The sequence below is a fragment of the Ochotona princeps genome, chromosome 19 (genome assembly GCF_030435755.1).
Source record: "Ochotona princeps isolate mOchPri1 chromosome 19, mOchPri1.hap1, whole genome shotgun sequence".
Classification (NCBI taxonomy): domain Eukaryota; kingdom Metazoa; phylum Chordata; class Mammalia; order Lagomorpha; family Ochotonidae; genus Ochotona; species Ochotona princeps.
The window spans coordinates 45230060-45362599 of NC_080850.1; the positions used below are offsets into that span (position 1 = coordinate 45230060).

Here is a 132540-nt window from a genome sequence, read left to right on the forward strand (position 1 = left end):
CAGTTCTGGGTTGTGCACAAACAGTGTTTCTTGCTCCCCAAGCTTCAGGCTGCTGAGATTCTGGCCCCCACAGGCAGGCTAGCAAACCTGGAAGTCTGCAGTCTATTTGCACGAAGGACCAAAGGAAAGAAAAGATAATGATCCTAATAGCAAAGTGAACCATTCTCCTGGAATCCACTCTAAGCACGAAAACAAGAAAAGGGTCTTGATTTAAAAAACCAGACCTTGTCCAGCTGTGCGTGCCTGCACATGCTCAGAGGGAGAAAAGGGCACCAACCCATTCTGCACAGCTGACCTCCACAAGTCCAAGGGGAAGATCAGGGCAGAGGCAGGACTGGTGCCAGGGAAGCTACCAACAGAGACCAAATGCAATGTCCGCACAGAGGGTGACCATGGGGGCTGGGGCAGGGGAGGTTGGAAATACATGATGAACCGACAGGTGGTTGCTAAAAGTAGCCAGCATATGGAGCAGCCCCTGGAGCCCCCACTGGGGCTAGGCAGGGAAGCAGGCAGATTTGTAATAAGCAGAGGGATCAAAGCTACAAAGATGCGCTGTTCCCAGCTCTGTGACCTCTTTTGCAACTCCAGGCTCACAGGGCTTCAGAACATGGGCTGACATCAGTATCATCTCCAGCCTCTCCGAAGTCACCTTGGAGCAGGTGCTCCTGGGAGAAGAAGCGTGCGTCTTGATGCTTGGAGTATATGCCCTGATCTTCACCATGTAAAGTGGGATTGTTGTACTACGAGATGCTATAATTTCTGAGTCTTTTAGGCATTGTGGGGTGGTACTGGATCATCTACCTCCTCAGCTGCCTTCCCTCACAAGTGAGGCATGTTTGAGAAATCAGGGGTCACAGCTGGGGCGCAGTCTGTGTCCATGAGATAGAGAATGGAAGAGTGCTGACTGCTTGGTGCTATCAGCCTTGTTTAAACCTCTGTGACATGCAGTTTATTAGTGAATTAGAAGATAAATCTTTCTGATAGTGTTTCCTAGGCCTCCCCCTCAGGGCTCTTAGAAGGGTTGAAAAAGATCATTGGAAAGCTTTTTTTCTCCTGGGAGAGATCATGAAAGATTAGGGCTATCTACTCTCTGGGAGAGATGGAAACTGTTCATCTTAGATGCCTGCTTCCTATTAGAATTATGAGAATCTGCTAACTTACAAAAATGTGCCACTACAGCTCCTAATTTTCATGTGATTAGATAAAATGCAGAGGGGAAGAAAATAAGAAAATAAGGGCCACACCCCACACATGTATCCTAGTTTGTGCACAATTTCAGCTCACATAAGAATTCTTTGGAGTCCCAGCATGGTAGCCTAGTACCTAAAATCCTTGTATGCACCAGGATCACCCGTGAGTACCAGTTTGTATCTCAGCTGCTCCACTTCCCTTCCAGCTCTCTGCTTGTGACATGGGAACACAGTAGAGGATGGCTCAAAGCCTTGGGACCCTGTACCCACTTGGGAGGTTTGGAAGAAGCTCCTTGCTTTGGATCAGCTCAACTCCGGTCATTGCAGCAACTTGCACAGGTGAACCAGCGGATGAAAGATTGTTCTCTCTGTCCCTCCTTCCCTCTGTAAGTCTGACTTTCCAATAAAATATAATATTAAAAAAATTTTTTGAGGGACACTACCTTCTAACATCTAATATTGAGCTTTCTTTCTGAGAACACAAACCAGTTCTAAATTGTTTGTGCCATTCTTATACGCATGTGGCTTCTCCTTAAGCTGTTTTGCACCTCAGTACACCACAAATGAATGAAATGTGGCCACATAGAGAAAGACTGACCAGGAGGAAACGTTTTTTTCCTCCAGCAGAGTAAGAAAGAAGTTAAACTACAGGTTGTGGGTAGTGAAGGCAGAAGAAAAGGATCAACCTTTTAAAAAATGTTTATTTTTATTGCAAAGCCAGATATACAGAGAGGAGGAGAGACAGAGAGGAAGATCTTCCATCCGTTGATTCACTCCCCAAGTGGCCGCAATGGTTAGAGCTGAGCCAATCTGAAGCCAGGAGTCTGGATCAAACTTTTCAACCTCATTTCCTTCAAACCTTTAAACAGAAGCCGACCTTAACAATGTGAGTTTCCATACCGCCTGAAGGGAAATAGCATTAAAGTAGTTTGAATATTTTTACAAGAACTTTTCTTAATCCCCTGCGTAAATGAGCAGTCAGGCCTGGGAATCCTAACTGAGCCATTTTCTCCTGCTCAGAACCTCCATTTGGCTTTCGCTTGTTCCCTTTTATGGATGAATAACATTTTCAATCAAGCTGTTTTTCTTGTTACTCTGGGAACCAAGCTCATTGTGAATAAACATAATCTTCCATTTCAGGCTCCCTGGCCCTACTTTCTCTTTCTCCTCTCGTCTAGAGCACAAGGGTGCACAGTCCAGGACCTGGGTCCCAGCGAGGGATGTTACTGTGGAAGGGGGCAATAAGCTTCGGTAGTCCCTCACTCGTCAGCCTCAGACAGTCGTCATGCAGGTGAGAATTCAGTGAGAAGGATACCTCATCTGCATAGACCTTCCTGCCCACTGCCCCTCTCCTGTGCTGTGCTTGCTGGGTGGTGTACGCAGACTGCTGCCCTGGCACTCTAGTCTCCTTCCTTGTTTATATGTCTGCCTCTTGTCACCAGACAGAAAGCCTTTGGAGAAACACACCTTGACCTGATTTCTTTTAGGGATCTCCAACTCAGGCTTGCCAGTGTTGGTTCCTCAATGGCTTTGGAGCAATGTCTAGCAAGGATTAACTTGCTAATTGGCTAGTTGATTGATGAAAGGAATGCTACAGATGAAAGCACCTTGCAAGTCTCTAAACGCTGGATAAATTGTCGGCATTCTTACATGAAATTCCACAAATTAGCTTTGAACTGAAGGCAGTTAGACAACTGTTCAAGGTCAAAAGGGAGTAGACCTGATTTCATAGCAGCCTTATTTTTTTTGTTTTGTTTTTATGCTTAATCCAGACATCTGCCAAGAATTTACACACCCTAAAATAATACACTATAAAAGTAGTACATACCATCAAAATATTGAAAAATATTGTGCCTGTTAAATTCATGTGACCTTGTGGAAAAACAAAGCTAAAATAAGGATGCTACTTGAAGTTCTTCTTTGGGCACGAAATAGCATCCTGGTGAGGCCATTAACACTGATGCAAAATGCTCGCAACCTGCCCTCCACTGCCTATTTTGGTTTCACCCTCATGTCTACATGAGAGTACTTAAAGCTGGGTTTGTAGGTATTTTTCTCCATTGTTCCAGTTATTGCCATAATAGCAGACATCAGCTGCACGTTGGCTAAAGACAACAGGAAAAATAAGGACCAAACCCGGGCATGGGCTACAGGAGATTTTTCCAGAACATGAACCAGAACCCAGGCAAAATACAAATGCCCCTGGGGTTTAGGTCTAGACACATATAGATAACAGTAGCCAGAGAAAATCAGAGGGACTCCAAGGAAGAAGTGGTTTCTAGGACCAAGGCTTGGGTGAATATGCAATTCACCTAAAGGGGGAAGGCAGCACCAAAGGCACGGTGGGGAAGGGAGGTTCTGGGAGGCATTAGGCTGCCAGGGAAATCCACATGGGACTGTCAGCTCCCATCGCTGTCTTTGGTCTTCATTTCTAGAACTTTCCATCCCAACTGTTCTGGCATATGAGCTCAACTCTGGTAGTTTGAAATTGGTTGCATTTAATGTAAAACAACAGTGATATTGGAACTATAAATCTCCCTTCTAATAGCAACAGCATATATTGTTTTGAGAGAATGGATCAAATACCACATTTATATAATAGCCCTGAGAAATTATTCGAAATGTGAACTACTTTCAGATGCACTGTAATTATATTTTTAACTTTTATTGGAATTGAAAACAGACACTTTCGGTCTTTTCCAAAAATGATTGGCACCTATGGTGGTGAAGGGCAGCAAAATGTGCCACCCAAAATAAACCACTTGGGGATAAGGACTATTTTTGAAGTAAAAGGCAATGGAGAAAAAGCAGCTCCAAGAGGAGCTCTCTACTCTCCCCTTATTGCCTGGACAGATTACATATGTACAAAAGTGGTGGCCCTACTCCTTCACCGGCAAGAGTGAAGTCTGACGGCCAGTGCTGAATTTCCACCCTGCCTTCCTAGGGGAGCACCAAGAGGAAGCCACTCCACAGAACTCACAACGCCTTTCTGCCATGCCTTCCTGCCTATCTGTCTTCCCTCAGTGTGTTTCTCCTAGAATCTCAGTCTTGCCAAGTTCTCTCAAAATGCGCTAGGACATGCATTTGACTCAGCAGTGAAGTCACCCCTGGGGTTGCCCACATGCCAGTGTTGGAGAGTGCGGTACCAGCCTCAGCTCCTCTGTTCTCCACCCCAGCTTCCTCCTCATGTACACCCAGGAGGCAGCAGGTGTTGCCCCAAGTACCAGGGTCCCGGTGAACCCCGACTCTGCTTCCCCCTGCCGCCAGCCCCCATGGGCATGTGTTTGTGTGCAAAAAATAAAATGAATAGTATAAATAAAATTGTAGAGAGATAGGTAACTAAACAAAAATGCAATGTTCTTTGTTGTAGATGGCGCACAGACCAGAGCAGACTTGGCCCTTCGCTACATTTTTTTCCCACATTTGCTTCAGGTAAACACCTCAATAAGCTTCAGTTTATTCCTCTCATCTGTTACTATTTCTGCCAAACCAGTTGAGAACTTAAAAGGACAGAGGGAAAATGATTTTTTTTCTCCCTCCTATTTTGGAAAACTCAACTAATTTGTATAGCAGAACATCTTGCTGACTTCCATATCGTTTTCTCCTCGCCAAATTCTGATATCTAGAGTTAGAACTAGCATCCCTGGAACAGGTTTTAAGAGCTGGGAAATGGAGATGGAAAACTGTGTATTTCTTAACTCCATCAAATTTTAGAACAGTCTCTCAATCTGTGATAAAAATAATTGGTTTATTTGATGTCTCCCAAAGTGGCATTCTGCAGAATGTTCATACATGTCTTATGAAAAATGTTGACCAAAGTTAACATGCAAATATTTATGTTGTTTTCTATGCAAGGCTTCTTAATGTCTTGAATATGTTCTAAGATGTTATGACTCTCCCCAAAAAAGGACACATTTCTCCATACTTATTTAACAAGGAAACACTTTTTAATCACAGTTACTAATTCCCAGGATGTTCTCAGGACGTACCATTCTGAGAAGTGTTTACCTCACTCCTTACTGCAGTGAATATAGTTTCCCATGTCAGCTTTGCGAGGGTACATGACCTCCATAGAAACATTTGCTTTCTTCCAGCAAGGAGCATTCCTAGCCAAAGTACATAATGGCCAGCCCCAAAAACAATAATTTGAATTTTGTGGCCAGCACCACTCAGGATAATCCTTTCAAGATGCTGAAACAGAGCCCTGAGTCATTCATTTCCAAGAACTCCAACCACACTACCCATGTTTTTTCACTGTTGATCACTTACCATCAGGATATCTACTATGAAAGAATTTACTCAAAACTCACTGTCCAGATATAAAATTCCTCCCATGAGCCTGCGTTTGCACAAGTAAGGCATCTTACACCATCTTCATGGTGGTGAAGATGTCGTCCACAGAGGTCTGGGGCTTAAGTGTTGCACTTCTTAAGAAATGTAGCATTGCTCCCTGTCGCCATCCCCAAATCCCCAATAGGAAAAGTCTGCTACAGCACTAGACAGGTGGGATGCTACGTGAATGAAGCAGGTAAGTCTACAAGGCGTGGAAAAGCTCATCATTAAAAGAAGGTGGTCATCATACAAGTTTAAAAAGAACAAGCAGGAAGGAGGAGAGAGGGTGAGAGCGTGAGCAGAAGGGAGAAGTGGGTAGGAAGTTTCTTGATGTATTAGGAAGTGCAGGAAACTGGCACACCTTGTGTAAATACAAAACTTTAAAATGGATGTAAGTAGAGTAAGAAAACAGATGTAAATAGAGAGGCACATGACGAATTAACTTGTAAAAATGTAAGCTTGGCCACATACTTGTTGCTTCTCAGCTGCCAAGTCTATAATTTTTTTCTAAATATGCAACAATTTTTTTGAAACAGTGGTTAATTCCTGAAAGCTCCAGTTTGTCTTATACAGATGGAGGGACCATTTAGGAGAAGAATTTTTATTGTTTTTGTTATTGTATGCATGGAATGAAAATGGTTGACAATTTCCCCACTTAAAAAAAAAGTTAGACTACCACTATTCAAAATTTGGATGTGCAAAAATAATAGCTTCAATCTGGATAAAGATGGGTTTCTAGAAATGCATTTGGACAATACATGGAAGAGGTGCTTTGATACCTGCATATAAAAGGTAATTCCTTGCTGTGGTTGGTGCCCTAGGGTTCGTGTGCTGGAAGCTTGGTATCCAGAGTGATGATGTTGACAGATGGTGGAGTCTTCAATGGATGGGACTTAGTGGAAGGCCACTGGATCCCCGGGGTTGCCATCCCTAGAAGGGATCAGTGTAGCTCTCACAGGACCCCTCGGGGGTCTCTCATGCCAGCTGCTGTAAAGAGGCCACCATTTCCCTTCTCGTCCTCTGCTGTGTTCTGATAACCAGGTGGGCCTCACCACAGCCCCTAACAATGGGACTGCCTTCTCTGGGACTGTCAGCCTCACTTCCTAAAGCATTTGGCTTCAAGGGTTTTGTTAGGACAGCTGAAAACAAACTAACGCAGGTGTTCTCCAAATACACATCTGAGAAGTCTGGTGCCATGATTCCAGTGACCCTGCCATCACTCAAAATTATTCTGAACCCATTTTTACAAGTCATCTTGAACTTCTGTCATATCCTCTTAAATCTCCTCAGTGGTGGAAAGTTTTACTTTGTGGGTGGAACCTGTTTATCTGAGACACCGACAGGCAGCAGAGCTCCTGTCCACTGCTTCACTCTCCCAGTGCTCACAGTGGCTCAGATGGGCCCAGGAAGACAGTCCAGGTATCTCGGGTGGGTGTCAGGAACCCAGTGACTTGAGCTATCGTAAGTCAGCATTAGCAAGAAGCCCGGTCAGGAGCTAGAGTCACAGGTTGAACCTGGGAACTCCCCCTGTAGGTTGTGAGTGTGCTGTCTCCTAGGCTAAACGCCCCCTCCCTGATGGGGTGGATTTGACTTGGAAAACAGACAAGGACTTGCAGAATTGTATCTGTAAGTAAAGCAACCGGTACTTGGAAGAAGAGCCACTTTGATGGATGAAGCTATCGTTTTAAGCAGACACCAGATTTCTTCTGTGACTCATGAGATGGCTTGAAATCAGTGGGATAAGAGAAATTCTGGAGGGTCTTAATGAATGGCAACCTCATTAGAAAAGGCAAACATTTCCAAATGAAAATGAAGAATAAAAACCTTTTGCTTTGAGCATGTGGAGAGGGTTGTTCAAATTTTATTCTGTTTTGTTCAAAAGTAATTTGTCAAGGCAAATTCATAAAGAACTGGCTGCCGATTTATCTTTGTCCAGCTGAGTTATTTTCTGTTCCAGCAGGATTTGGAAGGAGAGATGAGAACTCACTTTGCCTGCACTGACTCCCGGTGCTGACACAGTGGGAGGGAAAAACTCACAAAGATGAAAGAAACATGAACTGGGGGACAGCAGGTAGCCGGAAGGTGTTATCAAGACATCATTGGAGCTGGAGTTCCATCAGACTCTTAAGATTAAGTGAGGCTCAGCATTCCCAGTACCTCCCATAGCAGACAAACCACTGAGGGTTTTTAATTGTAACATTTATTATATTTGAATTCCAAATAACCTTAAAGCTAGAGTTCTTTGGGGTCTTAAGAAACACAGCATTTATGACATTTGGCTTGAGGTGTCTATGCTGCCTGGGGATTCTGGACCTTACTTCCCAAGAGCAGGGATCAAACTGCATTTCTTTTACTCTTTCCTCCCTTCAACAGAGGCAGAAATCCTCCAAACTACGTCTCTTCTCCATTCCTGACATTGCTTCAGAAAGTGAAAACGAAGTAGACAGAAACTGTGGGTTGCCCATTCAGCACCCCTTTCGCTCCCAGTAACAGGCCTCAATTTTGTCAATTTCCTCAGTTAGGAAGATACTTTTTTAAATTAATGGAAAAATTCACTTATATAAATTTATTTTGGTGGAAAATATTTTTTTGAAATCCAGTGTGATTTTTTTCATGATATACATCTTCCTTGAACTATTGAAAACCCTGCAAAGGACTAGATTTTGAAGACTTTTACACCAAAATAAGTGTAACTTATCTCTTTGTCTTTATTAAAATTTTTTCATTAGTATGTCATGTGCATTTTTAGAGGGTACAGTGCAGTTTTTACACACATATGCCCAGTACAAACCAATCAAGTTAGGCCAGTTGCTATTCATCTCTCTCTCTCTCTCTCTCTCTGACTTCCAGTCCTTTATGCCCTGTATATAAAGTTATGGTACATTGAGAAAGTCATGGTGCATTGAAATCGCCAGAACACTAGAACTTGATATTTCTGTCTGTGCTTTGACACATTTTAACCCATCTTCCTCAGTCTCTTCACTTGTATTTTATTTCCATTTTCCGTGAACTTTTCAAAGTGTCCTCATAAATTCAACCAAAACAAATAAAAAACTCTCAGTTCTACTTATAGATGTTGTAGACACACCCCAGAAATGAAGGCAGGAAAGTTCCTGAAAAGAGAACCCCAGTTGCTGGTATAGTGTGGCAATCTGCTGGCCATCGGGTATAGCGCTGGGGTGCTGGAAGTGGCCCAGCCACTCTGCAGCCTCAGGTAAACCAGCGAGGAAGGGCAGAGGCCAGTGGCCAGTAGGGAGCTCCAAGAAGCAGATGCTGAGTCAGAGTTAAGAGAGCATAAGGGGCCCGCCGGCGTGGCCTAGTGGCTAAAGTCCTCGCCTTGAATGCCCCGGGATCCCATATGGGCGCTGGTTCTAATCTCGGCAGCTCCACTTCCCATCCAGCTCCCTGCTTGTGGCCTGGGAAAGCAGTCGAGGACGGCCCAAAGCTTTGGGACCCTGCACCCATGTGGGAGACCTGGAAGAGGTTCCTGGTCCCTGCATCGGATCAGCATGCACTGGCCCGTTGCGGCTCACTTAGGGAGTGAAACATCGGACGGAAGATCTTCCTCTCTGTCTCTCCTCCTCTCTGTATATCCGGCTTTCCAATAATAATAAAAAAAAATCTAAAAAAAAAAAAGAGAGCATAAGGATGGGCAAAGATTAAAAAGGAGGTGAGAGCAGAAATGGGTGAGTAGGATCGGGGGGGCCAGGAAAGCCTGCCAACTGAGACACAGTGTGAGGCAGAATTTCAGCAAACTCAGAGCAAAGAGTGTCCAGTAGAGGAGTCCTGCCTTGAGAATAAATGCCCATGCCACAGGGTCCCCTGCCAAGCTTTGCTTGGCCCGGGAGAGTCCTGGGACACGTGGCCGAGGATCACAGGGCGAGGTGAATCCTGGTGTCCTCCAGCTGGCAGAGTCTCCCTTGAAGCTGGGGCTGAGCAACACACCTCAATGGCTGTGGCCACCACAGAGTGGACATCTGAGTCCTGATCGCCTTGAGCTGGAAGTGCTGCCAGCAATCAAGCCCCCAGCTCTGGCTTTCACACCTCTAGGGATGGGCAGGCAGTACACAGGTGTAGGTGGCATGGGACTTCTGCCTCGTGTGTTGCTGTGCCTGACTCTGACCCCGGCTGCTCTGCTTCGAATCCAGCTTCCTTCCCTGGAGCAAGCTGGCGAGGTGGCAGTGATGGCTGAGTAACTGGGTCCTTGCCCCTTTCGTAGGAGGCCTAGATGGAGTTGCAGGACCTGGCTCTGGCCTGCATGTTCTGGGCATCTGGGGAGTGAACTAACAGAGGGAAAGATTCTCTCTCTCTCTCTGTGTGTGTGCATATCAAATAAAAGAAAATGAAAATAGATAAAATGTAAAATATTACTTCCATATTATTTTATCCTTCTGTATTGGGCCACCTATGCCTCTATGAATTATTAACCCAGATTGTTTTCTAATAGGCTAGTCCCTAGTCCATTGTAAATCATGTATTAGTGAGCATGCGTCTGTCACTCTAGACTGTAAGAGCCGTGTTCGGTGAAATAAGGCATGGGAGTGATGCCGTCGTCAGGCCGACTCGGGTGCCAATCTCCCAGGAGGACTTGGTCATAACAGCAACTTGAGTAATAAAAAAAAAGGCAGGTCTGCTTAGAGGGGCTGATGTAGGGGTGTTAGTGCAATGATTTTTAAATACCTACTCACATTAAAAACATCATGGAGTTTCATCCTGGGCTCTTAACTACATTGTCGGTGATTCCTGTCTCCCAGAATGTCTCGGAAAACCTGTCAGTCTTTCCAGACTTCACCTTCTTCCCTCGTCAAATAGGCAGCTGGGATGACCCAGCCCTGCCAGGTGTGCTCTCTGCCAGGTACACACTGCGCAGGTATAGACAAGCAGAGCCAAGTGGCAGTTACCCAGACATGAGCAACAGGAAGCCAGCAGCACCTGTCGGGTGAGGAAGGGGACAGGAGGCCTTGCTGGGCTTGGGGCAGTGGATTCTCCAACCTTGCTGGATTTGGGAGGCCCTGTGGGTGAAGCTGTGGCCGCCACAGCAAGGCACTACCCTTCATGGTGCAGCTATCGAAGCGCCTCTGCCACCAATAGTCCAAAGACATAGCCAGAAATTCTTTATCCACATTGAAGCAATCATTTTTGCATATTATATTTAACGGTAATAGCCTATGTCTAACTTTTTTTAATGGGGAAAATTGTCCATGGGAGGAAAATTTTGAGACACACCATCTTGCTTCCAATTAACATTTAGATGGGGGGAGGTTAAAGCTTGGGAGCTTCCCCTAGACTCTGCCCATAGCGTCTGAGTGACAGGGCCCTCTCCCAGGTGCTCAAGGAAGCCCGCCTTAGTGTCAAGCCCTGGGAGAAGACAAGAGGCAGGGGAGAGAGGTAGCCGCCCTCTGGGGAGCTCCAGGAGCACGCAGCAAGGTTGAAAAGGGCAAGTAGGCTTCCCAGGAGGCAAACCGCCTGGAAAGCTCCTTCTGCAGGAAAACGGAAAGTGACCTTTTCCCAAGCTGAGACTCTGGGACCACTTCCCTTCTCCCAACCTCATTCCATTCCCTGCAGGACACAATCATTAACAACTGCGCAGAGAAGGAGCTCTTAGAAGTAGCCCTTGATGCCTTTTCCAATTGTCCAACAGGAATCTGGAGTTTTTGTTAATCCCGCTCCTGCCCTCCCCTACACAACTTTGCGCATAGAGTACTGCTGACAGCCTTGTCACAGTTAAGCGTGTGGGCTCGTATGTAAGTACCCAATTACACAGACAGCTGTCCCTTTGGAGGAAGAGCTGTGATTGCCCATCTCAAAGGAAGTGGACTCTCATGGCCTGGAGGAGTCAGGGCAAAGCCGCTGTGCACCCAGACTGCTGTGGCGTGGCCTGGAGGGAGGAGAGGGAGGCGGCCACCAGGAGCGCCCACGCACCCCTCTCCACATCCGAGAGAGAGAGCCAAAGCAGCACGCAGCGTTTCGGAGAGGCAGCCAGGCCTAACTTTCCCCAGCTGGGCTTAAATGGCTCTCTGCCCCAGGTGTTCTCTATCGTGGGCTCATCTGGGCCCTCAGATGAGCTCTGTAAAAACCTCGGAGCAGCACGCAGTTTTCGGCATTTTTCCAGACGCCGTGAGTGTGAGAAGACGGGTTGAAATTCACCCCAGGCAGTTTCCAGTTCCACGCCGCAGCCAAATGGTTCAGGCCAGTGGCCAGAGACAAGACTTGGAGGCCTGTCTGCCATGAGCGGACTGGGCACGAGCTTTGTTAGGGTTCCCTACAAGCACCGGCACTCAGGAGCTTGCTGGAGAGTTCCAAGGGTTCACATCCTGTTCCCTTACCGCCGTGCGCCAAATGCCAGCTCTGCCTTTCTGCGAGACTCCTCACCCTGCTTCACTGCCTGGTGTGTTTGGGAACCAGGACCACCCTCCGTCTTGATGGCGACTACGTTCTGTAAGTGAAATTCTCTGGGCTTATTTTGTTGTACTGCTGTGGGGATTTGCGCCTTGTATATGACACACCGGGGGCTTGCCCCAAACTAGGCTTTTCTGGGGACACAAGATCAGGCTAGAGTCACAAGAACATTGGCTAGGACAAAGGATTCCTGTAGGAAGGATCTGGTGGTCAGAGGTAGCACAGCAAGGCGTGAGGCTGCGTGCCCAGGAAGGACCTCCTGTGGTAGATGAATTCTAAAATCTTACCCCAGCTACCTGTCATTTCTCAAAGCTACAGGCTCTCAGACCCGTCTTTCTGCACTTATTTTTATGCGTCCTTTTGTCCTAGATCTGCCCATGAGATCTACACAGTACATGTGTTAAATTGCAGAGTGGTATCAATCTGGTGGAACTCTGGAAGCAGCATGATTGATAGGACGAGGGCACAAGTGAGACCAAATGTAGTGAGATCCAGCAGGTACCCACATCTCTTTCCATATGGCTCTCCAGATGGCTACACCTGGAGCTGCGAGCGAGGGGGCTGCAGTAGCATGAGCCAATGATGACTCCCAGTGGGGAGCGAGCTTTGGGGGGCAGTGCCTGTGCCCTTGTGAGCTGAGTTCAAGATCCTCCAGAAGAGGATACACCTGCAGCAGGAAGCTCAGGTGCCAGCGCCTCGAGCGATGCAGACCAAGGAGCAGCAGCCCAGCAGTGATGGGCCCCTTAAATGTTTCACATTCAAAACACAAAAGTGTTAAGATGGGGGAAGAGGAACTGGTGTTTAAGTGCCTACTCTGCACCAGGTGGGCTAGATACATTAATTCTGACAGTCAAGAGTGCCTATGAAATTACCGCATTATCTCTAGCGAGGACAAGTACCTGGTCTCAGAGATAAAACCTGCAGAATAAGACTATGTGGGATGGTTACCGAAAACAGCTCCGTGTTTGCATTTTCTCTTGTGTGGTTGGAAGAGGCTGCAGACACCATACTATGCTGTTGGTGAAGCTTGTCTTGTTTATCCATACAGTTTGTTCGTTGGATTTTCAGTTGTGTATGTTTTAAGAATTTATTTTTATTGCAAAGTCACATATACAGAGAGGAGGAGAGACAGAGAGGAAGATCGTCCATCCTATGATGCATGCCCCAAGTGACCGCAACAGCCAGAGCTGAGCCAATCTGAAGCCAGGACCCTCTTCCAGGTCTCTCATGCAGGATGCGGGGTCCCAAGGCTTTGGGCTGTCCTCAGCCGCCTTCCCAGGTCACACGCAGGGAGCTGGACGGGAAGCGTTGCTGCCCTTACGGGATCCCAGCACACATGAGGCGAGGACTTTAGCTGCCAGGCCACCGCGCAGTGCCCTCAGTTGTGTATGCTTTAAATGCCCAGGCTTGACCAACACTTGTCTCGTTCCTCAGAAGTGGCTGTTTAGTCTTACAGGTTCTCGTAAAATATTGTAGATGTTTCATAAACTTTGTCTTGCTGGACTTTGTCAGTTTTCACTATGTTGGTTTTGCTTGTTGATCTGGTTTTGTATGTGTTGTGCATATTAGTTCCTTGTTAGCTATGGAAGTTTTATAAACATTCTACTGACCTTCTAGTGGTTGTAATAACATTGCATAGATGTGATTAAGATCAACTTAGGTTTCGTCAAGATTGACACTGAGTTTGTAAGAAATTCTTCCCTACCATAAAATGACATTGTATCCTTGGACAGTGTATCCTGACGAACTGCAGAGCTGTAACTTTCGCACTTGGGTCTTTAATTTTTCTGAAATCTGTAATGTTCTTGCAAGATTATTCTCATTTTTCTCCATATAGCAAGTCTGTTTTCCCAACAAAATCTACTGTGCAACCTTTCCCTTCTCTCTTGACTTACGATGCCAATTTCCTAGTCTATTAATTTCCCACGAATATGTCTATCTCTTGTTGAGCTCTCTTTTTCATTGATCTACTCTTGTAGGTTTGTCCTGGCACCAAGATCACTGGTTGATTTCCTGAGGTTTACTATGGGTCTTAGTGTCTGCCAGGGCAAGTTACCCTGTTGATTCTTGCAAGACTGATATCCCATGGAAAAAAAATTCTCAATTTGCAATACAATGCTTGGCTTACATTTAACAGTTCCGTACTGAAAATTTGATAAGGATTGGTTTCCTGCATCTACCACAATAAGAATGTCATTTGTAGGATTTCATTATTCTATGTGAATTTTAAGTAAAGGCCATCAAATTCACACTGTAATTTTAGTGGGTTTAAAATCAAAATCTTGGTGAATTTAGGAGGAATCACTATTTTTATCAAGTCTTCTCACCCAAGAATGTAGAATATCTACATGTATTCAGGTGAGGTACCTTGCCAGTTTTTCACATATTAGACATTTCTCCACGGATGCGACATAGGTTCTAGGACAAGTTAATTCTTCTATTCAGTCTATCTTGTAGATTTCACTTTATGGACTTATTGTATGAGTACAATAAGAAACTCATGCAGTTTTCCTAGCACATTAATATCATTCCACCCAGCAACAGTGTTTGCCCATTTGTTAACCAGCTGCCCATTTAACCCTCCACCTGTTTCCAGTGCCTGTTGTATGTCGCCAGCACACATAGGTACTGCATAGGTGACTGACAGAGTCTATGATGCAGAGCCCACCTTCTCCCAGGATCTTACACTTACCTTCATGGTTTAACACTTAGGGAACAGCCTCTCCCCTTACTCTGGGAGCCCAATTTCAACACAACCCAAGGAAAGACCCGCTGCTTGGTTGAGTCACTGTTATGCTTCACCAAGCTGTTTCTCTCCTCTCTTGTTCTTCGCTCGTATTTCTCACTTGTATGGTCCAGTCATTTATTTGAAATCATTTTGTGTTTGTGTAGATGCTTGTTGCTGTGAAGCTCCCTCTAAGAACCCACAGACTTTAGACTGTTTTATCTATATGTGCATATTAGAAGTCATTTTATTTTTAAATTTCCCTATTTCTTTGTTGATTGGGTATTCATGATCATATTTAACTTCCATGTATTTGAACAATTTTAAGGTGGTATTTGCTGATTTCTAGTTCTATTCCATTGTGGCCAGTGATAACACGACATTGTTTTGTTTTCTTTGACGTGTAGAGATTGGTTTTGTGGCCTAACATGGGGTCTGTCCTGGAGGATAATCCATACATGGACCAGAAGGATAGGAATGCTGCAGCTGCTGGAGGAGTTGCTCTACAAATGCCTGTTGGGTCTACACTAGAATTGAATTTCTATGTTTCTTCATTGGTTTTATTTTTGTTTGTTTTTAATCAGAATGATCTTTGCACTAATGACTCTGGAGTAGTGTTTTTAAGGTTTATTAATTTTTATTGGAAAGGCAGATATACAGAGAGGAGGAGAAACAGAGAGGAAGATCTGCCGTCCAATGGTTCGCTCCCCAAGCAGCCGCAACGGCTGAAACTGAGCCAATCCGATCCGAAGCCTGAATCCAGGAGCTTCTTCCGCATGAGGCTGCAGGATCCTAAGGCTTTGGGCCGTCCTCGACTGCTTTCCCAGGCCACAAGCAGGGAGCTGGATGGGAAACAGGTCACCAGGACAAGAACTAGTGCCCATAAGGGATCCCAGCACGTGCAAGGCAAGGACTTTAGCTGCTAGGCTACCGAGCCAGACCCGAAACTGGAGTATTAAAGCTTCCAACTCTTACTGTACTGGAGTCCATTGCTGCATTTAGATGTAACATTTCCTTTCTGTATTTGAGGAGTCCAGAGATGGGTGTGTCTTCGTTTACAGTTCCTGTCTGATTTCATCGTTTTTTCAATTTTGTTTTTACTCCCCCCCCCACCTTTTTTTTTCTTTTATTTTTTGGTTTTGGATTTAAATCCTCTTTTCTGACTATAATTATTCCGCTTCCTCTGGGATTCTATTTGTATATACTGTCCTTATTCCTTCACTTTGAATCTGTGTGTGTTTATGAATGGTATGAGTACCTTGTGGACACTTACCAGTGAGTTTTGAGTTTTTAAACCATTATAACTGGGGAACTTGATCCATTTACAAAGTTATTAATAGAAACTTACTCAAGGTTATTAATAGAAACTTAAGGTTATTAATAGAAATTTACTCATCACTTTTTGATTTTTTTTTAATAGCCTTGTTCCTTTGGGTGGTTTGTGTATCACTGAAGTTTCATTTTATTCCCCTTCCCTCTAATGTATCTAATGTGACTGGTTGGTTTTATTCTTCTGTGTGCTCTGTGGTCGAGTTTATCATTGACGTTCTAGATCTCCTTAGAAGAAATGCCTCACAGTCCGAGATGACCTTGTAGGTCTGATGAATGCCCTAGGTTCTCCATTGCTTTGGAAAGTCTTTCTCCTTCATTTATGTAGGAAATCTTTACTGGTTTTGCAAGGGAGGAAATGTCAAAGTGCATGCAAGACAGAACTGAACAATGCATCTATTTTGGTGCAGAAAATACTCAGTTTGTGTGATTAGTTGATACCATGCGTTTTGATGCGTTGTTGGAAATACCCTCATAAAGCCATGCTCAGCCGTTCTTGTTCTCTTTCAGGTTCGGGAGGCAGCAGCCTCTCTGGCCTCTCGTGTTTCTGCTGTGTCATTTCCCTGCTTTTCTGGGAAACCCATCATGGAGATGTTCGCTCTCAGTCTGATTTCTCACGAGTTTCCAAGGCTTTCTTCACTCTGTATTTCTCGTCTTCTGACTGTAGTCTTTTTTAAAGCCTGTATTCAAGCTCCTAAATATTTCTCATTCTTTCAATCTATTGTTGAGGCTCTCTCAATTGTGTGTTTTGTTGATTTCATTGGCTTAGATAAGCTCTGAGGTTTTCTGTTGGGTTCTTTCTAATGGTGTCGGTCTGTGCTAAATCGGTCCTTCAGATGTTTTGTAAATCTTACAGAATTACTTTATTTCCTTGTATGTCACTGAATATTTTTAAAATCTGAGGTTTTTTTTTTTTCAGTTTGTCAGTCTTCTGTTGTGACTGTTGCTAGATGATCACTGTATTCCCTTGGAGATAGCCTATTACTTGGCTTTTCCACGCTCCTTTTGTCCCTAATCCTGTCACATGCAGAAGATGTTTTTGCCAATGTTAGAGGGTGGTGGTTTTTGAAATAGAAGATGTGGTTCTGTTTGTGCCTTATGGTGTTGGCTGAGTAAACCCACTGGCTTTGGTTCTATGTGGATTCATCGGATGGCCTCTGTGTGCCTCCTTCTGTTGTAGTCCACATTAAGCATGCCCGTGAGTGACCCTGGCACCCATAGGACCAGCAGGAGCCTCCTGGATGACCCATTCCCCCCTGTGTCGAGTCCTGGCTTCAGCGTAGATCTCCTCTAGGCAGCTGTGGAGTAGGTGTTTGCTTTGTTCCTAGCTGTTTGAGGCCATCCTCCTTGGCCACGGTCCACGGCATCTCTGCCATGTGCTACTTTACTCCAGCATTCTGTATCCAACACCCCGTGCAGTCAGCTTCATTGCTTCATGTGTGTGATAATTTTCTAGGAGGGCAGCACCTCAGGTGCCTTTAGCCACCCGTTTCTGATATCACATTACTGTCTCGTGTATGTTGGCTCTCTATATAATTTCCTTCTCTCTTGACTATTTCCTTTTTTGCTTTTGAAATTTTTTCCCTCCTTTCCAAGTTCTTAAATTGAATGCTTAAGCTCTTTTTAAAAAGTTAGCTTGATTCCTGTCAAATATTTTAAAATCACAAAATTCTATCTGAATATGACCTATCTCTTGTATTTCATGTGTAGTATTTCATTTTTCACTCAAATGGTATTTACAGCTAAATTAATTTATGTGTATGTGTGTATGTATATATGTGTGTATGTGTATATATACATATATACACATGTGTATACATATACATACATATATATACATATATACATATATATACATATATACACATACACACATACATATATACATGTATATAGTTTTGGTCATTATTCTGAAATTTCTCATTTTGATTGTGTGACCAAGGTCTGTATGCTATTGATCTGCTGACCTGATCGAGGATCTGTGGCCCTATATATGATCTGTTCACATAAATGTGGGTGAGATCTCCAAAGGAATGAACACCAGTCTTTGGGATGTGGACCTCAACAAGCGCCTGTGTGTTTGAGAGTATAATTGCCTTTTTTCCAAGTCATCACTATTCCTATTTGATTTTTGTCTTTCTGATATACCTGTTTCTGTGAGGTCTACGGAAGTGTCCAGCTACAGGGCTTGATCTATTGTTTCTCCTTGCAGACTCATCAAAGGTCTGCTTTGCAAAGCTTGTTCTTGGGTGCATTTATTTACGATAGTTAAAACTTCCTGTTGTATTTTTTCTTATTGCCAGAACATTTTGTCTCTTACATTTTGTCAAATACAGACATTGTGACTCTTTGACCAAAAACAAAAAGGAAAGAATACGCAAACTTTAAAAAATTTTTTTAAATTTATTTTTACTAGAAAATCAGAGCTACAGAGAAGGAAAGGGACACTGAGAGATCTTCCGTCCACTGGTTCATTCCACAAACGGCCATAGTGGCCATGGCTGGGTCTAACGAAACCTGGGAGCTGGAAGTTTCTTTGACTTCCCACATGGGTGCAGGTGCCCAAAGCCTCTGTCCATCCTCTGCTGCTTTCTCAGTCCATTAGCAGGGAGCTGGATGGGGAGTAGAGCAACTGCGACTAGAACCAGTGCATACATGGGACGCTGGAATAGCAGGCTGAGAAACCACTGTGCTGGCCCTCAAACTTTGTAACTGCTTTTCTCCAAACTTTTAACTTTTAAAGCAAAAAAGTTTGGGGGGTTAGAGTTTGCCCATTTTAAAATTTGTGGCTAACAACTTTTAGTCAAAGGTTTAATGCTTTACTGAGTAAAGATTTCAACAGCTACAAGTGAAGACCTTAGTTCAACACTGTTATAGGCAAGGCCTATAAACAGTGATGAAGAGTAAAATGCCAGGGCCAGGACAGTGGCTCAACAAGCCAATCCTCCACATGCAAGCATTAGCAAGCACTTTGTGTTCCAGCTGCACCATTTCCAACCCAGCTCCCTGCTGTGGCCTGGGAAAACAGCAAAGGATCACCCAATGTCTTGAGACCCTGAATCCACATGGAAGGTCTGGGAGAAATGTTTGGCTCCTGGCTTCAGATTGGCTCAGCTCTGGCCATTGCGGCCAGATCTTTCTCCTTCTCTCTGTACATGCGCCTTTCCAATAAAAATTAAAAATTTTTTAAAAGATAAAACTATTAATTTCACTCATAATAAATATTAAGATAGTTACAGAACATTAAAACTACTGTGGAAATTGTTCTTAATAATTTGGTTGAAATTGAAACAAAGTTTGACAAAATACTCTGTATACAGAAAGCTGATACACATGGGCATAGTTTTCTTACCTTTAAATTTCAGCCCCTATCTATAATGGAGACCAAGCAATATTTGTCTGTGTCTTGCTAATTTCACTCCACATGAAGTCCTCTAAAATATAGCCATTATGATGTGAATGGTAGAATTTCACTCTTTTCAGTAGCTGAATGTGATATTTTGTGTGTATATGTTCACACTTGTCAGTTATCTGTTTATGAATACCTGGGTTGATTGCACATTTTGCTATTGTAAACAATGCTATCCTAAATATGGTGGTGCTGATACCTCAGTGGGTTCGTGTCTCTTGAATATACACCCAGTAGTGAGATTGCTGGATCAAACTGTGAGTCCTTTTCTAGTTTAAGGAAACTCCATACTGTTTTTCATAGCAGCTGCACTAACTTACATTCCCACCAATAGTGTGTAAATATTCCCCTTTCTCTATGTCCTTGCCAGCATTTGTTATTCTATCTTTTGAATAATAGCCTTTCTTACATCACTGGGATACATCTCATTGTGATTTTTTAAAAAATTATTGTTGGAAATGCAGTGTTGCAGAGGGAGAGACAAAGAGAAGTCTTTGATCCACGATTGGCTTCCCAAATGGCTGCCACAGCCAGGGCTGGGGCCAGACTGAAGCCAGAAGCTAGGCTCTTCATCCTGGTCTCCCATGTGGGTGATAGGACCCCAGGACTTGGGCCATATGCTACTTCTTTTCCCAGGTCATTAGCACGGAGCTGGGTCTGAAGTAGATCTATTGGACATGAACTGGTACCCATGTGGGATGCCAGCATGGGAGGCAGATGTTTTACTTGCCATGCCACAACACCAGCCCCTGAATTGTGGTTTAATTTTACATTTCCCTGATGGCTAGTCATGTTGAGCTTTTTAATTTTTTTCATGCATTTGTTGACTTTCTGTATTTCTCCTTTGGAGAACTACCTATTGAAGTTGTTTACCTGTGTCTTGGCTGATTGGCTGTTTTTGCATTGGTGGTATGTTCTGGATGTTAATCCTTTGGATGTGTAGCTTGTACATATTTTCCTGTGTTCTTGGAGGGTTCTTCACTCTGTTGGCTGCTTTGTGCAGAAGCTTCTGAATTTGATACGACTATATTTATCAAGTTTTGCTGTTGTAAGTTTTAGAATGGTTAGGAAGGAGGATGAAAGATGGGGCATTGAAGAGGCAGTCAAAATATCCACGTTTGTAGATGGAATAATTTTTTTAATGCCAAAAGATAAACATTGAACCAAGAAGCTGTTAGGAATGATAAAGCAATTCAATAAAGTTGCAGGTTACAAATGAAACATGCAAAAAAAATGGCTTTTTGCCTGCTAACAATAAACTTGCTGAAAGAGAAACCATGGAAGAAATTGCATTCACAATAACCACAAAAAGACCCACAAATATTCAGGAGTAAATGAAATTGATAAATAATCAATGACACAAAAAAATGGGGAAATGATCCTTACAAATGAATTGGAAGAATTAATAGCTTCCAATATACAGGTTCAATCCAAATGGCAAAGGCTTCCTTTACAGAATTGGGCGGGACGGGGGTGGTAAACTACTAAAAGTCATGGAATCACAGAAGACCTAGAATGGACATAGATTCTAAGCTAAATAAATCAGCTCGAGGCATCTCAATACCTGATTTTAAAGAATACTGCAAAGTGTAGTGTTTCAAATAGCGTAATAGTGACAACAAGGGCAGTGGGCATGATGGAGCACCTGGAGACTAAACCATGTACTTATGGTCATGGCATTTTAACACAAGTGTACAGATCATACATTGGGGGAAAAGATGATCTCTTCAGTAAACACCGCTGACAAAACTGGATGCATACGTGTAGAGGAATGAAGTCAGAGCCCTAAATCTCACCATCTACAAAAGATCAACCCAGGCTGTATCAAAGATGTAAATGAGATTATGAAGTTGGTAGAAGAAAATGTACATGAAACATTTGAAGGCTTTGGTTGATGATAACCTTTTCAGTTTTTTTAAATTTCCAGTCTTTCAGGTTGTTACATTAAATTACTGGCAATTATTCCAGTTACTTATATTGTAGAGCTTATTTCTTTTATCCAATCTAGTTATGTATCATCCCTTTATTTCTCCTCTTTGCTCCTTTTCTTTGGTCCTATCTTTTCTGCCAATGTAAACTTAAAGAGCCAACGAAGGGTGTTTGTCACTCATGTGATTAAACAGGCTTGTCTTCATTACCTGTAACTATGCCTTCTTCACAGTATGAGAACTCCTCACCCTCCATTTTCAAGACCTAATATTTATGGTGTTGACATTAGCTAAAATTTTAATCCAGGTTTCTTGTCTTTTTTCACACCTTTTGTAAGACCACGTCAGTTTTACCATGATATTTTACTGCTGCTTCATGTCTTACAACACCTTTGGCGTGTGTTCTTTCTTGACTGCCTCTCACAAATAGCTTCACCCTATGTCCCCAGGATGGCAAATCATCTGAAGTCTATGGTCAAGACTTTTAAAGCATATGTACTTTATTTTATTTGAAGGGCAGTTACAGAGAGGAGAGACAGAGATTGTCTATCCATTTGTGTATTCCCCAGATGCTCACAACATTAGAGTTGAGCTGATTCACAACCAGAACCCAGAAGCCAGTAACTTCTGTGTCTCCCATGTGTGTGTAGGACTGCATACACAGGAGTCTTCTCCACTGCTTTCCCAGACCATTAGCAGAGCTGGGTTGGAAGTGAAACAGCTGAAACAACTGGTGCCCGTATGAGATGCCAGTGCCACAGGTAGCAGCTGACCATACAAGCCATGGTGCCAGCCACAAGATTTTTTTTAAAAAAATAGGATGTATGTGTGTGTGTGTGTGCGTGTGCACATGTGTGAACAAGGCAGAGTTACAGAGAAACAGTGGAAGAGATGAGAAGTATTTGATCCACTGGTGTACACCTCACATGGCCGCAACATTCAGGGATGGGCCAGGCCAAAAGCAGGAGCTTCATCCAGGTATCCCCCCATTGGGTGCAAGCACCTACACACTTGGGCCATCCTCCACTGCTTCCTCAGGTGCAGCACCAGGGAGCTGGATCAGATGGGGAACAGGACATGAACTGGATCCCAGGTGGGGTGCCACAGTTTGAGGTGACGGCTCTTTACCCACTATGCCATACCGCCCACCCTCTTTGGACTTTTATACAGCATTTTGGATGAAGTCACAGTGAGCTTGAGAAAGGGGTGGTGATGCAGTCCAGAGAGGAGAGCTCCAGCCTCCACAGAGACCTCACTGGGCAAGTTTTAGACGAGAAGTTTCCATAAACCCATGGTAAGGAGCAGCGTGGAAGGCAGTCCTGCACTGTCAGAGCTGTCTGTAGGGAGGGTGGAGACTGAAACAACACATGACCAAGGGCGCAGATGAGCCTCTGCATTTTTTCATTAGCTGTGCTCTGCACATCCTTGGCTTGCAAAGTCCTGGTTCCAGACTCGCTTGATGCAGGTTTCTGCAGTACATCCCTGTTGTCCATTCAGGAGCTTGATGTTTTTGATGCTTCTGCACTTCACTTACAAAATGCAGCTATTCTCCTTGAAATGCTGCTTTGAGGAATTTATGCTCTAATACATAGAAATCCTTAACTTATGGTTGAGATATTAGGTGCCCTGCTCCTTGTTTTAGCTTTCTCCATCTCCTCCCTCACAACTTTCTAACCTTATTCTTCCTTTCCAGTGGAACTGTAACAGTTCTGAGTAGCTTCCTAAGGGAAAAGGTTCCTTCCCCTCAGTAGATAACTATGTGTGTAAGTGTAGATTTCTTTTACTTATTGGTATATCCATGTACTTGGATTATATACAAACACGTCTCCAAAAAAGCCCATGAAAAATTCATACTATGCGAAAACTGCACCACAATCGACTTGTTCCTTTTTCTACTGGATTGCTGAACTTCCCTCATCTATATGGAAAGACGTATATGGACTTCAGCTTAATGAGATTGCAGCCCAGCTCTAAGTTCATTTAAGATCCAGCCGGACGTTCTCTCTGCACTTCTGGTTATGGCTTGTTGCTTGCCGTTTATTTCCCTTAGATTTCTCTGAATGGATAACAATCCATTGCCCTGCAGTTTCATTGTTAAAGATAAGATTAGCATAAAAGACTCCTCCCCAGGACAAGGAGGATGCATTACCCCAATTTTTCTAGACCTCTAGTAAGGGAGCACTCGTTTACCAAGATGGAGAAGATGAGATGACGTAGAAATCTCTTTCACGATTCATTTCGAAGATTGCAGTGTCAGGGAGCTTGTCATCCAGTGGAGTCGAAGAACCCTGTGTGAACTGGTGTCTGAAATCCAAGGCAGCCCTCTCCAGATACACTGGAGTATTCACCATTTCAGGAACAGCCATGAGAGGGAAGCAATTCAGCCAAGAATACTCAATGAGGAGTAATTAGCTCCGTGCATAATATACAGGGAAGGGGTAATTTTAGAAAATTAAGAGCCCATGTCCAAAAGGGAAAGCATCTCTTTCCTTCTAGAGTGATAATTCAGCATTTTACATGATTTGTCCTTGATCTGCAAAGAGGATGTTATTTTCAGGAGCCTTGAGTATGACTTGAGGTCAGGTTTGCTCATTTGTGTGTGTGTGTAAATTCTGACTGTAGGTCCTATTCATTCTGATGTCAATAACTTGGCCTTCACCGCTGGCCTTCACCGCTATAAATGGGTGAAAAGCAAGGGGTGCTCTTCCCTACTGAACGTAGTAGCTCCTTAGGAAATACTGGTGACCTTGATGGAGGAAAACCTTCCTGAAGATCCCTAGTCCAGCGGGAATTCCTTACATCACTAAGTGTGAGGAATCGGCCTTAATGTACAGGACAGTTATCCATCTGTAAAGGTTTGCCTGCAGAGGCATCCTGTTGAGCACCTGTGCCGTTTGATCTCTGCCCTAGACTGATGCAAGACTACGGATCTCATGACTCCTTTGCACTGTGGGTGTTGTGTCTGATCTGATAGTTAAACATGTTATTTATGCAAGTAAAAATGGCCTATACTGAAATTTGGCCACTTAGTTAATCATGACGAATTTTCATATGCCTTCTTTAGGTAAAATATCATATGGTACCATTAAATAATTTTTCTTAGGCTAAGATTTTTTTCATACTGTCAGCCTGAAAGCCATTAGTCGGGTCTCTGGTTTGGCATTTCCTGGAATCACCCTTTCCCCTTCTTTAAAGTCCATTCTTAAGTTTAGAAGTATTTTATATTGAAGAGAAAAGATATCTCCCAGATTGCTTATAAAAATAGTAGTCATTTCGGCTTTCTTGTGGGCTTTCTGGTCAACTGTGGCCATAGAAAGTCAGCCTCCATTAATTCCCTGCTTGAGGATTTCAAAGCCAAGCTCTGACCTCACCAACATGAGTGAAAACCTCTTGGCTGTGTAGGTATAGCTGGGTCACAAAGGCCAGTGGAAATTAGCCTTGGACTAGCATCGACTCACCTGATCCTGGTGAGGCTGCTTGCCCAGGGGGTCAGGAATTAGCGGAGGAATTTGGATTTCCAACATTGCCTAGACACTGCTGACACTGCTGACTCAGTGGAGTATCATGACATACATTCCCATATATTAACCTACAAATCTAGGAGGATAGTACCTTCCTGACACATAGCAACTTGGAAAAGTAAAACGGCCTCCTGAACAGGTACACCCTGCACAAAATCTAAATCATGGGTTCCTTAGACACACTTGGTCTTCTGAGTTCTGGATCCTGCTTCCTTTATTGGAGTTGTAGGATTTTTCCCTATTGCTGCTCTACTTCTAGACCACTGCTGCCCTGTCTCAGTGTGACAGCATCACTGGTTATCTTATGGCATGGGTAAGAGCCCAACAAATAAAATTACCCATTTTCTAGGAGCAGATGGGAACTGCTCACCAGGCTGTGACTGTGCTGAAGTACAAACCCTTCAGTAACTTCCACATGTATTCTGGAAGTCTCTGCACTTTTAAAAATATCTCCACCCTCAAAGGAAGGAGACAGTTTGATATTGGCTTCCGCCATTGTGAATACTTTCATAGATTGTGAACATATCAGAGAATGGAGACCATGTACTCAAGGAACTAATGACCACAATAGACTATATAGGGGCCAAGAGGGAATAATGTGGCTACAACATAAGCCCCTTTATAGTCACCTTAATTTATTCCTCCTCATCTCAAGTCACTTGCAAGTTCATTCAAAATACAGCTGCCATTATTTTAGAGTCTCAGGCACAAGGCATTGTTACTTTGGTCCTGGTGTAGAATTAGGTTCTGATGACCATGTGTCTAATATTGTAGGTGGGGTAGCTTAGGGAGCAATTGGGATTATCCTCTCCCAACTCACACAGCTATTTGAGACAAGGTCAAAGTGTGTTAGCAAGGACAACCAGCTTATGGCAAAGAGCAGGCATTTAAAACCTGAGCACTCTGCGTTAGGACTCAGAGCTTGCCTTGTTTCCCTTGTGTAGTCTCCATCTCTACACAGCAGAGTCAGAGCAAGAAACCCCATCATGGAGTATCTAAATGAGGTATCCGTCCCAACCCTGGGTTGAGGGAGAACTGTGCTGTTCTTGGGCATGCTGGTGTCCAAATCTACCTTTGCCTTCTTCCAAGCTCTTGGACTTCTTCCATTGTCAGCGTTTGGGAAAAGGAGAACCTCATGTTGCAAAGCAGTGAAATGGATCTCCCCAGGCCAAATGTGATGGTGGCCAGTGATGGAGTGACCTACTGCTTTCTACCTCATTGGCAGAGATGATTAAGGAATCTGGCCACAGTCTGGGGCTACTGACTGTTGCCCCCCCCAGATGACCAGAAATGGCTCTGTATTTGCAGATGGGACCAGCTTCTGCTCACAGCTCAGGCTCCCCCTGGGGTACTCTTACCTTGGGCTAGAGGGCTTCAGAATGAGAAAAGCTTTTCAGTCGCCACCAGTGAGCCAAGAGCAGCCTCTCCTACCTTCCAGGAAGAAGCAGGAATGCCATCTTCATCCTCTCTGTTCTCTTTATTAGCCTTGTTAGTAAGCAAGGCTCTGATAACACCACCATCACTGTGATTAGCCCTCGGGGTTACTGAATGCTGCTTCCTACCCACCATTCTGTGACTGATGGTGGATGGAAACGACTTTTCCCCTTCCCCGTGTTTTTGGCCCTCAGCAAGTCAGAACTGGGAGGATTTGAAGACGGCATTTAAGAAAGTTTTTGTGGAAAGAGGTGCAATGGCGGATGGGGAGCATGAGCGGAAGTGCCGAGTCCCATGCACGTGGCCTCTGGAGTCACGCCTCTGCCTTCCAGCACTTTGCTGCAGCTTCGGTGTGAGTGCAGTGTGCTCTCTTGCCCAGCAGCACCGGTTGCCAAGAAGGCCCTGGGCCCGTCCACAAACACAGGGCTGTTTCTAGACATTCCAACAATGCAGCACTAGCCCTGGCATGAGCCAGGCTTCCTTGATCATCATCGCCAGCACAGGGGAGCTGTAGGCCTGTCTGCCAATGGCCCCGCTGGGTGCCCAGTGATTTCCATAAATGAGGGCTTCTGAGAAAATGGATGGGAAAACACAGCTTAGGTCTGAGGCTATGGCAGACTTGACCTGAATTCTTCACCTGAATCTTGCTAGATGTGTCCCGGCAGGCAGGATACTGGGGAGGGCACACAGCCTTCAGTTAGGAGTATCATGAGCTGTGGATGGAACTGAATCCAGAGAAGGGGACTGTGGGTGAGCCAGCAAGGGCTGCTGCTGTGGGTGCTGATATGTGAGTGGTTCACCCATCTGGTAGCTTGCCTTATGGCCCATAAGTGAAGGAGCGGACTAAATTTTTACTATGAAAATGTTCAAATATGCACAAAAAAATTGAGAGCATGGTGTCATCAACTATCCTTTGTCATAGTTTAGAATGCGTTTCTACAACATAAGAATGATTTCTTTTATAACTAGAATAGCATTACTACAGCTAATAAAATTTTCTGGTATCAACTAACATCCAGTTTATCCTCTCTGAAATTGGAAAGAAGTGTTCTCTTGAATGGACAGCATAAAAATTAAAAATTGATTATAGTAATGCTGATTATACATACTGAACAACTATCAAAGAGAAACAAAATCCATGAACACAATTGGCTTAGCTGGGTAAAATAACACTAATTAGAACAATGTATTCAATGGCCTGACATTTATCCGTAATGACTACAGATCACAGTAACAATTATACATGTCATTAAATGTGCATTAGATTATAGTTAGAATCAAAATGTGTACAAGTAATATAGAAATCTACTTGCAACTTTAAAATTGTTCACTTCCAAAGAAATTGAATTGACCTACGCAGTCTGTGTTCATCCTCGGGGAAGTGTAGCTGACACCTAGAGAATAAAAAATATGCGGACTCCATCAAACCCCTGACAACCTTCTCTCATTACCTTGGCAATGATGTATTATGCTCTTACCTAGGTGAGGAAAATGCTGATACAAAACCTGAGTGCAATTACAGGGGATTTGATTGTTCTGGGCTCTCTGAGGAAGGGCTTTGCTCACAAACACCAGAGCCTGAAGGAGCAGATTTGTGTACTAGAGCTGTGGACTCACCTCCCTTCCCACTCCTGCTCCATAAGCCTGCCTCAATTTGTAGTCTCTTGGAGGTTGGATTTCAGAAAGCTGACATGCTATTCCATGTGACCTTGAACAAGGTGCTTTCTGTGACTCAGTTTATCACTTGGGAACCACTACTGGCTAAATGTGCAGGCTTTCTGCAAAGTTGCAAGGAGTAAGCATGCAATAAAATGGTGCCAGTTCCTTCCGAACTCTAGAAACAAGTGCAATTCCGGACTGTTAGGAAAAGGATGAAGCAGCAGGCAGTGGTGGGCTCCACACCCCATGCTACCATGACTCTGGCCATTGGTGGTACCCTTACGGCAGCCCTAGACATCACATGTCAACCGACCCAGGCGCTGGTTCCTTCATTCCTTGGACGTAGAATCTACTGAACTCAAAGAGTCCTGCCTTCTTCATCCATTTGAGCAGTCATCTAGGCCAGCTTCAAATTCTACAGAGGAAATCAGTGTCCAAAATGTTGGCCTTGATTCCCTTAGGGTGTTTCAAGTGTCATAGGCCAACTTTTACTGACACGAGCCTCAGCCTTCTACACGAGGGGAGGAAGAAAAAAGGAAGTTGCTGAGCTGTGCTTGGAAGAGGACTCTGAACTGAAAGCTAGGGTGAGCTTCTGAAGAGTCCAGGACTGTCAGCCCACTTCCATCCAAAACCATGGCAGCTCTAAGGGGAGCAGAGACCTACTCGCAAAAAGCAGCTGCATTCTCAGGTGGCTCTCAGTTTGAAGTTTGTTGAAGTTTGGGAAACCGAAGTTGCTGGATGAAGTTTTATGTATTATGGCTGCTGTTTAGTTACTCCTGAGGGAGGTGGACAGAGGTCGTGAAGTTCAGCCTTAGTTTTCACATTTCATTCTCTGGAGAATAACAGCCAAGCTTTATAAACAGGGCAACTGCTGTCTTTAGACCCTAATAGCCTTGTCACCTACTCCTGTGTTTTCAAAAGAGAAACACAGCCAGCAGGGCCTATGAAAGCGTACAGGGTTTTGTCCGAGTCAGTTTGCCATGCAGGAGTCCACGCACCCATGCTCTGCCACCTCCAAGGTGGTTTCTATCACTTCATAGAGAATTTCTTGGTATTTATCGGTATAGCACTATGGAAATGTCCAGTTCACATGAAGATGCAGATCAGTATCTCTACATCAGAACATGTGGTTCAGGGTATGATCATGGTAATCTTTTTATTAAAATCAATGATCTCATTACTTAAAAGGCAGAACATCAAAGAAGGGAGGAGAGAATGCAGGAGGGGGAGAGGATGATCTTCCATCTACTGGTCCATTTTCCAGATGGTTGCAATACCCAGGGCTGAGCCAGGCCAAAGCCCCGAGCCATCCTGGTAGCCCACGTGGGTGGAAGCCGCATCTTCTGATTAGCATAACTAGGGTCAGAAATAGAATAGCCAAGAGCCTAACTAGTGATGCAGGTATGGGATATGATCTCACACGTGACGGGTTAGTGCAGGACACCACTGCACTGGTCCCTCGCCTGGTAATTTTCACTGAGACTGCTGTTGTGTAGGCACAGAGTGGTCCTGAGTGATTTTAGCAGCAGCTGACACCAGACAAAAGCCCTCTTCTAGGACACGCACAGGGAGAGGGGCCAGCACAGGGGAGGGACGACCTGACCATCCAGAGGGGTGCGCCAAAGCAGTGCTGCGCCTCTGAGACCCCCAGAGGACTTAGAGAACACCTCCCCAAACTCCCTGACTGATTAGGTGTTATGGAATGGAAAACCTCACCTTCCTGCCAGTTCCCAGGGCAAGCTGTCTATGTTGAAGCAAGTCAGGACCCTCTGTAAACTTGAAAGGGTAGATGTTTGCTTGTTTCAAAGGCAGAGAGATACCTCTGATCCAACTCGCTCCCCAGATATCTACACAAACAGTGCTGCGGCGGGCAAAGTCAAGCCAGAAATTGGGAACTCAGTGTCTCCCACATAAATGATTGGAATTCAACTATTTGAGCCGTCACCTGTTGCCACCCAGAGTAAGTGCTAGCAGGAAGCCGGAACCGGACGCTTGAATGCAGGCCTTTTTATCCGGCACATTAATGTCCGAAACAGAGCCTGGATGCCGTGCCCAGTGCCTGCCCTTTGGGTAATTATCTTGTGTAAAATGGCTGTGGGCACTGTAATTTTAGAGCTGTGTGAAAATCACAGCTTGGATTGTGACATTTAGCATCAACAGTGGGTTTTTATACCTGCCAGTTGGCAGCACACAGTAGTACGTGCTGTTCCAGAATCTGTTGGTGGGGACTGCCGAGTAGAGATCAGACCAGAGTCCTCGCAATCCCAACGGAGCCTGGGATTTTCTGATGCCTTTCCCCTCCAGAAGTGCTTGCTTTAATCTTCTTTCAAGCTTCCTGCTCATTTTTTTTTTCTTTTTTCGTGTTGCTCGCATTGTAAACTTTTAAAATAAATGTCTTTGGGCACTGACTCTGATATTTATAAAACCTTGCAAATTTTTAATGGAATCATTATAAATTCTGCTTGTTTTAACTCAAGTAAAAGTATAGACAGATGAATATTTTAAGTGTCGAGCCTGTCAAGACAAGATACCACATGAGTACTTCACAAAAATTATGGGAAAATTAAGATATGTTGGGGTATAAAAGTGAAATGCACACATGGATTTTCTTATAATTTGCACTTCCCATGAGCCTGTTGAAGTGCTCTTGTAGACACTGAGTGAGCTGGATTTAATCGCTGGTGCCATTGCATCCTAACTCAATGACTTTGGCACAGCTTCCTCTTTGGGAGCAAACATGAAAATGCTACATCACTCAAGGAATGAAACACAAGAACGAATGTGGAGCCCCAGAGTAGTAAGACAAGGCAGCATTTTCTACCCGTTAGGCACCATGATTGCTTTTATTCAAATCCCTAATTTGCATCTTATTAACAACCTATTCTTAGCAGGTTATTCTATCTCCCCAGCCCTCTGTCCTCATGTTGATAGTGGGGGTGACTCTGTGGTGTTCCTCATCACACACAAATGGTTGGGTGTGATGATTAACTGGGGTAAGGCTTGTAAAGCTTTGCCATGGGACTTTGGTGGTGGCCAGCACACTTCTCCAGTTGCCATCTTCCCAGTTCACTTTGTGGCCTCTACTCTTTCCTCTCTGGCTAGAAATCCTACTTTGTATGGAAGGAAGAAAACTACTCCCTAGAGCCAGAATTCAGTAAAGAAAGGTAATTTCTTAATTTTTTCTTTTATTTTTAGGAGCTAGAATGATAGCTCAAAGGCTGATCCTCCGCCTGCAAGTGCCAGCATCCCACATGGGCACTGGTTCATATTCCAGCTTTCCATGCCCCATCCAGCTCACTGCCTATGGCTTGGAGAGCAGCAGAAGATGGCCAAATTCCTTGGGATTCTGCATCTATAGGGAAGACCCAGAAGAAATTCCTGGCTTCTGACTTCAGATAAGCTCAGCTTCAGCCATTGCAGCCATTTGGGGAGTGTACCATTAGATGGAAGATCTTTCTCTCTGTCATTCCTTCCCCTATAAATCTACCTTCCCAATAAAAATAAAGCTTTAAAGAAATAAAATTTAAAAGTTAAAACAATCTTACTGGAAAGGCAGAATTACAGAGAGAAGGAGAGATGAGAGAGTGAGAGCAAGCAAGCTTCATCTGCTAGTTCCCTCCCTAAATGGCCGCAGTGGCCAGAACAGAGCCGATCTGAAGCCAGGGGCCAAGAGCTTCCTCAGAGTCCCCCACACGGGTGTATGGGCTCAAGGCCTTGATAATAGCCTCGACTGCTGTTCCAGGCCACAAGCAGGGAGCTGGATGGGAAGCGAGCAGCCAGGACTTGAACCAGCATCCGTCTTGGATGCTGGCACTAAAGGAAGAGGATTAGCATAATATGCTACCTCACCAGCCCCCAAGAATATAATTTCTTAAGCATAGAAACTGAAACCTCCAATAGCTGTGGAAACCCTTCAATGGGCTGGCCAAGAAACAGCGGAACTGTGCTGTGGGAAAGTAGGAAGAGTTTGAAGCTGCTGAAACAGAAGTGAAGATGAGAGAGGAGTCAGTTTGTTGGGAATTTCTCAGCACATGGGTGCCAAGCCACATCTGAAGACACGTGACTGGTGTGTTCAGAAAGCTTCCTGTAGGGTCAAACTCTCTGGTAATCTAGAATTTCTGCATGAGTCTAGCACATGTAATTCCTTGGATACGTGTGGTTTAGGGAAGTGTACCAAGGAAGGATGATGTTATTCCACAGTTACTCATTGCAATGGTGAAACAAGAAAGCAGTTAGATGCAGTAAAGTGAGAGACAAATTCAATGAAATCAGAAAGACACTAGGAAGACTGCTAGATATCCTGTAACCCAGGCACAGTTGGATGTGTTAGCAGAACACTGGATTTATCACTGTGAGCAAGATGGGGACTGAGACTCTTGATTTAGATGTTAATGATATGACCAATAGATCTGGTGACCTTGGGTTCTCAGCACTCTTCTCTATCAACACTGCTCACAGCCTGATCATACTGCTTTCTCCCTTTTCCTTGGGCATACATGTGCAGTATAATTCTTAGTTGGAAAAGTGAAGTAGTTGATGTCAAACCCAAATTAAAATTTTCATGTTCAAAGACACTTCAAATTGTGAACCTCCGGACTTTGTGGTGATGCTGTAGCCCAACATGTTACATTCGCAGGTGGGAAGCAATCCTCAAGAGTGACTTCCCTGGCTCCCAGTGGAAGGCACAGCAAGGTAATGGCCTTGGTTCTCACCCAAAGGGAGAGTTTTTACTGGGCTACTTTGTTTCAAGGGAGAACAGAAATAAACATACTCCTGAACACATAAGGAGCTCATGAAACTGAAATGTTACCAGTTGCCAGCTCACGTTCAAGCTGAAGATCCCTGTTTGTAATGAATGAACACACTCTTTGCTCTGTACCAGTCAACTATGATAATATAATTATAGCGATCACCTTTTTGGGGGCCATAATGTTCACCATAGAATAAAATATAATTTTTTTTCATTTTTGTCGTATAAAACTGAAGTCAAGCATGGTAACAGGTTCCGTGTGACTGTCAGACTGTTTAGTTGCATTGGCTTTCCTGAGTCTTGAAGAGTTTCTAGTGGATTGTGTTGATATGGACTTACAAAATGTGTAGGAGAGACAACGTAGTGCAGCGGATTCAACTACCATTTGGGGCTATTGCATCCTGTATTGGAGTGCCAGTCAGAGTCTTGGATAATTGCACATTGAACTCAATTTCCTGCCAGTGTGCTGGGAAGTAGCTGATAATAGCTCAAGTTCATGGGTTCTTGCGCTCTCGTAGAAGTCCCAGATTGAGCAGCTGGCTTCATCCTGACAGTACTGGTGCATTTAGGGAGTGAACCAATGGTGAGATGATATTTCCAACACTCCATCTCTTCATTACTCTGCCTCTAATATAAACAATAAGAGTCTGATATGGTAGCCTAGTGGCTAAAGTCCTTACCTTGCACATACTGGGATTCCAGATGGGCACTGGTTCGAATCCCAGCGACCCCGTTCCCATCCAGCCCCCTGCTTGTGGCCCAGGAAGGCAGTCAGGATGGCCCAAAGCCTTGGGAGCCTGTACCCATGTGGGAGAACCAGAGGAGGCTCCTGGTTCCTGGCTTTGGGTCGGCTCAACTCTGGCCATTGCAGCCACTGGGGGAGTGAATGAGTGAATGGAAGATCTTCCTCTCTCTCTCTTCTCTGTGTATCTACCTTTCCAATAAAAATAAATAAATCTTTAAAATAGACAATAAATTCTTTGAAAATGTAGTACTTTTTATAAAAGATGAAACTTGAAATAATTTCCTTCTGTTGTAGTTCAATGAGTGATTAATTCTCATCTATTACATGAAAATCAAGCATTTAACTTTATAAATTTTGAGCTTATAATTTTTAAAAAGTACATGAATGTGAAAGTCATAGCTCTATAGCAATTCAGTGTTTATAACTAATAATTTTCCTTTAGGGATACACAAAAAAGATGAATTATTGCATAGAAATTAGAGTTAACAGACCATGTCTTGGGCCTCCTGGAATTATTCTTTCATTATAGCTGTAGTTATATGCCTAATTAAATTCAAGAGAGAACTTATCTTTGTCAATTATGAAGTTTTATTTGTAGAACTACGCAGTAATGTAGGTTTGCCCACGCATGGTGAGGGAGGAGAGAGAGTCCCCAGGTATGGTATAAAGGCACTTACAGAATGGATCCTTAATATGTTTTTTAAAACTGCCATGCAAGGATAAACAGTACATTTCTGACTGCAGAAGGACAGTTGAAATGGTCACCCGTTAAGGCGCTTCTCTAATCAAGTTGTTGGGCAGTACTCAGCCTTGCCTGAGTTCACCTTTAGTAGGAGAATTCCCTCTAGGTCCACTGTGGGGGGCTGTGTCTAATCTTACAGAAAGAGCACTCCACAAAGGCCCATTCTTGGTAACTAACAAGTCAATTCAACAGTGAACCATACCATCTTTAATAGGTAGAGATGGAGAACCCAGTAAGGTAGCCAAGCAGGTAAAGTCCTCATCTTGCACATGCTGGAATCCCGTATGGGTGCCGGTTGTGTCCCAGCTGTTCAGCTTCCCATTCAGCACCCTGCTGTGGCCTGGGAAAGCAGTTGAGGATGCCCCAAAGCCTTGGGACCCTGCACCCGTGTGGGAGACCCAGAAGAGGGTCTTGACTCCAGGCTTCAGATCGGCTCAGCTCTGGCCATTGCAGCCACTTGGGGAGTGAATCATGAGAGGAAGATCTTTCTCTGTCTCTATTCCTATGTATCAAGGTCTATGTATCAAGGTATAATGATCAGATCGAGGTCATTGGCATATCTGTCATTTTAGATATTTATCATATTTTTGTGTTGAGAATAGTTGAAAAGTCCTTGATTTAGCTCTTTGGAAATTAGTTGTAAAAGTTATCCCGTTGGCCTTAAAACATTTAGTCACTCCTGCCAACAGGCTTGCTTTGACCATCCTGTCCGCATCTCTGTCCCCACCACCCCACACTGCTTTCACAAGCTCTCGTAACTGCTATTCCATTCTCTAGTCATGCAGTAACGTGTTCATGGGAAAATGGCATTTAAAGGCAAGTTTACTCCTGTGCCAAAAATGTTGACATTCATACAAGGGGACTTAATAAAAAGCAAAAAAAAAAGTGTATTATAAAAAATTTTCCTCATAGTTTCAGGGCTTTGGCACCACAATAAATTTCTTTGAATTCCACCTTTGCATCAGTTTTGCAGGTAGATTTGTAAGAGACCAGCTCTGGAGCTTACACAGAAGTTGAGGTACTTGTGTTCGTGTTTATATGCGTAACTTGTTTCACTTAACCTAATACCCTCTAGTGCCATCTGTATTGTGGCAAATAACAATCTCATTCTTTGTTGTGATTGAATAATATTCTCCTGTGTGTATATGCCATAATTTCCTTGGCCATCTATCCATTAAGAGACACATAATTCCATATTTTGGTTATTGTGAGCAGTGTTGCAATAGACCAGTGGGTGCAGCTGTTTCTTTGACATACCATTTTCATTTACTTGAGATGAATATTCAGTAGTTGGATTACTGGATCAGAAAGCAGTTCTATTTTTAGGTTTTTTAGAAACTTCCACACTCATCTCCATAATTACTTTTGTAATTGTGTTCCTGCCAACAGTGAATCAGAGTTCTCCTTAATTCATATCCTCACCAGCAAGTGTTATTTCTCATCCGTTTGGGTATAGACCTTCTAACTGCAATGAGATATGGTTTTAATTTGCATTTCTCCAATGATTAGCAATATTGAATTCTGAATGCACTTTTTGTCTCTATGTAAATCTTTTAAGTAACGTCTAGCCAGGTCATTTGGAATTTTAAATTGGATTATTTTTCCAATATGAGTTGTTTAAGTCCCTTTGATTCTTTAGATTAATCCCTTGACAGATGACTACTCGATGAATATTTTCTTCCATTCTGAAGTCTATCTCTTCATTCTGTTGATTTTTTTCTGTTGTACAGAAGCTTCTTGGTTTTATTTAATCTCATTTGTCAATTTTTTCTTTTGTTACCTGTGTTTTTGTCCCACATATGAAATATCATTAGCCAGATCATTGTCCTGAAGTGTTTTCACTAGGTTTCCTTCAAAAAACTTATAGTTGGATAGTTTACATTGAAGTCTTTCATTCACTTTGTGCTCAATTTTATAGAAAGTTGGATATGTGAGTCTAATTTACTTCTTAAGCATATGTACATTCAGTTTCTCAGCTTCACTTGTTAAAGAGACTTTTCCATTCTGCAATGTCTGTTCCTGATAAAGTTGACTAAAATGACATGGCTGCCAATATGTGGATTTATTCCTAAGTTCCACATCTTGCTTCCTTTTGCCACATTTCTACTTCAAGCTAACGTCATTCTATTTTGGTTACTATACCTGTGAGTTATGTTTTGAAGTCATGCGTTGGGTCACCTCCAACTTTGCTCTTACTCAGAATTGTTTTGGATACTTCCCAGTCCTTGAGCTTCGTGATTGATCTGTCCTAGCTCTTTAAAGAAGGTCATTGGTGGTTGGATGGCATTTACACTGATCTTGTCTGCAGTTGTAGGTCATATGGAGATTTTTCAAATAGTTACTCTGCAAATCCATGAACATGGGATGTCTTCCCACTGATTGTAAGTGACCTTAATTCATTTCATCACTCTTTGTTTTCCTTATAAAGCTCTGTCACTTGCTTCATTTAATTTGTTGTTATATATTTTATTTTGTGACTGCTGTGAATTGTATTGATTTCTCTCAACAAGTTTGCTATTCATGTATATAAAATAGCTACTCATTTCTGTAAGCTTTTACTTTGTATCCTGCAGCCTTATAGAAATCAACACTGTTGGTGAAGTTCCTAGGATTTCCTATATGCAAAATCGGGTAACATGCAAGCAGGACTAGTTTAACCACCTATCATCCTACATGGAATCCAATTACTTCACAGGCCAAGAATGCCAACACTTAATTAAAGTGAAATCCTTGTCTTATTCCTGCTCTCAGAGAAAATGATTTTAGTTTTCATTCACTCAGTATATTAGTTGTTTTTCAAACCCTACTCAGTTGCTTGGAATTATTAGAAAAAAAACATCTGTGTTGGTTCCTTGAAGATGGTATAATTTAGCAGTGAAGTTATTTGATCCATGGATTTTCTTTATTGAAGACTTATTACTACAAATTCAATTCTGTTACTTGGTATTAGTCTATTAAGATTTTCTGTGTCCTCACAGCTTAATCCTGAAAGGTTATACATATCCAGAAACTTAATCACTTCATCTACGTTTCCCAATACTGGCATGTAATTGTTCATAATAGTGGCTAGTGGTTCTTTGTCTTTCTGTGGTAGTGATTGTAATACATTCTTTTTCAGGTGTGATTTCATTTAGTTGGATCTTTTCTTTCTTAGTCTAACAAGATACTAATTCTTTTATATGTTCATAATCAGTCTTTCGTTTAACTCTGAGCTCATGTATTTCCTTCAACTAAATTTGCTTTGTTATTACTTTTCTAGTTCCTTAAGTAGCATTGTTGTTCATTTGAAGTAGTTCTGGTATTTTGAAGTAGGCACTTAATGCGATAAACTTCCTTCTTAGAACTGTTTTTGCTGCATAGCTGAAAACTATAGCATTCCTTTCCATTTCCATTTATTTGGGGAACTTTTAAATTTCCCATCTGTTTTTTAATTAAGTCAGTGGTAACTCAGAAGTAAACCACTTAATTTTCATGTATTTATATTTAAGAAGCTCTTCTATTTTTATTCCATTGTTAGAAAAATCTATGTTTTAAGTTTGGGGTTTTTTTAACTTGCTGAGTTTCATTTTGTGGCTCAATATATGATCTGTGTTGGAGAATATTCCATAAGCTGATGAAAATAGAAATTCCTAAAGCAATGTGTGATATATTCTACATATGTTTCTTATGGTAATTTGGACTATAATATAGTTCAGCATCAAAGTTTCTTTATATGTTGTGTGGGTGGAGTCTAGATGGTCTTCTCATTAAAATGTCAGCCTGTGGAGTGTTGAAATCTATTGCAGCATTAGATTCTATATCTGCTTTCAGATGTAATAATATTTGCTTTATATAAATGTATATTTTGAACATTTCTTACTGCAGAATCAAAGCTTTCTCATTATGTAATGACTTCTTTGTTTAGTTTTTGACATAAAATTTCTCATACGATAACTATTCCTGCTCAGTTTATGTATTCATTTTGGTGAGATACACTCACACACACACTTTCCATTAACTTTCAGTCTATGTTTAATTTTACTGGTAAAGTCAGTTCTTCGTACACAGTATGGTCAGGGCGGTTTTTTTTTTTTTTTTTCTAAAACCATGTACCTCAAGCAGGGAAAATTATCTTTTCTCATAAGGGAAAATGAATATATAAATGGGTACACTCTTGTCTTTATGGAGTGGCTACAAGTTGACACAGTCTCAGTTCAGAAATATTCCAACGTAGGTTATGTAATTTTTAAAAGTTTATTCTCCTACTGGGTTAAAGTTCTTGGTTTTTTCTGAGCCATCTAATCACACCTTACTCTAGTTGTACCTTCTGGAACAATACAAAGTGGCTGGTGATGAGCTCCCAGGGAATGTCATTGAGAACCTGAAGCTAGTTGAAGACGAGTATATCCCGCCTGTGAGTGAGGGGCTGGACTTCACGCTGAGTTCAGGATTCACAGGCTGGTTCACTGACAGCCAGAAGGACTCGACGTTTGTCAGTGTGTCCCACTCCCCTGAGCAGCTCCACAACTGGTTTGTGGCTCATTTGCATCAACACCTCACACATTGCCTTGAGCTGACTAGGTTTTTGCTGCACTCTGGTTTCAGTACTTTTGAATTCTCTTTGTCTTCTTCATCCAGTGTCAGCAGGTGTTTGTTAACTCTCAGAGAGGTCTGAGTGTGTCCTCTGGTGCTCATGCATCCTCTATGTCTGCAAATTGCCATGAGGAATCTGCAGGCCTGATCGTTAGCTTCTTTGGTTTTGTTGCATTTTTCTCCTCTGAAGGACCACATTTGCATTAACAGCTGTGCCCTGCATTCCTCAGCAACTTGGTCAATGGTGCAGCGCTCATGAGCCTCATTCTCCTGTGAGACACACTAGTGTATATGTAGCAGATTCCTAGTCTCCATGTGAGTCTTAGACATGTCCTCCTTTGAGCTCAAGAATTGCTGGAGGTTATCTTTTCTGGTATCAAGCACCAGACTTTTCAGAAGAATATTAGCTTTCAGATCTTGCTGCCATGGTGGTTCCTTACACACAGGGAATGTTGCATGCTGAACTTCCTTCCCAAGAAAGGAAGAGGTAGGACCTACAAAAGCTGTGACCATACGGTCTGTCAGGGAGTTCAGGCTGATGAGGCTGCTGAGTGTCTTCTGAGAAGGTCATGAGACATGAGTCTGGCTTACTAATGAATGTTATCTGTGGTCTTGCCAATGTATAGCAGAGAAATAATTCCTGCTCCAGAATCAAAGCTGCTCTCCATGGTGCTGCCGAGGGCTCTGAAACCTCCCCAGCCAGATCAGGTTTGCATGTTCTAGAAGAGTACCAGGGCTGGTTTTGTAAGCCATTCATTGACTTGATCTGTTGCTTGGAGAATGTAATTTGTTCATCTTTTAAGGTACCAACGATAAGGACATGCATTCAGTCCCCCTTTTCAGTTCTTTCTTCTTTGCATAACCTTTGTTCCTTTGATCCTGAAGCATTTCTTCAAGGACTTGGAACAAGAAATAAAATGGGGTTTACCAGCATGGTGTCAAAGACAAAACGCAGTTGGCACAATGACTACTGTGATGCAGAAGTGGCCCAGGGCAAAAGACAGCCAAAGCAAAGGCTTCCTGGGATGCCGATTTCCTTACAGGCAGGCTAAAACAACGTGACATCTGTTTGGCCAACTTTTCAAAATACCCTCCCAAGCAAATTTTGGGGAAGCCTCCATGTGGAGGCCTCTACCAGACCTATGCTCTTGTGTGTTGCTAACCTGAGTGAGCCAGTTTTGACACCGAAGCCGCAGAAAGGTCATGGTACTTGCCAGGAAGTGTTGTGGATGTTGTGATGTTGAGAGGTCTGTGGTTTGAGCGATTACTTCTGCTGTTAATTGTCATATTAAGTTACAAGACAAACAAGATTCATTTTCCATGTACAGATTGCTGCAGATGGTCTGCCACTGTGGAGTGCACCTTCAACATATCTCACATGTTCCTAAAATGAGTTACCCATTTGTGAACTGCTGGTTTCTTTGGAATATTGTTTCCCATAAAGTTTGCCTAAAGGATGCATGAATCCACCATTTGTCTACCCAAGTTTCACTATAAGCTTTGTTTGCTCTTGCTTCAGTTTTATCAGAACCCTTGTGGATCTGATTGGGGCTCTTCTAAAACTAATGTGTATTTTTTTTCTAAGTGCATCAAAGTAGAAATTTTTACACATGGTAAGAAAACCTATTTGGGGGCTAGTGTTGTGGAACAGTGGGTTAAGCTGTTGTTGTGATGCCAGGACCTGCTGTTAGAGTGCTGGTTTGAGTCCTGGATGTTGTGCTTCTAGCCCAACTGCCTGCTAATATGCAGGCACACAGTAGGGTACGGCCAAGTCATTGTGCCCCTGTCACCTGGGGGGGACTGGGATGGAGTTACAGCTCCTGAGTTTGGCCTGGCCCAGAACCAGCTGTTTTAGCCGTTCGGGGATGCCACATTGCTCTTTCCTGTCTACCTGTCTCTCTGCCACTCAGATAAGTGAGTAAATATTACTGTGTTTATTTGGTTCAGAACAGTTTTGAAATCTTTGCAAAGATTTGCATAATGAACTGTTTCCTGGAACTTTCCTGAAAGCCCCTCAAAAACGTCTTTTGATGCTAAATTTTTCCTTTTTTTCTCAGCTATTATCTTGGAGCCTCAGTGATAGCTTTTCTTTCTCTTTATAGGTAGAAATGATGTTTTTAGACGCTGACTTGCTCACCGTAACTATGCCTCCCTGCTGATGGATGGTTTTGTTTACCGTTACATCTATAGTAGCATACCTTTGCCCTAAATTCTAGTTGCTCTAACACTGTCTGTTTCAATTGCCTACCACCTTTTGTCAGTGTTTTCTGAATCCGGTTGCTCACAGATGTGTTTCTTTCAGTCTTTGTCCCTGTTTATATTATCTTACTGCCTCCAGTCAGAGCTGCTTTATCTGTTGAAATTTTCCAAACGTCAAAGAAGTGATTTGGGAAAATTTTGCACTGTGCACCTATGTGCCCTTCTCCTGGATAGCTAACATTGCACTAGACTGTATCATAATGTGTGTCTGTCTCTTTGTCTATTCCTTCTTCTTATTTTTTACATATTTCCAAGTTAATGGCAGACATTTATATACTCAATTGTGTAACACTCCACTGTTCAAGTACATATTATGCTCTGTAGTTTAATATTACTTTACTGTTTTTCTTTTAAGAAAAAAAAAATGCCTACAGACATAAACATCTTGGATTTACAATGCACTGCATGTTGGCTGGTGCATCTAGCTGGTAGCATAGAGCACTATAGATTCGCACCGTGAGGACCAGCGTGCCCTCATACATCGTGTTGCAGAGCAACCATTGTTTAGAATTTTCCTACCGTATACTAGTGTGTCTTTTTTTTTCTTAGCCTAATATTTTCATTTGTTATTCTTGAGATATTGTTAATTTATATTATAGCCAAAGGCTTAATGCTACAATAGTTAAAGAGCCCAAGAACTAAAAGGTAGAGACCATAGTTAGGCAGTAATGTAGGGAAGGGCTGTGTTTTTATTTCTTGCCTAATGGCTCTGGCTAGAACTTCCAGAACAATGTTAAATCATAGTGGTAAGCAGGGTTTACTTTTCTGACTCCACACGTTGGTGGAAATGCTTCCAAGTGCTTCCTAGTTAGTATGCTGCCGGTGTTGAGGTTGTCATATTGTTGCTTTTATTGTGTTCTACACCCATTTTTTACAGCTTCTTCAGGGAAGGATGGAATTCTTGATCAAATGCCTTTTCTGCATCTATTGAGAGTTGTGCTGTCTGAACCATTTTGTTGATGTCATGTATCATATTTATAGATCTGCATATGTCAAACTATTTGTGAACCTCTGGGATAAATCCCACTTGGTCAACGTGAATAAGCTTTTGGATGCATCATTTGATTCAGTTTGCTAGTGTCTTACGAGAATTTTTGTTCCCATAATTTATCTAGTGTATCAGGCTAGGGCTTTCGCTTGTTGCTGCTCTATCTTTGGTCTTGGCATGAAGAGACTACGGGCCTTCTGGAAGGAGTTTAGAAGGGTTCCCTGCCTGGCACTTGCTTAGAATAGTGTTAGAATTAGCTCTTCATTGAATGTTTGGTGAAATGTATCAGCAAAGCCATCCGTTCCTAGGCCTTCTCTTGCTGGGAGGATCTTTATTGCTGATTCGCAGCCTTTGTTATTGGACTATTCAGATTTTTTGTTTCCATGCCTGTTTTTGGTAAACTTTATGAATTCAGGAGTCTATCTATTTTTTTGAGATTTTCCAATTTTTTTGACATGTAGGTATTTGTAATGACTCTGAGTTTGTATCTGTGGTGATAGTTCCAATACCCCCTTTCTCATCTCTGTATTGGCTGGGTGCTCTCTCTGAGCCGCTGTTAAGGTGCTGTAGTGGAGCAGATGCCTGAGATGCCAGCATCTCACATGGGTGTCAGATGCTGTCCCAGCTGCTCCACTTTCAATCCAGTTCCCTGCTGATGGCCTGAGAAAGCAGTAGAAGATGGCCCAAGTGATTGTGTCCTTGCCAATTCCATGATCAAACTCGTGGGGTCAGCCTGCTTCAACCCTGGTCATTGTGGTCACTGGGGAGTGAGCCAGCACATGGAAGAGTCATCCTGTCATTCTTTCATTCCCTGTCTGTTACGCACACAAATTACCTGTTACATACAAGTAATTTAAAAAAAAACACCTCTTCCTTCCGTTGGTCTGTTACATAATTTATATTTTGCCTGTTCTCTAATTTTCATTATTGTAGCTTGGGGTTTAGTCAGTTAGCTGGTTTTATTTATTTTAAAGATTTTTTTTTATTTGAAAGGCAGATTTTACACAGAGAGAAGGCAAGACAACAGAGGTCCTCCATCTGCTAGATCACTCCGTAAAGGCCACAGGAGCCAGAGCTAAGCTGATCCAGCACTAGGAGCCAGGAGTTTCTTCTGCATCTCCCACAATGTGCAGAGGATGAATTGCTCGGATTTTGATAACTTTCTATTTTTTTTGTAGCAGACACTGATTGATATAAATTTTCCTCTTAACACTGTTTTTAATGTATCCCATAAGTGTTGGTATGTTGTGTTTTCATTTTCACCCATTTCAATGAATTTTTCATGTCCCTATTGGTTTCTTTTAGGACTCACTACTAATTCAGGAGCATGCCTTAAAAAAAAGATGGATTTTATTTTTACTTGAAAGGGAGAGTTAAAGAGGAGGAGAGACAAAGATCTTCAGTCCTCTCGTTCACTTCTCTAATGGCCACAACAGCCAGAACAGGGTCAATCCAAAGCCAGGAGCCAGGAGCTTCCTCTGGGTCACCCACATGGGTGCAGGGTCCCAAGGACGTGGGCCGACCTCCTCTGCTTTCCCAGGCCATAAGCAGAAAGCTGGGTTAGAAGTGGAACAGCCAGGACGCGAACCGGTGCCTTTATGGAATGCCAGCAATGCAGGCAGAGACTGCTCAGGAGCATTTTTTTTTAGTATTCACATGTTTATGTATTTTCTAGAGTTCCTCTCACTGCTAATTTCCAGCTTCATTCAGTTGTGGTCAGAAAAGATTGATAATGATTTTAATTTGTTAGTGTAAGTAAGATTTGTTTTATGGCCTACTATGCAATCCATCTTAGAAAATTTTCAAAATATTTCATGCACGAGAGGACGACATAGTCTGTGGATACCAGTTCAATCCATATGTTCTGTCGTACAGAACGACTTGGTTGGTTGGTAATTTTTTTTCTTGATCTGACTGTTGATTAAAGTGGAATGTTGAATTTCCCCATTATTATTTACTGAGGCTTATATCCCCCATCGAAACCCGTTACGTTTTCCCCAAAGTTGGGTACCCTAGCAAGGTGTGAATATATACTTACTACAGTCACATCTTGTTGATCCGATGTCTGAATCACTGCACAATGATCTTTGGTTTTCTTTCAGTGCTGTGTTAGTCCATTTTGTCAGCTACATCGAGAGGCACTCCTGTTCACTTTTAATACCCATTAGCATGGAATCTTTCTACCTTTCTCTTTGTCTGTGTATATCTTCATTGGTTAAACGTGTTGCTTGCAGACAACATATTGATCTTGTTTAATCAGTCAGACTTTCTATTCTAATCGTAGAATTGAGTTCCTTACTGATACGTAATGGTTAGGTCCTACCACTTTCTCATTTGAAATCCCCTTCATTCTTTTCCTAGGAAGTTTTCTGCCCTTCCGTCTTGCTGGATGTTTGACTGTCTTTCCAGAACTGAGTGGTAGTACTTCAATTTTGCTTGCTTTGCAAGGTGTTTGCTTCACTCTAAGTGATGGAAGTGAGCTCTGTGGTACAGGAAGCTGTTTTCTTTCAGAACTTTCACTATCTCTCCATTCTCTCCTGGCCTGCTGAGTGTTTGTTAACAAATTTCTATCACTGTGATGGGATTTCCTTCGAAAGTGGCTGGTGTTTCTCTCTTGCAAATTTTAGGATATTCTGTGTTTCGCTTTTGAAGGTTGGAGTGTCATGGTGCTGGTTTTTTTGGCTTTGTGTATTTGGGCTGCTCTGTGCTTCTTGCATTGAGAGGTCTGTATCTTGCTCCACATCGGTGACACATTAAGTGCTTCGTGTCTCACATTTGTTGGAATTTTCCCCAAATCTCTGTAGAATTTCTCACTCATGTCACGAATTGAGTTCCTTATTGCACTTCCTCTGTTTTAGAGTGACTGTACAATCATTCTTTGGTCTTCCTCTTCAGGCGTTTTGTCACTCATCCCTCCTTCACAGAGCAGGCATACTGCCTTCCTTCATATTCCCTGTGCCATTGTTTGTACATCTAGAGGTTCTCATCTCACTTCTGGAAAATTATTTTTAATCAAAGGTTTTATTCTCGGAGCTGTGCCCATTAATTAGTGGGCTCTGGGACTCTTTGTTTGGGACAGGGAGCTTCAGCAATGTGTAGGGTGTGGCAAAATCCAGGGTGACACCCAAGATGGGCGTAGTGGAGGACCTATGGCTGTGGCTGTGGGGGCAGGAGTAAGCCGCTGTGTCCACAGTCCCAGCTGCTTTGCAGTTTTGTGTGAGCTCATGGTGCCACCACACTTCACACATCCAGGTTTGCAGAATGGCCTGGAGCTCCAGTTCCATTCTGTCCCCCACTGAGCTGTGGGAGCCTTCCCAGCACAGAACTTGGCATGCACACTGGGCATGCTCACAGCTCGGAGTCTCACAGTCACTCTGGGCAGGCACAGGGAACCAAGCCATGACCTGCAGCCTCCCTAGCTCCAGTGCTCATGCCCAGCCCTCCCAGTCGCAGAGTGTAAGCATTGTGCTCTCTCTGCTGTGGCTTGGCCCCCTCGCCCTGCTGAACTCCGACAGCAGCAGGACTGCTGGCCATTGAATGAGTCAGAACAGAATCCAGCAGTGACTGCACTGGAGCAAACCGAGACCGGCACTGTCGTGGGGGGTGGAAGGCCAAGAGGCAATGTGGGGTTCCTTTTCAGGTCCCAGTGTCCCTCCAGCTCCTTGGCTCCTCCAGCTGACAAGTAGCCCCAGAGAGTGGAGTGTCCCTCGGCTCCTCAGCTCCCCCAGCAGGCAAGCAGCCCCAGAGAGTGGAGACTGTGGAATTCTCTCAGCTAAAGCTGCTGCTGCTGGCAGGCCCCCTGATACCCTCTTTCTACCTTATCTTGCAAGATGGCATTTCATGACTGGTGGCACCTTTTTGTGTTCTATAGTGCCATACATCCTTATGTCACATAGCATGGTATTTTGGGGACTTCTGCGTGGTATTTAGCATAAGGATTGCCCATTTTTAAAATTCCTGAGTGGAATTTCACTGTATTTCATAATATTTGTTCATTCTGTAATTAATGATTGCCAACTATCAACATAAGCTGTGGAAACCATTGTACCTTTAGGTAATATTTTCATGTCTGAGTGCATAGCTCGAGGCTGAACTGAAGGTTTGCAGGGGAGATACACACTAGCTTTGTAAGTTTGCTAAATATTTTCTAAAGTGACTATACCATATTCCACTCCTACCAGCATTTAAGCTGCAACTGGTACACATGTTTATTAGCAAGGTGTGGTACTGTGTGTGTTGTTCTACATTCTGGTCAGTGTGGAATGCTACCTTACTGTGGTTTTCATTTGCATTTCCCTTAATGGTGATGTTGAGCAATTTCCCACGTGCTTCTCGGCTGTTTGTGTATCTACACTTGGGCAGATACACATCTTCGCATCTCCAAACTGCATTGTTGGTCTTCTTACTAATGGAGAGATTTCCATTTTTTAATGTTAAGTATTCTGGTGTATGGAGGAGAGGCATGAATTGCATGCACGGTAACTTCACAATCTTGACAGAAAATGCTGAAAGTCATAGGCCAGTCATGTTTCGTCTATATAACTTAATTTGGTTTCAAGGTTAATAGTTCTATTTTGTTAAGGATTACAAGACAGAGAAATCTTTTAAAAATATTCATTTGAAAGGCAGAGCATCAAAGTGGGGATAGATGGAGATAAGGAGAAAAGAGATAACAAGATCTTTGATCCATTGGGTCACTCTACAAAAGGACTCAGCAGCCAGGGCTGGACCTGTCTGCAGCCAGGAGCCAGGAACGCCATCCTAGACGTCCCCGTGGGTGGCAGGGATTCCTGTGCTTGGGCCAACACCTGCTGCCTTCCCAGGCACATTAGGAGGAAACTGGGACTTGAGGTGTTACTGCAATACGGGATACCAGTGTCAGAAGCGGCAGCGTAAGCCACCATGCAGCAGATCAGCAGAAGAAATCTTAAAATAGCAAGAGTATAGGGGACCCAGCACAATAGCCTAGTAGCTAAGTCCTTGTCTTGCATGTGCCAGGATCCCATACGGGCACAGGTTTGTGTCCTGGCGTCCCCGCTTCCCATCCAGCTCTCTGCTTGTGGCCTGGGAAAGCAGTCGAGGATGGCCCAAAACCTTGGGACCCTGCACCCATGTGAGAGACCCAGAAGCAGCTCCTGGCTCCTGGCTCTGGGTCGGTTCAGCTCTGGCCATGGCAGCCACTTGGGAAGTGAACCAGCGGACAGAAGACCTCTCTGTGTTCTGCTTCTCTGTATATTTGCCTTTCCAATACAAAAGTTTTATATATATATAAAAAAGTTTATACATAAGCTTTTTTAAACTTTTTTTAAAACTATATAAACTATATAAAACTATATAAAACTATATAACTATATAAACTATATAAAACTATATAAAAACTAAAAACTATGTAAAACTATAGTTATATATTTATATATTTATAGTTATATGTATAGTTATATATATAATATATAGTTTATATATATATTTATGTATAGTTTTTATATATATAAAACTAAAGACATTAAATCTCAAATGTCCTAAAACGACTCATCTCTTTAAATTTCATGTGTATTATGTAAGCAAAAGGGCAATATAACATTCATAAGCAACTTTTTCTATTTCTTTGTAAGATTTATTGACTTGAAAGGCCAATACAGTAAATGTGTATGTAATGCAATCTGGATTCATTTTGAGCTAAAGTTTGTAATTTTTCTGTTACCTATTGATGAGTTCAAAAATACATTTTTCTTTCCTCTCAACACACATCCACACAGGCCCAAATGTGTTCCATTACTCTCCAGAAACTTATTTTCTCTAACTTAGTTTCTGAAGTTCAGGATCTCAGTGGAATTGGATTATTAAGTTTTGTTGTTCTGTGTGGTGACCTAAGACAAAGTTAAAGAATCTATGTGGCATTACTCTGCTTCTCTCCGGTGTAAAATCAGCTTTTGCGGAGTGTTGACACACACACACACACACACACACACACATTCTGAGATGTCCACAATTGTTCTTCGTTGGTGGCTGAGAACAGGCCCATCCAGGTGACAAGGGGAAGCCTTCAGGATATGGAACTGCAGGAGCTGACCAAGTTCCAAGGAGCAGAGCAGCTCAGAGCACAGAAGAGCTCCCAGGAGGGCGTGAGGGCCAGCTTTCCAGGCCAGTGTGCTCGTAAGCCCGAGAGCGTGGGAGCCACACGTCCTGTGGTGTGGAAAAGCTACCCCAGACAGCTGGAGACGGCTCACCTTGAGAGAGTGTACTTCCAAGGCTGGCCCTGGGCAGGCAACTTGTAATTCAGGTGTCAGGGCATTGCCACCGTTCCCGCAGGGGTGGGGAACCTCTTTTCTGCCAAGAGTGTTTAGGTGTTTGCAGTATCACTCAGCAGCTACATAAAAGTATCAACTATCAAGCTGCCAAGTAGTCTTCTCTAGTCTTCCACACACCTCAGTCACGCTGCCTGACGGACTCCTCCCCTGGCCTGAGTCTGCTGCTTGGTAGCTGCCATCTGTAAGGCCATCGATCAATGAGGCATGTCCTCCTCATGTGTCATCTCAGCAAATGCTGGGGCACCTACTGGCACTTGAGGATGTCAAATGATTGGTCCAGCAAGCAAGCATGCCCTGGTAGGCTGACACTGTATGAGGTAAAGGGAGGAGAATACTGGGGAGCACCAAGGATTTTCTCTCACCTTAAAGCGGAATGCTATAAAAGCAGTGCGAACAGTGCACATATGAATATTATAATAATGGGATTTCAATAAATCAGTGATCAGAAAAAAACAAGCAGAGTGTGAAAGGTATCAAAGTGCCTTTTATTCACTGAAATCTCCTGGCTATTTATAAATGCCACCATGTATTAGAAGGAAATTGGATCAGGTGGAATTTCTGTATGGCCGAGATCGAGATCTAAGTTCCGAGGGGTGCTATGAGCCAGCTTACGGTTCCTTGCAAAAATAATGTGAGCAATTAGTAGAAAATGAAAATCTGAAAAATTATCTGGCATCTGAGCACGCTAAGCAGTTTCCCTATCACCTGGTTTTGATCATTTCTGCGGAACAATCCAGCACGGGGGGTGAGGACAGCGGGTCACTTGGTCTGGCCACACGCACGGCATGCCCTCAGAGCTTGGCGTGGTCCTTCAGGATCATCTGGAGCTTCTGGCTTAGCATGATGTTCCCTCTGGCCTTCAGTCGGCCGCTGAAGAACGCCTGGGGAGAGAGGAGACCGCACCGACCCTGAGCTCCACTGTGTTGTTAAAGGCCGCTGTTCTGACTGGATACGCACAGAGCAGCTTTCAGGAAGCGATGATAAAGATTAGACAGCTGGGAGAAGGAAAAGAGGAGTCTCCGGTTTCTATTAGAAAACGCTCGAGTCATTTATCTGAACTGACAATTCTGGGAGTTTTGCACCTTATGCTGCTAGCTTTATTCTTGCGTAGTAATTTGAGATGACTGCATAAAAGGTAATAATGGTGTCCACAGCTTTTGAAATACAGCTTTGTGCAGAAGGCGGCCTATGGCAGCAGAGCAGGAGGTGGAGCACAGTGGTGAGCACCTCTCCACTGCAGCCCTGAGAATGCCTGGCTCAAGACCAGGCTCCATCCTGCGGGCCGCGGGCACCGCGGGCACAGGACTTCGCCTCTGGAGCTCCAGTGTCCTCGGCTACAGGCAGGCATGGCCATGGTGCTAAAATGATGCAACTGTACTGTTGGAGTCAGATACTGCCTGCAGTGCTAGCTTAGTGGCCCAGCGTACTGAGCAATGGCCACTGCGAAGCAAAAGGTGGCCTGGTCAGAGAGGAGGCGTTTCTGTACCAGTGTGCTACAGAACTGGCCAAACTACCAACTGCTTAAACACAGCAAAGCACAGTTTCTCATTGAGGATCCTCCGTGGGAAATTGGAAGTAAATGAAATCCCTAGACTTTCAGCTGGCAGGAAGACAAGAATGATGTCCACATACATGCAGCATTACAAGGCAGCTCCTGACACAAAAAGGAACTTCAGACATGTTCATGGAAAATGGAACTAAACAATCAGCTCATCTAGTATGCAAATTTTGGAAATCCAGGTATAGTTATTTCTTTTTAGCAATATGCACCTTTTAGAAGCTTTCTGAAGATTTTTTTCTATAATTTCACTTAAGAATCACAGCTGCCAACCTGGGTATCTTTCAACCCAGGTGGCAGGGAAACCAGGATTGGGGAACTCAAGTACCCTGCTTCAGACCGTGGATTAGGACTCCTCTCAGTGCGCTGTGCCCAGCAGGGCCTGGCTGCACAGCGGCAGCATCCTAACGGCGGAGCAGAGCCTCGTCATCTCCTCCGCGGAGGAAAGGCAAGAACTCTGTCCCAGACACCACAGGCAGAGCTCGGTCGGTCGGGATCGCACGCTGAGCATTTAGCCAGCTTTTCATGTTTGGATTTGCCTTACTGGATACTGAAGAGGCTGCCGGGGTGAGCCAGGTGACTCAGGACAGAACCCCTTGGAAGAGGATGCACTCAAGACACGCGGGACAAGCACCCGGGGCACGGAAGGAGCCAGGCGCTTGCTACATCCCTGGCTTTTTAACTTCTGCTGAGAAGATCAGAAGAAAACTGAAGTCACAGTTCTCTCCTGGATAAAGTGCAAAACACCAGTGAGACTTCCCGTCAGAGAATGCAACAGAGTAGGCTTTTGTCACTCTGGATCTCAATGAAAATGAACAAACAAAATTCATGAGATGTTAGTTGACTTCAAATGCCACAGGATGGATGAGTGTAAGGAAAGAGTGTGGAATAAAGGCCCTGAAGAATGCCATGACCCAATGCCTGCAGGTGTAAGATAACACCTAGGAGCCTGAGGGCAGCCAGGTAGAGAAAGTAAAACAGGACAGCATGGCATGGAAGCCAAGAAATGAAAATGCATCAGGAAGTTAGCAGCTGGAGCTGGCATCATGGTAAAGCCACTTACTGGCATCCCAAGACGTTGCCAGTTCAAGTCCCAGCTGTTGCACTTCAGATCCAGCTCCCTGCTAGTGTGCCTGGGAAAGCAGCAGAGGAACCAGTACCTGGGCGCCCACCAGCTCTGAGGAGGACCTGGCTGAGGAGCCTGGCATTGACCTGGCCCTGCCCCACTGTTACTGCCATTGGGAATGCACCAGCGGAAGGAGGATCTCCATACTCAAGTAAAATGAAATCTTCTCCTTTTAAAATATTGATTTCTCTTTGTGAAATCTGCCTATCAAATAAAAGTAAAAGGTCCTCCAGCTGCTGGTTCATTCTCTAAAAGGCTTCAACGGCCAGAGCTGATCCAAAGCCAGGAGCTTCGAGCAGGGGCCCAAGGACTTGAGCCATCCTCCACTGCTTTTCCAGCCATAAGCTCAATCAGAAGTAAAACAGCAAGGATATGAACTGGCACCTGTCTAGGATGCTGGTGCTGCAGGCATAGAATTACCCTCTACCCCAACCAATCAGGAAAAAACAAAGCCAGCTAACTATATTGAGTGCTACTTATGATTCTTTAATGAAACAAAATGTTCACTGGAGTTGTAAACATAAGTTATCAACGACCTTCACCACAATGGGAGCAACAGTGATGGCAGAAACCAGATAACAAAGCAGAGAAGAGTCAAACCAAAATGCCGAGATGTGTTGGTCGGGAGAGTAAGCACTCACACTTGTGGCCACCGAGCACGGGGCTGGGTTAGTCCAGGCCAAGACACACTGTTGGTGTAAAACACACCCTGGAAGTTCAAAAACCTGGCATTTTAAAAAGCACATAGAATCACTTTATATTTTAAGTTGATTGCTTATTGAAACAATATTTGAACGTACCAGGTAAAAATATCTTCATAAATCTTCACATGCTGCCGTTTTAATGTAGCTACTAGAAAAACATTCATTACACATGGACTGTCCTGTCGGTCTGCTGGGCAGGACCATTTAAAACAGGAGGGGACAGAGACAGGGTGTGTTGTGCTGGACGGGGATTGGCTATCAAGGCCTGAGCAGTCTGTGGTGTGAGAGAGATGCAGGGAGAGGAACGGAAGGAAGCCGCGCGGCAGGACCGAGCAGGCACTGGGAACAGAAGCAAAGGGGCTCACCTTTGAGGGAGGAGCAAAGGCGGCCCGGGACGCCGACAGAGGAGCTGGAGAGGGCAAGGTGAAATTCTTATCTAAAATATTACTTTTCCCCCCAGTGCAGCATGAAGAGATGAGCCAGAAACGAAGGGGCGACAGGAGTGTGGAGCTGCGACACGCACAGGGCCACCAGTACGGAAGCCGAGTGGAGGCCGAGTGGAAGCCGACATAGGCCACGGTAAGACCCCCACACCACTCAGCAGCACTGCGCTCAGCAGCGAAGGCACAGCTCGTCTGTCATGCGGCTTTTCTGCAGCCGTGGTCACCGGTCAGGCACAGCTACAAAGGCAGCAGAGTGGGATTCAAACAGAGTACAGCCTTCCAAGCGAGTCAATGTGAGACAAAATCCAGACAGAACAGGGAGAGATGAAATGGCAGACTCAAGAACAGGAAGTGATGTCAGCCAACGAGAGGCTGTGGGAAGGTTTTAGTGAAGTAGGAACAACGAGTTCATAGAAACATGCTGTGGGAGAAGTGATGTGAAATACAGCGAGCCTAGGTATTTTAAGTTCCTTGTAAGGGCAAAGGTATCTGCAAGGAAATGAAGACACTAAAGAGTTAGCTGTGTTGAAGAACTCACTGTTGGGGGTCGTAAAGGAAGCCACGAAAGTTCAAGACAGTGGGAAGGAGACTGCACACCAGCAAATGTGGCTTTTGATAATGGAATAGCAGTCAGTAACTAAGACGGGGAATAAAGCATCAGATCAGTGAGCTTAGAAAGACCCTGCTCTTCACTGGATTGCAGTGAACATGCCTCCAGTACATCTAGTTGTGCCGTGTGCAAACTACTGTTCAAATCATAACTGTACCTTCTACCACCTGTTTGAACTGCTTCATTCTACAAGTCAGTAAGTTCATTTCTTAGAATTTCTAGTTACATGAAAGGAACTGAATTACAATCTTTGCCATTCACATGACTCCATCCGGTACGTTACGTGTCTGTGGACTAGTTTAATTTACCTTCGATGTGCCTATAAATGTTGTATGCTAAGACACTGAAAGGCATGTCAGACATCTTAGCACTTCCTAATCCTCCATCCCTAACTTTAGAGCATCCCTAACTTGAGATACTCTAAACCCGGGCCCACGGTGAGCACCAGCAGCACACGACAGCCTCAGAGCTGGGAGCACCTTAGGATGCTGTGCTTGGGAAGTAGGCTCCAGGACGTGAACAACTCACACTGGAGCACTGCTGGTCCCAAGCATTCTGCGTCAGGAGCACTCCACCTGCACTGAGGAGCTTACCGGGAGTTCATGGGAAATGAGCGTATCTTTCAGTTACATTCCATGAACCTTCTGAAGTGCCTCTGTATAGCAGCAATGACTGCCTGATTTTACTAGCAGCATTTATTAATGTCATATGGCTTTTAAACCTTGAAGTAAGGCAACGAAAATATAAATGTTAACTTTAGTTCATTTCATTGTATACTAAGGTAGAATTTCACCTAAATTTAGTTTTTAAGTGTCAACTAAAATCCTTTTATTAAAAAAAAAAGTTCTGTCAACCAGAATACTGCTCTAACAGTGACTTCCATAATGACTCTTAGGGAAGCCTGAGGGCTAGTGAGGGAGCACTCTGGCAACCCTACCTTCTGAGGGTCCAGCTTGCCCAGCACCACCTCCATGAAGTCCTCGTCGGAGATGATGATGGTAGTGTCCGCAGAGCCTCTGGCGGGGCCTTGGTACACCCGCCCTGAGCCGTTCTTCAGGTCCATAGCTGGGAAAACAAAGAAACAATATGCATCATTTCTCTTCAATACCAGGTCAAGTAAGCCAACCACAACAGACATCGTCTTAGGTGATGATTCCCTGTTCTATCTATACATTATATATAATCTGACACTCTGAAAAAGTAGCTGATTTTCTAGCTTTTCCTAACAACTTTTTTCTAAACGTTAATGTTTTCCCGAGTGAATTTTATGAGATTTTAAATGTGAATGAAAGCATAATTGACATTATTTAAGGAAGTTGTTGCAGTTTGTCACTAAAGTCTTTAGTCTGAATCAGATGCTATGATAACAAGGAAGGAAAGCTGGCTCATGAGACAGCCGTGTGTCAGGTGGGTGGGAGGAGAAGCAGTCACCTTAGGAATGCCTTACGTCTCTACAGGGTCTGTCATAAGACTGTTAATTCATTTAGTGATTTATTCTTAAAATACTTACCATCAATTATGGATAGAATTCAAAACTTGCTTCTTGTCCTTCAGAAAACTTTGGAATTTATTAGAAAAAGTGTGACAGAAAGATCTTCCCTTATTGCTTAATCCCCAAATGGCTAGAACAGGTAGGTCTGGGATGGGTCAAAGCCAGGAGCCAAAATGCCATGCAGGTGTCCCAGGAGAGTGCAGGGAGGGTCCTGCACTTGGCCGTCATCATTTGCCTTCCCAGGTGCATGGGTAGAGAGCCGGAATGGCCAGCACTCGGCTATGGGATGCCAGTGTCAGGGGCAGCAGCCTGCCCTGCAGCACCGCATACCAGCTCCCAAGGAATGTTTTGCCAAAACGATTAAATACCCCAGAGTCAGAAGGGTAGTGCTCTCTATACACCAGTCCCCTTGTGCACTGAAGCTCCTGGACACACTTCCTGTTGTCACAGTGAAGCAGCTGCAGCCCCCATCACCCTCCTCCCCAGAACATGTTACAAACTCCTAATTAAGGGTGCAGGGAGTGCTGCGCATGTGTTAGAAAGCCCAGAGTGCATGCTGTGTCCTGCTCAGTCAAGCCATGCTCCCAAGCCATGTGCAAACCATCCACCTCCCACGGAAAAGAATTCTGCAATAAACAAATCCAAAACGGTGACACCTAGGGAGGTGGGGTAAGGCGCACAGGGCCTTTCTGCACTGTCTGCTCAAGGCTCTGCTGCTGCTCAGCTCCTGGAGCGGGCAGAAGGTCTGGATGTGCCGCCTGGAGAGCAAAGCCCCGTTTCCACTGTACGTAGGTACTGTGACCCTGCTTTCATGTGGTGTTCGCACAGGTAAAGGACAGGATGGCAGCACAAGGTCAAAGCCCTGACCCCAACAGACTTCGTGTTCCTGTTTTAACCCTTCACAGGAGCTACACCAGCTCGGCTCAGGGAGGAAGCTGTGAGTGAATGAACCATGAAGAGGTGCTGGCCAGTCACCTGCCCTGTGCAAGCCACAGCTCTCACCAAGCTGACTGCAGATTCATGGCTCTGGGTCCAACTGCAGACCTGGGCAGTGGACCTGGCTCAGGTCCTGGCCTACAAGGAGGGTCATGCAGGAAAGTCGTCCATCCCCAAGATCCTGGATTGACACACAACTGTAAGGTCAATTAATTTTACTGTAGAAATGATTTCTTTAAGAGTGGCAACATTGAATGGGACGAGTGTGGAGCAGCAGGTGACGGGGTGGCTTCTGGACTTTGGGTGCAAACCTTGCAAATTACAAGGGGCTGCTACAGCTATTCCTCCCTTAACATAGTAAAAACTTAGGGATACCCAGGCATGGTTGTATCACCCAAGCGCTTTAACAAAAATAAAAAGATTTATTCATTGTTATTGAAAAGCCAGATCAGATTTACAGAGAGGAGACAGAGAGAAAGATATTCTGTGCACTGATTCACTCGGGAAGTGGCCACAACAGCCGGAGCTGAGCCAATCTGAAGGCAGGAGCCAGGAGCAGCTTCTGGGTCTCCCACAGAGGTGCATGGTCTCAAAGCTTTGGGCCGTCCTAGACTGCTTTCCCAGGTCACAAGCAAGGAGCTGGATGGGAAGTGGAGCAACCAGGACACAAAACAGCATCCATATGGGATCCGGGCATGGGCAAGGCAAGGATTAGCTACTGAGCATTGTGCCACGCCCCCTAGCACTTAAAAGAAAAGGACTCAGGAACTGTTAGCTAAATGGCATAGCAGGTAAGGCACTGCCTGCAGGTTGGCATCCCAAAAGGGTGCCAATTTACTTCTCTGCTGGTTCCACCTCCAATCCAGCTTCCTGTTAATAGCATGGGGAAGGCACTAGGCGATTGCCCACATGCTTGGGCCCCTGCCACCCACATGGGAGATCCCAAAGCAGCTGCTGACTTCAGGAGGCCAGCCACAAGCGCTGCAGCCGTGTGGGAGCGCAGCAGCAGGGCAAAGGCCTCTCCTGCTCCTTCAAGTAAATATTAAGGCTAAAAAACTCCTATCGAAACACTAATAGTAACAAAAAAATTTTAGATTAAAATTGATTAAATAAGGGCATAATTTATGAAATTTTGGCAGGAATAGTATAATGTCTAATCATGAGAAAAAAACTGGGGAATTGTACAGAATAACTGCCCCTGTGTTCTTAAAGGTGAAAAAGGATGCCCCCGAGAGCCGACTGGAGGGAACAGCCTACACATAATGCCTGGGCCCGGCCCGTCCTCTCCTGGCCCCTCGTCTCCACAGCTGTACCACTGGTAAGACTTGTTCGGCTGTCCCACTCTATGGGATGTGCCAGGACCACTGCTGAAATACCAGTAACGTCTGTGGATCATGGTCTGGATCAATAGTAACCTCCTGAGGTAGCCAACAGTTCTGTGGGCAAAGTAAGAGAAATGTCATTGTTCTTAGGAAATGCAACTATAAGATTTTGCTTTTAGAAATTAAAGAAAAATATCACATTGGCACATTGCTTTCAAACACAGAAAATGTAAGAATTGGGAGAAACTAAATAAACAGGTTTTTCTTTTGCTTTTAAATACTGCAAAAGACAGTACAAAGATGTTAATAAGATGAACAACACACACAGGAGACAGAAAGCAGTAAATGTGAGGTTTATAAAAGGGCTTTCTCTGTATTCTCCGGAAGAGTTAGACTCCACAGGCAAGCAGGCAGGAGCCCTGCAGCAGAGGGGACGCCGCGCCCTGCAGTTGTTGCTAAGTGAGGCTGCAGCAGATTGCTCCCCACCAACAGCATGTTTCATTGCCAGTCAACTTCTTAGACATCTGATAAACACAGGAGACCCCAAACTTGGAGCAAATATCCTTAACTGCAGCAGATACCTGATGCTATTGCTGATAGGTTGGCCCATCTGACTACCAGGAGGGCATTTTCCCTCCATGTGGACTCAAGTCCACAGGTTGGAATTGTCAGTCTCCTCATGCAATCATTGCTACGCCTGCATTAAGTCCCGCTATGTAGATGTACTTCTACATGGTTGATGCATACTGTTTACACAGTGCTGCTATCTAAATGTCAAATGTGCATTCCATTTAGTTTCCTAAAATAGGAAAGTTACAAATATAGAAAAGGAAGCAAAACTTAAATTTAGGAGAAAACAACTGAAGTGCTCAAAACCAACCAGCTTTAAGGCTCAGTTTCCTTCTAAAGAAAACAGGTTTTTTGCTCATGTTCAACATGAAAGTCGTCTGATGAAGTGTCAGAAGTATGCCTATAGTAAGCTATTGGAGACAGACTCCCATTTAGATGCAGGGCATAGTATTTGTGCCTGGAGTTATAATAAGCTACATTCTGAGATTCGCAGTCTGTTTGTAGACCAATGGAAATGCCAGAGCTGTTCGTGCGTAAACAGGAGTGGCAGGTAATCTTGCCAGGATCCAGGAGACTTTCCTCCCATTTGCTCCCTGAATGCCAGGAGGCAAAACAGCCAAGCTCTTGTTCTCAGGCTAACTACTAATTCCTTGGACAGGGTTTCCAACTGGCTGTTGCCAGCTGAGAACTTGCCCTCCAGTTAAATCCACTCCAGATCTGGGTTAGATACAGTTTTTCACCAAGGCTCTTACCCCTCTCTGGCAGACATCCATCATCTCCATTTATTGCTTGCCGAAACAAGGCTAGCGCCCTTCAGCACACAGGCACAGAACTCAGCACTACTTCTGCCCACCCCATCTCTTGGCTTTGCAGGCCAATCAGCCATGGAGGCTGACAGCCATAGCACTTGTGCTGCAGGAGCCTTCTTCCCACTGTTGCCATCACCCTAACTGGGTCTGTCTTTTACTGTGCACTGCCACCTTTGTTTTCCCAACTTATCTGACACACCACCTCCAACAGTAACTGCTGCAGAAAACAAGCCACAAAATCCTGTTGTCTCGTAACTGTACCTGCAACCCTGCAGAGAACCGAGCACGCAGTGAAACACCTGCTGCCGCACCAAGGCTCTGCAAGGCAAGAGAACCCTTGCCCTATCTGTTCTGAGAGGATTATTTGTATGTGTCAATGAGTACACAACCCTTAGTTGGACTGTTTCAGGCTCAATGTGTGCTGGAATTCAGACTGTTCCAGGTTTTTAGGAAGGAACTCATAAAACATACAAATTTATGAGAAATGTACATCATGAAATACTACGGATTTCAAAAATTTTATGCCCCAAAAGAAAAACTTGCCTTTTCACTGCATTGGTGAACTTCCTGAAATCCTTTCATGTGTTACATTAGAAAAAGACCTCCAGTGGTGCCAAGCTCTGACACGGGACATCCACATCTGACTGATTCACATTAGGTGAACCACATCGAAACCAAAGCATCGTGAAGGCTGAGATTCTGTCCTGCCACAGGTGCACTAAGGCTTTGGGACTTTAGTTTGAGCCAAGAGCAAGTACATTTTAACTTTCAGGGGGTGCACTCTTGTTCTCTGCCCTTTCGCTGTCATCTGTTTTTCTCTGAACTTGTCTGCGGCTCACAGCTGCAACATAGCACCCAAAGGGCTTAGAACAACTTTTAACCAGACTCAGAAATTCACAGCAACAGAAATGACTAGCCACATAGAAAAGCTGTTATTAATGAATACCTTAATTTCAGCATTTTTAAAAAGGCAGTTACTCTATTCCATCCAAAATCATGCTTTCTTTTTCCTCAACATTTACAGATTTTATAGACTACAACATGTGTCATCTATAAAGAAACTGACAATGGAGAACACACGGTGCTGCCCTTCCTCGGGATTAAGCCAAGGTCAAGTGAGAGGAGACGGAGCATTCTGAAGATCACCAAACAGTAAGATAAATGTGGCAGACAAGCAGTTCCCAGGGACTCAGACTTCCCACCTACTGTCCATTTTCATCTGCTTAACCCACAGATCTTCATTCCAAAGGGCGAGATGCCTAAAGGCTAGCTGATATCTGATAACAAGTTCTAACACATCCTACCACGTCCAGTCATTCAACTCCATCCTGGAGTAATAAACAGCAATGCCACAGCCACTGTGCTCTTTCTATTGTAACAAATTAATTGTGAAGTAAGGAAGACAGACCCAATCTTCACCTCTAAGTAACAATGCTTTCATTAATCAGGTGTGACAGTTCACCTGAGGGAGGACTAGATGCAAGTGAGCACGCCCAGCTCACTAAAGAGCCTGCTGAAGCCTGCAGCCGTCCAGGCGGACGGGTCAGCTCAGCCCGGCCAGGCCGCCTTCGTGCTCCTGGACAAGCAAACAGCACGAACAGGGCTGAAGTGAAAACAGAGCCATGACCCCGCCACCTGCTGAAACTCGTCTCAATAGTGCAGTCCCAGAACTCTCAGATCCCTCATTATACCCACACTAACTCAGTTTGAAAAGTCACACACACACACACACACACACTCCGACACACTCCCTGTCACTGTCCTGCCACTGACTGCATGCGGGGCATATTCAGACGCTGGACACCTCCAGGATCTGGGTAATAGAATGGGGCTCCCAGGACACTGAGTCAGAGCCCCCAGCCTCGAACTTGCTCACGGTCAGCTGAGCAACTCCAGCAACACCAGAGCCCAGGCAAGGTGAACTGGAATGCAGAGTCCTCAAGTCTTTGTATTCGACCTGGAAACCATGACATAAGCAAAACTGGGACAGCTTAACATTTTTAAATACAAAAGATTGGTCATTCAGTGTTTTACAAATCATTTAAACATGGCCTATGGCAGATGAGACAGGAGGCCAAGGTATTCAAGCACCTATCCCAGTCATAAACCACCAAGCTACAAACACAGATGCCAACCTGGAGCCATTTCTAAGACCAGAAGGCAAAGGGCCTAGGTCATATCTACTGCTGCTAGCTGCTGTGATTTAGCCAAAGCCTGGGGGAAAACAAACCAGAATGAAAAACAGGCACACAACTGAGAAAGAAATCAAGAAGACAGGCCAGGCATGTAACCAGGAGGAAAGAGGGAAGAGCCGCTAAATGAGGACACAGAGGGAGAAAACAAACATTACTGCTGCCTCACGGCTCTTAGGTAGTACAGACCAGGATTCCAATAGTCCCCCTTTCAAGCAAGAACATCAGGGAATAAAAACCTGCCCAGGTAAGTCAAGGTGATTTTTAAATGTAAATATCTTCCTTGCTAACATATGTGTAGCACAGACCAAGGGGGGGATCCCAGTTGCTTGTTGACCCTGTGTGGGAGGAAGGTGCCAGGTTTGAGGAGGATGACTCACTTGCTCACTCTACAGATCCTTACAGGTACTGGCCAACTCCCAAAGCTCCAGCATCCTTTCTTCACACCTGTAACTCGGCTCCCGCCCTCGCCGGTGTTTTCTAAAGCCTTGTGTTTACAACTAGCAACATAAATGGAGGGAAGGAAGGAAAGGACCAAGAAAGGATAGTAGCAACAAGTGTAAATGCACAGGTAACCTATCAAGCTGCTTTGACAAAAATAAGCACTCTGTACCTCCAATGCCTTGATGCACTACACTGTGTAATGTGGGGGGAAATCAGCATAGGGAAACCCTACACCTACAGATTTGTATGACAGAACAAGAGAAAAAATGACACTTTGAAATTTGCAGGAATAACATTACATTTTGCCTTCCTTGATTTCCATTCAGAGTTTTTAAAAGGAAAAATGTCTACCAGAAAAACAAATTTGAGATACAAGGATTACATATTTTCTTCACATTTCTGTAGATCAAATTTGGTAAACACTTTTATATTTTATATTTTTACATATATTTATACGTATCATATATATTTGTACATTTTATATATATTAAAATGCTTATATTTAACCAAAAACCGATTGAATGAAACTTTAAAATGCTTTCTACCAATAATGCAATAGATAATTACAGGAACTAGTGTTTCAGTGGATATAGATATACTTTAGTTACTCTAGATATAATGACTAAGAATCTCATTTTCAAAGCACTTACAGGTATTCTTCAGATGCTTCTTTACATAAATGTTTATATATATATATAAATAAAGTGGAAATTATCTGACAGAAACAAAGGCTGCTCTGCTTCCCAACCAGCTCTGCCAATGAGCCTGGGATGGCAATGCGAGACGGCCGCAGTGTTTGGGTCCCTGCACCCACGCGGGAGACCTGGACAGCCGCAGACTCCTGGATTCGGCCCAGTACAGTCCTGGCTGTTGTGGCCATTTGGGGAGTGAACCAGCAGATGGAAGACATAGCTACTTTTCTGTCTTTCAAGTAAATAAGTAAATCTTAAAGTAAATCTTTCTAAATGCCTTGAAAGTTATTGGTTCCCATGGCGGGGGTGGGGGGTGGGGATCCACCTGCTTTCCACGAGGCCGTTTTCAACTAGAACACGGATACCTCATGTACCTTAGCGTGCTCGAGTCAGGGCTGTAACTTACTCCACTTGGCTGCAGTATCTCCACCTTTTGTGATGTGCCATTCAAAGACCGCATTCACCTTCTTGACCACCTCGCGGCCGACATCCTTAAGGCGGCGGCCGATTTCCTCAAACACAAGAGTACTCTGAAGCTCCCCACCCTAAACAGGGAAGAGCTCATGTGAAAATTCTATAGGAATGACTCAGGGGGAAAGAAACATTACAAAAGGCATGTACAATCAGAACTCTACAGAAACAGGGCAGTTATACCAGGTGTTTTTAAAATTCATACCAGGATTTTTGCTCTCGAACCTCAGTCCCCTCAGTAAGAGTATTATCAGAAATCAAAACAAGTGTATGTATACTTTTTAATAAGGAGACGGCTAGCCTATGCCCCAGCTAGCTTCAAGCAGATACCTCAACTCTATTGTCTATACAATGACAGGAAGCCTGCCTTTCTCCCTGGGTCTACACCTCGCTAAGGTTTTAATCTTAAATTATTCTATGGGCTTTTATTTTTGAGTCAGTTATAAAAGGCTTTACAATAAACAATGACAATATATTTCAGATGTAAACTTTTGTATCCAATTCTCAGCTTATTAAGAGTAACAAAAAGATTTAATAAACATTACATGCTGATTTATATTGGCACAGATGAGTCAAAGGTACAGGACATGTAACCTTTTCATCCATTGTTCCTCCACCATCTTTGCTTTTTGATTTCTCTCTGAGCAACTGACTTAGTTCTTTGAAAACCAGAAAATACAGCAATATTCTCCAAAAGGGAATATCTGCAAAAAAACCTTTTTAGGAATTCATGCATTGGTAAAGTATTCCTTTAATTTCAAGCTGATTGAATTAACGTACTTCATTTCAACAACCGACTCACGGATAGCTCTGAACTTTCTAACGGCAATCTTGGCTGGAATTCACACTGGATATGGTTTTCAGAACTTACCGCAGAGGGGGTCCTGGCTGATGGTGCAGAAGCCGGCACAAGGTCTACGTATGCGTTTGAAATGACAATGTCACCGGTTTCTTGGACCTTATTAGCAAGAGAGGGAAAAGTTTCCATAAGGATTCCAATAGAGGGACAATTTCATTGTGAAGCAAAACAAAGTTTGAGATTTTGTGTTTGCCTCATGTGAAAAATAATTCAAATAAAATAAATGGAAAAAAAAAAGCAAATGTCACAGTGAATGAACACAAAGGCTTTCCAGCCTAATACAACTGGGATTAACTCTGGCTACAGAATTAGCTAGAGCCCTTCAACAAAGACACCTGTGAGCAAGTCTCAGCATCTCCCCCGCACCAGCGGGAAGCCAAGGTGAGAAGTAATAAATTATTCCAAATAATAAAAGGTAGGGTACAATATCTGAGGTAATTGTGTTGCGATTGTTTCAATAGAAAATTCAATTAGATAGGATCAGACCATAAAACCATAATCAGGCTTTTTTTTTGTTTCAGAGGTAAAAAGAGAACTAGAGAGACAAAGTGATTTTCCTAACCCCTTGCAGCCTGCAAGAGCCAGGGTTGGGCCAGGCCAAAGCTGGGAACCCCATTGGGATCTCTCACCTGGGTAACCAGGGCCCAACTGCTGCCTACCATGGTGCCGTCGGAAGGAAAGTGGAGTTAGGAGCACAGCCAGAATGGACTCAGGCATGTGACCAAATGTATTAACAAAAATTGTCTTTGAAAGACAAGCAACAATGACTGCATGTCCTTTAGTGTTTCACTGGGTTACTGTTAACACCCACATCCGGGAGATTCCTTTAGACTTGGTCCATCACACAAGCCCAAACTCTGTGCCAAACCACAGACACGTGTGGGTCCTGACACGATCCATGCGCACACGATCTCCAGAGAAAACAGAACTACCACGGACATGATTTCACTGCTCCGGAGAGTACTTAGAATTGTTGTGTCTAATTCAGTAAAATTATTTCTTATGCTTTCTGTTAGACTGTTTTGCTGATTCTGTTTTAAAGCACTTGTATAATGCTGCAAGATCCTTCATTAAATAGTTGAATAAATTTGTCATTTCTTTATGCATATCAATCATGTCCTTACATTTTGAAACATTCCCTGTTGACAATATCTTGGTCAACTAGTTGAGCCAAAATGCACGGTTGGTTGGATTCTCAGAGCAGTGTGGTTACTGTTATGCAAACATGCAACCATTTTATTTTAAAATAAAATGTAAAGGGTCACAGCCATCTTATTCTCAGGTGAAAGTTCCCAGTGGTTAAATAACATTTTCCAGGTAAAGCCTCAGCTAGTACTAACGAAAACAACAACAAAACCCTAACAGGAGCAAAACCGCTAAAAAATGTCAGAGGAGGGCCAGCGGCGAGTGCTTGGGTCTCGGCTCTCCGTACCTTGGTCTGAAAATGGATTCTGTTTCCCTCTTTCCACATCTCAGTTTGCAGGGTTTGTCCTGGGTACACTGGTTTTGCAAAACGAGCCTTAAGTTTAGAAGAGAAAATTTAGAGGTTAGAAATGTTTTAAAGTGAAACTCCTCTTACCTGTAGGGAACAAAGTTAGATGCAGAATACAAAGAATATAAAGGAGAAAACAGGTTTGATATGTTTAACTTAGTAAGAGGATAAAAAACATGATAAAACTAGTACAAAGGATAAAACAATGTGCAAATTCTCTTCCAAAAATGAATACATTGTAATTTATCTTGACGAATCAAGAACAAAAGCACACGCGTTAGGCAGAGCTGCCAGCCAACCACAAAACAATGCAGGAGCTCCCAGAAGTGATACCAACCGTGTCTGGAAGGGAAGACCTGAGGTGGACACAGGGAAAAAGTCGTTTTCTCTAGTTGTCTGTGTTTGATGTACTCTGTGCACATATTACTAGGCAATAAAATAGTTCTAATAAAAAGGCATCGCAAATAACAGTAGCAATGGCAGAGCGGGAGAAACTGCACTGTGGCACGGAACAGGGGTACACACGTTTTTGAAGATACTTGACAATGCTTTCAAACTTTTAACCATACATCATTTGACTTACACTTCAGCAAACATTGTGGACACATTTTTCCTAGTTATGTATAATGGCTAAAAACGAGGATCAACTTCCAAGTTAAAAAGCAATTAAAGGTGGGCATTTGGCACAATGATTATGGCAAGTGCCTGGGTTCAAGTCCAGCTTCCTACTCCTGTGTGCGGTGGAAGGAAGCCATAGGTGTTGCTCACGCGATTGGGTTCTTGCAGGCGTCTGGAGAGTGCAATTGTTTATCATTCATTTGAAATGCGAGCACACAGAAGCAAGAAGCAACTAGAACTAAGGAAGCTAATGTGTCTGCCTCTCCTTCAATGACTTTAAACACATTTCATCATCACAGTGTTGTAGGCGTGTATTTATTAGAGTTGAGTGGGCTTACTAGAGCTCAAATACAGTTAATGCTTTCAGGCTCATTAATGCAAATCACCAAATAGTAAAAGAAAAAATAAGTCTGAGTTTTGAATGCATATATGCTGATACATGTATGTATCTAATTGTAAAAAATCTAATTGGTTAAAATTAGAACTGTATTAAAATATGCTTCACAATCTATATATAAAGTTATTTTCAGCTAAAAAATGAAAATATGCTAATTGCCAGCTCAAAAATGTGTACTGCTGCAGTACAATGTCAGTTTTACATTAACTCAATAAAACTAATGCTAAGAAAAGGAACTAATATTCAAATTATGTAATAACATACATATACCTTAATTGCCTTGAATCTGGAGACATCATTATCAGCAAACTGTCGTAGAACATGCCTGGCAGAAAATCCAAACGTACATAATCCGTGCAGAATGGGCTTGTCAAAGCCTGAAAACAGAATTTAGGTAAAAACCAGCCCCTTTTATATTTAAAAACCAAGTGCCCCCTGCCAGGGCCATCTAGGTTCTGGCTTTGCAGTGTACAACTCTATGGCCACTGCAAGCACGGTTCAAGACATCCCAGGCAACACTTGTGTGGACTTCAGTAACCATGTGGTATAGACTTTGGGTTGGCAGAATGCAACGTTAGGAGGCCACGGTGGCGTGCACCAAGCTTCAAAGAACAGCCTGAGAGTGAGTTGTGGGGCGGAGCAGCAGAGAACCTAGAGAGGATGGTGACCAGCAATGCAGTTTCTGCAGGCACCAGCCACCAAGCAATCATGTGGACCACACCGGGCTGTTGCCTGAGGCCTTTAGGACTTGCCACCCAACTCAGTGTGCACGGAGTACTAGGCTTCAGGCTGTAATTTCTAGCATCCACCTGCCTTTGAGCTGATCACGCCCACTGCCCTAGCTCTCCCTTTGGGAATAGGGATGTTTTTTCTTGTGGGCATCCCACCTCTGAAACAGGTAGCTTGTTTCCAAGTCAGTAACTTGGAATGCTACCAAGGTTCCCGAATGAGAAGGAGTCTGCCCTGAGTCTCAAATCAGACTCTGAACTTGAAGCGCTCATGGATGCCAGGACAAGTTAACACTTCGGCTCCAGTGGAGATACAATAAATGTCTTCTTTATTGTGAGAGAAACAGGAATCTTGGGGACATGAGCAACACCCTATGGCTTGCACATGGTTTGGATGAAGCCCAAGGGTTCATTCACTGGGTGGTGAGAGGGCCTTGGCTGCAGACCCTCTCATCCATAGCTTCCTGTCTTGAGCATGGATCTGTCTGTCACAACCACTCCCACCATGACACCCTCTGCCAGGAGCTGATGCCATCAGCAGGTGTTAAGAGAGGCTGGTGCTGTGCCTTTCTGACCACGAGCCTCCAAAATTGGAAGCTAAATAAACCCCTTTTTAGTAAGAACAAATCCTCAGGCATCTTACAGCAACAAACAAACCACTAACTAGTGTAACAATTACAACTAATCCAAGTACAAGTCTTTAACCCTTATTAAATCATACTACATATTTCAAGAAGCATAACAAATATTATGTAAACAACATTTTTTCAGAATGAAAGTATTTAACTAAGCAAATGAAGAAAGAAAAAGAGAATCAAGAGATCTAGAAACACAAAGAATTCTTCTTCCTGGCTGCACTTGCAGTGGTAAGGTCATCTGGGTGGCTCCAACAGCCAGGAAGGCAGGTGACCCTTCCCTAGCGTTTCAGCTCCTTGTTGGAGCCTCCTCCGGTGACCCTGGCCTTCAGCACATCTCGGCTCCCAACCTCATGCCGCCACCCCACTCCTCGCCCAGACCTGGCAGTGGCAGGAGCTTCCCTCCACCACAGCCTGAGTTTCAAGTTCATGGTGTCCACAGTACTCATCCTACCCGTCTGTATCCTCTGACGAAATGTTGTAAGGAGAAGGCTGGTTCTTAATCCATTACTCTGATGAGCAGTTCCAAACGGCAGTGTCTCAAAGCAGCTCGTTCAGGTAACTGAGCTCACTGACTTTTCATTAATCAGTATTGTTAACAACTCACCTGCAAGGTTGGCAAAGTTAGGATCAATATGTAGGGGATTCCAGTCTCCACTGAGGCGGTACAAAGCAGCCTGTACAGAAAGAACCAACAGGTGTAACCAGTACTCAGCGTTTGCTAAATGGAAATCGGGAAACAGACCCAGTTATTATTTCAGAATATGCCAAATATACCTAATTGAGGCTCTGATTTTAAAAAATTAAGCTTCTCTCAAAGAAGAGTTTTATAAATTAAATGTGGGTTTTTTGCTTTGTTTTCACAACCGGCCAGTGAAATCAAGGAGTATGCAACACAATCAAATAAAGGGAAAGAGCACCCAAAATTCCACCTGGGAGTAACACTGTCCCCGGTGCCCACAGACAAAATCCAAAGAAAGAATCCATCCACTCTAAAATACAACGAAGCCCCGGGAGAGTGCGTACGGCCCCTTCGGAACAAGCTAACTTACGCAGACTTTGTTAATGGGCTGTTTTACACGGACGCCTGCAGTGTGATACTAGACACAGAAACATCAGCATTCACTCTTCAGCACACTAAGCCCTGCCAGGAAACAGAGCAACAGCCTGCTGCCAGGACGGCACTCCCGCTTGGCTCAGCTCCCTACGCTGCCATGCACCCAGTGCGGCAGCATTAGCAGAGGTCTGTGGAGAACAAGGTGAGAGAGATGACCACACCTTCTGCCAAGTACCTGTGTGTTGGCCAAGTGGGCCCGAGCGTGGAGAGAAACAGCAGGTAATGCATCTGTCTCATCAGCTTGACCCTTCTGTGTCTGTCTCAAGACTTCCCTTTCTCACCAGTTGCTGAACTATTATAATATTCTAAGACTGGCCATGTCAGCATATCTGACTTTATTTTTTTTAAAGATTTTATTATTTATTTTTTATTACAAAGTCAGATATACAGAGAGGAGGAGAGACAGAGGAAGATCTTCCGTCCGATGATTCACTCCCTAAGTGAGCCGCAACGGCCGGTGCTGTGCCGATCCGAAGCCGGGAACCTGGAACTCTTCCAGGTCTCCCTCGCGGGTGCAGGGTCCCAAAGCTTTGGGCTGTCCTCAACTGCTTTCCCAGGCCACAAGCAGGGAGCTGGATGGGAAGTGGAGCTGCCGGGACCAGAACCGGTGCCCATATGGGATCCCGGTGTGTCCAAGGCGAGGACCCCAGCCGCTAGGCCACGCTGCCGGGCCCAGCATATCTGACTTTAAATGGCTGATTTTAAAATTATTTTCAAGTTATTGGTTAAACAGTTATAGCAAGTTTGATTTCTAAAAATAACACCTCATCACCCCACATGTTCTATAATTATTTACTTTTCAATGGCTTCTAAACCTAACTAAATTGAATCCACACCTATTGAATACTAGTGACTTAACAAGCTTCTGTGTAAGATTGGGGAGGGGGGTTAAGTAGTAATTTATTTCCACTACTCTGCAGAGTGATGAATGCTCTAAGTTCTGCTCCTCTGCGCCCGCACTCTGCCACATCCCCAGCCCTGCCCTGCTAGTCGCCTAGGCTGAGGGAACGTCCCACACCACTTCAGTGCGGCAAAGCTCCTCTCCTCTGGGCCTTCCATGTCCCTTCCCTAATGAGGCCCCCTTCTGCATGTCTGGGCACACAGTCTCGTAGCCAGTCATGGGCTACAACAGCGGCCCTACTGATTTTTTTCAACATCCTGAGTATGCCAGGGTCCATTTCCATCCCTGTACAAGACATCTGTGCTGCTGATGTGTATTTCCTGCAGCAACAGTCCACTTTCAGACAGCAAGCAAAGCCCCTTAAGTTGATGCCAACTCTTAATTAAATGCATTGTGTTTTTGAAGGCATACTACCTAGCTCTCATCACATTATGAAATGATGTGTTACAAATAGTCAAGCCCTCTTACCAGGTGACGAGTGCCCATTATTTATACAAAAAGTATTTGTTGGCTTAAAAGCTGTCCTTTATCACACAGCAGAATAGTAAACTTGGCCAGAAACCAACCAAGAGTTCTCATCATGTGTGAAAAACAATGAAAGAAAGTAAAGTCCTTCACTCTGTGTAGAAATTCAAACAAGAAGCCATTGAACTTGACTGGACAATAAGATGCTGGACTCTATGTTTGGCATATGCTTGCAATGAGGGAATCTCAACTGAACTAGAACTGTGGTTATACAACAAGGTGGAGGAATCCACCATGGGGGGAGGTTTTGTGGAGGGGTGGGGGGAATCTCAGTACCTATGAAACTGTATCACATAATACAATGTAATTAATGAATAAATTAAAAAAAAAGAAATTCGAACCTTGGAAATCATTGTTTTTCTTATGTAACAGGTACATTTTATTATTTCAGTGTAATCTAACGATATTAAAAAACCACAAACCTCTGCTGTTCTTTGGAACTCTAGGAAAGCTAATTTCTCTGTTAGAATCCATGTAAATACAAGTATGAGGACACTCAGGACAAACTACCACAAAACAGGTTGGAAAACATTTAAAAGCGGAAGCCAATCTGAGTTAGAACAGAAGAAAATACACTTTCCATGTGCCCTGTAGCATGCAGAAAAAGCAGAATTCCCAAACCCAACCTTACTTCTTTCTGGGCCATGGGATGATATTGTTATCTGCAAGGAAACATTTAGTCATGCAGATTCTAAGGTATCGGTCAAAATTATAAATTAAAGGTGTCAACAGCCAGGAGGATTAGCCACCTTTCAAGAACACAGCCTTACCTGATTAAGGGAGGTGGTATCTGTGAGCACAGTATCGGGAGGTCTCTTAGGCAAGGCTACAGCTTCCTGTGTTCAAAGACAGTCAATCAAATGGGAGGCACTGTGGCGCTCTGCTCAAAATGGCATTTGATGAACCATCATGTTTCAATATAGTAAACTTTGCAAAGTGAAGAGTTTTCTAAAAAATATTTTATGTTTAGGATATATGATATCTAAAATATCCACTTAGCTTCTTACAGACTGATTTTCCTTAAGTTAACCCCTTCTGAGAAAATTTTACTTTTAGCTTACAAATAAAAACTGGAGGCAAGCCAAAACAAAATCTGTACAAAAAATATACTTTGATTTTCAGAACTACAGAATGAGTAAATGCTTTACATATGAGAAATGCTTAACACATTTCATGAATGAAGATTTTAACGTATACAACAATCATTTGTTTTAGGTTTCTGTAAAAACCTTTGGGTGCTACAAAAATTACATGAAATCAAGTAACCACTGTTCTCAAAGATCTCAGATACATTCTGCATTCTCCTTCAGCCAAATCTCTCTCCTCTCTATATACACACATGTATACACAAAAAAAATTACTAATAAAATATATAAACATAAACAGCACTTCAAACCCAAGAAAATATTCTAATCCAATGGCATGAGGATTACTGAGTCTCTATGGTGATACAGTAAGACCAGAATACACAGAAGAGCCCGTAACACAGGTATTCATCTATAAATACACAGAAGAGCCCGTAACACAGATATTCATCTATAAATACACAGAAGAGCCCGTAACACAGGTATTCATCTATAAATACACAGAAGAGCCCATAACACAGGTATTCATCTATAAATACACAGAAGAGCCCGTAACACAGGTATTCATCTATAAATACACAGAAGAGCCCGTAACACAGGTATTCATCTATAAATACACAGAAGAGCCCGTAACACAGGTATTCATCTATAAATACACAGAAGAGCCCATAACACAGGTATTCATCTATAAAGCATTGGCCCACCTTGACTTTGTCTGATGTCCGTTTTCCACCAAAGCCTCCAGAGCCAACAACAAAAATGGAAAATTGATTATAGCAGATAAGTTCTTTTCCAGAATAAGAATAGACTGAAACAAAGAAAAAGATAGGAGTTATTATCAAAATTTACAAAGAATTAACCAAGGTATGTTCTATAGTTCCTTTAAAGGCTTCAAATCCAGTTACTGAAAGGGTTCTACAATTTACAGATGGCAGTCTGGATTACCAAGCAAAACCATCTGAATGCATTCACCACTGGTTTCTGAGAGGCCCCGAGAGGAGGGGCTTCATTAATCCTGCCTAACTACCGAACCGCAGTCTCACATCACTTCTTAAACCTCCCTGACTGTCACTCAAATTCTCAAGCTTCCCAGCTCAGATTCTAAACAATTCCTCTAAAGAGTGTAGGTAAGTACACTCAAACTTCAACATTCTGCCAAAGCAGGAAGAGCATGGGATGTAAATAAAGAAGCGGATGAGACAGAAGAGATAAGCCACCTTAGGGCAGGACCACAGACGCTGTGTTAGCAGCCATTGCAATAACCCAAAGGTGACTAAATTAATTAGTGAATCAGTGAATAAAGGCCATGGTTCACACAGCTGTTCTCTCCTGCCTCATTCACTAGTCAGAGTTTTACACATAGTTCTAGAAAACGAGGAGTATAGTTTGAATTACATGCTAAAGAAAAGTTACAACAAAAAGGAAAAGCACAGCAATTTGTATAGCAATTTGTATTTAAATAAGATTTTTATGTTTACTGCATAGGTAATTGGATCCTAGTTTCATCTACACCTCATTTTATGAATATCTTCAATAACCATCATACACTACAACCCATTACCAAGTCTGAGTTGACTGAATAACAGATCAAGAGGTAAAGTGAAGTGACTGCAGAACTTTCATTTTCTGTTATGTTAATTTAGTACAATGTTGAGATTAGGAGACGGCCAGAAATGGAGCCACTGGTACCCAGGACCTGGGATGACGTATGAAACCTTAAGCACAGGAGGGAAGAGGGTATGAGAGTATATACAGAATATTTACAAGTATCCAAAATAGTCTCGGTACTTGAAGTAAAAATAAGGCAAGCATCCAACACCACACCCAGAGTACAGATGAACACGGGTTCAACTCGGGATGCTGTGGCTTTACGGTGGTGCAGAGACCAGGCTGAGAATTCTAATCTCTTCCCAGGTAGCAGCACGTGGCAAGGTGCTCCGTGGCAATGGTGGGCAGTACCTGTGTGCCAGGTGGACTGTGTTGCTCAGCTGGGAGGCTCAGCAGGCTCAGCATATTACATGTGCTTCTGACTTGAGATACTTTCAACAGGCAGTATGCTGATGAACCCCAGTGTGAACTGAAGAGCACCTATGTCATCCCCTCTACTCTGTCAATACAGACAACAAAGCTAAGGTCGAACATTACACTCCCCACTGTTCTTAACTTCCAAACTTTTGCACAGTGTCTATTTCTTATGCTAATTTAAAATAACTAAATTTAAGCACTGTTTTTTCTACCTTGTTTTATTTCAACAGTTATCAAACAACTAAAATCTGTCTCCTTTCTACTGTAGACAAAACGTGGCTATGGCCTTTGAATCACACTAAAAGACCCACATACTAAACTGCAGAAGTCTAGGAGCTTAACTACAAGAGTGAGCAAATAGATTTCAACTTCCAAATAGCTAAGATAAAATAGACTGTAATAAATAAATTTCAACTTCTAAATAGCTAAGATAGAATAGACTGTAATAGCACACAACAGGGCTAAAAATTGCATCCCCTGCTAAACACACCGTCCAGCAGGTACAACTCTTCTGTTCTCTGCACAAGCCTCATTTTCCACCTCTGTTCCTTGATTATACATTGACGTAAAGATTTATTTTTTTATTTGAAAGGCAGAGTTGTAGCAAGAGAAAGATAGAGAAAGAGATCTTCCACCCACTGGCTCACTCCCCAAATGGTCACAATAGCCAGAGCTAGGCCAGTCCGAAATTGGGAGCTAGGAGCTTCTTCCAGGTCTCCCATGTTGGTGTAGGAGCCCACACGCTTGGGCCATCCCCTGGTGCAGCACTCCCAGGTCATTACCAGGGAGCCAAACTGGAAGCAGAGCAGCCAGAACTCAAATCAGTGCCCACTTGGGAACCTGACACCACAGCAAGAGGCTTAACTTGCTAAGACATGGCACCAACCCGGGTTCTATTTTGATTTAAATCCACTAAAGGTCTCCCCCCAGTCCCAACCTAGTTTACTTCATTCTTCCCCCTCCTTTCTGGTTTTCCATAAAGAGCTCTGAAGAAGTTTTAAAATACTTATCTTGCCTTCTTAAAAATTGAAAATACAACAATTTTTCTAAGAACTGTAATTGAGTTACCATCCAAAAGAATGAGGACACCAGATCCTTTATCAAGGATATCAGCAACAACTGCTTCATTTCTCAACGTTCCTAAAATGAAAGGTAACACACGTGAACAAACTGTCGCAAGAGACTAAACTGTTACATCAGGACATGAGAAACTAACAGTTTCTACAGTAAGCCCGACAAACTAGAAGACCAAGCTTTCAAATCATTTTCTTAAATTCACCAGAAAAAATAATTTAACATTGAAAGCTACCAGGAAAACAGAATCACTAAATTTTTAAAATTACTATTTCTGCTAGAGTTTTTAAAAATTGCATTTTCAATATCAATGATTCCTCTTGCCCTCCATCACTTTTTGATTTAACAAAGTCTGCTGAATACCCTAATCACAGCATGACCTCTTTCCTCTTCTAGCCTGGGCTTCCCTACTTCCCATGAGACACTCTGATGGGTTCTCTTTCCCAGACCGCATCACGGCCAGGGTGAGCTCAGTGTCTTCCTCTCAGGACCTGCCTGCCCTCCTGTCCTCGGGGTGCAACATCAACACTCTCCCCCAGCTGCCACCCAAAACCTCAAGCATCGTCTTAACGCCAAAACACGAGGTAAGCACATGGCAAGACGTGCGTATGTGCACACGCCAAAGCTAAAGTATACCAGAAACTTTTAAAGTCATCCTCCAGTCTATGGCTAGCCACTTCGTGAGCTTTAAGTAGGGAAGTGGAAAACACACACACACACACAGATACACAAACACACACAATGGGGACTTTAAATAGGGAACTGGTACACACAGAGCAGGTACACACAGCTAGGTATGTATACACACACAACCAAGTACACACAAACACACACACAAAATGGGGCCTTTAATTAGAGAACTGGTATACCCCACACACACACACCAGGTACACACACAACTAGGTATGTACACACATATATACAACCAGGTATACACAAACACACACCCCAGGATTGTGAAAATAACAGTCTGGCTTCAGGCTCTTGCATGGGCCAAAGGGAAGCAAAATGGAGGCTGAGAAAACAAAGAACACAAGAAATGAAGGAAGGCTCCAGATGTGGCAATGGAGAAGGACAGAAACGTGCAAACTGCAGATCTACTGAAGGAAGAGAAGGAAGACCTTGGAACTGCCTGCATGTGAGATGTAGGAAGACAAGCTAGACAAAGATGGGCTTCCTGAGCCAGGTCTGTCCTGCTCGGAGTCCTGCAGTTGCTACTGCTTTCACAGAAACTAAAGCCAAGCTCCTTAACCTGACTCGCACGGTCTTTGCAGACCTTCTTACCTACCGACTCCCATCTCTTGCCACCCCAGCAACCAACCCTTCGGGCAGCTAACATCAATATTCTTCCAAACCTTTGCACACATTGTTTTTTTCCTAAAACACTTCTGCATCTCCTCTTTACCAAGATTAACTCCGAATTTATTCTTCAGATACCAACTAAGAGTTAACTTCCACCAACTTTTCCTCAACCCCAAGTAGAGCCTCTCCCGCATGGTTCCACACCTATTCTTCTCCATTACATCACATTATGTAACGTTTACCACTGTCCATCGTACCTTAGACTCTTAGCTCTGTATAAGCACAGACGATGTCTTCTTCATGGTTACAGAACCATCTATAGCAGAGTGCTTCATGTACACCAGGTTCCCACAAGTATTAAGTAGGTAAAAAAATAATCACACACTACCACTTCTTGTGCTCTTTGTATGGTTTGCAAGTTTTCTACAATGAGCACATACCATTTTATAATCTTTAAAAATCCACTAAATTTACACAAGAGAAAAAAGTGTGAAATCCATGCTGACAATCAAAAACATAGCTCCATCAAACTGACAGGAATTACATACTTGGATAGTATTAATGCTTTTGTGAAAATAGTCACAAGTCATTTTAGATGAGAGAAGTTGAACATCTTCTCATTTTGATTATTTATATCCCTTTACCTGTTTTCCTAACAGACAATGGTCTTTTTACTTTCTTTTGTTAAACTATTTAGTAGAGCCATTAAGTTCTTACCTATAGGTTAAAAATGTTATCTAAAAAATAGTTTTTAAAACCATGGCTCCTTTTCTATTTTGTAAATGTGGCATAATTACATTGCCATAATGCCTGATCAAAAGCTTCTATTTGTACTAATATTTGATGTGTAATATAGTCAAGTTAGAAAATCCTCTGATACCCAATACTGTGCCTGGCAAATGGTAAAAAGCCAGTAGTCTTCAGATGAACAAACACCACACACCATGCACACCAAGGTTATCTAATAACCTCAGATAACAAGAATTGCTGGGAAACTCATCCCATGGTGTTCACTAAGAGAAAGCCACTCAGCTTCAAGCATAAATGCCTTGTACATCTTTTAGTAAAATGAAAAGGCGGAACGGAAAACAAAAGGATCCCAGCTACTTGCTGAGCACTATATTTTATCATCCGAGACGATAAATGCTTTTTCTGTACTTTAGCACCCTATAAGACCAGTACTTATACAACTAGATAACATTCTGACATCCTAGGACAGAAAACAAAACAAATACATCATATTACAGTGAAGGACCGAAAACAGAAGTTCTACCGAACAAGAGATCACGAACAAAAGAAGAACCTGCAAATGATTATTCCAGCAGAGCTAGCTTCCTTTTCCCCAAAAGAGGGGCAGGAGGAAGTAATCACAGAACTTCTTCAACAGTGCTTGCTGTATGAGGATCAGCACCAAGGTAAATACTGAGAAGAGAATGGAAAACTGCATCACAGGAATCTTAATACAATCGCCAAGCTTAAACACACATATTAATTTGTTAATAACCCAGACTGCAACAGATATAAACTGGTATTATGAAGTAACTTACTGCATGATATTAAATGATGTACTGCTTTGGAAACCTTCAAGTTTCAGATAACATTAATCTACTTCAACAGTCTGTGGGCAAGTAGTAACCGTGGTACACCTTGTTAGTTACTGTATGTGAGTTTCCTGCATTGACACTCTGGGAGGTTGATCAGAAAATATGGAATTAGTGTAGCAAGTACTCACCTGATGTTGGAAGTGGCTTGTATAACTCCAAGTATTGTTCCCCATGAAGAACCTATGTTAAAGTAAGCAAAACTGTGTTAGCAAACATTTTTGTCCCAGGTAGATATTGCTAACACAAGTGTCATCTTACTGTGCACACACATTAGTACTCCCCCGATTATCCACCTCGGCTCGGCTTCTGCTTCCGCCTAGAGTCCAGCCCTAGGGCAGCTCTTTCGGAGCAGCAAAGATATATTTGTACTCTTTCTTGGCATTCAGACAGCCTTGTTGACTGGCAATTATGAATTATTTGCCAATACAGCAATAAACTAGGCTGTCTTCCCAGTGCTTCAAATAGTGCTGGACAGTGGGCATCCAAATGAACAAACACGGCACGTTATTTCAGGTCAAACATTCCAAATGGAAATGATAACTGAAACTCAAAGAGAAACCTTACAAATATAGTCAAAAACAGACGGTTAATGTCAACACTGCCTTTGTATCTTGGACATTATCCACAGAATAGATACTAAGGACTCTGCACAACTTAACACGGTATGAACACTAAGGATCAACTAAGAATACAATAAGTAGGAAACAGAACATGGAAACTTGCACCCAAAGACACTGCACAGCAGTGGTCCCACCCCAGTCTTCCCCGACACCCGGAAGCAGCAGACGGGAGGGCGCTGGTGGGAAGCCACAGGAAGCAGCACCTCACTGTGTCCCACAGCCCGGAAACTCCGGACTGCAAAGGAAGATGGTCAGGCGCCCAGGTGGCTGTCCTTCCCAGCCACAGAAGGCAAGCTGACACCCTTCTGATGTCCACTGCCGAAGCGTTTGTTGTAACGTGTCTACGTTAGAACAGCACCGCCCAGCAACCACCGTGGTGACCGAAACAGCAATACACACAGCACATAATTCTGTTTCCTCCTCCCAAATGGCCTCACATACTTGAACCAAATCATCTTCCTGTGACCCAGAGCTGCCACACGCCAGTAACAGAAATTAGCTCCCAGTTCTAAGATCTGACAATTATTGCCATGCTTACAACTTTTCTGTTATGTCAAGAAACAAATTATACCCACCTCACGGCGGCCAGCAAATGTTCACCCCCCTTTTAGTTAATTATTTAATTTCGTTACAAATGGAATTTATTCTTACAATTTTTATTAACAGATAACCACATCTGCCTTCCTTCTTCCCTCCCTCAAAGCCCTGTATTCCTTTTTTTCATATTTTTGCTGTATCTGTATTTCATATACAATTTTTTTAGATTTTTACTTATTTTTATTGGAAAGGCAGATATACAGAGAGGAGGAGAGACAGAGAGGAAGAGCTTCCATCCAATAATTCACTCCCCAAGTGGCCAACACGGCTGGAGCTGAGCATATCCGAAGGCAGGAGCCAGGAGCTTTTTTTGGGTTTCCCACATGGGTGCAGGGTCCCAAGGCTTTGGGCCATCCTCGACTGCTTCCCCAGACCACAAGCAGGGAGCTGGATGGGAAGCAGGGCTGCCGGGATTAGAACCAATGCTCATATGGGATCCCTGTGCACATTCAAAGTGAGGACTCAGCCACTAGGCCACAGCCCGGACCCCATATACAGTTATAAAGCACAATGATAGTAGCCATCAGACCCTCCCTCCCTCAAACCATCCCATTTCTTTCATTTGTCTTTTAATTTTTACAATGACATACTCTGAATCGCCTTTGCAACCACAAGTTTAGCCCTCTGATACATAAAGAATTCAAGACCACTGATCCTCGACAAGGGCTGAAAACAACCACTGAATGTTAAAATGTCGATTTTGCTCATATCCCTCTCTTTGCAGAATATTTTCCTCATCTGACTTCTCAGGCCATTGTATGTCTACACTCTGCAGGCAGCCAGACGTGGGCCTCTTCTCCCCTTACCCTCACATACTAGGTCACAGGATCCAGTCTGGGCCTTTCACACTGCCTGACCCCTCCTTTGACCACTATGCAATCACAAATTCAACTGCCCACCTCACGTTCACACGTGAATGGACAACAAGCAGCTCACACCCAACCCCTGATCACACAACTTACATTAGGTAGAGACACACACGCGCACACACTTCAAAAACTTAGAGGAAAAAAAAAACCAGAATTAAAAGGTATTTATTCTGGTACAAAATTTATCAAAAGTCTACGCATGTTTGTAATATGCATTTTCCATGGACTTCATGAAGACTCTTTATCCATAGATTTCAAAACAATTCTGCACCAAAATAAACTTGTTTCCACTGTATTGTCCCCAAACTTTTTGAAATATGCTTGAATAAAGATGCGGACTTGGACATACACTAGACCTACCTTTGCAAAATTGATTGAGAGCCCAGGCACATCTCCCAGTCCTCCATTCATCATTGACTTCTGCGCTGTGATGACCCCAAAGGTAGGCAAGCAGGAGAAGTCAGAACTTCCTTCGTAAATAAATTTGAAATCCTTTGGATCCTTGACCGATGCTCCCACTCCAAGAGCATACATGATGGTCTCCAGTTGTGAGTAGGTAGAGGAAAATGGAGCGAGCTTTTGGCCGACAGCTCCAGCCTACAGGGCAGTTGCGAGAGAGACAGGGAGAAGGGCTTCACTCATAGTTTTGTCAAATCTTTCACATTTTACATTTACACAAACTTTTCAAAAGGGTTAACTACTTTTATGCCTAGTTTTGCCTTTGAGAGGATATGAAGAGGATGTGCAGAACACTGCTGAATGCCTATCAATGTTTTCAGATAACTTGAGATTCCAGCTGAAGTTCCTCCCAAGGAACGGCCTTTGTTTAACCAGATCTTGCACTTGCCCATTGGTGACGAGACACCTCGCTAATGTGTTCAACATGTATTACATGAACAACATCCAGCTTTCCAACCATTTTTTTATCCTAAACCATGAGTCCAGGGGCGAGGGGCACTTTTACATTTTCCAAGGGAAGGTTAAGAACACAAATCAGGAATAATAACTGGCGGAAGGAGCCCAAAAAGCCTCAACAATGTGTGGTCCCTGACCAACATGTTTGCTGACCTCTGTTCTAGAGTCAAGTCACGTATACATTGACCACATTCTCAGTCTTAAAATCACATTTCCTAGTCCTCTTTATTCCTAGACCTGCCCCACGCCACAACACACCAGCCTCCAACACTACCAAGGACTTGTTTCTTGCCATTTTCTCACTGCAATTTTAAGATAGAATAGTATGGAAGACAGTAAATAGACAAATTTCACAAGAGCTATAGCCACAATTTAATTAGGATTCTGACATAATGGAAGCTCTTTACTTGTACTCATGCTGAAACATTCCCCAAAAAGCAATTCTGTTGATGCTTTCCCTCAAAATAAATGTAGGGGACACTAAAATATGTTTTTCTACAATGTTAGAAAAATAGTGACTAGAGTAGGATTATCAATGAGACTCAAGGAAAAAAATGACATGTGTACTGAAAGACGAGGAAGCTGTTACCTTTAATATTTTTAGTTTATATTCCTCGTGTTTTATAAAGTTTTTAGTCACTCATTTGATAAACTAACAGCTTAAGAGGAATACTGTGCATGCAAAAAAAGCAGCTTCAGAACTGTGGATATCCCAGTGTTTTTCTGGCAAAGGGCACCCTCAGTACAGACGCATGAAGCCCTGTGCAGCAGGTGGGGGGCGGGGTACAGCGGGCAGGGGAGTGTCACTTCCATGAGCCACACCGTCTCCCAGCCCACCCCAGGAATGCCCAGTCAGAGTCAGACACAGCTGGCCTTGCACAGCTACCACAGAATGACTGCTTGGGGAGGGAACCAGCGGGCAGGCAGAGGTAAGATCAGGCCTGAGTTTAGTCTCTCAAGTCCTTTTTGTTAACAGTTCAGTAACCAACATCGATCCACTAATGATTTTCAAATAGCAATGGAGGGGGCAAAAAAGAGCGGGGCGTTAAACTAATAAGCCAACTAATTTTTGATTCATCACATTCGCAAAAGGAGACCGACACACAGGTAAAAGTGTCCCTCTGAGAAGCTCACAGTGAGATTTCAGAATCCCTTAACAGCTCCCTAAAAATGCCAAGGGAAGAACTCAGAGTTGCTCTCCGCCCTCCTGCTCCTTCTCAAACACTAGGAACGGCCTTAGAAGTTGCCCCCAGTTTCCCTGATTCTCCTTCCAAGACAGGCCTTCCTTACGGAGAAGAAAAGCATGGCACAGCATAGAGAAATCCAAAGTGTGAGGAGGACAAAACCCTGCCCGAGTCCGACGGCTGTGGCTCAGCCATCCGAGTTCCCTGCCCTACAGGCTCTGTCACTGCTGTGGGAATCCACGGGCTCTGTGGCCTGTGGCACTGCTTCCCCCACCTCCTCCAGTCTGAAAGACAGTGACTGCACTGCAGAGGAAGGGTGGGAGCGCAGACATGGGGAACAGAGAGAGGGTGGGCGGAAGAGAAGGAGAAGTCGTCTCCACCGAAGGAAAAGCTTCCGCTCATTTCCAACTTACAAATCCTGCCGTGGCTGCAGAAGCTGCCTGACTGGTGCGGTTTGCCAACACACCTCCTTCAGAATCGACTTTACTCAGAACTTCAATTATAGAGCCAGTGGAATCTAAAATTAAGAGAAATAAAAAACCATTTAAAAGTAAAGCTTTGTTAAAGAAGTGACTTGGAATAAACTACCATCAACGAGACAATTTCTCTAACATTCATCAGGCTCGTGCAGTAATCTCCATCATCGCTCTGGACCCAGTGTACATCAGGCTGCTGCAGAAACAACTGGGGACGGTTTTCATTCAGACCCAGGAGAGCTACACATCTTGAATGGACCACAAGGCCTTGCCTAACATACCACTCATGCCCTGGCGATCTGATGCTCAGGACTGTGAGCATGCCAACGTCCTGGTACTACCTGGTACTCGGTGAAGTGGGCTGCTGCCCACAGATGTGCAGCTCTGTCTGGCAGGCAGCAATTTCTCTTTCCCCCACAGTCCAGGAACTCCCCGGTTCTGCACAAGGGACAGCTAAGGCGACAGTACCAAGAGCTCTGCCAGCAGAAGGGAGAGAGGCCACCAGCCCAACCACCGACTCCTGACTGGGATCAAGAGCTGTCGTTCTAGGGCTCCGAGAGTAACTGCAGGAGGTTCACAGCACAGCCACACATGCCAAAGGAGTCTCAAGGCCCCAGGACCTAACTACCTCAGAGACAGGGGCTTCCTTCCACACGCCAAAGTTCCACAAAAACCACAGCCAGGCTACACAGTCCACAAAGACCAGAGACACCGAGGGGGGCCTGGTGCCTGCGAGTCCTACACCAGCACCCTGCTCACACTCTCTCAAGGAGATGCACTATGGCCAAACAGGTACACTCCAGGCTCACAGAGAGGCCAGCTGTTTGTGGGATGTAGTTCTGTCAGCTGAGAAATGAAGACACTAAATAAACACTCAGGAAACTCAACTCAGAAAAGGCCATCTTGGTTTTTACTGTACTTTAAATATCATAGTACCTTTTCACTAACAATTAAATGACTCAGATACGTTTTTTAAAGCAGTGATCTAATATTTTGGGAAATACTTCGAGACTTTTTCCACTCATTTTTTGTTAATAGGTGATTGTTATAGACTCAGTTTAACTCATATCAAAATTTAGAAAAATGCTACCATTTGTGACATGACAGTGTACAAATAGAACAGAGTATCACAAAGAAGAAAACAGAATAGTCATTTCTCAAAAGTTTTGTTTTCCTGTAAAATGTTTGCCTCACAATCTTTCTCAGGATCGCCAGCTAAGTGGTATAAACTGCACAGAAAAACGGTGTGACTTTTACCTGGTTATCTACTTCTGTAGCATTATCACTGGTGATTTAATGATTCAAGTGACAGTCCTTTGTGTGTTCAACATGACCCTAACATGAAATACAAAGTTACAGCAGATACTCTCTGCCCCAAAGGTACTGACCACACGATTAAGAAACTATGCATTCATAAGACAAAAGCAGGGAGCAGCAGCTACAATCACACAGTCAAGTGGCCCAAAACATCAGGGGCTTAAAATTTCCCAAAGGCACACCAAGATTCAGCCGAGCTGATAAGAAGGGGGCAGCCAAGACAAATTCAGGCTTTGTAGTAATGACAAACTGCTTAAAACAGAGCCACATCTAGTCAGTGAACAGAAAGCAGTCCTGCCTAAATAAAACACACTCAAGTACACCACCAGGGAAATACTGACAACTTGGGTCAGACTTGGAGCAAATTGCCAGAAAATACAATACTCTAAAACCAATCTAGTACAAATATTTATCTCTCACCCACACATAAACCACACAGAAAAAAAACCGAAATCCTCACATACGGAATAGCATCAATACACGAACAGTGAAGACATGGGACTCCCACTGGAGCACAGAGCCCACCACGGACGAGGGGGGTGTCCATTGCCCCTAGTAATGGCCCAGGGGATTCCGTCTGGCTGTAGGCCCACTCACCTTGGACGCTCAGCGGCTTGGTCGCATTGTGGAAGTCGCAGATCTTGTCCCAGTTGGCCTTGACTGCCTCGGGGGTCATGGGCTGGTTCCTCTTCCTCACGATGGCTCCCAGGCTGCGCTCCCAGCGAACTGGCGGCAGGAACCAAGCCAGGACACTGAGCCCCTCACCAGGAAGCAGACAGAACCCACGATGCCCACGAGGCCTCTCACCCCCTTCTTTTGTTTGTTTATTTCAACAAAAAGGAAACTAAGAGAATTTCCTGGCTTCGAAAGAGTTTTACTACAAGTCATGACATGTATTTTCCTAACAAACCCATTAGAATAATGTCAATTAAAGTAGTAATATTGGAAGCTGAAGGGAAATTTTTTCTGTGGACCGTGTCAGAGACACTACATAAGGCATAATATTAAGTGGGATTTAAGAAAATGAAAATTACATAATTTTCACCCTGTAAGCAGAGATCACTAGCAGACACCATCCCCTCTCCTCACTCATCAGACAGTAACCTGAAAGCCCCAGCATCCCCCAGGAGCCCTGCTTCAAGTGGCAGCTGGTCTGCTCTGCCTCCAGCCTGCTTCTCACGCGCCTGGAGAAGCAGAAGAACATAGCTCAAGTGCTTGGGGCCCTGTCACCCCTGTGAGAGACCCGGATGGAGTTCCAGGCTCCTGGATTCCGCCTGGTCCCACCCTGGCCATTGAGGCCAGCTGAGGAGTGAATCAGCAGGTGGAAGATCTCTTTCTCTGTCTTTCCCTCTCTGTAACTTTGCCTTCCAAATCAGTAAAACAGTAAACTTTAAAAAAAAAAAAAAGCTCCAGTTAACAAAAATTCAGTTCTCAATCAGGTCACAAAAATAACTTTCTCTTTGCTCTTCCTCCGAGTGGAAGACCTAGGAAGTTTTTTTTGTTTTTTTTTTTTAAAGATTTTATTATTATTGGAAAGCCGGATATACAGAGAGGAGGAGAGACAGAGAGGAAGATCTTCCGTCCGATGATTCACTCCCCAAGTGAGCCGCAACGGGCCGATGCACGCCGATCCGAAGCCGGGAACCTGGAACCTCTTCCCGGTCTCCCACACGGTGCAGGGTCCCAATGCATTGGGCCGTCCTCGACTGCTTTCCCAGGCCACAAGCAGGGAGCTGGATGGGAAGTGGAGCTGCCGGGATTAGAACCGGCGCCCATATGGGATCCCGGGGCGTTCAAGGCGAGGACTTTAGCTGCTAGGCCACAGCGCCGGGCCCGAAGACCTAGGAAGTTGACCTAGGAAGTCAACTGGTACACAGGCTCACAGCATGAGGACTGCGGCGCAAGTACTACAGGAACGGTCAGCATCATGTTCCTTTTAGAGGTTCAAAGAACAATGACTAGCAACTTGACTTAAGCATAACACTCAGGTTTTGCTGACTGTTGAAACGAAGGCTGGTGTTTGAATGACCGAAACACCCGCTTTCACAGTCAGCTCAGGGCAGATGCAGGGTGGACATAGCCTTGACCTTCCCACCTAACATGGAAGGCACAAGACACCAAAAACATGTGCACAATAGGAGCCCCTTTAGCCACTGGGTTCAACAGCCAATAACACTGAAAATACTGCCACTCCACTGTGTAAAAATGCTCTCCAGTGACAGCAACTTTTTAAATAATGCAATTAGTTGTGTCATTAATTTTGATAGTTTCAGCCAACTGAAATAAACTGAAACACTGGAACTTTTGCAGGTTTTGTTTGCTGGTTGGTTGGTTGGTTTCTTAGTATCAAAAATCCATCATTAGGCTTGCAGCTCTCATTTGAAAGACGGGGTAGGAAAGGACAAAAGACAAGTGAGTTGAGTTTACAGTCAGGCTATCAGGACCCACACCCAAAATTTCTGCCCCAGAAGGCCATGCGATGTGGTTTTGCTCCCCTGACATTGCATGCTCCAAGGAAGAGAAGTGCACAAGAGGACCGGAGCCCATGCCTGTCGTACCATCTAGACCTGGCTCTTGCCTCCACTTCCCAACCTCTCTGCCACTCACTGCTCTGCTCAAGCACAAGGACAAGCACATGAGGGGATTCTAGGGACATGGGAGCACACCATGTCAGGCCAGGGACTGTGCTGTCTGACAGAGCAAGCCCTCAGTAAGGAGCACCCACAGCTCTGGAGGGGAGCTGAGCTCCACCAAGTGCAGGACAAAGCCCTCCAGCCCCACCTCAGAGGGCCTGCTGCACCCAACACGCATGCGCCGGAGCCAAAGGTTAGGGCTCTGGCAAAATCCCAAGCCGGCTCCACCAGGAGCAAACCAAAACCAGCTAGAGACTTACGTTTTCCAATCCATCCTGCTCCAACCTATGAAAACAAGGGGAAAAAACACAGTCCATCATCAATGTGAAAGCACCAATAAAATTTTCAACTTAAAAAACATTTTACTAGAATACGACAATACTATAGGACAATGAATGAAAATGATACAGTTCTACCCAAGTTCACTGGCCTCCATGACTCTGCACTAATTGTCTATTAATAAAATGCATACCTAAAAAAAGACATTTTATAAAACACACGTAAGCTATTACAAGGAAAATATAAAATAAAAACAGTAGTTCTCTCTGGAGAGAGACAGCATGGGTGATTCTGCTTGGTATTTACATTCCTATGTATTTAGAATTTTCACAAGGAACATATGTTATTTTTGTTCACAGAATAACACAGTTAGAATGGGCCCGGCAGCGTGGCCTAGCGGCTAAAGTCCTCGCCTTGAGCGCACCGGGATCCCATATGGGCTCCGGTTCTAATCCCGGCAGCTCCACTTCCCATCCAGCCCCCTGCTTGTGGCCTGGGAAAGCAGTCGAGGACGGCCCAAGGCTTTGGGACCCTGCACCCGCATGGGAGACCCGGAAGAGATTCCTGGTTCCCAGCTTCGGATCGGCGCAGAACCGGCCATTGCGGTCACTTGGGGAGTGAATCGTCGGACGGAAGGTCTTTCTCTCTGTCTCTCTTCCTCTCTGTATATCTGACTTTGTAATAAAAATAAATCTTTAAAAAATAATAATGATATAGTTATAAAAGATTCACAGTGTAAAAAAAAAAACCTGACCTCTAGATGGGTTGATATTAAATTTTCCTAATCTGAACAATTAGAATTTTGAATTTCCTTCCATTTCCAATATTCCACAATTCATTTTTACCAAGTTTTATCAAAAAGGAATAGGCAACTCTGCTTACCACATGGAAAGACTTTTTTCTTTAGCTTACTAATCAGCTCTTCACTTAAACCAAACAGGCTAAGAGGCATTTGCTTCAAACCAAGCCACATTCATTTGCTCTCCAGTAGTATTTTGTATGTCAGTATTTGTGTATAAAAGATTCACTACTGTAACAGAGTCAGACATGAGGAAGATTCTGATAGTTAACAGTTCAAGCTAGAAAAGATCAATCCCAAAGTGTGTGTGTGTGTGTGTGTGTGTGTGTGTGTTTGTGTGTATACACACAGGCTTTAAAAACTCTAAAAAGATTCTCACTGCTGGATCACAATGGATAGTGAGGTCTGTGTGCTTTTTGTTTTCAAGAAAAAACGAAAACTTGACAATAAAAAATTTTTAGATGTAAATAAATAGTAAGTTATGCTTAGTGAGCCATCCCACCCAGGGTGAAATCCGACAGTACTCAGAGTCAACATTGTGGGGGAGAGGAGGTTGCTGCTACGAGGCCACACACCTGAAGAAAACAAAGCTTGGGAGGGTTAATGTGCTGACTGGCCCAGCAAGCCAGCAGTCACCAGAGTAAGACCCACAGCATGGCCCGGAGGACTAAAGCCCACGATCTTCCCTTCCGCTTTAGGCTTCACTTCCCAAGTGGGACTTTACAACGCCACAAGGAACATGGAACTAAAAGACAGGTTTATCTGGGGGCAGACAGTGTTGGAAAGCTATGTGTAGTTAGCTGTAACACACATTTTCCATTAATGTTTTGACTTTGTATATGACTAGTCACATTTAACCAGCCACAGTTTCATCTGGTCCGCATATTAGAAATAGAAACCTAAGTGCAACATCACAAACTGCTGCTTCCTTTTCAGAAAGGGCACAAGTTAACATTGCTTCTTAACAATATATACATAAATTAGTGTTGTTTCTGTAGTGTAGCTCGCCTAACAATATATACATAGCATCAAAATACGTCCTGTCCGCTGGTGCATTTATTATTTCAAATGCAAGTAACTGGAGAATGCCAAGGTCAAAACCAATCTGTGTATTTAATTAAGCAAATACTGCTTCATCAGAAAGCAGGAAGTTGCAGAGTACCTCAAACAAGCCACCGTTCTCTTCACAAGTCTCGTGGCAAAGCCAAAGGACCAGGGGTGCCACGTACTCTGGCTTCAGGGCTTCAGTAAGATCTGAAACCAAAGCAACACACAACGAAAAGGCTTACAAACAACAATACACACAAATTCAATGACACTGTGCATTCTACAAATTTTTACATAGGTACTTCACAAATTTTTAAATTTAAGAATAAAATTACACCCTTAGAACTAGTATTCAAGGCATGGGAAAAATGTCTTCATCCCAAGAGAGAAATCCTGAAGTCCCCAGGTTTCTACAACTGTAGGCACCACAGATGGGCACTGCAGTACAGTGGGTTAAGTTGCCAGCACCCCACAGAAGAGTGCTGGTTCCAGTCCTAGCTATTACAATTCTGGACCAGCTTCCTGCCAGTGCACTGGGAAAGCAGCAGAAGATGGCCCAAGTACTAGGGCCACTTCCCATGTGGGAGACAAAGAAGCAATTCCTGGCTCCTGGCTCCTGGCTCCTGCATCCGGCCTGGCACACACTTGGATGCTGCTGCCACTTGGAAAGTAAACTCTCCCTCTTTGTCTCTCTCATTCAGCCTCCAAATAAACAACCTTTAAAATGAAGTAACATTGTAGGTATTAAACATATTTTGCCAAGTTAGGTAGCATTATTAAGGAGCAGATGACTGGTGAGCAGAATACAACATGAAGACCAAGCTAGCGCTCATTTCCAGTGCTGTTTACCCTCCCAGCTACATAACACTCTAAAAAAACGAAAAGGCAGGCTTGACAATCACGATGGCAAATAAGGACCGAAACGGACCTTGAACTACACTGATGAGTAAGGGGAAGACAAGGGGAAGAGCTAATCCTCCACCACATACTTTCTGTGCCACACGAGCAATGTGAAGCCGCGGCTTTAGCGCTGGCCCTTCTGGAGGCAACACAGGGACTTGGGCACAGCCCTCCGCCTTCATCTGTCCTACCAATCATTCCAAGGTTCAAGTGAGACACAATGATAGCTTACAACACCTTACATATACAGAAGCAAGCAAATGCAAAAAATTTAATTGTGAAATGACAAAATATAATTTTATATTACGATTAAGTAACAAGAATGTATTTTAGTGCCTGTAAACAAAAGAGCAGCTTCAAGAACTTTTCACTTCATAAGTTCTATAAGCTCCCAAGTACCCAAGCAATCCAGTGTACACTGTTCCTTCTCCATTAAAAACCTGAGGACAAACAAAAGGTAAACTCCATAATAAAACAAATCTTTAATCTATAGGCCATTCACTTCAATATATTAACATTCTCCCAATGTCGGCAAAAATGGGTGCCAAAGAATATTTATGTTCAAATATCTGGGTTGACTAATTCCATACAGAATGCGAAACAAACACATCTGCACAAGCCACCTGAGCATCTGTTTCCTCTGGTGAGAATAAAGAATAAAAGCCACATAAAACTACCTCATACATTATCAAGAATTTTATAAGGAACTGTTTTTGCTTTCTAGTTCATTCCCTAATTCCTGGGTTAGCCAGCATCTATTTTTTATAGATTTATTTATTTTTCTTGCAAAGTCAGATATAGCGAGAGGAGGAGAGAGAGGGGGAGATCTTCCATTTGATGATTCACTCCCCAAGTGGCCGCAATGACTGATGCTGAGCCAATCCGAAGCCAGGAGCCAGGAACTTCCTCCAGGTCTCCCATGCGGGTGCAGGGTCCCAAGCTTTGGGCCGTCCTTGACTGCTTTCCCAGGCCACAAGCAGGGAGCTGGATGGGAAGTGGAGCTGCGGGATTAGAACCGGCTCCCATATGGGATCCCGGGCACTTTCAAGGTGAGGACTTTAGCTGCTAGGCCACAGCGCTGGACCCGCCAGCATCTATTAAAAAGCAGTTTTATGAACAAACAAAAAGGCTCAAGAGGGATAAACCAAATGTCTGAGCAGTCCCATAGCTAGTAGAATGTCAAATTAATAATAAATCAAAATTAGAACTTAGGGCTATTCACTCAATACAGCATTTTCTCCCCGGTACCTAGCACTAGGGTGAGACAGGTACCCTGAGGAACACTAATGCTCTCAAAGTGAGGTGCTGACAAGAGGAGAGAGGCAGTCCCCAAGTGAGACCAATGAAGGAGAGTCCTCCGTGCTCCTGTGGCAGGGAGGCCACCAACCACATGGGGTCCTGGGCCTCGCCTGTCCAGGACGACTGCACTCAGCCAAGACTGACTGTGACTTCACATTATCACCAGGACAGACAAATCACTTCTGAAGAAAACACTGCCAGCTTAAAACAGAATGAACAGAGATTCAAACAGGGAAAAGAACTCATGTTTAAGTTACCAAGTGCAAGTCAAAGAAAGCACCGTGACTAACAAAGAAACTACAGTTTGAGCAGCAGCAGAACAGACATCGTGAAACTCTAAAAACACAGGGAAGTATGACAGTGATTCAGAAAATAGAGAACGCAGACTCACAAATGGTTAGGAACTGGCAGGCAGGCATAAAGGAAGAAAGGCACAAAGGAAAAAAATCAATGTCAAATTATATACTAGATCACACACAAAAGGCAAGAAATATTTGAAGTTACCCAGAATTCCATTTAAAAAAACACACAGGAGTACAAGAAGTTAAGAGAAACAGAATTAGGTTTAATGCACACCTCAATGACACTGAGGATGAAAGGAAAAAATACAGTAACATTTCAAGATAAATGATAAAAAAAAATTCCACAACTTAGAAAACTAAAAACATAAACCATGAGTCATACATCAAAAAACTACAATGTGGGCCCGGCGCTGCGGCCTGTAATGGGAATTCCAGGAGAAAAGAGGCAGAAGGAACGTGTCTGAGAGTTCCCCAAAAGCAACGAGACCACAGACATCAGACTCAGGGCTCACCAAGCAACGTCAATTCCAAAAATCTCCTCCTACCCACAGCATATCCAAGCTGAAGAGCTGGAGACAAGCAGGAAATCTGAGAAGCCAACGGGAGTGAACACCTCCACGGCAAAGGTCAGCTACTGTGCCCAGCTTCACTTCACACATGCAACCAAAGTGGATGGAACTATATGAAGTGTGGAGAGACAAAGGCCGCCAATCTAGAACTCCGTATCCAGAGCAATTATCCTTCAAAGGTAAAGCAGGTTGAAGAAAAAGCCACAAGCTGAGGGAAAAATACTTGCAAAATAAGCAACTAACATAGCACTGGCTTATGAAATTTCAAAAACAAACAAACAAACAAACAAAAAAACCAAAAAACTCTTGCAACTCAAGAAAACAAATGGACCTGGTGCAACAGCCTAGTAACTAAATCTTTGCCTAGCACACGCTGGGATCCCATATGGGTGCTGGCTCATGTCTCTGCTGCTCCACTTCCCATCCACCTCCCTGCTTGTGGCCTGGGAAAGCAGTCGAGGACGGCCCAAAGCCTTGGGACCCTGCACTGCATGGGAGACCTGGAAGAGCTCCTGCCTCCTGGCTTTGGATCAACTCAGCTCTGGCTGGTACAGCTATTAGGAGGAGTGAACCAGCAGACACAAGATTTTCTCTCTGCATCTCCTTATCTCTATAAATCTGCCTTTCCAATAAAAATAAATACTAAAACAAAAGAATATCTGAAGGGACATTTTTCCAAAGAAGATAAAACAGCAAATAAACACAGGAAAAAGTGCTCAATACCATACATCATTAGCGATTCCCAAACTAAAGCTACAATGAAATACTCCACACATCCATCAGAAAAACACCCAAAGGCTGACGATAACACATGCCAACAACAGTGGGGAGCAGCAAGAATTCACAGGCTTTGATGAAGGCAACACAAAACAGTCCAGCCATTTCGGAAACCAGACTGGCAGTTTCTTAGAAGACTAAACCATCTTACCATACGTTCCAACCACTGAGCCACCTGCTACTTCTTCACACAAGTTGAAAACGTTCACACAAAAGCCTGAACATCATTGTTTAGAGCAGATTTATCAGAACTGCCCCAATCCGGAAGCTAGAGATTTTCCTCAGTAGCAAACAAAGCGTGGTACATCCAGACAACGGACTATGCCTGAGCAATGAAAGAAGTATCCCCAGTACCCCCGGCATCCAGGATTAACAGGGTGGAACAAAGGGAGAGACCCAGAGGACCCTAAAATCTGTTCTACAGGGAAGTACAACCTTTGACCTTTGTGAATAGCCTCACAAGCGGGCAACACAGTGCATCCAAGTGCAAAGCACAAACCCGAGTTGTTAATAATCATGCAGCAGTATCAGCCCATCAACCTAAGCAATGCACTGCTCTCCAGCAGGATGTCAGAGCAGGGCAGGGTCTCACGTGATGGCTCAGTGGCTAAATCCTTGCCTTGCAAGCACCAGGACCCCACAGGGGTGTTGGTTCATGTCCCAGTTTCTCCGCTTCCCATCCAGCTCCCTGCTTGTGGCCTGGGAAAGCAGTCGAAGACATCTCAAAGCCTTGGGACCCTGCACCCAAGTGGGAGACCCGGAAGGAGCTTCTGGCTCCTGGCTTCAGATTGGTTCAACTGTGGCTATTTTGGCCACTTGGGGATTGCACCAGTGAATGGAATCTCTCTCTCGGTCTCTCCTTCTCTCCGTAAATCTGATCTGTCTTTCCAATAAAAATAAATTAATCTTAAAAAAAAAAAAAAAAAAAAAACAGGGAAAACCGCTGACACCATGGTGTAGTATGCTAAGCTTCCACCTGCAGTGCTGACATCCTTACCAACACCAGGTTCAGATCTTGGCTGTTCCATTTCTGATCCTGTGGCCAAGTGGGCAGAAGCACTTGCTCTCTTTCTCAGTCTCTCTCTCTCTCTCGCTCTGTATGAGTGTGTGTGTGTGTGTGTGTGTATGTGTATACATGTATGCGTCCTCTCTGCACCTCTACCTTTCAAATAAAATAGAAAAATCTCAAAAAAAAAAAAAAAAAAAACAGGAAACTGAGCGAAGGTGGGGCTTTGCATTTTCTGCCCAATTTTTCTGTTAACCTACTCCACAAAATCTATTTCTAATATAATTATTCTAAACAATAAGAATGTTATTACTCTATGCCATCAAAAATATGTACATGTGGTTAGAGGAAGAAAACAAAACTTCCTTCATGGTGGGTCTGTTTTTCAACTGTGCCACAATGAACACAAACTCCATACAACATTCCTCATGTAACAAGCCAAGTAATTTTCTAAGAGCTCAGAAATGAAATAGCTTCGCAGCAGTCCCCTCCCACAGCCATGGCTAACAGCTTGCTTACCCTCAGGCATGACCGTCTGCGTCATCCGTGATCCAGCACTAGGGGCTATCGTGTTACAATGAATGTTGCTCTTCCTGCCTTCCACTGAAAGGGTATTGGCCAGGCCCAGAATACCCAGCTTTGCAGCACTGTAATTTGCTTGCCCGAAGTTGCCATATATTCCTGAGGCAGATGAAGTCATGATGATCCTAAAAGGACAATCAGTCTCTCGACATCAGCTTTTCTTTGTTCGGACATTGTTGCAACAATGCTTACTCTATTCTGGTAGCATTGACCCTCAAAAGTAACTCCATACGCCATCATCAGCCCTCTACAGTCATGGTTAACGTACAAGCAATCCCTCTATGGGGCAGTGTTGTGGCACAGACCCTTAAGTTGCCACCTGCAGAGCAGCCATACACATAGGCACTATTTTTAGTCCCAGCTTCTCCACTGCTCCACTTTCCATTCAGCTCTCTGCTGATGTTCCTGGGAAAATAACAAGATAGCCAACGTACTTGGGCCCCTGTATGCATGTGGGATACCCAGAAAAAACAAAAACAAAAACAAAAGAAAACAAAAGAGCCTCCTGACTCTTGGCTTCAGCCTGGCTCAGCCTGGCGACTGGCCATATGGGGAGTAAACCAGAACTCCTCCTAACTCTCCCTCTTAGGTTGATCAGAACTAAATGAATTTCAATATAATAAAGCATACCCACGATCTATCAAAAACAGCAACACTTAAACAACATCATGGAACTTAAAAGGTTGTCCTGAAATTTGAGAGCAGGCATGTCTAACTCTCACTCATTCTTCCCCTGTCCTTTCCGGGCAATGAAGAGGGACTCATTAAAACAATGCCAGCTCTCAGTTGGCCCTGACCTCACTCAACCCAGACCACTGAAAAGAAATCACAAACTGTCAGAATGAAGATAAACTGAGTCTCCAGTACAAAGCTGCCCCACAAACAACGCCGTGCTGGAGAGTGTGTGTGTGGACACTCATTCCAGAGCCAACTCGGCACAGCACGCACGTGCCCAGAGTACGTGTACTCACACCGCCAGTTCCAAGTTCCCCACTGAAGAGCAACCACGAGTCCTGTATTCTCATAGCTGCTGCTGAAACTAACTTACGCCCAACCATTACCAACTAGCAGCAAATAGCCACTCCCAATTGGTCGCTAGATACACAAAATGACACTGCAGTTACAGAACAATACAAGACTCAATCCTCAATGGTTATGCTACTTTCTAAATGCCAGAGAACACCAGGAAATTGTTAATAATCAATTGGTGGACATGAAAAATTATATAAGGCTGTTCAGTGCATCTGACTAAATGACAGCAACTGAATACACGTGTTCTAGAACGGCATTTTAAAAGCCTGCAGGCCTCTGATGTTTCCCTCAGCACAAACAATCCTCCCCACCCTGCACACAGAACCCGCACACACAACATGCTCAACCCCACCTGCCGTAGCGCTGCTTCTTCATGTGCTCCCACGCAGCCCGAGTCACTTGAAAGGAGCCCCGCAGGTGCACTCTGTGGATTATGTCTGACGGAAGAAACGATCTTTAGTACACATCTTGTCGACACCAGCAATGGCTTACTGATACAAACACGCTCATTGTACACCCAGCACTCGTACCACCATTTCAGTCACCGATTCTGTGTCTGCCTCAATTATGTGTTACCTGTCAACAGCTCATACACCTGACAACTTTTTCCCTTTAAATTATAAAATTATTTCAATCCTTGTATACATCTAAAGACAATATCAGCTTGAATTTATGCTTATTTTATATAAAATTGGTTAATATAAATATCTGGGCGCAGTGCTAAAAGGGGCTAAATTCCTTGCCTTACATGCGCCAGGATCCCACAGGCTGCCAGTTCATATCCAGGCAGCTCCACTTCCCATCCAGCTCCCTGCTTGTGGCCTGGGAAAGCAGTCGAGGATGGCCCAAAGCTTTGGGACCCTGCACCCATATGGGAGACCCGGAAGACGCTCCGGGCTCCTGGCATCAGATTGGCTCAGTCCCAGCTGCTATAGCCACTTGGCGAGTCAATCAGCAGATGGAAGATCTTTCTCTCTGTATCTCCTCTCTGTGGATCTGACTTTCCAATAAATATCCAAGAGTTCCATGTACATAATTGGCACTCAAGTCTAACATTTGTTAAAGCATCATTGTAACTTACACAGTTCACCACCAAGAAACAATCATGAAATACCACACCCCCACTTTCACTAAAACTTTTAAAGCAATCTGGGAGACAGTGAGCTCCTGTTTGGGGGATTTCAAGCCACTGAACATACTAACTAGAGATCATCACTCAGATCGACATTTCTGGATGTAATTTCTTCCTCTAATGCTCAAGGTTTGTACTACAGCTGTTTTTAACCACTGTTACTTCTGTTGTATCCAAGGATTCTAACAAACGTGTTTATGCACTATTAGAACAAAGAATGAAAAGACACAACGAGAACGTGACAGGGTGGTCACGAGTGGTGGGCTCAGCAGGCCCGACTCAGAAAGGAAATCCCCTAGCCCCACCACAGCCCCAAGACAGTCCACCGGGCTGCCTGTGCTAACGTTTTCACCCTCTCAGCCTTCTCCTCAAGCTGTTACAAAGACAGTGGGAACCGAGTGCTCTTCCTTGTTTAATTCTCAGTCACCAGGAGCCTTTGCTCTTCCAGTGATGCCATGTCATGGCCACCAGCAGGTGCTGTTTGAATTCTGATGGCCAGTGAAGACCAGGACAAAGAAAAGCAAAAGAAACAAGAATATCCCAACACTGACTTGCTCATTTTCTACACTCAACCTTTCCAACGTGGCAAGGGAGGGGGATCCTTTGCTCCTTGGCTAGGTTTTGTGCAATCCTGTGTTTGGTCTCCACCGCCCTCGCCACCCCACGCTCCCGTCCTCAGAGTGCTATGGCAAAGGCTCTGAGGAAGTGGGAGCTTCATAAGGCACAAACAAATGGAAAGAAACGATAACCTTTTAGATACTTTCTGCCAAAGGATTTAACTTTTTTTAAGTGATTGAGGATTTAGAAAAAAAAGGGGGTGGCTCCTTCCAACTACTCTGTTTGCAGTACAGTACTTGTTCATCATTCAAATTAGCAGCGCAAGTAGGTGACAGACTTTTCCTTAAATGTATCAAACACCAAATGCATCCATGTGTTCCACAGAGAGCCACACAACTTACCCCAGTCTTCATCACTTATCCGAGCAAAGGAACGGTCTCTCAGAATTCTGAAAGATGGAGATGATATGGGGTCAGAAAAGGAAGGAGGAATAAACCCATAAAAAGTGAACAGTAGTTCAGAAAAGATAAAGAACAACTCACCCAGCATTGTTGACCACAACATCTGCAACACAGGAAAATCCACAAATGTGAAAATAAGAAATATTAACACATATTTGCCTACAATTTGCGTTTCTGTTAAAGCCAACCCCTGCTCCCACCGAGCAGTCCATGTGAGAGAGGTAAGCAGAGGTGTCAAACGAAACCATAGCCCAGAGCAGCCACACGTGGGTCCACACCCCACAGTCCTGCGTGCTGCCGACACCTTCCTCTCTCCTAGCTTTCCCACCTGCACCTCCCAGCACAGCTCCATCAGCTTATTCACAAGATGAGCTGTTACAAAACTCTCAGGTTCTGAGGACTGGAAACAAAGAAGCCATCCTTTACCTAAACTAAAAATTCATTTGCAAAGGTAAGCGCTTAATAAAATATTTTTCCATTTAATTTCCCTGAAGTCAGAAACTGATTCTCTAGCTTGACACACTAGAAACCAATGGCCTAGTACTTGGAGATCACAAAGTACTTCTTTAGGGTTCAGGCAGGATCCTGTGGCTACTTCTGCCTTACAACCTCATGCCTCCCTGGGCTCGAGCACTCTGTCGAACAATACGAGAACTTGCCGCCGAGGACCCCAACCAAGCCAATTAGGAAACCAAATGTAGTCACCAAAATCCACGTTGTTCAGTCTGTAATCACATGGGGCTACTTGCAAACACCTTCACCTCTAGTCATTCTATTACCCTACGGAAAGACTGTGTGGGACTACGCTGCCAAGGTCAAAGGATTCAAGACAGAGAGATGCCACAATGAATTTGAAACGCTTCCAAAAAAAAACTTTTTTTTTACTGTACACAGTTCATCTTAATGAACTTGCAAAGTGATGAATCACTTTAATCAAAGTTGTTACAATTAACCAAAAGAATGTACAGGGTTTTTATACCGCCAAAATAACAATTTTGTATTGTAAACAAATTTGAGGCTTAGATTAATTATATCAAGGGGATTGGTAAATGCTTGTGAGCCTTCAAAGGATTTAAAATGCACAAAGCAATTAAAGAAAAAAAGGCTCAATATATATATATCTACAAAACTGCCACCCTAAGTCCTCAGGGAATAAGAGTGAGAAAAAATAACTTATAAAAACAAATCTAAAGATCTGATTATCCAGAGGCACTTGTTGATTTCAAATCTATCTTATAGGGAAGGCAGGGGCTCTGCTGGGACCAGAAACGTAAAGAAGCATCACCGATTCTTCCAAAAGCATCCAGCGCTGTCTTGACAAGCTTCTCCCCGTGTTCCACGGAATCTGAGGGAAGAGCGAGGGCACAGTGAGCGCTCAGCAGCCTCCCTCCAAACCACCTCCATGCTCTGCAGATGCCAGACACCACGGGACTCCGAAAACATGGCAGAAAAACAAAATTAAAAGCTAAGTATATTATGCTTCAAAAAAAATCTGAGATCCAGGCATACTTTTTCTGCAGTTTGCATTTTCCATTTTAGTGTTCATTCAACAGAATTTGCTTGAAAGAAAAATATATTCATATAACTAAAACACAAATGATATGCTCTTACCCCAAAAAAATTAGATCCCAGAAAAATCTTTAATGTATAATAAAATTGGAAAAAAAGGAAGATGGAGGGGCCACTATGTAATAAAGCTGGCTATTCCTCCACCTGCAGTGCCAGTATCCCCTATGGGCACTGGTTTATATCCTGACTACACCACTTGTGCTCCAGCTCCCTGCTAATGAGCTGACAGAGCAGTGGAGGAGGGCCCAAGACCATCAGAAGCTCCCGGCTCCCAGCTTTGGAGCAGTCCAGTTCAGGCCACTGTAGCCATTTGGAGAGATAATAAAATAAATACTTAAAAAATGAAAAGATGGAAAAGAGTACTTGACAAACACTAAGAAAGATAGCATTGCACAATACAACCTTCTGTGCAGATAAAAATGGCTTGTTTCTGTACTAACCACGTCTAACTAACTACATATGCCTTTGGAATGTGCAAAATGAGGCTGAGTATGACAGACAAACTGAAAATTTAGTTTCACATAACTTGCATTTAAGTTTAAATAACTCAAGAATACAAATGAGAATTGTAGAGAGGGAGGCACTCCTTAAAAGGGAAGAGAAACTGTGTCCAAGGCCAACCAGCTACATATTGGGGATGGTGGCAAGAAAACTGATTTTTGGGCAACACTAATCACAAGAAAATATAAAGGTTTAACAAAAAGGCAGGGTTTTGTTGTCTCCTGCTGCTCATCTAGGTGGAGGGCCCGGGCCACAGTGTGTGACAAAGGGCAGGGTTTGCTAGGTGGAGGGCCCGGGCCACACTGTGTGACAAAGGACAGGGTTTGCTGGGTGGCGGGCCCGGGCCACACTGTGTGACAAAGGACAGGGTTTGCTGGGTGGCGGGCCCGGGCCACACTGTGTGACAAAGGACAGGGTTTGCTGGGTGGCGGGCCAGGGCCACACTGTGTGACAAAGGACAGGGTTTGCTGGGTGGCGGGCCCGGGCCACACTGTGTGACAAAGGACAGGGTTTGCTGGGTGGCGGGCCCGGGCCACACTGTGTGACAAAGGACAGGGTTTGCTGGGTGGCGGGCCCGGGCCACACTGTGTGACAAAGGACAGGGTTTGCTGGGTGGCGGGCCCGGGCCACACTGTGTGACAAAGGACAGGGTTTGCTGGGTGGCGGGCCCGGGCCACACTGTGTGACAAAGGACAGGGTTTGCTGGGTGGCGGGCCAGGGCCACACTGTGTGACAAAGGACAGGGTTTGCTGGGTGGCGGGCCCGGGCCACACTGTGTGACTCGCCACCAGCTGGACATGAACTGGCACCCATTCGGAATGCCAACGTTACAGAAGACAGTTTTACCTACTAGCCACAACGCCAGTCCCAGATGTGTGTCTGTGCGTGTGTGTGTGTATTGGAGTATTTGCATATACATAATGAGCGACCTTGGACACAGGACCTCCATCTACAAACACACACCAAAATCATGTATGTTTCACATAGACCTTACATGGCCTGAAGGCAATGTCACAAAGTATTTTCAGTGTGCCTGTGTTCTGACTATGGACCTCACACGAGGGCCACTTGGGTGCTCAAATGTTTTCACCTTTGGAGCATTTCTGGTTTTGGACTTGTTAATTAAGGACATTCGATCTGAACTTACTGGGCGGGGGAAACAGGGGAGCAGGAGATGAGTGGAAATGCGGGCTGCAGGTGCCAGCCCAACAGCGCGTCCAAGGGAAGCTCCTGAGAAGCACCTGCCTGGCCAAGGTCACTGCCAGTTCCCCTGACTTCTACCTACCCAGCCCCTCCACTGGGTCTACAAGCCTCCATTTCTCCGGAATGAAGCATTTCACACTCAGTAAGCCTCAAGGGTCTCTATTTCCCTGACTCAACCCCCACTGACAGAGGATAGATATTGGAACTGGAGGAGAAGGAGTCCAGAATGTTCATCTTAATAAATAAGCTTCTTAAATTTCAAAAGTTAATGGGCCAACATAATCACTCAACTGGCTCATCTTCTGCCTGCAAGCTCCAGCATCCCTCGTGGGCGCCAGTTTGTGTCCTTTCTACTCCAGCTCCCTACTAATGATTTGGGAAAGCAGCGGAGAATGGCCCAAAGCCTTAGGAAGTTGCAGCACATGGAAGACCTGGAAGAAGCTGCTGGCTCCTGGCTCTAGATCAGCTCAGTTCCAGCCATTTTGGCCACCTGGGGAGTGAACCAATGGATGAAAGCTCTTTCTCTTTGTCTCTTCTTCTCTCTGTAAATCTGCCTTTCCAATAAAATAAATATTTTTCTAAAAAAACCCAGGGTTAAAAAAAGCTAAGAATATTTTTCTCAGATCTCTAAGTTAACTAAAAGCTACTGAAATGTCTCATTATTTCAAACACTCAATCCATATCCCATTCCTTTCCTCTACAGTTTCAAAATGAAATCAACCAAATCTTATCCCAAGCCCAAAAAAAAGTCTATTTTGAAAAAAGAAAAAAAGTAGTAAAGCATTTTAACGTAAAAATGTTCCTTACAAATTCTATTATGATCAACACAGCAAATCGAAGGTTGCAGGTAATTCTTCCTGTAGTTTTACCAACTGCCTTTGAGCGCCTGCACACTGATATAGCATGCTAATGCCTTGCCTGCAGCACCCAGCTCTCATGTGAGCACCTGGCTACTCCATCACCAATCCAAGCAGCTGCTGACAGCCGAGGAAAGCAGTGGAGCATGGCTGCACCTCTGCATCCACATGGCAGACCTGGAAACAGCTGGCTGTGCCTCAGCTCAGCTCCGGCCAGTTAGGGAGTGAACCAGCAGATGGAAGACTCTCTCTCTGTCTCAGCCCCTCTCTTTCTCCATAACTGACTTCCAAGTAAAAACAGATAAATCTGTTTAAAAAAAAAAAAAAAAGAGCAGGGACTACTGTGCAAAATGGACACTGGGTAACAAAAGAAAATGTTTGATTTCTTATTTAAGACTCTTAAATGTAATCGCATTAAAATATAAGCTCCTTTAACTAAAACAAGCCTTTCAACGAGAATATATTCACATCTATGCCAATTAAACAATGTGTTCATTAATTAACATAAACAACAAAACTTACAATCATCTGAAATAATCTTCACTGAAAGTTCAAAAAATTCTCACAATGTTTTTAAAGTACGTAAAATATGTAATATGGAATGCTGAAATATTTGTTCCAAAGATTACTAATGTGACCAATTGCATTACTTGAAAGAAAAGAAACGCAGCAGGAGTCATTTCCCAGACACCATACCATAGTTGGGCACTGCTTTTCCGCCTTTCCTTCTGATTTCTTCAACAACTCTGTCAGCAGCTTGGGAGTCTTTGCCAAACCCCTTGAAGTCTCCTCCTAAATCATTCACTGCAATGCAGAAGAAAGCAAGCAACAATTAGTTCCCGACCTTCAGACCCAAGCTAGACGCACCATCCTGCTTGGCAGCGCATGTCTCCCATCGGCCTGGCTCCCCCCTGTCCTGTCCCCATCTCTAACACAGAAGGATCCACAGCAGTCTCTAAACAGGCCCTTGTTTTTGAATATGAATATAAGTAAGCAGCAAAAATATTTAAACACAAGTTCATATCACAGAGCTGTAAACCTGGCATCATTTCTCCTCTTCTGAAAAGAAAAAGAACATGAATCTACCCACTTGTCAGCCAAAAAAAAAGTGAAGATTAAGTGCACAGGAAAATCATACAGATGTTTCTCAAAAAGTCAAATACAAAACTACCATGCTGTCTACCAACTCTGATTCTCAGTATTTAACCAAAACAACAAAAACGAGACAAAAAAAAAAAGTTCAGAACTGAAACTCTAAGTAACAAAGCCATACGAGCACTCCAACGTTCCTGTAGCACTACACAACGGTGCCCACCACTGGATGAACAGATGCAGGAAGTGTAATACACACACGCCACGGAGCACAGTCAGCGTTGACAAACTCCTTCAGTGTGTGACCACATGGCCTGAGCCCTGAACACTGCCAGTGAAATCCCCCTGTGAGCCAAAGGACAAACATGGCGCGATTCCACCACGTGCTGTTTCCCAACAGTCCAGCTCAGAATCAGAGCACAAAGCAGCTTGCCAGGGACTGGGAGGCCCTGGACACGGACAGCCACTGACCCAGGGGCTTAGCATTCAACTCGGCACAACAAGCAAAGGCTGGAGATCTGTGGGGCAAACTGCCCTGGAGACACTTTACTGCACACTTAGAAAGTTAGTAAGAGGATAGGTCTCAAGTTCAATGTTCTTACCGCAACCAAATAGAAGAATACAGAGATTAAAGACGCACTGTGAAATACAGTCTGTTTTGTGTACAGGGACAGTGATTTGGAAAAAACAAACAAACAAAAAGCATGAATTTAAATAGGTAGAAATGCACTCTAGTATCTTTTCAAAGGACATACTGTGTATACTCCACAATGAAATAAATAAGAACTATTCATTTAAACGGGCCAGAAACTACAGATCAAACCAGTATATGTCCTGTCACTAATTTACATCATGATTCCACATTTACAACACAGCTTCTCACATCCAAGGACAGCTACAAACACGAGCTGCTGACTGTGTGCGAGAGAATTTACAGACACACACATGTGCAAACAAGACACTAGTCCTCAAGCAGCTTATCATCTCCTGGAAGCCACACGATAACCACTTCACCTTAACCACACAAATCTCGACACCACGTGTATATGCAGGACTCAATTAATAATGAGAAGCTTCAAAGCTAACTTACCCAAGAACATAAAGTAACATGCAAAAACTAATAAAAAAATGCACTCATCAAAATCAAGAAACTGAGAAAAAACAGAATTTTAGAAAAAAAACACTTGTGACAAAGAATTTGCACTGTGAGATGCTCATTTTTATAACATTACCATCACTGATTTTAAAGACTATCAAAGGCACTAATTAGTAAGCTCAAAGTCTTTCAATACTGATAAGTATCACTATATTTTTAAAAATCTCTAAAGAACAGTCCCTTTAAAAAAGAAAACCTTTCATTTCAGAACAATTTTAAATTTATAAGACAATGGTGGGCCTGGCACGATAGCGTAGTGGCTAAAGTCCTCGCCTTGCATGCACTGAGATCCCATATGGGCGCCAGTTCTAATCCTGGCAGTCCCAGTTCCCATCCAGCTCCCTATTTGTGGCCTGGGAAAGCAGTTAAGGACGGTCCAAAGCCTTGGGACCCTGCACCCGCATGGGAGACCAGTGTGGCAGAGGCCAGAGCCGAGACAAAGCCTCCAGCCACCTCACCAGACTCAAACGTGTTTTCACTTTTCTTTTTGGTTTGAACAGATTTACTTTTCAAAATGTGGCCTAGGATATATTTTCCTTTTTAAAAAAAAAAAAAAGATGTGTTTATTTTTATTGCAAAGTCAGGTCCTATGCAGGAGGCGTGACAGTCTATGGGGCGCGCTGGGCTGATCCAGAGCAACCTCTGGCATACTTAACACTGGCTGGCAACAGGCCTGGTTGGGGAGCGTGGGGGAGGCCTTGGCTGCATGGAGCCTACCACTAAGGGGCACAGGAACTGGAGGGAGGCTGAGTTCTGGTCGGGTCACAGTTGTAATCCCTTGGCACAAATATCGATTCGGCTTTGACACACCATGCCGGATTAGACCACAGCACAGTTTGGTGCTCCGGAGGACCAGGATAGACGTTGGACGGGCTCGGCTAGGCCTCAACCCCAACTGAGCCATATATGAGATATACGTGGGTATGGACGAGCCGTGGCTGGGCTGAAACTCTCAACAGCAGGAACCAGAATGGACTGAAGAGCGGAGCTGGCTGAAGGACCTGCTGGAATGCGTGAAGCCCGACACCAGGAAGGAGTCGGAGGGAGGAATCTGAACAGTTCCTCTGACAGGACACTGACCCTACAAATAAACGCAGGAAGCATGGAGGTAAACAACCCAGAAGAGGCTTTGGAATGTGACCCACTGGCATACACTTGGCTCGGGTTGGGGCAGACCAGGCTGAGTCGGTTCACGTCATCCACTGGCAAGCCCAAGCGCTGAAACTGTGTGGGGGCCTGGCCGGGTTTCGTTGCGATAAAAAAAAAAAAAATACAAAACACAAAATGCCAAGGTGAAATGGCCTGTGCCAGTAGGGAATGCAACACCCGACCAGCACACCTCCCACTGGTTTAGGTGAGGGACGAGAGTGTGATGGGCAGAGCCGGGGAGAGATGCGATACTCACTGGTTCCAATAGAGGTCGGGGCTCAGAAGAGAACCAACCCAGGGGTTAAAACCACCAGCTGATCGGAGTGATGGACAGTGGCGGGCACTGTGCTTACTAGTAGTACATGTAGGAGCCTGGACTGGGAATGCCTCAAAGTTTCTTAGGGGATTCCCCTGAACAAAATGGAGGAATCAAAGCACTAACCAAGAAAAGATGGAAAATGGAGTAGATCAATCAACCACCTCAGGTATATGCTTTCAGCAGAAAACTGGACAAGGGGAAACCCTAAGATGGACTATGTCAATCAGTGGACTCTGCACCAGCCTCATCATACCTGGACTGTTGCTGATGATATGTTGGAGCTTCTAATTGATCGAGGTGACGCTCTGCTGGCTCTGCCTTCAAACCTGAGAGGGCCTCCCTAAGAGGCCGTTGAACTTGAACTGGACAAGTGGGATGCTGGACTCTGTATGGTGTAAACTTTTAATTAGGGAATCTCAACGGAACTTGAACTGTGGTTATGCATCAAGGTGAAGGAATTCACCATGGGGGAAGGGTTTGGGGTGAAGGGGGGGAATCCCAGTACCTATGAAATTGTGTCATGTAATACAACGTAATAAATGAATAAATGAATATTAAGAAAAATTTTATCAAGAGAAAAAAAAAAAGGTCCACAGAGAGGAGAGACAGAGAGGAAGATCTTCCATCTAATGATTCACTCCCCAAGTGGCTGCAATGACTGATGCTGAGCCAATCCGAAGCCAGGAGCCAGGAACTTCCTCCAGGCCTCCCATGCGGGTGCAGGGTCCCAAGGCTTTGGGCTGTCCTCGACTGCTTTCCCAGGCCACAAGCAGGGAGCTGGATGGGAAGTGGGGCTGCCAGGATTAGAACTGGTGCCCAAATGGGATCCAGGCACATTCAAGGTGAGGACTTTAGCCACTATTATGATCATATAATATTATGAGTCTTCTACAAATTCAAAAAACGTTGCAAAGATACAAGATAACGAAAACAAGCTTAGATTATCCCACAAGACAGGAAAAAATTTCTCAAAAGAGTGGATTCCTATAAACTATTCATTTCCATAATCCTATTCAAATGATGGGAAATAAAACAGCTTTTCTTTAATCAGTATTTTCAGATGTGTACTTAATAGTCTTATGACTCTTTAAGCACAGAAAAGTTCCAAAGTAAACTGGCAAACACCTTCAAGTAAAGAAACTGTTCACTTGTGCAATGAAACACTACCCCCTTGTGGAAATTTTATAAAATGCAGCCAAAGGTAAGCACAGATGTTTCATGAACAATTGACTGAGACCAACAGAATGCAGTGTGGCACATGCTGGCAAACCAGGGTAGGGGGCGGGCCTGGTGGGGGTTACTGTGGGTCACTCCGACTAGGCTGCAGCTCCCACTGGTTTATGTGAGAGCCGAGTATGTGCTGGGCAGAGCCAGGCTGGACTGCAACACCCATTGGTTCCAGTGGAAGTCGGGACTGAAAACAGAACCAACCCAGCAATTGCAACCACCAACTGATCGTGGCGATGGACTGTGGCGGGCCCTGTGCTTGCTAGTACATACAAGAATCTGGTCTGGGAACACCTCAAAGTTTCTTTGGGGATCTCCCCAACTGAAATGCTGGACTCAGAATCCTAACCAAGAAAAGACAGAAGACAGAACAAGTCAATCAACCACCTCAGCTATATTTTGGCAGTGAAATACTGCGCAAACAGAGACTGTCAATTAGTGGATTCTTGAACGACCTCATCATGCTTAGAATGGCGAGATCGGCAGCAATTCGTAACTGTTGAACTATCCAAACCACTTGAGTAAGACCGTCAGAGCATGCCCCACATCAGGGGCCTGGGATGGGTGGGAGACTGGGTGGGGCTTCTCCCTTTATCTCCCCCTTTACCCCAGATTCAGAAAAAAAGCAATGTGGAAACAATAGTCTTACCCACTTTCCTTTGGCCCTTGAACCTTTTTACCCTAATTAACTATGTAAAGATTGTCAAAAAATATAATAAAAAAAGGGAAAAAAAACTTGAGCAGCTAACAGTGATTTCAAAGTTCTCCTGCTGATCACAGACATATCTAAAGAAGTGGCCTCATTCACCCTACACCGGAATTCCCACATGCTTCCTCCTTGCCTCACATTAAGTTGAACTTATTCAGTCAATCAAAATACATTCTTCATTAATAAGTGATCATCTCCCTGTCTTTACCTTAAGCTGCACTTATTCAGTCAATCAAAATGTATTCGTGATTACTAAGCAAAGCAAGTGTACTTACACCTGCAAAGAACATACCATTTATTACAAGCAGATGAGGGAGGAGCCCAAGGCAGCCTTTTCCTTGGAGCACCCACAGGGCAGCCGGCTCCGTGTAAGGGAGCCAGGGCACCCCCCACTGAACCCCATCTTGGGCTCACAGAGGCGCACCTGCTTTCACATACAGTGGCCAGGACACAGTTGGCAGCCACTAGGACTGCTTCTCTCATCATCCTTTTACAAAAGTTGTTGTTCTCCAACCTCACCAAAAGAGAAGAGAGTTAGTGAACAAAGCAGCAGGGCCAGGGCCCGACGTCAAGGGTGGCACGTCTCCACCATCCCCACCCCACCTCTGGGCACATCCACCTCCAACTGCGTGGCCCAAAGGAATCAAATGAGCTGTTCTGGAAGGCGAAATGGCAGTGCTTTCAAGGTAAACTAACATGACTACATGTTGCTGTAACCTACTAACTGCTAACACAGATTCTATCTGTCAAGTGTGATGTGTCCTAACCTGCTGAGATGCGGAGACATGAGGTGGCATCCAAGCAGCAGGACAACCCAAGCAGTACTGCGTACACTGTCTTTCAGTGTCTTGTTACATAAACCAGACAGAAATCTAGACTGGCCTTTAGTAATCCTGTTTTCTGCATAGGTCTTTAGCTCACAAGCAGCTTTCCACACTCCCTCTGTCTGTGCTTCAGCCCCGCCTTACGTAATGAGCCACTCCAGACAGCACATTCAGCATCCCAACTGTTTCAAGATGGCAGTTCCAAAAACCGAAGCTAGCCTCTGTTAAAGCCAGGCGGACTGAAGCTGACAGCTTTTATAAGCTTCAAGAGATTACCTTTTGCACACAGGACTGTGATACAGGTGTGTAGGTGGCAGATAATGCTGTTCATTTATTAATTTATTAAAATATTCAAGTATGAGGTTGATGGCCATGGACCGCTCACTGCCACCCTCACTCCACCATCTAACAATGCTGTAAACTCAAGTCTGAATTGCTCCACTGCCTGCCCTTACAGACTCTCACGCAGGGATGCCAATTAACCTGAGCTGACCGCCTAAAGGCCTCACCCCTGCATCGTGCACACAGTGACCTCTACTAGTGATTGCCCGCACATGCTCAGCTGGTCCCTCAGGAACAACAGGCCACCTGACTGCAGAGTGAGACGCCTTCCTCTTTCTTCAACGGGGCGGGGCTGGGGTCTGATCCACAGGATACCAGGCTTCATCACACCGTGGGCATGCTCCCCACTCCTCCTGGCCCACCTGGGCACAGCCTGGAAAGCCCCACTCTGGATCTCAGAGCACCTCTGAACCTGCTGGGGCTCCTCGGCCCCGCCACCCCACAGGTGAGGCCCGATTTCTGCAGTCACCCATCTAGCCAGGCATTTCTCACCCTACCCCTGCCCTCACCCCGTGATGTATCCTCCTGTGATTTTCTAGCCACTGACAACTCCACTAGGCCACAAATACAATCAGAGTTGAGCCTCATCTTTCACCTCCATTGCAGTGTGGTCCCCAAACCAACCTGTTTCAATGGTTCTAGAACAACGAAACAGAAAACAAAGTCTGCCTAACCATGTTTTTAGACTACCCACAGGGAGACATTTGTCTAATGATTAGACACTCACATCCCTTATTGGGCATCTGAGTTTGCCCTCCACTCCTGACTCCAGCTTCCTGCTAACGCACACGCAGGACCCGGAAGGCATGGACGCAGCTGTGGGATCCCTGCAACTCCAGCAGACCTGACCTGAGCTCCGGGTCCTTAGCCTTGCTCCTTGTCAGCGGCTGCTGCGGAAAAGCGGAAATCTCTATCCTCTCAAACACAGTGGGCTTTTTGGTTTTTTTTTTTTAAGTATCAATGAGTAACACAGATTCACAGGATCAAGAGGGAGATTGGGTGTGTGGAGCAGAAGGCTTTGCCTTCACATCCACAAACCAGAGGCCTCCTCTTTTATATCAGACACAGTCTGAATAAGGTTTCTGCTACTTCCCAGAGACCCCTGACTTTGAACTCAGCCAAGGAACTGCTCTGGCCAATGAAATGTGCGTGAAAGAGGCCTGCTGCTTTCAAACAGAAGCTTGCAGGGCCACCAGCCAGAGCCCTCATTCTCCCTCTGCCCCTGTAGCCGCCATGCTTCAGACGGAGCCCACTCTGGCAGGAAGTCAGGAAGGCAAAGCAGACCGGAACCTGAAAGGCCAGAAACAAGGGAGTAACCCTTCTGACCACAGGCTCGTGAGACTCAGAGGATGGTAACAGCCTAGCCTAGCCAAAAGATGAGTTACATGAGAAACATGCTTTAAAAAAAGATGTGTCCACTTGTTGAAAGACAGAACAACAACAGAGAATGACAGGAAGAGAGAGGAGGAAAGAGAAAGCTCTTCCATCTCTTGGTTCATTCTTCAAACGATCACAACAGCCATGATTGGTAGAGGTGGAGCCTGGAGACAGGAACTCCTTCCGGGTCTCACAGGGATGACAGGAGCTCAGACACCAGGCCATCATCTGTTGCCTTCCCAGGAGCTCCGGCAGGTAGCCACAGCTGAAACACACACTCCAGTGTGGGATGCCAGCCTAGACTGCCACAACACAGCGCCAGCGCACAACTCCCAGCCTTACTTCTTACTGGCCTCTGAGCTGGTCAGAGCAACTGACCCTTCTGTCTTCCAAAACAATGTATTCTGATGCCACAATCACATCCCAGGTTTTCCTATCCATCTTATTTACTTATTCATTGATTGATTGGTCACATGCTCAGGAAAAAAACTATGCTCAGCAGAGCAACATCACCATGGAAGAAACGTCAGTGTTGTGACATGACCCAGAGCATGCATGTGACAGCCAAAGGACAGGAGTTGGGCAGAAGCAACACCCTCCACGGCTTCAAAGTCCACAAGCAGGTGCCAAAACGTAGAAGACATTGACCGCAAACTCCGCAGTTCAACTCAGTGGGAATTCTCCCCTTTGAAACCAAACCAAAGTTGGCTCCTCAGCCAAGTTCAGCAAGCATTTGTAATCTACCTTGTTGAACTTTCACCTTGGCTTGCTGCAACACCAGCATTATAACAAGACAACTAGAGAACAGACACACCACAGCGCCCTCTGTTGAGCTGCTGCTTCTTGCACTCAAACACTTCTCACCTGATTTGAATAATTCCCAGGAAAAATAGGAACTAAAACAGGCCCAGAAAACATGCACTGCTGGGAAACAACTGATTCTAAGATACAGAAATTACTGTTGCAGACATACCAGTCCCTTCCCACCCTCCCAAAAGACTAAGTCAACAGTCAAGGAACAAACAGGCAAAGTACCCCCTTGGCACAGGACAATGCTTTTATTTATTTATTTTTTAAAGATTCATTCATTTTATTACAGCCAGATATACACAGAGGAGGAGAGACAGAGAGGAAGATCTTCTGTCCGATGAGTCACTCCCCAAGTGAGCCACAACGGACCGATGCATGCCAATCCGAAGCCGGGAACCTGGAACCTCTTCCGGGTCTCCCACGCGGGTGCAGGGTCCCAATGCATTGGGCCATCCTCAACTGCTTTCCCAGGCCACAAGCAGGGAGCTGGATGGGAAGTGGAGCTGCCGGGATTAGAACCGGCACCCATATGGGATCCCGGGGCTCTCAAGGCGAGGACTTTAGCTGCTAGGCCACGCCGTGGGGCCCAGGACAATGCTTTTACAAGAGGCAAATGGGCCCAGCACATCTGCCTGGCAGCTAAAGTCCTCGCCTTGCAAATGCAGGGATCCCATGTGGGCATTACTTCATGTCCCAGCGGCCCCACTTCCCATCCAGCTCCCTGCTTGTGGCTTGGGAAAGCAGCCAAAGACAGTCCAAGGCCTTGGGACCCTGCACCTGCATGGGAGACCTGGAAGAAGCTCTTGGCTTTGGATCGGCACAGTTCTGGCCATCGCGGCCACTTGGGGAGTGAACCAACGGATGGAAATTCTTCCTCTCTCTCCTCCTCTGTATATCTGACTTTTAAATGAAAATAAATAAATCTTTAAAAAAAAAAAAAAGAGGCAAATGACTCTTTGTAAGTACAAGACTGTTGCACTTACAAAACTGAGTAAAACACATGGGCCAAATAAATATTAAGATGATGATGAAATATTAAGAGCTAAGCAGTAACAAAGAGGGAGAGAAACTGCATGTGTCTTTAGATTCCAACATCAAAGACTCTTGGGAGAGCCTGGCAGAGAGGACCTGAGCTGCACAGCTGCTCAACGACCCCGCGCACAACGACCTCGTCAGCATCGGCTGTGCCGAAGGCAGCAGAGGCCATAACCTCCAAGAAGGACCAGCAGCCTGCAGCCCTCACTCAGGGTAAGCACACTGGAAGACCCAGCTTCTCCCCAGGGAACCTGCCAGCTGCTGACTCTCCATAAACAAATGTAGGGAAATTGCCCCTTCGTATTTCCTTGTAAAATGTAGGAATTCTGGGATTGGGAGGGTATCACGAACCAACAGTTTTTCCCCAGGAAAGATAGTAAGTACTGCATCATGACCTCTGACCTCCACACACACCCTGCACTTACCACTCCTCGGCAAATGGCCACACTGGCTCCAACGGCCATCCGCAGCCAAGGACATCAGGCCGGGCCATCCAGAGCCCGGAAACCTCCCAACGCTGACATCCTTCAAGAGGATATGCCCTGAGAGATTACAAACTCACAGCTGCCGCAAGTAAAAATTTTTGATTGTTTAAAAAAATTCTTTACTTGAAAATTCTTGGTCAGAGGTAACAAACCCACACTCTGGATTCCCCTACTTCCACACTCCCAGTTTCCAAAATTCAGTGGTTTCTTACTGGTACCAATAATTTTAGGGGTCTCTTCTCACAGGATTACAATCCTCAACACCACAGTCAAGAACCTTCTTTGTATCATGCATGTTTAGCCCCTTTATTAATCCAGCCTTTGGAGAGGGAGGGGATCTGTTGGCATATGTCACCATTAACATGGCATTCAACTGTGACAAAGTATTTGATAAAAAACAAAAACCAAAAAAACCTAAAAAGTGGCTTGTGAGGACTGTAGTTATCAGCTACTGATTACAAAGAAAAACACCAACTTACCAACGACTGAGGCTCCTCTTTCTGCAAAGGCGAGGGCATAGGCTCGGCCCAGTCCTAAGCAAAAAAAACGAGACAAGCAGACAGTTCAATCCAGGCCCATTCAATCCCAGCTCTAGGCAGCAGGCAAGCAGTTAGCACTACAAGGGCAGAATCCTCAGTGTTCACCTTCAACCTCCTTCCACAGTCTTTTGCCTGCAGACTTTAAAAAGCCTCAAACTACCTCCCCCACCTCTTCCACCTGCCACTTCCCAGGATTCCACCCACCTGCCAGGACGCCGCACGTGGATCAGGTTCTACCAAGACACAGGTGGATGTAATTTAAAAGGTGAGTAAGGCAGAAGCCACCTTCCCAGGAGTTCTGGCCATCAGAAAAGAAACTGATTTTTTTTTTTTTCTAGGTTGTGAAGAAATGGAGGAGAGGTTGTGGTGGCTTGTTGAAGCAGCTCCCCGATCCCGGGTGGCAGCACCATTCTCCAGGCCCTGGGGTCCTCTGCCAGCCTGGACAGTGGCAGCGCCATTCTCCAGGCCCTGGGGTCCTCTGCCCGCCTGGACAGTGGCAGCCTGTCTCAGCGGGGACCATTCTTCATGGCCTCTAGAACCCGTTCCTGGAGGAGCTGCCTAAAACCTAACTGTCTAGTTTAAATCCCTTCCTGTCCACAGTATCAAGTGATTTCTGCACCTGCCATAAAGCTTGTCTGTACAATCATGAGGAAAGAGGAAAAAAAGAAATTCCAGCTCAAAATAGTAAGGGATGTTCTTATATGTCAAAATAATAATAATCCTGTATCTATGTAAGTTTTATAGCTATAGACTATCTCAGAAAGAACACATAATTATTACCACCGCTGGGGAAACAGAACTGTGTGGAGAGAATCAGGGGTGACAAGCACATTTTTTAAAAAATCTTTATTAGTAAGACCCATTACTCACTAGATAAACTGGTAAGCTATATTTAATAAAAATTAATTGGCAAATAAGTATGCAAGTAATTGAAAATGTAAAGTAAATATATACATTAAGTGTTCCAAAACTAGAAGGTATCATTAATGATTTTAGAATTTGACCCCCTCTAAATGGATACAGCCAGTTGAGGAACAGGACGTGTTAAACTCATAACTATGTAGTCACAACACACTCACTTTTTAAAAATTGTTTTTCAACACATTAACATTTTACAAAATCAATTTGGTGGGTGGCAGCTAGTACTCAACTAGATAACAAAACACAGAAAACTGGCAGGTGCACTGTGTTGTTGGCCTTGCCCGCGCCATGAACTTGGTTAGAACTCAAGGGCTTCAAACGCCAAGGGCAGCGCATGGCCTCTTTCAATAACAAGAAGTAAACCAAACACCGCCCTCCCCCTTAAAAAGAAAAAAAAAAAAAAGATTAAAAATGAATCTAGAAACGGAAGCAGCTACCACGAATCCTAAAAGCATTTGGGGGAAGGCAGCTGAGAACCGCATTTCATCAACGAACACGTGAAAGCGCGTTATGAATCAACTGACCGAGGGCTGTATTTGTGACTTTTAACACACGCGCACAAAGTTCCCGCAGCTGCATTGAGGTGCAGAAGGCACGACCAGGGAGTAGCCCAAGGTGCACCCCAAGATGAAGGTGCTTTGCGGGGAGAGGGGAGTTCAGAGGTTACTTATGCCAAACTGGGGCAAAGACACCCCCAGCTCCGCCCATCCCCGGACAGCGTCGACGGGGTCTGACCCGCTTGTTTCACAAACTGTGTGTCCTTCAGCAAGGGGGCTGCTTCCCAGGACAGCTCCCCACAGGGCTTCTCCTGGGATGCAGGAGGGTCCGACACCTCCCCAGGCGCAGACAGCCGGGCTCCGCAGCTCCCTCGGCCCGAGCCCTGGACACATCAGCGGCCCGACCTCTGCCAAGCCTCCGGGGGACTTCGAACTCCAACCAAGCGTGCTCCTCTCACAGGGAGGCCCTCCTAAGAACTTCCAAAGTCACACGCATACACACAGGCTGGGGTGGTCAGGGCGCCCTCAAGGCGCTTTTCCGGCTTCTGGAAGAATCGGCCAAGGCCTAAGCAGAGCTGGCTGGCGGGACAGGGGGCAACCGAGGTCCGCCGACACGGTGGGGACGCCCAGTGCCGCCCGGCTCCCACGCAGGGCCCGCCCCGGTCGCCCGCCCCGGCCCCGTCCCGCCGGCTGGACCCACTGCCCCTCACGCCGCCGGACACCCACGGCGGGACCCCGGCGGCGGCCGCGCCCGGGCTCACCTCCGCCCGCGCCGGTGACCAGGACCACCCGGCCGTCGAACCTCAGCTGCGAAGCCATGAGTCCGGCTCGCAGGGACACAGCCAGCAACAGACAGGGGCGACCGGGCTCGGACAGCGGGGCAGGGGGCGTGGCGGGGGCGGGAGGTCGGGAGGGACCTGCCAGTTTCTGGGGACAGATCGGCGCCGTCGCTTCCCGAGTGCGCCTGCGCGGGAGTCCCTAGGCCTCCTGGGAACTGTAGTCCGGTGGACTCCACGCGATTTGACTGTTGGCTGCAGCTCGAAGCCGGGAAAGCTACTGGGAGCTGCGTGGCAAAATGGCCGCGATTGTGTCACCCGTTCAACTATTGTGCTATCCGTTCACACAACACGCCCTGGCTTAGAGAAATGGAGTGCGGCTTTCCTCCTGGGAGGACGGTCAGATCCAGCCCCTAAGCCAGGAAAGTGACTGAGCGTCTATCAAGATTTCTCAGGATTCAGTTCCTGGATTTAATGCATACCCTGGCCCCAACCAGGAGCCATTTGTGGCTATTTGGGGTCAGGGGACGAACCAGCAGATATTACATGGACCCTCTCTCTGCTTCTCTCCTCTTTCCTCATTGCCCTCCTCTTGCTGCCTCATAATTTTGAATTTTAAAAATCTTCCTGAATCAACCAGTTTTTGATACGAGATCATATTTAGCCCTTGTAGAAAAAAAAGTGACTAGTTAATACACGACTGGGTGAACCCTGTTAACCCTGCTGCCCACAGTTCCCCACAGATCTCTTACACTTATGCTCACCAGATGACAAGAGCCACCAACTGCCCTTTTATCCCAGATTATCTTCCCAATAATGGTTACACAATAAACAAGATTATCGATAGAGACCTCTTCCCACAGTGCAAAGGTCAGGTTTGCACAATAAATGTAACCTCTTCTACCTGCAGAACAAGGTCCTTTTAAAAAAATTTATTTATTTTTATTGCAAAGTCAGATATACAGAGAGGAGAGACAGAGAGCAAGATCTTCTGTCCAATGATTCACTCCCCAAGTGGCCACAACGGCCAGAGCTGAGCCAATCCGAAGCCAGGAGCCCAGAGCCTCTTCTGGGTCTCCCACGCAGGCGCAGGGTCCCAAAGCTTTGGGCCATCCTTGACTGCTTCTTGAATCTCTCATGTGGGTGCAGGGGCCCAAGGACTCGGGGCCTCCTCTGCTGCCGACCCAGGCCACAGGGAGGGAGCTGGTGGGAAGGTGGAGCAGCTAGGACACGAACCAGAACCCATATGGGATGCCAGCACCGCAGGCAGAAACCCAATGTGCTATGCCACAGTGTTGGCCCTGGAATGCTAACATCTTAACTAGTACACCCAATACATGCACCAGCATGTTCTTACAAAGGTCCTAGTGAAGACCAAGGAAAAGTATGAACTATGAAAATGGGAACTGAAAAATGAGGAGAGTAGGAAACGCAGAGGGCGGAGCCACACACAAAGAAGAGTGTTGTCTTGACAGGACTGTGTGCACTCGGTCACTGCTTGGGGAGAGGGAGGCATTTCTTGCACCCCAGTGGACAGTGCACAGTGGACGGAGCACATTTCTTACCCGTCCCGTTTTCCCAGGAGGAGTGGCCAGTCTCACTGAAGGGAGTCTCCTTGCCTGCACCTGTTCTGTGGGCTTTCTTCCTCCTTCCATCAAGTGCATCGACAAGCCTGGCAAGCCTGTTTCTGGGCTGTTGGAGGCCCTGCCACTCACCTCCTGTCTGTCCTTGCTTTCTCATGGGGCAACCTGGCTCAAACACCTGAGCCATGGAGTGACCAACCTAGTCCTGCCTGGCATGGACAACTGGAAAAAACAATCACATTTTCATCATCTCTCTTATTTGTTTTCTGGCTGATCCTGTTGGCACGGCTTTTGTTTGTGTGCTGCTGAAGAGCTTGAGGCAAAGGCTCCCTGAACCAGGAGATCCTGGCGCCCCATGTGGCAGCAGATGAGAACCACCCGGGGCTGGTTTGGGCTCTGTGAGCTGCAACTGGTTTTAGATTGCAGTTGTACACACTGATTTAGAACTTGCAGATCAGACGGTGGATTCTGTGGGAATCAGTACAAACGTTCCTGGAATTCACACTGCACAAGTCAGGAGCAAGTCTTAAGTGGAGATAAATTTATTTTTCTCTCTGAGTGATTAAAAAAAAAATTCCACAGGGGGCCAGAGGCCACAGCTGGGCTTTGCACAAACTTCAGGCCCACTGATGGATGCAGGAATGGGAAACTGACACTGGTTTGTTCTGGATCTCCCTAATTTTCTTCATCTTTTTATTTATGCCTTTCATGAATGTTCCAAGTTGTACCTGCTACAGCAGAGAGGATGTGCTACAGCATTGTTGGCCATAGCAAGTATATGTTTGCACCCCTTCCTGAGCCTCAGAATTTTAGAACGGGTTTATGTTTGGGTTTATGCAGGACATCAGTCTCAAGTTCACAGGGCAGCATAATCAACTCTCTCCAGAATATATTTTGCAACTGGGTTTAGGTTCGCAGACCTTGACCAACCCACACAGTGTGACTGCCAACTTGACAAGTGCAAACAGTTTTCTTGGGGTCAGCATTGTGGTGTAGTAGGTTAAGCTGCCAGCATTCCATATAGGTGCGACATCTAGTCCCAGCTACTCCTGTTCCAATCCAGCTACCTGCTAATGTGTCTAGCAAAGCAGCAGCAGATGACCCAGGTCCTAGGTTCCTGCATCCATGTGGAAGACCTGGAAGAAGCTTCTGGCTCCTGACTTCAAACTGGCCAAGTACTAGCTATTGCAGCCATCTGGGGAGTGAGCCAATGGAGGGAAGATCTCGCTTTCTACCATTCTCTCCATAAACTTTGAATGAATAGATCTTTTTAAAAATTGTCTTTTTTTCTCTGTCTGCCAGATCATCTTAAATCACTTGACTGGCAACTGCTATCCGAGTCCGTGTTCGTCCAGGCTTTGGAGATGTGTCTCGGTTGTGACACTGCTGCTGGTGTTTCCTGGACATGGTGGGCATGTAGCTGCTGCTGCCCCACGCTGGTCTACAGAAGAGAAGACACAGGAGGGTACTGCAGTAGGTCTCTGGTGCTCTTGAGGTCCTCAGAGGGTCTACAACCATCTAGCAAACCAGGCCAAGACACAGAGAAAGCACCCAATTGTGACCACTGCGCAACACTTTAAAGCTTTTCAATAGACACGAGGCTGTGTTTATTGCTTTTTTTTTAAAAAAAGATAATTATTTTATTTTGATGATTTTTACATAGTTGATTAGGTACAAAGGGTCAAGGTCTACAGGAAGGTGGGTAAGACCATTATTTCCACATTCACTTTTTCCTTCCTGATCTGGAGGGAAGCGGGAGATAAAGGGAGAAGCCACACCCAGCCTCCCAACCGCCTCCATACCCTGCGATGGAGGACAGCCGCCCGATGCCACCCCAGGGTTCCTGATGTAGGGCATGCTCCGAGGGTCCTGCTCAAGAGGTTTTGATAGTTCAACAGTTCTGGATTACTGCCAGTCTTGCCACTCCAGGCACAATGAAATCGCTCCAGCATCCATTGGTTGACGTAGTCCACCTGAGAGTCTCCATTTGCCCAGATTTTCAGTGCCAGCGCTTAGCTGGGTAGTTGATCGATTTGTTCTGTCCTCTGTTATGGTGCCAGGTGTCCTCTGCAGACCCCAATGTGCTGCCATACCCTCTATGTACACCTAGATATGCTGTCTACTGCTCTAAGCCACTAAGAAGCCCCAGCTCTGATATACACACTTCACTTATGGTGTTTTCCATTTTAATCTTGCCTCTTGGGCATGACAACTCCTGTGCATGGCTAAGATTTCACATTCATGTTTCAGCTTTGCTTATGAGTTGCTGGAGTCACACAGTGTCCTTGGTACTGTGCACAAATGAGACAAAGTCCTGGCACTTCCAGATCCTGCGTTCCAGAGAAATATGACAAACATGCACACAACAAATGAATGACTGCAGATAACTACAAGTGCTAAGGGGAATATCCATTACTTGCTAGGCACTTCTCGGTGTCCGATGAATCTCATTTCATAACAACTTACACAGGTGATGTTTCAACAACCCTCATTTTCATGTGAGAAATCTGGGGTACGAAAGGGTTAAATCACCTAGCTAAAGGGTAAGAAGTAAGGCTTCAAACTCCAGTGGTGTTGCTCTCTTGCCTAAAACAAGCAAATGGGGTGTGATTCAGAAGAGACTGGAAGCAGACACAGGACAGAGAGGAACTTGGAGAAGGTGACAGGAAGACTTGGGCAGAGGCCGACTTTGGCTGAGCGTCATCTAGCGAGAAGGAAGCAGTCAAACGAGAACTAGGACACCCTCCTGAGCAGAGCGGCCAGCACAGACTCTGGGCAGGACATGGTGTTCCTCCCCGGGTCACAGCAGACCACACACGACGGCCAAGAAGCAACCAGACCGTACAAAGTCCTGTGAGCCAGCTGAGTGTGCGCCTGGCTCTGGTTACAACAGAAAACTGGAAAGTAAAATGATGCGATATGTAAATTGTACCTTTCCCAATCTCCATTTAAGTAAATTCTGGGGCCAGCACTATGGCTATGCCATGGTGGGTTTGGGTAACCTCCTACACCCCATGTGGGTGCTGCCTTGAGTCCCAGCTGCTCTGCTTCCGATCCAGCTCCCTGGGGAAGCAGCAGAAGATGCCCCCGGTTGCCTGGTCCCCTGCCACACACGTGGAAGAGCCAGAAGGAGCTCCAAGCTCCTGGCTTCAGCCCGGCTCAGTCCGGCCATTGCAGCCATCTGGGGAATGAACCAACATATGAAGGTCTAACTCTGCCTTTCAAATAAATAAATGAACTTGTAAAAAAATGTCTTAAATATAAATGTTCAGGGAAAAAGTCAGGAAAGCATAGTAACTGATACCAGCAGGGACTTCTGAAGATGAGGTACAGCTAGTGACCCATGCATTTCTAAATTACTGCTTTTTGTAGAACATGGAAATGTACCTACATATTTGTACAAGTGGAACAAGTTAAGCTCTGTAAAGTTGCCTTTATCACCTAGGTTAAAAGACCCTCAACTACAGACAGCTGCTGGACATTAAAGCAAATATTAGACCCTACAGTGTGTGATGCCAAAATGACAAGATGGGTCCCTCCCTTGGAGACTCTGTGACAAGTGGCTATGCACATTGAGTAGTGAGCCAATTGGCTTAGGGAGCAGAGACATGGAGAACAACCCAGCAGGGTACGTTAATTAGAGCTGTACCCTAAGACTGATACAATCCAATCAGTGAGCAAAAGTTGGCTGGTTTCTCTCCATGTAAAGCAACTGATAATCCTGTGCATTGCATGAATTATGAAAGCCACTTTCAGTGTCAAGTTGAGCTACTGCCAGCTTTTATGTCTCTTGACATAGAGAAGGCAAATGGTGACTTGCGATTCAAGAGGAAGCCTGCCTTGCCTCGGTCACCTACCCTTCGCACTCAGCCACGTGGGACTTGGCACCCACTTTGCCTTACCGTCCACCTTCCTGCCCACCACCTTCAGTCATCACACTGTTTACTCCCAGCTGTCCTGTGCTTCGCCTCAACGCCTTTCATTCTGCTTGGAGACTTCAGAAACCATGTGCCTCAGACCCACGCAATCGGATGCATCCAAAGCCTGGCTTCGCAATTCACGTTTTTGTCACTTTCAGTAACTCTTTGTGCCCAATCGACTGTTGCCATTTACTCCCATAATATACCCTGGATTTATTCATCGCCAGAAAGCTTATCATTTCTGAAAGCTTGTGTCCCAGCTCCTGCCCTGTGGTGCTCAAGTGCTGCTCTGGCAGAATCTGCCTTTCCCTGGCAGCCCCAGCGCCTTGATAACGATGCTTTTGGACCCAGAGTTCTTTGCTGCCTAGCTCTCCTGTGCTGCTTAGACCCCAAGACTCATCATCAGGCTACAACCTCACTCGTCCTTGTTTGTTTCAGTCCCTCTTAGAATATGTAGACATTTTCCAGTTTTGAATGCTTTCTTTCATACCTTACTGAAGGCATGAATTATTTATAGGTATAATTTCTAATATCAAACAGGTAGATTTCCTAGAAACTTTCTGTTAAACACTGCACAGCCCCATGTATTACTGTCCAAAAAAAAGAAAAAAGAACCCACTCTGATTTAGTCTTTTAAACAAATTGTGATTGGTTTTATGACCCCCTGCAGTGTCTGCTTCCGTAAAGACTCCATATATACTTGAAAAGAATGTGCAATGAACATTCTGGGGGCTCAGGGCTCAGCCTTTGGGCATCAGATCATGTTTACAAACCATATTATCAAGACTTCCACAACCTTACTGATAACCTGCCTGCTTCTGCTAACAGTTACTGAGACAGACATGTTTAAAATACCTCACTATGAATATGGATTCTCCTGGAGGCCCTGTTCTTTCCATTTCTTGTTTTACGAATTTTGAAGTTATACCAGACCGGACTCTCCTGTATGCCCCAGAAGATAAGGACCTGGAAACTACCCAGGCATTACTGAAGAGCGTGAGGACCCTCAGTAGGGTTTCTATTTTTAAGTCCTGGAGCGATTCTCTGAGTGGCCTTTCACTGAGGGCGAACACTGTGGCTAAAGGGCGCTTTGATAAGCCTATCGCAGGTTATAACCCAGTTCTTTAGGGATCCATGCCAAGACTGGAAGCTGCTAAAACCCTGGGAGACACGCCTCCAAAAGTAGGGGCTACTGTTGTGCACAGACAATGGGACAAGCATTCACAGCAACGAGGGTTTTCACAAGGGAGCAGGTAGCAAAGGACCTCTCTGAAACCGGCATCACATCCAGGACTCAAGGAGGTGGCTGGTGTAACAAGGACAGCTACCTAACAACAGAGTAAATCTGAGTTACCTACAATCACGAGTTACACTTCTGCTTGAATATCATCTTGCCTTTATGTCTACATAACTGGAATAAACAACTACCTTGCCTGGCCAACAGGCACCCAAATCTTCTCAGTCAGTTAATTTTTTTTTTTTTTTTTTAATGAGGAGACACTAACGGTGTAATCTAGAACACCAGCAAGACTTGGCATTCATAGATGGTTAGAGGCAAAGGCCAGCATGAACGATGGCTTGAGTTTCTGGCATGAACAATGAGTTTAGTATTTCACAGGTTTTTTAAAAGATTTATTTTTCGTTTTTATTGGAAAGACAGATATTCAAAGAGAAGGAGATACAGAGAGAAAGAGCTCCCTTCTGCTGGTTCACTCCCCAAGTGGCTGCAGTAACCAGAGCTGAGCCGATCCGAAGCCAGGAGCCAGGAGCTTTTCCCATGTGAGTGAAGGTCCCAAGGCTTTAGACCATCCTCGACTGCTTTCCCAGGCCACAGGCAGGGAGCTGGAAGGAAAGTGGAGCAGCCAGGACACGAGCCAGCACCCTTATGAAATCACAGCAGTTACAAAGCAATGATTTGGCCACTAGGCTATTGCACCAGGCCCTGATTTTCCGTTTTAAAGAATCTTTTCAATACCTTTTTAAACAAAGTGGCTGGTGGGTACATTAGATATCTATTGCTGTCTAGCAAATTAACTCCAAAGTCGAGATGGCTCCGCATCACAATTATGTTCTCAGCTTCTATAGACCAGAAATCTGGGCCTGGCTTAGCCGGGTAACTAGAGCTTAAAGGCCTCCACGAGATATACATGGCTCTGCCATAGTTTCAAGCTGCATGTGGGGAAGGGCCCATTCGGAGCACAAACCTGTAGTCACCACATTCGTCAGAGCCATCGGCTGGAGACATTGCTGTCGTCTGGATTACTCCACAGCGCGCAAGCCAGCTTCCCTGCACATGAGCAAGCGAAAGAACAAGAGAGATTAGCCAGGAAAGAAGGTCTACCGTTCCTGCCATTATCTGCAATCTTTGTTTTAACAAATGGGCATTGCTATCTAGAGCAGCTTTAGGTTCAAGGTAAAACTAAGCAGGGAGCAGAAACCATATTTGCACAAGGTCCCCCACAGTCTGCAGTGCCCACTAGGGTGTCACGCATGTGACAACGGATGGGTCTGCCCTGACAGGTCATGATCCCCCACAGCCCTTAGTGGACATCACAGTGCATTCTTGGTGCTTGAATTACTGCATTTCATTGCTGACAGCCTAATACCATGGGCTGGGTATCGTTTAATAAAAGAGGTTTATTCTGGCTCACAGCTCGAGAGGTACAGACGAAATGCCGCAGATGGCAGCGGCCTTCTTACTGTCAGTGTGCCAAAGTGGAGCAGGGTGCCACATGGCAAGACGGAACACACAGGTATGCAGATCTCCTGTGGCCTCTCTCCATCCCCCTAGAATGTTGCCAACATTCAAACCCTGCAACCTGTACCCTGATGACCTGATCCAGCCCCCGTCGTCTCCCAACAGCCCTCCCCCACGTGCCATGATTGCATTAGCCTCCCCCTCTTCACCAGTGGCATTAGATAGTAACACCTGCATTCCTGCAGCGCACACTCAGCCCATATCAGACCACAGCAGGCATGTGCTTGCTTTAGGCTTCCGCCAGTGTGCAATGACGCACATCCACCCATCATTGCAGTACCTTTCCATGGCTTTCCGCTGCCTGTCTCTCCACTGTAACCACTGCTCCTTGTACTGTAGTTTTGCCTTTTCAAAAATATCCTGCGATTAGAGTCATACAGTGTGTAACCTTCTCGTATGAACTTTTTTTTAGAAAGTAACGTGCATTTCAGCTTCCACATGTCTTTTCACAGACACCTGTGTGTGCGCGTGCACGCTGAATAAATGGACACTGACTAAAAGCAGCACACCCTCCAGGGGGCACCTTGCTTGCGGCCAAGTTCAGAGAGGCCATAGCCTTTCCGTAATCTTGGAAATGATGTCATGACGTCTGCAATAGTCTGTTCATCAGCAGCAAGTCCACCTGTCCAGCCCAGGTGCCAAGAAAGGACATGACAGAAACACAGCAACCCTGAGAGGTGAGGCTCATGGAGGGTGATTTAGAGGGCTCCGGCGCTCAAGGGAGGCACCTTGACCGTGGCCAAGGGGTCAGGCCCGTTCTTGAGGTGCCAGCAGAGTCCACTCTTGCATCAATGTCCCACCGTTCACCAAGACACTAAAAACACAAGGGCTGCACTTGCCCCACGTGTCAGCGATGCTCCCAGTGCGGAGCACCTGACAACTTGCTGCCAGCTTATTTTCCTTTGAGTCTAACACAGTTCCTTGGAGAACTGCCCATCGCACTCAGGCTTTCCCCAAAAAGAGTTCTTAATTAAATGGTCCCTTTCATTCCATTCCTCTCTGTGCGGCGGAGTGAAGCATGCAACAAATCATTTCCATAGTATTCCAGATGCATCAATGAACTGTCTATAAACTAAAGCACACAGTTTCATTTCTCGTAGGATGAATCTGTGTTATCTAGCTCTGGTTGTAGTAGAATTGGGGTCAGGAACAACCTGGTGCTTTCTTTTCTCCTGGAATTCTAAAATCTCCACAACAGCCCAACATTTGATAGAAAATATGTTTGGAAACTACACATTTGTGACCAGTCATGACAGCTAGGAAACAGTGTCACCGCGTTGCCACTAGAGGGAGTGAAGAGCCATTGAGGCATCTCCTGGGTGCCCCGCTAGGCTGGACCATTCCCAAGAAAGGGAACTTAATGTTTCTCGCCTACCCTCCTCCTCCTCCTAATCGCCGTGACTTCCTTTCCACCAGCGGCAGAGCTGAGGCTTGAGGCCATCACTGTAGACATGGGCAAAGCCAGCAGGAGGCACTGACTTCACCACAGGCACAAGCTGCTGACCCCAAGGAGCACTTCCCACCTCTGCCTCCCTCAGCTCAAAAACCTGCAGAATTGACTGGTCAATTAAAGAATTTCTCTTTTTTTGAAAGGCAGAATGACAGAGAACTAGAGAAACTTTGATCTGTTTATTCACTCTCCAAATGGCCACAAAAGTGAGACCAGACAACAGCCAGGAGCCTGGAATTCCACCTGGGTCTGCCCCATGGGTGGCAGGAACTCAAGCACTTGGGCCACCTCCTCCTGCTGCTTTGCCAGCACGTGAGCTGGTGCTTCCACAGGGTGCTGGTATCAGGAGTGGTGGCTTGAGCCAATGAGCCACAATGCAGGCCCTTACTGTGGATTTACTAGGATGCTAAAACAACGGGGTGCTATCAAGACCAACAAGTGGCTTTGAGAGACACCCCAGTAAGCACTCAAGGAACAGAGGGCAGATCTAGAACCTTGAAAACAACTTTCCAGGAACGACTGGCACAGAAATGCCTAATGCTAATCCCCATCGCTCCATGCCCTTGGCACCCAGGACAGCTGTAGCACTCAGCCCCGTAAAAGGTGACGCATGACACCCGATGACCACACAGCGTGCCCAGCAGGAGTGTCTCTGCTGTGGTGAGTACATGGAAAACTATGACCGCAGCTGGCTGGGCTCCAAGGCTGCAGAGTCAGCACCGTGAGAGGCCACTTCTGACAGGCACTTTGGGGCATTCACATTGATGGCGAATGACCATGCAGAGCGGGAATGGGAGTTGATTTTACTAGGAAAGAGAGATTTCGGCTAGCCAGGAGGGGTCCATTGTAGGGAATGCAGAGAAGGCCAGGGGGAACAGCCACAGGCCGAAGGAGGGAAAGGTAGCCAGGGTCCTGTGCTACTGAGAGTCTGAGGGCTAGGCACGCTTCCTCGACTCCGTGAACCCTCCCACAGATTACAGCTGCAGGACATCCGGGGACGAAATAAGCTTCCATGCTTAGCACACCTACGTTCATTTACCATGGAGGAGCACATAAAACCTCCAATTCGCCAAGTGCTATTCCTGCCATTTTATCCCAGTTCACTTTCCCAGCTTTGAACCTGATGTTATAATTGGGCCTGAATCTCAAGCATGTCAGCCAGGCCCAAGAGGCATTGTGCCAAGGCCAGCAGAGGCTGGACTCCTGGGGACAGATTCCTATTCATCTTTGAATGAATCGCTGCTGTCAGGTGACAGGAGGCTTTGATCGGTCACACCTGAGTCACCTGCCTCCCTCAGAATGGCATGAGATCCACTGCGTCGTCAAGCCACCCATATATAAATCCCAAGGAAACAAGAAAGCTCATGGTTATGTCTGACAGCAATACTCAGAGGAGACCCATCAAGATCGCGAAGAAGCTAGCAAGGATCCCCAGGTGGCAGAAGGTGTTAATGATCACGGCTGTTAATCCACTGTAGGACAGGGCTTGCCACCAACACAACATTCACACAAGTCGTTCAAGTGAACACGCACATCCTTCCTCTCCTCTGTACGTGATAATCACATGAATAACCACCTTTCATTCCCACCTGGTTCTCATGTTAAATATACAGCTCAATTATGGCTGCTGCTTGAGGGAAATCACGAAGCTGATAGAGCAAAATGGCGACATCATGAGAACGGAAAAATTCTGTCCAGGAGAAACAACATTTCCCCCCCAGAATGACTCAGTTCTACCCCTGTCCAGCTCATCACTGGAAAACTCCCCCACGATCAGGGAATGTGGGATCCTGGGAGGACTCGTTGGACATAAGATCCCCTGATGAGCTGAGACTCACCGTGGCCAGTGGTGGCCCAACAGCTGGAGTGCAGAGGCACAGAAATTCAATCCTGCTGGGGGTGTGGAGGGTGCTGCCGGCCGGAAGAAAGTGGATGTGAGAGCAGGCTCTGGGTTCAACAGCCCAGCCTACCGTTCCGGCCCCAGATCCCCAGCAAGTCCTTTCTTGTTAAGTCTGAGTGTCTTCAGCTGTAAGAATGATGATTAAAATTCCTACCTCCTGGAATGTTGATTGAAGCAGGGTAGTCCACAAAGGGTTTAGTGTGCCACCAGGCGTATAGTCTTTTGGATTTGTGTGTGTGCGCGGTTTTTTCCCAGTGATCAAGAAGTAACATTTAGCCTGTACTCTTGCAAAGGCTGTCACTGATGACACAGTTAAGCCACCTGAAGTCATGGACTAGCTTTCTGAGAAATCTAAGAAACGCCCAGAAACAGTACAGAAAATCATTTACTCGCAGCAAATGTGGAGACCACATTTGCTCACACCTGACTCCATCAGCACAGGAGACAGGCATCCTCAGATCTGAAAAGAGGACAAGGACTTGACATTCCATGCAGGGGTGGGAGCAAGTCCACACCCGGGCAGTTCAGAAACTGGTATCGGGAGAGCATGCATGTTAGGGTGATAAGGCTTTCGCTCCTCCCGGGGTGGAGATGTCAGTGCTAAGATGAGGCAAAGGTGACCTCTGGATATTTTCCAACCTATCTGTGCAGGTGCTGTTCCTGCGATGGAGGCGAGACCGGTCTAGGGCGGCTGTGATTGCATCTTCCCTTGGCATGTGACTGAAAACCTGAAAGACAGCTTGGGAGAACATCAGGTGCTTTTAGGGTCTTGAACTGGCAGTGAATCACAAGGAGGACATCTGAGCTGTTTGCTGCCTACCTGGTGACCACAGCCTGACCTTGAATAGAGCAAGAGCAGCCCTGTTGGCTAACTTGGACCTTTCCTGAGGCTATGAAAACACCCGGCATTGCCATTTCCCTTTGCCTGCCGACACGGAAGTGCTGGCAAACAAATCAGAGGCAGCAAACAGAATGTTTCGCAGACCCAGGATCCTCTTGGTAGAGAGTGTGTGCTTCTAATTCAGATGATTCTGTTTTTCTAATTCTGGCTCAAGAATGAAACGATAACCATCGTCATGTAATCCAGAAAGGAAAGCTCAGAGCGATGTTAGGAGCAACAGCTTCTCTGTATGGAGGATGCGTCTGTGTCCTGAACGCCTCCTGGGCAGGGACGCGGAATACACTCATTTTACGCAAGAGCAAACTGAGGCTCAAGGAAATGAGGTCATATTCCTAAGTTTCAACCACAAGTCTTGTTTCCCTTAACTGAAACTACTTGGTAGCCTTCTAGAACACTTTTTTTCTCAACTTAAAAAAAAAAAAAAAGATTTCACATACAGAGACAGTCTCCTGCCTGCTCATTCACTTCTCAACTCAAATGCCCCCAACATGTGTAGCTTTGCCAGGTTGGAGCCAGGAGCCAGGTGTTCAGCCTGGCTCTCCAGGTGGGTGGCAAGGCCCCAGCACCACGAGCCATCACCTGCTGCCTTCCAGAGTTCTGGGGTGGGAAGCAGCTGCATTTCAAACCCAGACCCTATGACGTGATGGCATGTCAATGTCCCAGGCAGCACCTCAACTGCCATGCCAAATGCCCACCCCCGAAGCACTATAAGCAAGTGATCACAGATGCTCAAAGATTAAAGCCACAACTTTGATTTGAATCAATGCATTGTCATGATACTTCAGGACAGATGAACTGGGTCAGGCTGATGTATCTCTGGCTGCGCCAGGAGCTTGCTGTTCTGTTTCTAGGCATTATCCAGTGACTATGGATCTCTTGGGTTCCTCTCCCTTTTCAAAAAGAGCCAGAACCTTCAGCAGGGAGATAAAACCCATCCAACCATCATCTGTGTCCATCAGAACGCTTCCTACCATCAGAAAAGAAGTCCTTGAGACTGACTTTTGCAAAAATCCCAGTGTATTGGCCTTGGAAATGGAAGCAGTCCCAGGGATGGTTAGAGCATCCGGACTCTCCAACCTCCCTCTTGGCCCCCCAAAGAGCTCTGCTTTCCAGATCTGCCTCTCTCAGAAACACAATGGCTGCCAGAAACTCCAGGCGTATAGCCCCTTGCTTCCAACTCGAGGGCCAAGATGTTTTACAGCTGACCTGATGGCCTGGCTGCCTCGTGTGCTCATCTGTGCATCCTCACTGTGGCCAAGAGGATGACTCGCTCTGACTGGCCAGACTAGGGTCATGGGCCCAACTGTTGTCAGCAGTGATGTCAGTGCATGGATAGAGTTGGAGACGGTGTCGTCCCTAAGGAAAAACTTCACCATTGTCAACACCAGCATGAGGAACGGCTGCCTGGCAGCACATCTGAAGGACACAGGCATAGCTGACTATAGGTCCTTGCATCCTTGTAAACATAGGAACTCAACCCAATGGATATCTGACTGGATCCCAAGCATATGGAGTGACAAGACTTAATATTAGCGAATCCCTAAATCAAGACAGTCCCTGAACTCCAGGCCCGTTAACCACCGCCAGCCTAGGGATGAAAGTCCTACATTCTAGCCAAGTATGGATTTAATCAGGTTAACACAAAGCGTCTTTTACTCAGCAGCTGTTATGCCAATTCTGTGACCATCATGTACCGAGTGTCAATCATCTGCCTTCTTCCACACTCAGTCATGACCTTGTGTGTTTCAAAATTTGGAACTGAGGAGCCATCACAGAAACTGAAGGAGGCAGAGACGAGTGGACTTAAGTTTCCAGCGTATTCTAAAAGGGCTAGTGGAGGATAAAGGCTCTTCTCACATGGTTCCCATATGGTTTACATATCGCATACCTGGAATGTATGAGCAATCTGCAGCTGGGGGCAAGGGTGCTGTGCGAGGAACCAATCAGCTTTCTGGAAGCAGGAACCCGCTGAGGAGCTGGCCTCCCCAGGTGTGGAGGAATGAGAGAAGTCATTGTCAGAGGGAGCTAGCAGAACCAAAGATGGAGTCTGGTTTCAGCTGGATGAAGCTGTGAGCGGAGCAACGAGAGATGAAAAATGGTTAGTGAATATTCTCAAAGTGAACATCAGCAGTCCATTCTAAATCAGAATCTTCTCCCTATATCAGTGGGTTGAGCCAGTCGGCTACAGAAATTCCCCTGGCATCAGATTACTTCTTCAGAAACCAGCCTGGATAATGGCTGCAGTGCATTTCAAACCCAAAACAGAACAACTCGTATTCTTCTCGGGAGAGGCAGCTGCTAACCACAGTGTAATCTTGGCCTAGAGAGCTGACTTCAGCCCACTCTCAACTCCACCCCTCACCTCCACGTGCCCATCCACACCTTCTCCAGGTCACAGCAGCGACGGGCGGCAATGGCTGCAGTAGCCGAATGACTACATCTGACATGCTTCTTGATGCAAGTATTTTCTGTGGATTTTGGGTAAGACCACAATTACCACTACTTAGCAAAAATAACAAGGAATAGAGTCACCTGCACAAGGCCATGGCCACTAAGTGGCTCCCTCATGGTCAGGCTTATCAGCAGGTCTGTGGACAAGACGGGCTGGGGCTGCCGATTTTCACGGTCAGCAATGAGCTAGGCATGTAAGCACCACCAGCACTCTCATGTGGCAACCCACCTGTAGAGACAGGACTAGAAACAGAAATAACACATTTCTGACAATAGTTTCCTTTGAGCCCCTCTGGGACATCTAGCACTGAATGACAAGGATTCACCTGTCCTGCTCATTGGTGCTGGCAAGTGTGTGTGTTGGGGAGGAGGTGAGGATGTTGCATGCAGGTCGAGGCTTTCAGTGCGTCCTGGGTCAAGCTGTGGCTCTGCCAGTTACCAGGTCGCTGCAGGAGCATCTACTCTTCTCAATGTCAGCAACAAGGGAACAAGGTGCCACCGCTCGCATTGCCGGAGAGCAACATACACCCCTCATCCTTGCATGCTAGTGCAGCAAGTGCTTCCCGAAGATGGCGTCACACTGTGGGAAGGGGGTCGGAGTCCCACGGTGACTGTACCACGGACGAGAAAGGACAGAAGACAGCAGGAAGCAGGGAGATCTCGGACATCTGCTGTGTCTCTGCAGGAACGGATCCTACCCCAAGCGGGCCACTTCCTCTTTTCTGGAACACAATAATTCTATCCACACATTCACATTTCTGCTGATCCACTCTCACAGACAAGTTTTCACATCGTACCCAGCTGCCGGAGAGGACGGGTCGGATAATTAACCTGTGCCCTCACCTGTATGAGCTCAAAAACTCAGTCTTATTCTTTTTGATCCAAATGCCCACAACAGCCGGGGCTGGACCAGGTCAAAGCAGTGAGCCAGGAACCTAGTCCCTGGAGCCATCACCACTGCCTACCAGAATAAACACTGGCAGAAAGTTAAAGTTAAGACTTGGAGCTGTGTGGGAGATCAGGCCTGGAACTCCACCTGCTCCCCAGTGGGCGTAGCTCACAGCTCACCTGCCTATAACCTGAGGAGTAGCTTTCAGCCGAGGTGCTAGGTTTTGTGCAGAGTCAAGGCCTACCTCCCCTTGATCCGAGACTCAACTTCTGAGGAACTTAACCTGTGACTTGGTTGGAGGGTGTGGAGAGATGGGCATACTTACAGCGATCGTCGGGACCGCCCTTCTATCTCCCTCCTTTTCTAATACTATATAAACCTATAAATCCCCCCGTAAATGGACATCCCTCACCAGCTTGTCTCTGGTGGTTCTTGTGGCCGAAGAACACCATCGCCTCACCCCTCGGTGACCTCGGGGCCTGCTGGCAGGAAACCCTTGAGAGCTGGGACTCCAACCCAAGCACTCCGGAAGCAGATGAGTGATCTTAGCTGTTAGAACAAACGCCGGCCCCAGTGCATCTTTGCTGTGCTCATCAAGAGGCTGATGTTTAATGGGTCCCACAGCTCAGGGGAGCAGGATGCCACATCAGTTCTCTTCATGGTGTCTGCTTCTCCAACACAAACCTAAGCTATCCCTCAAAACAGTTCTGACACCCATGAAAATATGAACCGAGGAGAAGGCGATCCCAGTCCTAGCCAGTAGCTGATGACAACCACTGCCCATCTCAGTCTGCTCAACTATGGCTCTCTTAGGTCCCCCAATTTTAGGTGAGCTTGCTATGCAGCAACAGACAGCTAAGACCAGCCAGAACAATCAATGGAAGAGGTTCGAAACTCAGTATTTTAACGAGATTGCATATAATTGCCAGAAATCATTACTTTGAACAACTCCATCCAAAACAAATTTTCTCGAGAGACTGGAGTTTACCAAAGTTTTCTGCAGCTTCGTTCTACACTCAGCCTGATTTCTGCTGTTCAATTGGAAATGGTGAAGACTACCAGTAAACAAATAATACCCTGCATGGGATTAGTCCTGGAGTTTCGAAAGTCCTCTGTGTTTTCTTCCACTCAGGCTATCGTCTTGCAAATTTCAGATAAAGTATGAGGGCTCCCCGGCAGCTCAGAAGCCACAGCAGTTACCTGCCTACTCCAGAGCCGGTGTGCCCTGTAGGGTCCATCTGGTCTCCCTGCAGTGGACAGCAGGAGGAAGAGACGCCAACCTTCTGACACGTGGTGTTAGGGCCCAGCCATGAAGCTGGACTTTTCTCTAATTAGCAGCAAGTGCTCTTCTGGGACATAAACTGTCTTAGAAAATTTCATGGTCAGCTTAACAAGTATTTATCCTTTAGTGAAAACAAGAGGTCTTGGAAGAGCAGCAGAAGACGCTGAGAAATCCTTTGGCATGGTTTCGCGGCAACTCCCATGGAGCCCGTAAAAGTCCTTTTCCAGGAAAACGGAACAGGGGCTTCTCGCTCATTGCACAGAATGGCAGCAGCAGACACGTAGACTCCTGAGCTCTTACTCCCAGGCTTGGTGTTTAAACCTTACATGAGGCCATTTCCAGGGACTTAATTAATGCATCTGTTAGCGTTTAAGTGGAAAAGCTACAAGGAGTCTCCTGCCTTACATCACATTTTAAGTCAAATCTTCAATCCTTGTGTTAGGAAGAAACCTCAAGCGCCTGATCAGCCACTTCATTTCCATGAGGCAGCAACGCGACTCTGCAGCTGCCACCCAGGGAGGCAGATAAAGAGGCCTTATCCCTGGGCCGGCTCCTGTTAAAGAGCTCCCGGGAATCGGAGCAACGCAGAGCTCAGTTCGCTACACTCAAGGAACATTTTCCCGAGCACAGATGTTTTCCTCCTGCCAACGCTGGCTGACTTGTCCACGTCTGGAAGGATTCAGTATTATGCAAAGCTGTTTCCATTTGGGGAATTTCCCTGAGATAGAAATGTCTTTCTGGCTCTGAGCATTCCTGAAGGTCCCCAAAGCACCTCAGTTAGAAAACATATTTTGAACACTTTGTGAGGATTGTAAGCAGGGTGTTTTTGTCATATCATTCTGGAAACACCGAGTTGACTAATTTTTCTTGTTAGCGCCTCAGGGTTTTCAGTAGGGGGTTTCTGTAAAATCTCTGCCGAAATCACACCAAATCAAACCATTTCAGACCTAAGGCAAGGCTTCATCTGTTATAAACAGATCTGAGTACTAAAACAGGGCTGTGAGTTTCACAAATTCCTTAGAAGTTTTATGACCAAGAATGCAACTCATTTGCATACGGCAACTGCAGAAAAGCAAGACTGATCAATTAATTTCCCAGCAAATGAATGAATGGCACTTAACTTTTTCCATGTCTTTACCATAAGAGGAATCAACACATTCAACTTCCATATATTGTCTGGCAGGGCTGTTAGATTATGTTCTTATCATCTCTCATTAAGTAGCTCAAGGATAAACCAGCATTTGCAGTACAAGCCCAACTGGTGCAATGGACAGGACCACAAAAGGTACAACTTGAGCCTCTGGGAGTAAGGGGGAATCCATCAGAACGTTTTTTTTAAGATTTATTTTATTTTCATTTGAAAGGCAGAGTCAGAGAGAAGGAGAGGTCTTCCATCCGCTGGTTCACTCCCTAGATGGCCACAAACAGGCAGAGTTTAACTGATCCAACTAGGAGTCAGGAGCCTCTTCCAGGTCTCCCATGCAGGTACGGGGGCCCCTGGAGTTGAGCCATCTTCCTCTGCTTTCCCAGGTCATAAGCAGGGAGCTGGACTGACACTACAGGCAGAAGCTTAGGTTACTATGCTGTGGTGCTGGCCCCAGAGACTGTATTTTTTCAAAAGTGTATTTACATGAATATGGGGGGAGAAGTTTCCCAACATTTGTAAGCTACTATTATAGAAGACCAAAAAAAAAAAAAAAAACAAAACCCACTATCTTGGTAACATTTCTAATATGCTTTTCTTTAAAACCAAATGCCAGCCATGTGTGAAAGCTCTCACAACCCAAGAAACACACAGCTACTTTCTGGACTTACCTGCTCAAACCTAGAGGGTAGTATTCAAGTTGTGGGCTGACACCATGCTGGGTGGGCCCTAGGCAGGCTGCACCCCCTGAGTCAGCATCAGTGGTGTGCACCTTGGAATAAGGTTCCTTAAGGGACAGATAGCTCAGCCTCCAGATGCCCTCTTGATGTACATGCCATGATCAAACCATCTTTGGATGACAATCACACCTTTTTTTTTTAAAAAAAAGATTTACTTATTTTTATTTGAAAGGCAGATTTGCAGGACCCAATGTGTACAAATTAGGAGATGGTAATCTGTGCCTTCCTTGTATACACACACATTCAGGGCTGGTCAGCCACTCCTCACTTCCACATCTAGGGGATACTATCCAGTAAGCACAACTCTCTGACCCATATGTCACTTCCTCCCCAGGTCTTCTCTCTCGCTGGTCAGTCCTGCCCATGGCTAAGATGCGTGAGGAGCACCCACTGACTGCCCAGGCATACCTCCGCCCACCCCGCTCCTGAGTGAGGTCCTCCACAGAATGAAGGTATCAAATCCACACCTGGCGACCCCTCGCAGGCTCAGCTTTGCCACGTGAGGAAATCCACCTGCTGAGCTGCATGTATAAGCCATGGAGTGGGTTACGAAGCAAGAGATCATGTCTGCCGTCAGTAGTGCCAACAACTAGTGACCACCTGCAGGTTCTGGGACGTGATGATGGTTCCCTTAGTGCCAGGGCTTGGTTTCAAACAGGAAGATAACATTTGCCTTTGCTGCTGGTCTTTGGCAAGCAGTGAGATTACTTCTTCCAGGCCACCTTGTGTTAAGGCAGGTCTCACCCTCAAGAAGTTTCA

At 44.9% G+C, this 132540-nt stretch overlaps 1 protein-coding gene across 1 annotated transcript; it reads right to left on the reverse strand.

The window, feature by feature from the left end:
- Nucleotides 1-48756: 48756 nt before the first annotated feature.
- HSD17B4 (hydroxysteroid 17-beta dehydrogenase 4) lies at nt 48757-112960 on the reverse strand. The gene is made up of 24 exons (XM_058677413.1): nt 112749-112960; nt 110510-110563; nt 100202-100309; nt 96661-96720; nt 95457-95478; nt 95316-95362; nt 93577-93661; nt 92130-92317; nt 86873-86964; nt 84893-84917; nt 82597-82725; nt 80620-80723; nt 78468-78704; nt 76150-76201; nt 73110-73181; nt 70721-70824; nt 69702-69767; nt 66996-67065; nt 65296-65402; nt 63951-64037; nt 62531-62617; nt 61595-61733; nt 53669-53796; nt 48757-49171 (listed from the first exon to the last, which is right to left on the reverse strand). The coding sequence occupies exons 1-24, from the start codon at nt 112804-112806 to the stop codon at nt 49082-49084; spliced, it is 2211 nt and encodes a 736-aa protein (XP_058533396.1). The 5' UTR covers nt 112807-112960; the 3' UTR covers nt 48757-49081.
- Nucleotides 112961-132540: the final 19580 nt, after the last annotated feature.

Coding starts and splice junctions, on each gene's coding strand:
- HSD17B4 (XM_058677413.1), bottom strand. CDS start 112,806: ATGGCTTCGCAGCTGAGGTTCGACGGCCGGGTGGTCCTGGTCACCGGC. Junction 93,662..95,315: donor GATAAGTGATGAAGACTGGG/GTAAGTTGTGTG, acceptor TTCTTCCGTCAG/ACATAATCCACAGAGTGCAC. Junction 53,797..61,594: donor AGATACTGCAGCCAAGTGGA/GTAAGTTACAGC, acceptor TTGTTTTCCCAG/CTATGGACCTGAAGAACGGC.